Consider the following 144,179-nt stretch of genomic DNA (forward strand, 5'->3'; position numbering starts at 1 on the left):
CATACTTCAAAGGAACGTCTTTGTTGTCCATAAGATCCTGTCTTTCGCTGCCTTGGTTCCCGACATAATAGGGGGGGGCATCATTGTGAGAGGCCAGGCACAGCCCTATTCATGTTTCAGTGACAACTCCTCCCCCTGCCCCACTAGCTCAGGAATGCACATCAGTCTGGTGATGGGTCATCAGGATATACAGGGCACACCTCAGCTCCCATTGTTTGAATGTCTAGAGTGAATGCACAAATAACCCAGCTGTCAGTCTAAACCAGACGTTGATTTTACAGACAGGTTCGGTCACAAAGTGGTTTTCAACAATAGGAATAGGAAATGGATCCTAGAATGTTTCTTTTTTTGTCTTTTTCAGTGTTCTAGTAAATTGTGAAGCTGGGGCTACCCCTCAAGTTTAAAGGAAAAATAAGCAGGAGAGACTAATTTTGGATATAAGAGGTAAAAACAGTGAGGACAGTGTATTAGAGGCATGTGGTGTACAAGAATGAGAATGTTTGTTAATATAAGTATTTACATTTTTATTTTTTCAGTTCATTGATTGTTCTGAGTCCTGAGGAGCCCTGTAAGATACAGAATAGGTTTCCAAAGGCGTCAACTGTTGTTATTACGAACACGTTTTTTTGCAAGCATCTACCATGGAGGCTCATATTGTGAATTAATATAAGTTGTAATTGAGACAGTGTATATTGAGCCCTCTTGGTACACTGTTTCATTTTGCCCTTGTTAAAAGGAATATGTAAGCAGGGTGTTGAAACGCCAGCTAAAAGGGATGTGTTTTGTATGATAAAATGACAGATTATTTTTAGTAATTGCAGAACTGGAGCTATTAAGATCTCTGCATTAGGTTTTATATATTGATGTATTGTCTAATGTTTTGTTTTGTCCTAAAAAAATGTCATTTAATGTAATAATGTTGTTGTGTCTCTATGTTGTGCAATATTTGTGACAAATTGATGCTCTAATGGATGAATAATATATTTTGGGAATTTTCAAAAATATCTATGAAATAACAGATGAAAAATAAAATATATGGTCATATTAAGTGGTTTGTGTGATCAGGATGTAAGATGGTGAACTGGTATCAGTACTGGCATGTGTGAAGTCGTTTGATTGTTAAGTCAGTCTAGCCTTACTGATTAAGGGCCCTACCCTTTCTAGTTGACACTTTTTAAAAGTGGTATTTTCAAAAACACATTTTAAAAACAACCTTCATTAAAATGTATTTTTATATTCTGAGCTCAGGGAGCCCAAACTGCAAATCTCTATCTCTTCCCAATTGAAAGTTACACTTGTAAGATGTTACAAGGCAGCTCCAATGATAACCTATGGGAGAGATAGTCCTTGCAATAGTGAAAAACGAAATTGGCAGTATTTCACTATCTGGACATGTAAAACACACCAGTTCATGTCCTACCATTCACATAGACTACACTCTGCTTAAGGGGCTACCTTGGGCCTACCTTAGGGGTGACTTACCAATAGAAAACAGGAAGGTTTGGGCTTAGCATGTGAGAGTACTTGCCAGGTCGACATGGCAGTTTTAAACTGCACTCACAGACACTGCAAGGGCAGGCTTGAGACATGTTTACAGGGCTATTCAGGTGGGTGGCACAACCAGTGCTGCAGACCCACTAGTATTTTTGAGCAACAAACAGACTACTATCTTTTCTGTTTGAATGGAATTTTTATTAAACCATTCCTTTCTTTGCACTTGTTTGTATTTTACCAAAAATATTTTAGTTGCATGAGAAGTAAACAGACACACATATTTTATATTAATATACAAAATATGAAAAATACTTATGACGATTCACAATAGGGAGTGCATGAAATACTTATATACAAACACATTTATACACAACAACATTGGACTTCTGCATCATAACATCAGAAACGAGAATACTCTTATCGCTATCTTGTTTTTGGGGCCAAATATGTGCCAAACACGGGAAAATGTTTAGAGTATGAGTGTGTGGGGCATACAATTCAATGCAAATCCCTCATTTCACAACAAGTTTACTCAAATTCCTCCATGTTGAAAAAAGTGCAGACGCTTTTCAAGACCCAGTCCTCTGGTACTGGGACTCTCATCAGGGCTTCATGTTAATGGTCAGCGATTTCTGATTAAAGGACAGAGCTGCTGCTCTGACTACTATTTGCGTGGTAACCAGAATCTCTCAACAGAAATTACTACAGTGCGCTTCGTAGTTTATGCTGGGGGAATTGCTTATAAACATTTCTGGTTTGCTCTGAGGCAGGCGTCTATTTCTGTAACCATTGCATCCTGTTTTTAAGTCTGAGCACATCCATATCCGATATGAACTGCAACTTCACTGTCAGCTAGGCATGGCTAGCTGACAGGGAAGTTGCGATTCATATCGGATATAGAATATGGATGAGCAGTACCTCACCGAAAAATGAGGTGCCCATTTCTGTGCACAGCAGCCTTGAAGAGGAGCGCCTATTTCACCAGGGCATTGATTTGCGCACCTTGAGGCAAAGCCCATGCCCTACAATCGTGGTAGGTGGCTCCACGGGCAATCTGCTGCTACCCACTTAGTAACTCCCCGGACAGCTGCCTCGTAGTGCCTTACAGCAGCATTGCTCTGGAAGCGCAGTGCTGACAGGCACGCATGTTTGCTGCCAGCAATGCACACTTTCACTGATGCCAGTAGTGAGCAGTGGTGCACACAATTACGTGTTTTCTTTCCTAATTCAAGGTTTAAATGACATTAAAGTTACGTAAATGTGCCCTCTTGGGTTCATGGGTGCAGAGGTCGACGGTGCTAACATGATGGGCCCCTCTGCTTGGCTCAAGAGGCCCTTGCACTAGTAACAGGCCCCTTGCTTTGTGAATGTTCAGCCTTTGTTTTCTGAATGCAGAGACAACTGACGGTGTCAAACGTAAAGGCGATGAATTGAAAGCGCCTTTCAGCACATCTAATCCAGGCCAGAGTGTGAACACATGTTGTGTGAGTGCTCTGTGTCCCAGAGGGCAGGTGCTTTCCACGCTCGTGTGCAAGTAGCAGAGCAATTCAGAGGCGAAACTGCAGTCAACGTCGTGTCCTCTGCAGGCCACCGTACTTGACAGAGGCGCAACTAGAGCCAGATTTCTGGGGGAGGGAGGGCTAATTTCAGGTCACTGAAAGTGTACAGGTGCACTTGATTACATTCTAAATGTGTTTACATTTAATAATCATGGCTAATGACAGTGTTTTCAATATTGTAACACAGCAGCAGCTCACTAATACTGCAAGTAATCTCTGTGGCAAAGTTTTCAGATGACTGTATTATGTTTACTTAATTTGGCGCCTATATACATATAGCCAAACCTATAACAACCGTGTGCACTGTCTATTTAAATAAATGAAGAAAAATACTAGCTGCAACGTCTTTTTTGCTTGCGCCAAAAATAAATGCAGATATATAAAGATAAAATGACAAAAAAATAAATATGGATAAATACAGACGGAAATATTAAAAAAATAAATACCATAACACCGGGAGCCCTAATTTTAAGGGGCATATCTTCTGTCTGTAAGTTTAGCCCATACTCTATTTCAGTCAAACAAATCGAAAACCCTCAGAAAATCTGCAAAGCAGCAGAACAAGGAGTCAACAGGTCTGAGCAGCACTGACATTCAGAGCAGTTTTATATACTTTCTGCAGTCTTATACGATTAACCTCGGATTTCCATATAGCATATGATATTCTATGTTAGAACAGGAATGAAGGGACCAGCTTCCCTCTCATCAACTCGACATCACATCCCATCTACCTTCATCCAAGGCCATGGAGGAGATATGTTCTAATGACTATCTTGCTGATCTGCCGGCTCTCTTACCCTAACCAGGGTACTTGACCAAACGGTATGAGATTCTAGGTAAATCGTTTGTTTTCTCAGTTACTTCAATTGCAGCATATGAAATGCAATCACTTTAAAGTACTGTCATTCCATTGTCCTGTTCATCACTCATCACCTCCACCACTGATCTGTGCTACTCTTTCATGTTCTAGAGGCTAGTGTGCCACCTTGTTATCTATCATGCACGGCTTTTCTGGATGAAATGCTTAGTTCATTAAAAATGCCTTCATTGCAAGGAGACTAAATGACATGGAAGAACGGTATTCTTCCATGTATGTAAAACTTCAAAAATAACATTTGGTAAAATAGGCAAATAAAGGTATTACAGGCAGTTTAAGAAAAGACATATAGGGCATATTTACAAGGGAATATCGCCACCAGAGCGACGTTCTGGTTGGGGAGTCCCCTTCTCCTTATTCACAAAGCGGCTTAACGCCGCCTTGTAAATAAGGCCCCTTTTCATGCTTCATTTAATGTGAAAGGGGCATGCAATGGATGTTGCAGTGTGTGTTCCGCCCCAACACCCATTGCTTTTTTGATGCTGCCCCATAGTTAAAAGGCTGGGGCAGCACTAAAAACGAAGACCAGTGAATACTGGTCTCAGACTGGCGATACGAGGAGAAACTATTAATTTCTCCTTGTTTTTTGCTCGAAGATTGTTTATGTGCAGGAAGGTGTGCAGGCACCCTTACAACATGGAGCAAAGGTGCCTGCACTGGACAACTTTATTAGTGCCAGCGCTAGGGTAACCACAGGGATGCTCTGTATTTTAGTAAATACGGCGCATCCTTGCGTTTTAAAAATGTCGGAGCAAGGCCTCACCTATTTTGGCATAATACAGGGCTCCGAATTTTTTTTGTAAATATCCCCCATAGTTTTCCAGTTATTTGGTGGCTTGAAATATTTAAATATTACTCACTCCTATAGGCAGCCCAGAGATGGGAGATACAATATAAATGTCCACAAAATTCATAATAAGTTCTGGAGAGAAAGAAAAACATGAACACATTACTTGAATTAAACACTATAAAAAGTTACCTTTTGGGAGAACTTTTGCATATGGAGCATTGCCGCAATTATTAAGTTTGAGCAGAGCAGCAAAAGTAGGAACAATTCGGTTCATAGCGAAATTAATCGTGCCTGAAGAGGAAGCAGCCACCGACCGAGATGCAACACTGCCATCTGGTGGCTAATCTCTGAACATACATATCTCTGCATGCTGAAAAAATTGACCAAATTAAAAATATCAGATATACCTACACAGCAAATGCAGGTTTGACCGTATCGAAAAGAAAATAAGTCACAAAGCATTGTATTCTATCAGAGGCTTTCCATTCTAGGAACATTTTACCAGTATTATCTGATGCAGGTTAAGCAGGAATCGTTTTCCATACCTGCGAGGACACTACATGAATGAACTAAAACTGCATAAACTGCTAACGAAGTGGAAAGTGATTTAATTTTACCCATTTTATCCCAACGGCAACCACCGTATTTTATAGAGGAAACATCAGCATGTTACAGTAATTAGTGCTAGTATATATAATATCATATTCCAAACCAATACACTTGACAGTACATGGAGGCTGATGTGTAAATATTTACTGTTATGTTATGCGAATTTGTAGAGTGTGGCTAATCACCCGTGAGTGTATACAGGCACTGAGTAGGGCAGGCCTGAGGGGGGAGGAGTAGATCATGCCTGTTTCATCTTCAAGAGCCGTGTCTTGGATGTCCATGATGGAGGGGGAGGTTCTGAGGTGTTCCAGATCTTGGCTTCAAGGTATGAGAAGGAGCCTCCTCCGTGTCTAGTCTTTTTGATGTGAGGGAGGTGTGCCCTTGCCTGGGACGCAGATCAAAGGTGGACTTTGTTGAGGCGTGGAGAGATGCAGTTATTCTGTGGGATATTCAGGATGAGTCTGGCAACAGCGTTCTTAGTGGTTTGTAGTCTGCATAAGGCATGGGCTGGGAATCCGAAATGAAGGGTGTTTCTGTAATTAAGTCTATTTGTGATAAGAGCCTGGGTGACCATTCATCTGGTGTTCAGTGGGACCTACTCGAAAATCTTGCATAGCTTTCACAGAATGTAGAAGCACGACAAGGAGATAGTGTTGCTCTCTCTGCTCATGGAGAGGTTGGTGTCCGACTTCAAGATGATCCTGAGGTCCTTGGTATGGTCCACAGGGGCGGGTGGGGGGCAGGGTAAGCTTTAGGGCCAAGCAACTGGTGCGGCCGCACTGCGCGCTGACCTGGTGATGGTGTCAACCTCATGGGGGGTGCTTTGTTTAGCAATGACTTATGATTTGAGAGATGAGGGGCACTTATGCCTGGTGGTAGTAAGAGAATCTGAGGAGGCGGTCATGTGGTGTGGAGGTGCCAAAAATGATTCCAGCACTGGGCGCAACCAGTGCTAAAGCCGTCCCTGGTGGGGGCTAAGTTAGGAGGGCCATCAAGAGGAATCCAATGGGGAGTGGTTGTTGCTGAAGATTTTGTTTGTGTTGAGCTGGAGGCAATTGTTTTTTATCCAAGCAGCAATGTTGCTCGTGCAGTTGGTGAAGTTTGCTTTGGTGATGCTGGTTGAATTGGTAAAGGAGAGGATGAGCTGTGTGTCATCGGTGTCGGATAATATGATTATGCTCTGAGCTCTGACAATGTCCACGAGGGGCGCCATGTAGACATTGAAGAGTGTCACGCTGAGCGACAATTCTTGAGGCACTCCGTAGATGAGTTTCTTGAGTTCTGAGGTATACGGGGAAGTCAAACCCATTGACTTCTATTCCCAAAGGAAGGAGGATATCTACTTGAGGGCCAGTCTGCAGATACCCACATATTGAAGACTTCTGAAGAGTGACTTGTGGGAGAGCTGCAGGAAGGTTGACGAGGACGATTGTGGCTGTTTCTCCATGGTTGAGGATGCTTCTGATGTCATTAATGGCAGCAATGAAGGCTGTCTCTGTGCTGTGGTTGATGCAAACGTCTGATTGAGAGCTGTCTAGGAGTTGATGAAGTTCAAGGTAGTCTACGAGTTGGGTATTGATGGCCTTCTCAATGACTTAAGCTGGAAAAGGCAGGTGAGAGATGGGCATATAATTGCTGAGGGTGTTGGGGTTCCCTGTTGGTTTCTTTAATAGGACATTGATTTTTGCATTTTCCCAGCAAGACGGGAAGGTGGCAGCGGTTATGGAGGTGTTGATGATAGCGGTGAGCACAGGGGAGATGATGGTTCTTCCAAGGGTGCATATGAAGTGGGGGCATGGGTCTGAGGGGGCTCCTGAGTGGATGGTGTTCATCAGGGTGGTGTTTTCTTCCTTTGAGAGGGGCTTCCCATTGCATAGCTGCTGTTTGGAGATGAAGGAGATGTCCGGTTGGTCGGGGGAGTTCGTATCTGTATGTTTATTGAATTATATTCCGTATCAATAACGCCGGATTTCAAATATTCACTATTGATTTCACTTTGTCTTTATTCACCTCATCATCAGCCCCATATATGTACATGTATTGGCTAATCCAATACATATTACTATAATTTTGAATCCTGACTAAAATATAAAAAATGTACTGCTGCAGTATAAAGTAGTCTCTCATGTAGTGCAATGCAAGTTTCCCATAGGAGATAGAATAATACACGAAACAGCCAACAGCATGAGGTGATAAAGAAATATTTCTCTTTGCGGAGGCAAAGCCACTACTTTGTATATCATAAGGACATTGTAAGTAGTTTTTAAAGACTATTGTGCTGTCAAACCAGAAACCAAATAGTTCCTCCTCGACCTGGTAGTCTCCTTATTCCCCATCATAGACTATGAACCACTCTCATGGCCAACCCATCTTTAGCAACTTCCATATTACTTCCATGTGATCGAAGAACTATCCACTCAGTTGGCCATAGACCTATACAACAGTGTATCATCTGTGTACTGATAAGTGAATTGCGATTGTAACATATGTTCTCCAAGTTAGGGAGCATTACATATCATCCACTGGATCAAGCTATCTGAATATTATTCCTCTTTTCATAGCTTTACTTGTTGCTCACTGCAGCATAGATGGAGCTCTTGACTGGTCCTCACGCACAGCATCAACATATACACATATCTATTCCTCCACAGTAATGCACACAGGTAGAATTAGTCCACAACTCCTGACTAGGCACCCATCAACTTAGCTGGGTATATAGGTCACTCAGTCTCAACTGGGGCACATCTTTAAGAAACTAGGTATTTGATTGAGGGGCTGAAGACAATTTAGGAAAATAGATTACAATGTGATAATTACTTTGACACCAAAACAAATTAAGTCCAATCATTAGAACCAGATTTATGATTTTTAAAAGTGTAACTGAAAAATAGCACCTAAAAGATCAAAGCCTCAATGCGAGACCAGGGCAAAGTCAAATGTTAAGGCCGACGGCAATGGAACACTGTTCGGATACACGAGGTGGATTGGGTCTGGTCTCGGCTTACCTTTGGACTTAGAACAATTGTCAAAGAAAAGTTGCTGAGAAGGTAAAGTTCAGTGGAGCAAGACAGCAGGTGGTGTCAGAGGAGGAGGCGTCAACGTCAAGGAGCCCCTGGATGAAGTCACTGTGAAGATTTCTATGTTCGGACGTTGTCACTTTTTTGGGAAGTCGAATATCTCCTGTGGAATGGTGCTGCAGGTGTCGCCAAGAAGGGCTCCACGAAGTCAGATACCCTTTCTGAGAGGGCCCACTGAACAGCATTTGTTGTTGCAGAGAACGTAGCATGAACTATATGAAATCAGGCCAACAGGCGATGAACCTTGGGCAGATCGTCAAATAGGGAGGTCCAGGTCTCCTGTTGGTTCTCAAGCCACTTTTTGCTGGAACATTTTCTAAGTCCCAAGTTTCAGGTTTTGGCTAAAGGAGCACCTTTAGCACCACTTTCAAGAGTCCACAACTGGGTGGGCACCTCTTGTGGCATCAGACCTCACTTAAGGCAGAGGCCCGGTACAGGTTTAAGGTGTCTGGAGCTTGTTATGTCATTGTAGCTCACACAGGAGGCCAACCAACTAGCCCTTGAAGTCACTCTGGCAGTACTGGGGTCAAGCATCATGGCAGGCCTAAAGAGGCAGGGTAGTCCTTAGTAGGTACAAGGCTGGCTTCAAGCCGCAGGACAGATATCTGGTAGCAGCAGGGCAGTCCTCTGATGCATAAAGCAGGCGTACAGCAGAAGGACAGTGTTCTGAAATATAAGGCAGTACTTCTTGGGGTCCTACGTATGTCCAGAAGTGTACTAAGCAGTGTCTTAGGAGGTCCAATATTTATACATGGTGCCATCCTTTGAAGTGGGGTAAATGTCTAGACTACCTAATTTCTAAGCCTGGGTGGCAAATTCCGTTCCGCTTGCGGAATTTGGGTAATTTTGCGTTCCTCAGAGACTGCGGAATTGCCCAAAATTCTGCGTTCCACGACTTCGCGGAATTTTTTGCTTGTTCCCAGTCTCAAAATGCGTGTTTGCGAGATATTTCCCCCCAAGACGCAAAGAGCAATCTCGAACAGGAAAAAAGCATCGCGAACAAGTAATTCTGCATGTTCGCGGAGATTTTTGCGTAGCTGTGCGTAGCGCGACTACGCAAATTCCGCCCACCCCATTTTCCATCCTTCCCCTGCCCAGGCTCCAAGTGGTCTAGGGTGATAAAAGCCTGGTGTTAAGTTCCTTTGTGAGTGTGCTAGAGGCAGCCCTATGAAACTTCAGTGGGGTATGGTACACCAACTGGCAACTATTCACAGTCATGTGACCCAGGACAAAGGATGCAGGCACTAAATGATTTGAAAAAGAAAATGCCAACTTTCTAAATGTGGTATTTTCAGAATTGTGTCTTACAATCTGAATTTACTATTAAAGATGATTTTAATCTGCAATTCTCTTCAAACCAAACATGTCATTTCTACCTGTCCCCAACCAGAGGTTAGCACTTAATAAATGTGGTAGGGTAGCCTAATGTTATCCTGTGGGAGAGGTACATCTCACAGTAGTGAATTAGGGAACTTTTCACTACCAGGGCATGTACGTTTAAAAGTAGTCGTCCTACCTTTTAAATGCAATGTACCTGACCCTATGTGCTATTTAGGGCATACCTTAGTGGTGACCGATATGTATTAAAAAAGGAGGTTTTTGACCTGGCAAAAAGTTTCTTTTCGAAATGAACGGGGCGACATTCACGATCCTAAACCAGTAGCACAGCTTAAGGAGCAAATACACATTATTTTAAAGTTAATCAATGCTTTTATACACGTTCCTCTTTTGAAGCTCAACTCCACTTCATCCACACGAGATGGATCATGCTATTTTCTAAGTTAAAAGTGTTGATGATGTGACCATCCGGACCTCTATTAAAAACACGACAAGCGCATAATTCATCCTTGGCATGTTTTTTATTTAACCCAATGCATTTCGGACTGCAAGAGTCCTTCCTCAGGGGTAGCTACAAGTGAAACAGTTCACCATTAGTGTTCGCTTATGCATATCCTTGTACATTTTTGTTATTTAACAAACTTTCTAAAACACCAATGAAATAATCAAATGTGGGTACACATGTACTCACATAAACAATAAATAATTAATTTAAAGCAATAATCTCCCTCGTTTTATCCCATAACTAACTCGCCCTTATGTCTCTCAAAGCTGCGTAACTCGAGTTTTTTAACCAACATGCAGCCGCCTTGCTTTTGTCTAATTCGCTATGCCCCGATAACTTCTACAAATCTTCCTAGTTTTATACCAACCTCTTTATCTATGACGCGTCATTACATAACTTGCTATTATTTAACCTTCAGTGAATCTATCCACAATTAATTCTGACCTTAAGCCTGATACGCCCCCACTATGCTCCGTTTTACTGCCTTCACTTTTTACATCTATTTGTCAATTGCCGATCGTAACATTCACCGTGCAGTGCTCATAGACCTTCGTACCTGCCAAGATAGTTTAACGGCTTGATCTTCACATCTCGTGAGCAAGAAAGTTACTTCCCCATTACACTACTCGGTATTTAAACTGAGCTTGTTAGTCGACGTCCCTCCCTCAATGCGTGCGTGCTCTCGTGGTCACCTGATCTACACTACTGCCGCCTCATGACTCCCCGCACAGATCGATAAAACAACTACTACTCCCACAATGCATCATTCAATATCAACCCGGTGCTTATTGAAACATTGTGTTATCTACGATAAAACAACAAAATTACATTAGTGCAATATTACAAATTCAATTAAAACTTATTTGTGCTAATTCTGTGTTCCACTTGTCCCAGTACTCGATCAAAGAACCTGATGTTTTCCGCCATCAGTGTGGATCGAAATGATGAAGCTTATAGTCAATTTTAAACCACTTTCAATGTTCGGGTGCAAACCATGGTTGGGGCAATCAATTTCTGTGAACATTTGTCAAAAAGTTTCTTTTACCAGTGGCAGGCCTAACACATGTTTTAAAGGGCTACTTAAATGAGTAGGATAATAAGTGTGGCAAGCCCCCTAGTAGCACTTAATTTACATGCCCTGGGAACACGTAGCCCCACTTTACTAGGGACTTAAGGGCCAATAGGCTGGAAGCCAATTTTACCAATTCGAAAGGAGTGAGCACAAGCACTTTAGTGCTGGTTATCATTGGTAAAGTGAACAGGGCCCCAAAGCCAACAAAAACAAATTCTAGGAAAACGGAGGGTAGAAGGCAAAAAGTTTGGAGGAAGACGAGACCAAAGGCTGTTGGGTCTAACAACATTATTCACCTACAAACAACTCACAAAAAAATTCACAAAGACAGTGGTGGCTCATACATTTTTAAAGTGATGAGCTGTAAACACCTTTCCCAAATATGTTGGGGGAGCGAGTGATACGAGCCAGCTCAACTCTTCCAACATAGGATCAAGGATTTTTCGCTGTGACAGATTCGAAGAAATGTTCGAAATTCTGCATTTTAAACAATGTTTTCCAAGGAAATTGGCTAAACAGCTACATGTTTATGAGGCAATTCTGAAGGGGATCTCTTAAAGGCGCTAAACCTTGTTATGCCTATGGTCATTGCACTAATCCCAGGACATCAATAAAGCTACTACCCTGATCATTGGACATAGTGCAGTTATAAATCTTATACCTAGTATAAAAACAGAAAAGACAACCCATGTCATGTATGACATGTGTAGCAAGCCCTGACATCAGTGGTGTAGCAGTGATGCCATGAGTCCTACTAGAAGCAAGGACAATTGCCCGGTTGAATAAAAAGATTATCAAAATTGGGTTGCAGCAGGCCCCTCACTGCCCTGGGCACTGGTGTCATGGAACCTGCTGCCCTAAGGCTAGATATGCCTCTACTTAGTTTCCTATTCTATGAGGTTTAGGCCTATTACTACAATGGGCAATCTGAAACTGCAAATACTTGAATACATTCTGCTGTTGGCTTTTAATCCATAGCCAGTTTACTTCATAAACACAAACACAGCCAGTGCCTGAGAATGCACGTACAGCAGAATTTAGGAGTGCTGGGAGACTGGAGCTGAAAGACCAGATATGGAACAGGATTTGAGAGCCAAGCCTGGGAGTGCTGGGAACCAGGAGCTAGGAAGCCTCACTTGAGAGTGCTGTGGAACATAGCACTCTTTATTGCTAGTGGTGGGGGGTTCGGGGACAGGTCATGGAGAGATTGCAGAGCACAGGGGCTCTAAGGCATCTCTGGAAACCAACTCACATGGGATGAGGGGTGGAGTCAAATACCCGGGAGTGCTGAAGGACACAACAAAGGTTCATGACACGTAAGAGGACTGGCTTAATTAGGAGGATTTGTGAAACAGAAGTAGAGGAAATAACCATCTCAAAGGCATGGACATCACTAAGGGGTCGTCAGAGGTCACAGCTGCAACTTCTCGATTGCCTCTTGTGACCCATGGTACTGCCTTTCCGACCCTTAGCCTAACAGGTGCAATGCAAGGAACAAAACAGAAGGGAAACAACAGCAATGCAACGTATACTCTGCTGAATAAAAACAAAAATTAAATAATAACACATGTTTAAATAAGATGTAGATTTTTATTATTGTGAACATATAGAAAATGATGTGCTTGGAAAACAACCTCATGTATTTGAGGTAATGAGTGATATTTCCTTAGAAGGGATTTTACTCAAAATGCATTAACAATACTAAAGAACAATCTATGTCAATAATATTGTTCACATTGGAATACATACAGAAATACAGCTAGATACAACGAATAATGTTTTTTAATTTTTTTTGTGTCTTTCTGTTTTTTTCCAATAAATTTTATGCCTAAGGAATATACTACGAAAACTATTACATCATGAATTCCAGGTAATACTTTGTCTGGCTTCCCAGTGCTATTTTGTGCTTTAGTTGCACTATATTTTCCTCTTCCATCAAACAGATTTTTTTTCGTGCAATAAATAAATAGCAATGTGTAATGTTTCTATCATGTCAGTACCCTATTTAATACATAGATGGCGTACTAAATGGACATTTATCTACGTTAGTTACTTGTGCTATTATATAATTGTGAACGTAAGAGTCCCTTAAATTCAGCAATTCAGTTATTGTAATGCAATCGGGATTAAGGGCACGTGACATCACTTCCTGGGAGGATTGGTCGGATCACATGATGTCACTTTCTATGATGTCATTTGGTCAAAAGAAAGTTATGTGGATTCACCTCCACTACCACTGGTGTTTTGGCGAATTGACACCTATTCTCTAAGGATCTCGTGGACAAAATGGGCTGTGCACCCAGTGCAAAAATATGCCCTGCTAATGCAAATATTGGGCATAATTGCTTAAAAATCAGTCGTATGGCACTGACGAAAATGATAGTCCTACCGTGACTTTTATACTACTATGCCAATATCCCATGCTACGTCCCCGCCAGAGTGTTTCGCGAACTGGAAACCCTAATCCAAAACCTAATTTGGAAGACGGGAAGACCCCGTGCAGCATTAGCAAAACTGTACACGCCCACTGAAGCTGGAGGCCTTGCGGTACCCAACCTGGAGCTGTATTATCTGGCAGCACAGCTGCAATGGGTATCGGGATGGCTGAGCGGCAGGAACTTGGGAGATACTGCCACAGATACCACCATCTGGACCCACACAAAAATCTGCACGCTGTTCCATCCCCTGACCAAAGCCCCATACCCTTCACAAATACACTTTTTTTTTTTTTTTTGTAAGACCTTTATTAGCATTAGTTAGTTATACACAGCCATGAGCCTACAACCCGGGGGCCGGCTGCAATGTAGCAACAGTAAAATCATAAGCAGCAAGAACAATATTATCAGCATATCAATTTATACCGCCCCTTATCCAACCTCGTTAGGCCTTGTGGCGTAGCGCATTACCTTGAGTCTTACATTTCGTAAGTTTGTAAATAACAAACAGTAGAGAAGTAACTCAACCTAGAGACCTGAAACGGAGACCATCACAATAGGGATCTGGGAACATTGCAATCAGCTTGGGTTCTTCCCACAGTACAAACAAGTAGAGAGGTTCGACCTACACATGATGTTTCCCTCCAGATGACTGTATGGATGGATAGTCTATCCTTCTGCGTCCATGTCTAGTGAGTTTATATAGTCTGTTAAGAAACACCAAAAATTCTTAGGTCTAGATCGTGCAGGGAGGTTTTCCTCGTAGGTCATTAACTTATCTCGGCAACCGGACATGTCATGGAGCCACGTAGACTTCTTGGGCACTTTCCTACTGTGCCAACATTTCGCAATCTGTCGTTTGGCCAGTAACAGAGATACCACACAGAATCTACGTTTGACTGCTCGGAATTGTGGTACAATACCAAGTAGGCACGTTTTTATTGTGCATTCCACTTTCGCCTCTAGCATGATAGTGAGCGTATCAGTGATGTCCACCCAGTATTCTCGTATCTTAGAGCACAACCATGCCAGATGTGTAAAGTCTGCACCTTCTCTGCCACACCTTTTGCATCTATCTTCGTCTTGAAGTCCGAACCTCAGCATTTTTGCAGGTGTATAGTATGCCTGGTGGATGAATTTATAGTGTATGATTCTTAAGTTCCCATTAGGAGTGAATATTTGTGTCATTGCACAGGTCTGCTGCCATTCTACATCAGTTAACGGATTCTCCAGTGCCATGTCCCATCGTGTCCTAGCCTTCTCGGCGGTTTGCGCTATCTCAGCCTGTGCTGTCGTGTATAATCTAGACACTAAGTGCGATAAGTCCTTTGTTGTGATAATCATCTGGGGAATGTGGGATAATGTTCTTTCAGCGCGCGAGTTAATCTATAGTATGTGAAACGGAATAAGGGGGTCTGGTTCTGAATGTATGTTAGGTGTTCGATGTCTAAAAATGTGCCCTCTTGAAATAAATCCCCCATTTTGTCTATGCCAGCTTTCTGTAGGAGGGACATACCCACCTTTTCTCCCGTTACTGACAGCGCCTGATGGTGGTGTAAAGGCATCGCTGGTGCATACAACGGGAGCTTGTGCGCCAAGTGACAAAGTTTACGCCAGGCTTTCAATGTGGTGTCTATGGTGTTGATATCCTTCGCATGTAGTGGTGGTCTAGCATGTGTTATGATTGCTGTTAAGGGAATAGGATCTGCGTCTCCCCCTTCAATAGCCGTATGGGTGAGGTATGGTACCTCATGATACCAGTAAGCTGCATACTGCGCTTGGGCGCATAAGTAATATAGAAGGAAATCCGGCACTCCGAATCCTCCACGTATATACGGAAGAGTCAGAGTCTGAAGATCTATGCGAGCCTGTTTGCCCGCCCAAATTAGTTTCAGGACTAGAGATTTTACACGGCGAAAGACCTCTCCAGGTGGTGTGATGGGAATGTTGTTAAAGAGGTACAACAGTTTGGGTAAGACATTCATCTTCACGACAGCTATGCGATCCGCCAAGGACAGTGGCAATTGGATCCAGCGCTGGACTTTGTCCTCTAGCTTGGATATTGCTACCCCATAGTTAGATCTTATTACTTCTTCTGGATCCCTATGGTACATTACCCCTAGATAACGAATGGGATCATGTTGCCATTCCAGTGGGAAGTCGGTGTCAAAGGGAGTGGTGGTATCCGTTAAGGGAATGATAAAAGATTTGGGCCAGTTGATTGCCAGTCCTGAATGTCCACCAAATGTTATGTATTCTCTGAGTAAGTCGTTAAGATGCATGGCGGGATCGCGTACGTATAGCAACATATCGTCTGCATACAGAGATATATGCAGTGGTCTCGATTTGAATCTCAGAGCGGATTGTTTATAATTTTGCCGCACTATGCATGCCAAAGGTTCCAGTGCTAGAGCGAAAAGTAACGGCGATAGAGGGCAACCTTGTCTGGTGCCGCGTTCCACGTTAAAGGGCTCAGATACGTAGCCATTTATTCGGACTCTAGCGCACGGTTTGGTGTACAGTAATGAAACCCATTGGACGAAGCGTCTGGGGAAACCCATTCTGTTCAAAATCGTGATCATGTAAGTCCATTCAATGGAGTCAAACGCCTTGGCGGCATCGATCATGACCGCCACGGCTTTTACGGATGGTTGTAGGTAGTGGGACAGAGCAAATAAGGACCTCGTATTGTGGGATGTCGATCTCGTGGGGATGAATCCAGTCTGGTCTGGAAGGACCAGGTGTGTCATCAGTGGGGATAGACGAACCGCCAGTAATTTCGCGAGTATTTTTGAATCAACATTAATGAGCGATAGTGGTCTGTAGGAGTCACACTCCTCCGGGTCCTTGGATGGTTTTAAAAGGGCAATGATCATCGCTTCGCGGAGTGTGGGTGGGAGTATGGACTTCTCGAAAGACGTACCAAACATGTCTACCATGTAAGGCGCAATAATATAGGAAAAGTGTTTATAGAATTCATTAGTGTACCCATCGGGACCAGGCGCTTTGCCGTTGGGAAGTGATTTAATCACTTCAGTCACCTCCTCCACTGTGATGGGCATCGCTAGATGCTCCCTCTGTTCATCCGACAACCAACCTATTGCTACATCGTCCAGGTATTGAAGAATCTCGTCTGACGACGCTATTGGATGTGATTTGTAAAGTGTACCAAATGTGTCAGCAAAGCTATTTAGAATGTCAGTGGATTGTGTCTGTGGTTCCCCATCTTTTGATTTAATGCAAAGTATGGCCGAGTGACTCTTTCCCTCGCATATTTTCCTTGCCAAGGTCCCCCCTGGTCTGCCCCCCTCCCCAAAGGCTCTAGCAGTGTGTTTGCGGTCTAGGTATTTTATTTCATCGTCCACAAACGTTTGATGTTCTGTATGCAATTGGCGTAGTTCTGCTAATAATGCAATATCCTGCGTGTCCTCAAAGGCCAGTTCTATTTCCTTCATGCGTGTTTCGCAGCGCTTAATCTGTCGTCTAATGTCTTTTAAGATACCCATAGTAGTGCCTATGCATACGCCCCTTGTTGTGGCTTTGAAGGCGTCCCATAACAGGCCCGGGTCCTCAATTACCGGCGAGTTTATTTGGAAATATTCCTTGATTGCCTTTTTTATTGTATCTACATAAACAATATCAGAGAGAGCTTGGGAATTGAACCTCCATTGAAACGGGGGGGGCGTGTAATGTGGTAACATGAGTTGTAGTAAGACAGGATTGTGGTCTGACAGTGTGCGCGGTAAGACCTGCACTCCCCGTGTCCATAATGCAATACTATCCGTGCCTAACCAGTAGTCCAGGCGTGACCAACTGCTGTGAAACGCTGAGATGTGGGTGGCACCTGGTGTGTTATCATTCCGATGCCTCCAGATGTCAGTTAACGACAGATCCTTCAGCATATGTCCTAGTGTCGTCCGTGCTTGTTTGTGCTGTTCTGAAGAGTTGGGGGATCGATCTAGCCCGTCCATCAGCGTCACGTTCCAATCTCCCCCACATATGATATGCGTGTTCGTGAATGTTTGCAAGTGTCCCCATAGTTCCTGAAAAAACTCTGGTGCATCCGTATTTGGACCGTAGACATTAAGGAGTGTTATGTGCTGTCCACGTAACGTGCCGGATACTATCACATATCTGCCAGCGGGGTCTTGTATAACCTTATGTGATGTGAAGTTTACCCCCTTACGGATCAGTGTGAGTACCCCCTTCGAATAAGAGGAATAGGAAGCTCCATAAGACGACTCCGCCCACCGTTTACCTATACGTTGGTGTGTGTTAGGGGCAATGTGAGTCTCCTGCAACAGTGCTACATCTATGTCCCATCTGTTTAAATAGGCAAAAACCTGCCTTATTTTCTTCGGTTGAACGAAGCCCCTGATATTCCATGTGAGGAAGTTTAGGTGTGTTCTACCTGTATGTCCAGTGCCCTGAGTCATCTATAAGGCCGTAGTGAACTATCCAGAAGCAAACAATAATCAGAGGTGAAATCAGAACCCATCGCTATGCGATCACAGAATTCAGATTTATCAGTCCCTCGCCACAAGTGACGTAGTGTCATGACACGTCTCAAAACTTTTGGTCTCTCTATACAAACAAAACCCACGTTCCCTCCCAACCCACCCACTCCAGCAACCCAAACCTGCCGAAGCCATATTCCCTCTGAAGACATACCCTTTAAACCAGAACAATTCAAACTATTACCCATACAATAGAACTTGTGTTGGGTGTTACCCTTGTGGAGGACCGCTTGGGGCACAACTCTGCACCCAACGTATCGGGTGTGGACGACACCCTCAACAGAAGTCATATACACGTTTGTAGTGTCTGTTCGCCCGCAATTCCCCACAATGTTAGCATCAACTTTAGTATGGACTTTAAGCAGGTACAAAAGCAGTCTTCCAGTCCCTGTCACATACACAGTAGTACGATAAGCAAAATTGGGGCTACTCGCCAGTGTCAGTGATAATCAATACATCGCACCCATCGAGTCAACTACACAACATACATTCATCAGCATATATTGTCGGGAGCATATATGTACGTGAGGTAAATCGTGTTATAGTACATTATATCACAGTAGCCCCCATCCGTCAGGTGACTGCGTCCCAATAACCCATAGTTAAGGCGTATTCATGGCGTGCTAGTGAACGGAGTGAGAATAGGCCTTTAACCTTTCCTCTGCATCGTACAGTTCAAAAAAGAGGCTAACGATAATTACCAGAACAGCGCGCCGGGGCTCCAGTGTCTGCGGCCTTCAAGAGCAATCTTAGGTGTGGGATATTGTGTGATACGGCTTCACAGCAGTCACCCCAACTCTATTTAGTTACCCCGTACGTAGATCCAGGAGGTGATTCAGGTGGCTACCCAGGTCATGCCATGTTCGCTGACGCAATTAGTTCGTCACACCCTCTGTCACATATCAAACCATAGTCCACTGTTAATGACGATCCCCAGAATTGCGCACAGTTGTCCCGCAAGCAGGAAGAGTCTTACCGCAAATCTCTGGTGGTCCTTACCGGTACAGTTAGTCCGAGTCCTGGCGCTGTCCCTCACGATCATTGTTCCTTCGTTCTTGTACAACTTTTTTGACGAAGTCTTGAGCTGCTTTAGGAGAGGGCAACAGCACCGCCTTGTCGTTCCATGTAACGCGTAGTCTGGCCGGGTACAGCATGGAATAACTGATGTTGAGATCCCTGAGTTTGGCCTTGACGGACGTGTATTCCTTTCTAGCCTGCTGTACTGCGACGGTATGGTCCGGATAAAATTCCAGAGAATTACCTTGGTGGGTGATTTTCCCCTTTTCGCGTGCAAGTCGTAGGATGGTATCCCTGTCGCGGTAATTCAATATCCTCGCCACTATCGGCCTCGGCGTTGCCCCAGGTGGCGGACGAGGCGCCAGGGATCTGTGTGCACGTTCTACAATGAAAACTGGCGATAGCGCTTCTGCTCCGAAAAGATCCTTGCACAGGTTTTCCACGTATAGTTCCATACGCCCAGTGTTGGTCGTCTCCGGTAAGCCTGTGATGCGCACATTATTGCGCCTCGAGCGCGCTTCCAATTCCTCCTCCTTCACCTTAATCACCTCTAGGATGCGTTCCATACCAGTACATTTGGTGGTCGATGTACGCGCCTCATCTTCCACAGCTGATAGGCGTGTTTCGGCTGTGTCCAGGCGTTCTCCGTGTTTCTCTTGCCTTGCGGCCATGCCATCCATTCTGCAGGTCAAGTTGTCTAGCTTGCCGTTAATGTCTTGTAAATTCGCCTGGATAGCTAACAATATCTTCTCCATGTTGCTGCTTGGTGCCGGATCTGCTGCCCCATCGTTTTCCGCCATGTTCTCCGAGGGTTTGGTTGTTTTCTTATTGTCAAAAGATAGTTTTTGCTGTTGTTTGTCCGGCTTCCCCATCGCCACTGCTTGTGGGGTAGTCGCCTTCGTCGCGGGTCCCGATGCCCTGGTGGTTCTTGCCGCCGCCGCCGTTTTGTCCCCGAAGGTGAAGGACACCGCCGTGGTCCCTGTGCGCGAGAGTAATTCAAGTACCTCGACCTCTCCGGAATTGTCCGGTCAGTGAGGGAGGAGCAGAAGACTCCCCTATACAACTCAATTGGGGACCGTCTTTAGAAGTGGAATCTGCAAAGGAGCGAAGGCAAACAATGACACCAATCCTCCTCTCAGCCTACGCAGTGTCAGGGGAACACAGTCTCGCCAGCAGATTTGCGCCGTTTTATTCCTGTACTTTCCGTTTTTTTTATTCTTTATTTATTTATTTATGTATATTTTTTGCGTCCTGTAGTGCTCGAGTCGTTTGCTATGAGGCAGCCGGCATCTGTTCACCGATAGTGCAATCGCCGCTAGTGTCGTGCAATAATTAGGTAGGGTGCTGCAGCATTTGATTTCTTATGCCTCTGGCATAACGCGGTGCCAACAAATGCATTTGCCGGGCTTCAGTCCTGTGGGCGCCGCCATTTTGCTTACTGCACGGCCGGGCTCAGCGGACACGAAACATAAAGTCACCTGTGGTCCATCGTGCTGGAAAGGACAGTCCGCCGCAGCCGCACACGCGTCTTGCACCCTCCAGCCTTTAATGCCGTCGCGATCTGTGTCTCCCTCATGCAGCCGCCACGGATGTGATCGGGTAAGTGATCCCGCACTCCGCCATCTCGTCCTCTGCGCTGTCCCGCACCAAGAAAATCGCTGTTTTCCACCTCTTCACCAGGGAGCATTTATCTCATTTTCCGCCCGCCGATGCTCGGCACTTTCCAACATCTGAAGACCCGACCATCAGGCAGAATGTTGGGGTTGAAAGCGGGGACAGACCTTAGCGTTTGCGGTCGTCCGGCGGAGCTGTGGATTACACAGCCATTCCGCTGTGCGCCCCCTAGCGCCTCCCTACCCTTCACAAATACACTTAGCGGTAGCACGCAGGTGTTTCATACGCAGCTTAAAACTAACCCGGGTAGCGAGACCACACGCCCCGGTACTCCCACTGCTGGGTACTCCCAGAGAAGGCAGCGTGGTAACGGAGGCCATGCTGGAGAGCTGGACGCAGGCGGGAGTGGAGACACTAGGAGACCTATATGCCAACGCAGCTTTGCTCCCTTTTGAAGAGCTCACAGAGAGCACGGGCCTACCAGCAGGGCAGTTTCTCCTACATGCGTCACTGACACGCATAATGGCAGAAACCTGGGGAGACATGTCTGAGGAACCACAAATGCATCACTTCATGCAGTACCTACATGTCATGGGTAATGGCTCCCACATAATACACTGGCTAGCACAGGCCCTCCTGGTGCATACACAACACCCAACCACACAATTACGAGACAAATGGGCGGGGGATAGAGGGGGGGACTGGACGGACAAAGAATGGAAAATGGTATTGAATAGCCCCGTTAATATCCCGCGCAATGCCCGCTTCAAGATCATACAATTTTACACCCTGCATCGTGCATACCTATCACCTGATAAGGTTAACAGATATTTCTCGATCACCACCACCGCATGTCCGAGATGCTCCCTGGTTGGAGCGGAACTCTTACACATGATTTGGTCGTGCCCCAAGATCCAAACGTACTGGGACGCAGTTACAACACTGCTGACACACAGCACTGACGAGGAAATACCACACACGTGGGAAGCCTGCATCCTGGGACTATACAAGAGGACAAAACTCAATAAAGTACCGGCTAGGTTCTGGGACCTGGGACTTGTTAGGGCCAAACGCCTACTCACCAAGCGCTGGAAAAAAAGCGAACCCCCACAGGCTAGGCACTGGTATGCCTCTTTCAGTAATTGGGCGAGAGGAAACGGCAGGGCTGAGAAAATTCCCTATTGCACTGCTCTGGGATAATACCCTGAAGGCCTTCCAGCAGGCAAGCATGGAACAAGGACTCACTTGAAATGCGCCCCCCTTTCAGAGCTGACCATGGTCGTGAAATGTGACAGACGACCCCACGTATCCATCGTCCCCTACCCTGCTAGTAGCAGAACGCAAGGCGCATCACATGAGCTTACAATGAGGCAGTACCGCGCAGACATAATACGGTGTTTACAGGGAACCCTCACGCCCCATAGCACTAGCACGAACACTGACACATTAAAGCGTGCTAGACGCAGCCACAATATTTTTCCCCTCCCCTGAAACAGATCCTCCCCCACAAAATAGTCATTGACCGACGTCCTCGCCACGGCCCACAAGACCTGTCCTCTCGACCACACACTGGTACTCCTTATACCTCATTAGCACCCACACCTCATTTTAATTGTCCTCCAACCCTATTTTTCTTTATAACCTTCGTCCCCCCCCCACCTGCTTGAGAGCCTGAAGAGGTTTTCTCCGCTTATCTCCCTATTCATTCCCTGGTTTCATTATACCCCCCTGCTTCTATCATAGTTACGTTACGAAGACAGGGTATTTTCACAGTTGATATGGCTTCTTTAAGTGTGCATGTATAACATTGGTTGCTGTACTCCGTTTGGCGCTCAGTACTCTTCATGCGTAGTTCTATCACACGACACGTCACAAAACGACTGTAGGGTCTAATGTGCCCTAGCGGAAACATGTCGCCCCACGCTACAACACATTGTCATGTTCTCCACCACAATATCATCAATGCCAGAAGGCACTACACTCGTCAGGACTTACACTCCAACACACATGACTGTGACACTTTCCCTGGAAGAACAATGCTGGGAATAAACTGTCTTATCCTGTGTCATCACTGAACCATGTTGTAACCATAATAACGTATGGACTGTAAGTGATGTTCCTCCATCCTATCGCATGCTGTAATGGTATGTATTGAATATAGATGTTATAAACAAGAAACGTTAATAAAATACATTCAAACAAAAAATAATTGCTTAAAAATCTAGTGTGCTATCTTTAAAAAAAAGCGCTGGTTGTAAAGCTCACAGCCACATAAATCTTTCTTTCCCTAATATTCATGGCTGAATATGGCATTTTGGTCCTTCCATAACTGGCTGCTATGAAAACAGTTCATTTGGATATTTTTAAAGTCTGATAAAAATTTAAAAAAGCACACTGATAGCAGGAAAACCAGAGGTGGAATTAAGCAATAGCTTGCTGCTTAGGAAGAAATTTAGTCACACACTGTGTTGGCTGACAAGCTACAGGACAGCCCTTCGTGGAATTATCACATTACATGCAAAAGAGAGCATCACTTTCACATGTGGGAGTTATCAACTCCAGGAAAGAAACACTTCTAGCAAAGGAACAAATGGCTTCTCTAGTGGCTTGTCCTTATTAAGCCAAAATCACCATGGCACATCTGGATACAGGTGAGGCTAATATAGAATGAATCACCATTGTCCAACCACTGTCCAATATACCTTAATTGTTTGATGTTAAAGTTCTATTCTGAGTTCTTTAAAGTGCTGCGGAAGTGGTGAATAAATGTAATATGCATAATGCTAGCCTCCTGTCTTGCCATAAAATCACCATGGCACATCTTGGTCCAGGTGAGGCTAATGCAAAATGAATCAGCACAGACCAACCACTGTCCAATAAACTCCACCCATTTGCACTGGGGTCTGACTCATTACTAGACCCCACTGCTTTCTACACCAATACAAGCGTAAATACAAGTCTGAGGACAAGAATAACTCAACCCACTGGCATTGAAGAAAACTGACACCACCAATAGTCAGAGATAACAAAAGAAAATCCTCTTACCTGCCACAAAAAAATTATTTTCCCTCTTAGAGGATTTAGCTTGGCAAGCGATGTTGAATGGCAGAGTCCCCTGTCTTGCTCACTGTTTATCTAAACGATGGAAAGAATATTGCGTGGCCAGAGCTGTGTTATCAAAACTCTCCATCACACACGTGGGTGGGCTGCACACAGTAGTTTGGAAATTGTTGCCCACATCTGCTGCTTACCTGACTCCTTTCCAGCACTTCCCAACATCTAACGAGACATGATAAAACTGAAAACGCAGGTAGAGTCCAAACCAAGCCTTGTGCCGCTCACTTCATCCTACTGCTTTAAGTGGGATTAAAAGGGTATGGGTTCTCTAAAAGGGGCATGGCGAAAGAAGTGTAACTAGGGCTCTTTTCCAGGAAGCATGGCTTCTGAAAATAAGGGTTTTGTTCAAAATGTGAACTAAACTCTGATGCCCTCACACAGCCTGCTTCCTGGGCAGTATTTAGATGCTTCTCTGTGACTTTTTGTTGTTGCAACCAGACGTATCACACAACAGTACCCATGCTTAAATCAAGCCAGACCTATTGGTTTTGCAAATGCTTATTAGTAATATCAAATACATTAGTATCAACACAGATTTTGTTGTGAAGGATTGCAATACAAAATATTTCAATTCTGAAAATATGAGACTGTGAATTAAACATTACTAACGTCTATGGAAGTGGTCATGATTTTTGGAATGTCTCATTCTCCTCTGAACTCCCACTCATACTGCTTCACTTTTCAGTCTCTCACTCTGTTAGACTCATACACCCTTTTTCTCCCTACCTATTTCTGCTATTCTTCATCTGCACCTGACACCTCATCTATTTCCTCTTCAGCACATCTTGTCATTCTCTTTTTCTACATGTACTTACTTTCAACTCCTCTAATTCATCATCCACAAACACATACATCCTACCCTCTCACCTGTAAGCATTGCATTGCATGTTCCCACTTTCCCACAGTTACATGCGGCCATTGCTCTGTGCAGTCTGCTGAGAGGACGGGATTGGATCCACATGTAGTCTGACCACCTTTATAACTCATTGACAGATATATACTTGCTGCCTTCTGCCTCAGCTCCAGAGATCTCAGTCATGCCCTATCATAAACACCCATCCACAACCTGAAGTTACCCAGAAACCAGGAGGTGACTCAGTTCACAGTACACAGAGTGACAGGTTGCTTAAAAAAACCTACTAAAAGGCAGCATCTGCAAAGAGAAATTAATCCGCAATACAAGATGAAGTAAACATATGAAATGTAAACAGGTACTTCATTGCGGACATGGAGTTCCTTATGGGTGTTTACAGACCCGGGTGAGAATTTAATATTCATTTATGAAAAGTGACGCATCACTGAGTGAAAACAGCGATGCATCAATTTTCATTGAGCCCTCTTTGCGTCATATTTACAGTATGATGCATCATGTCGCAAGGAGTTACAGATGTGTCAGTATTTCTGACGTATCTGTAGGTGCAAAACTGACGCATTGCTGGAGTGTGTCACAAAAGTGATGCAACTCCAGCAATGGGTCAGTTCACACGGGCAAGTCCCATTTCAAATGTGCCTGCATCAGTCTTACGCCTGCTGTGAGGCAGGCGTAAGATATTGACGCATTTGCTTCCTAGAAGTGATGCAGTGAAATCTCATAGATATCGCTGTGTCACTTCTACGAAGCTTACTTGCGTCAGAACGCCCACCCTGCAAACATTATACCTGGCGCAGGTATAATGTGGTGAAGGGGTTTACAAAGTGACGCATCTAACTAGAAGCGTAACTTTGTAAATATGACGCAACATGATGAATTGTTTACACTGCTGGTGCGTCACAAAAAGTGACGCACCGGCAGACCAAAAGTGACGCAAGGCCTTAATAAATAAGCCTCTCAGTGTTTTTGCCTTGAAAGTTAAAGTTATGGACATGAATATATGGCCCGATAGGGACCCATTTCAAAGTCAGTTATTAATTACAAACCTGGAAGGATCCGGCCTATTTATAGCCCTGCATCCCTCTCATACTTACCAGCCTGCTCTGGTCCTGCATTTACAGGTAAGTAGTTTTTAAGCCCCCTCATCCCCCACCTGGGACGCAGCAGTCAGTACCACAGGGCCAATATTTCCAGCTCCACAGTTAGCCAACCATGCCAGATTCACAACATAAGAGCTATGGCTTTTTATAATAGAGAAAGAGGGACCTTCCCCAACACACATGCTCAGATAGCACCATTGCCAAAAAGGCAAATGATTTCTAATTTCCTAATCCCAGAGAAGTCAGCCCTTCGGGCTAAAATACCTGGGATTTGAATGTTGTATAAGGGCCAGAGGTGCCGACTTTGGAGCTGGGGAACCAGGTTCGAGTCTCTGCGTCGCAACAACATCCTGTGATTCCTGGCCAATCACTAATCTTTCTGTGGCTATCAAAGATGAATGTGTCCTAGTGTAACGTAACTGGTGCTTAGAGAAAGCACTCAAATACCTTCGGTTGAGTTTGTGCTATATAAAAAGCTCTTCTTCTCACCTTCCGTGAATGTTTGGGTACCGACCACCGAAACACTAATTCAAACCAGATGTATCTATATCTACATTCATGCCCCTCTAACCCATGTAATACCAATTTTCGGATCGTTCTTCAACCGCTAAGCTAAGATTGCTTATTCAATCAGGAAAAGGTAAGAGCTATCTGGGGCAGACCTTAGGCAATGGTGCACTATGTAAATAACAGTGAAAACTTAAGGAGGACGCTCTACAAACACGTAAATGTATCAAAAACTGCACGATTTAGTATGCTGTTGGCAAATTTCACATGAGGGCATGGAAGTGCAGATGAGATCTTGTTTGCATTCACAAATGCAAACAGCATATTTAAATTTTCTATTTGTTTTTATACATTAACTTCACTGTAGCTTTTTCTGCTGGCTTTATGTTTGCATCTCTTTTTGTGTTATTATGTGCAGAGATATTGGCTTGTATTAGGGTTGCATGATTTTATTGGCATATTGTTTGATTAGACAGTGTGTTTGAACTAATTTGAACCAACCCATTGCCTTTCCATGGCTGCATCTGTCTCACTTTGGTGTCGTATAGTGGTGCCTCAGCGCGACAATGAATACACAGGAGCCAGGTACCGGTTCACATCTCTTTATTTCTACATGTGCTCTGGGCGCCTCTTGCGTCCGTCCTCTTCCTCGGCCTGATGGTGAGTGTCCGCTTCCTGCCTGCTCACAGGAAGTCATGTCCAGTGACCTGGACGCTGCCCCGTTGCCCACAGGGTCCTAGTGCCCTGGATGGTGGTCAAGTCACCACATCTTCCCCCTTTGTTGCAAACGGAATGTCTTTGTCCCATGTGCAAGTCCTTGGCCTCGGGGAGAGAGAGAGAGAGAGAGAGAGAGAGAGAGAGAGAGAGAGAGAGAGAGAGAGAGAGAGAGAGAGAGAGAGAGAGAGAGAGAGAGAGGAGAGAGAGAGAGAGAGAGAGAGAGAGAGAGAGAGAGAGAGAAGTCTCTACATTTCTTCCAGTAGCCTTCTCGTCTTCTTGCACTCCCTTCTTGGTCTTTGTCCTCTGCCTCTGTTCTGGTCCTTCGTTTTCCTCTTTTGCTAGTGCCGTCTCCCTTTTGGTCTTTGTTCTTGTTCACTGTTTTCAGTGTTGTTGCACGTTCTTCTTCCTCCACTTTCAATTCCTTGAAGTGGGAGCTGTTCCTTGTTATTTCCTTGTTGTCTGACGCTGCAGTCACCATTGACCCCTTCACATCAGTCACAACCAGCGGGTCTCTTGAGAATGGATTGTCCGACTTCCTTTGTTGTTTCTGTCGCACTACCACCAGATCCCCCTACAGCCAGCTGGTGTTCTGTCGCATTTCTCCTTTTGTCGGCATATTCTTTCATTTTTTGCTTTGCTTTGTGATCTCTGGCCGCAATGTCACTTCTGGTCGTGTTTCCCGTTGCCTCTATCTGAGGTAACCGTGTTCTGCTCGATCTCCCCAGCACCAACTCTGCCGGGCATTTGCCGGTGGAGCTATGAGGAGTGTTCCTGTAGTCTCTGAGTACTTGACATAGCGCTTGTCCAATAGATATTTGCGTCAACTTCGCCCTCATGATGGCTTTCTTATTGTCCCCATGAATCGTTCTGCCATTCCATTGGCCTGTGGCCACAGGGGAGTTATCTTCCGATGTTTTATCCCCAGGTAGTCCAGGAATCTGCGGAATTCCTCTCCCGAGAATGGAGGACCGTTGTCCGGTTTTCAGTGTTTGCGGGAGCCCCACGCGGCAAATATGTCATCTAGCACTGGTAGCGTAGCACTTGCCGACGTCGACGATACTTCTCTTACTATTGGAAACCTCGAGAATTCGTCAATGACCACTAGTAGGTATTTTCCATTCTCTAGCGGCCCATAGAAGTCTGTTGCCAGCTCCGTCCATACTGCCGGTGGCAGTTCCGACATCTTTAGTGGTGTCTGTTTGGCGGGAGGTCCTGTTACTTGACAGGTGTGGCAGTGTGCTATCTCTTCCTCTACCATGTTGTCCAGACCCGGGAACCAGACTTTTTCTCTCAGCATCTTCTTTGTCGCCACAATGCCTCGATGCGACTCATGTGCTAGTTCCACTGTTCTCTTTCTGAGCCGACGTGGTATTACAATTCCGGAGCCCCTCATTAATATTCCTTTCTCTGTTTCCGACAGTTCTTCGCTTATCTTTTTGAACGCCAGCATTTCCTCTTTATTGACTCCTTCCGCCGTGATGGTGTTGCTGTTGATGTGTCTCCACCTCTGCTGCCGCACCACCACTCCAACGGCTTGCAATGTCTGGTCTCCTTTTGTTTCTCGTTCTAGTTCTTCATTTGTTATCGATACCGGAGTGCTCTGTCTCACGATGAAGTTCAGATATTCCTCTGCCATCGTGGCGCCCCCTTTTTGATAGGGAAGCGGATGCCGTGACATGTAGTCTGCTGGATTTTGATCCTTCCCTGGTTTGTGGACAATCGTGAAGTTGTAGTCCATCAACCTTATTCCCCATCGTTCAATTCTTGGTGGTATCTTTGCCTTTGGATTTCCATAGATTGTCACTAGCGCTTGATGATCTGTTACAATCGTGAACGGTTTTCCGTATATGAACAAGTGATAGTGCTCACATGCCCACACAACCGCCAAGCTCTCCTTTTCTGGTTGAGAGTATGCCCTTTCTATGTCTGACAAGCTCTTGCTTCCATACGCCACTATCTGTCGTGGCGAGTCATTTCCTGGCTTGTGTTGTGCTAGTATCGCACCAAGGCCTACCGGGCTGGCATCCACTGTCAGTTCGGTGCACAGTCTCGGGTCAAAGTACGCTAGGTGGTCCACTGCCGTCACTGATGCCCTTATTTCTTCGAACGCCCTTTGACACTCAGTTGTCCAGTCAAACGCTTGGCCCTGCTTCGTTAGTTCTCTCAGCGGCGTACTCACTGTCGCAAAGTCTTTTATGTATCTCGCGCAATAGCTGGCGAGACCGAGGAATGAGCGCACGTCAGCGACATCCTTTGGTTCTTTTGCCTTTTCAAGGGTGTCTATCTTGCCCCGATCCGGTCTCATTCCTCTCTTTGAGAAGACGTGTCCGAAGAATACCAGTTCTTCCCTGCCTAGCTCGCATTTTTTTTCATTTACGGTCAGGCCCACCTCTACTAGCTGTGAGCACACCTCTCTCAACGCCTTATCGTGTTCGTCATCACATCTGCCAAACACCAGGATATCATCACTATAGTTCAGACTGTTTTTGATTGGTCTTATTATTTGCCTTATTGTTTCCTGGAAGATCTCTGCTGCTGACGATATTCCGAAACTTAGCCTCTTGTAGCGAAACAATCCGAGGTGCGTGGAGAAGGTTGTGATGTATCTGGACTGTTGGTCCAACTCCAGCTGGTGGTACCCCTTGCATAGGTCGAGCTTGGAGAATTTCCTCATTCCTGTCAGCCGACTTATCATGTCATCTAGGTGCGGCCCTGGGTGTCGTTCTCGTTCTATGGCTGTGTTGGGTATTCTCATGTCCACACATATTCTTATCTGCGCAGCATCCTTTTTAGGCACCGCCACTATTGGTGATACCCATGGCGTTGGCCCCTCTGCTGGCTCGATGATGTCTTGTTCCAGTAGCGCCTTTATTTCTTCCTCTACCTGAGGTTGTAGATGAATGGGCACCCTTCTATGATGCTGGGCCATAGGCCTGACTGATTCATTTATGTGTAAAGTTATTTGTCTTCCCTTTAATTTTCCAAGACCTTTCGTTAGTGACGGGTACTCTTGTAGGATGTTTTCTCTGTCTGACATGTGGTACATCATTTTTAGTAGGCCCATTATCTTGGCCGTTACATTGCTCAGTAGGCATGGTGCAGGAATGTCTCCTCGTAGCACGTGTATGTCTTCCGTGACGGTCTTGCCCTTGTGCGTCATGGTTTCCGTGAATTTTCCCATGTTTGTTACTGGGTTCTGTGCACCCCATGTGAATACTTTGACATTTGACGGTCTGAGTGGAGGCTTTATTTTCATCTTATCATATTCTGTGGCACACATGATGTTACATGTGGCCCCGCTATCTAGCACAAATTCTGTTTGATGGGGCCCTACGTCGATGGTCACCCAATCCGTCTTTTTTATGGACTTCCTGTCCACTAACCGGATGTGCTCCTCCTCCTGCCCTTCCTCTGTGGACATGAGGTAAAGGCGTTCTACCTGTCCTGCCGGTCTCTGTTCCTCATCTTCGTCTTCCGACTCCCGGCTCCTTTCGGTCGCTTCCATGTGCCGTACGTGTTAATACCGTGTCGGCCCATTCCCTGATAAAAAATGTCATCTTGGCTCCCCAAATGGAAAACTTATTTCATCAGTTGTTCTATACAATTGTAAGCCTTAAGTATACTAAAAAAAACTCAAACACTGCAGTTGTGTTCACTTATCTCTTGAAAAATACAATCAAATAGTACTGACAACATGCTGTGGGCAGCCTGCCCTCCCTAAAGTGTAAATGAATCCACAGTGTGAAACTCTATCAGAAATGAGGCAAAGGGAACTTTGAGGTCTATTTTAACAACTCCTCCCCTTACACCTACTCCCAGTCCGGACATGAGTGACAAATTATGATACTGGCGATACATTAAAGAGATTAAATGAATGATGAATGAATGATGAATGAATGCAGATTTATTGAGCGCAAAAACTACGAAACTAGGGCTCACGGCACTAGCGATTCCGCCTAAGGTGGTAACAGGCAGAGTTAGTTGAGCTGGAATAGTCATGTTTTCAGCTGTTTTTAAAAGGCAATTCTGAGGGGGCCTGACGTGGCATACGAGGGAGGACATTTCACTGTTTTGCTGCTAGATGAGAGTTGGAGAAACCCCTGAGTCTGGATCTCATGAGGGATAGTCAGTAATCTGATATTAGAGGATGTAAGTGATGCTGTAGGAACATAGAGACAGATGAATCCCTGAAGATGTTTTGGGCCTCTATTCACTAGGGAATGAAAGGTTAGTACTATAGCACTGAAGGGGATTCTTTGAAGCATTGGTAACCAATGAAGAACTCTGAGCTATGAAGCAATTGATTGGTATTTAGGTACATTCAAGACGAGCATAGCTGCAGCATCCTTCATAGTCTGTGGTCACTGAATAGGGTGCTTAGGGAGTCTCAAGTGTGGGGAGTTCTGATGTTGCAGACTAGAAGTAACCAAGACATGGGCCACAGTTTCAGAGTTGAGGGCGGCGAAGTGTCCACTATTTTCCATCGGTATTAAAACATGGTGGAACAGCTGCAACAGATTCCATCTGAGATTTGAGGGACACATTCATGATCAAATTGATGCCCAGATTTCTAACTGCTCCAGCTAGGGTAGGAACATTACCTAATTCCCTAGGCCACCATTCTGATGGAATTAAGTGTGACGAGTAAAAGAATGTTGGTCTTGCCAACATTTTCCTTAAGGCAACTTTGTTGTATTTAGGATGCCACCTCTGTTAGGCAAGTCCTGAATTTCTCTTTTTTTTAAAATGTTTTTATTTTTATTTTTTGTCATATTCGTATGATACATAGTTATACATTTCTGCAATTTACATTCGGCCCCTGACCCCCCCCACCCCATAGTCAGGCAAAGTTACAAAATTCTCAACATCAAAGAAAAGAGAAACAAAAACAAGATTGATATATGGGATTTGAGCCAGCAGCCGCACATAATATAATAACATATTCGCCCAGTTGTAATATTGTGACCTAATAAATGATGATTTTACCGTACAGCCAATGTCACCATGTTAGATTAAAAGAATCACAGATTGTTATTGCTATGAGAATCACACCATTCCTGAAGCGGGGCCCAGATTTTCAAGCCTTGAGTGCGTTTCCTTCTACCCTTCCATTTGTAGATTGCAATTTCCAATCTGTAAGTGGCCAATAATCTTACGAGCCATTGTTGAAACGAGGGAGCATGTTCATCAAGCCAGGCAGATGCAATACACATCCGTAAAACAGCCATTGTAATATAAATTCTACCCCTTGTTCTTTCCAATTTGGATCAATAGATCCTAAAAGAATGATTTCACTGGTTAATTTGACGGGTTTTTTCACCACCGCGGTGATGAACCTCTCAATCTCATGTTTTAATTGGGATAAGCCAGCGCAGGTGGCAAATATGTGTACACAATCTGCATTAGAAGTCTGGCATCGGGGGCAGCAGATTCCTTTGCCGGAGCCCCACTTTGCAATTTTATCCGGGGTATAATATAACATGAAGCAGGTTTTATAACATTGCGCCTGTAACTTAGTAGACATAAGGCAGGTTTGTGACATTTCCATGGTTCTGCCAAAATCTTCGGAGGATACACCGATTTTATGTTGTCATTTCAAGGCGGTCTTTCCTAAATCATCAGGTGCCATATTGTTTAAGAGGGTATAAATTTCACTTATGGTGTTAGACTTTGCGGACGATAATGCATCAAATAACTCAAATTTTTTACAAATGATTCTGCTCAGATTTCTTCTAGTGATAAAATCTCGGATTTGTAAATATTTGAAGAAATCTCGGTTGTTAATTTGAAATTTCCCTCTTAATTCTTCAATTGAGAGAAGCCCCGTGGAAGAGCAAAGATTACCGAAATGTGTGATTCCAGCTGTTTCCCAATTCTTCATACAATTGTCCCTGAATATGTCTGGCAGTTCTAAATTATCACTGAAGAGTGTGTAAAATGAAATACGCCCGTTATCCATCGTTTTTCTTATCTTTTGCAGGATCTTAAATGTATTTAAAAGCATCTTAAATTTTACCTTTTTATGGTAGCTATCATATAGATGGCGCCATAAATACCCTATACTCTTATCTCCGATCATTAATTTAAAAATAGTTGCTTGCACACCCCGAGATGTCTCCACATCTAATTCAGTTTGAAGAAGCTCTTGACTATTAATTAGGGCTACTGTCCAATAGTATAATCGCAAATTCGGTAAGGCTAGTCCACTCCGTTCCTTAGGCAGAGTAAGTAGTTTAAATGCGCGTCTCGGTTGAGAATAAGCCCATATAAAGCTCGAAAAAGTGCGTTCCATAGATTTTAGGCAGTGGTCCATGAATTCTAGGCAAATAGCTCTAAATAAATAAAGTAGTTTAGGGAAAAAAAACATTTTTATGGCATTGACTCTGCCAATCAGCGGGAGATGGAGGTTATCCAACTTGTGGAGATCTTTTTGCATAGTCCTTAAAATTGGTTTTACATTAATATCGACCAAATCATCTACATTTGCGGTAATTGATATCCCCAAGTATGCTGCGTTGGATATAACTCTAGAGTCTATAAAATCCATATTTTCATTTATCACAATTTGTGTTTTCCCTTGATTAAGGGCATATCCAGCAATTTCCCCGAATTCTGTAGCCTCGACAGTGACGGCCACCATAGTTGTCGCTGGATTACTAGTAACAATTGCAATATCGTCTGCATAAGCTAAAATTTTAGAAGAGATATCACGTGATAGGATTGGTTCAATCTCCCTATTTTTTCCAATCATTGTATAAAGGGGTCTAGATACAGGGCAAATAACAGGGGCGAACAGGGACAACCCTATCTTGTTCCCCTGGTTATCTTAAATGCCTTAGTGAGGCTGCCATTAACCAATACCATAGCCACAGGATCAGCATATAATTGTTGTATAGCTTTGTTGAAACCCAAGGGAATACCAACCCTACTCAAAACAGACCACAAGAATTTCCAGGAGACCCTATCAAAGGCCTTCTCGGCATCTAGAAGCACTAAAGCCATAGGGTCTCCTGAAATTCTTGATTGATCAAAGAGCGTAATTACTCCATGTACGTGATCAGTAGTAGATCTTCCTGGCACAAAACCATGCTGGTAATTAGCTATAACTTTATGGATAATTGGAGCCAGACGATTTGCGAGTAGCTTTGAGTATATTTTAGAGTCTGCATTGATTGGTCTGTATGACCCTAGTTGTTCAGGAGGTTTTTTTTTCTTGAGAAATATTATAATTTTTGCACTTGACCAGGATTTAGGTGGAGTTCCCCCTCTGAAAATATATCCAAATAGCTTCAACAAAATTTGTTGTAATTCATTCAAAAAGGTTAAAAAAATTCTGATGGTAAGCTATCTAGCCCAGTTGCCTTACCTTTAGGTAGATTCCTGATTATATTTTCAATCTCTTCTATATTCGGATCATCTTGCCGTATTGCTTGATCCGTTTCATAAAATCTGGCTAGGTTCATTTTATCTAAATACTCCTTTATCTTTTTGTCTACATTGTCTCCCTCGTCTTCCGTATATAAAGTACTATAAAATTGAAAAAAAGCTTCCTTTATGTCTTGTATATCCGTCACTACACCTTTTTTTGGGTCTACTATCTCCTGAATTGTATGAATAGTCTCTTGTGGGCGCATACGAACAGCTAATTGATGGGCAACTAATTCATTTACCTCATACACCATCTCTTTATTTGTTGTGGCTTTCTTTACTGCTTTGGCTGTTATAATGTCAAGAATAGCTGCCTTGGCGATTGCCACTTGGTTTTGTTTTTTCTCTATCCCTTCTGTCCCGGAATGCCCTTTGACAGCCTGTATTAATCCCTCTTCCGCACGTCTAAGCTCTTCCTGTAAGTTCAAAAACTTCGCTTGAGCTATGCGGTTCGACCTAACGGAGTATTGTAATGTTTCCCCCCGAATCGCAGCCTTTAATACGTCCCAAACGACATCTATTCGAGTGCTACCAATATTATCCTGTAAAAAATTAGGAATCCACTCCCGCACGTGTGTGCAATACCTTGGGTCAAGTAAAAGAGATTTATCAAAAGTCCATATTCTCGGTTCCACTTGTGCTTGTCCTATATCCACTGTGCACATTAAAAGGTTGTGATCAGAAAGAATTCTAGGCATTTTATTAATTTTACTTAAGGTTTTTAAAGAGTTGGACAGGAAAAAAAAGTCTATTCTAGCGTGCGTATGATGTGGGTTAGAAAAGAATGTATAGCCCGGATCGTGAGGAGGTTGCGTATAGAATTGCCATCCATCTATTAGCCCATGTATACAGCATAATTCTTTTGTTGCCTTGAATACCTTAGGTTTACGACCCTTATAAACCCAAAAATCTTTCAGGGACCAATCATAGGGGACATTTACATTAAAATCCCCACAAAACAACACCGGTAGTGGCCAGTGTGCAAGTTCGTTTGAAATTTCGTTGATACAGGAGGGATCATCATCGTTACTACCATAGAGGGCACAAATCGTCATTTTCCTTCCTTCCGTATCTTGTCGCTCTGTGATTGCCCATCGTCCGTTTATATCAGTTTTACTTTTCGCGAATTTATGTCCCTGACCCTTGGCCAAAATAGCCACCCTCCTTGTCCGAGCTCCTTGAGTTGTTGCACATACTAACCTAAACCCTAGTGATTTTAAAAGTTGTGTTTGAGAGGCCTCAATATGTGTTTCTTGTAAACATATTATACCTGCCCCTGTCAATTGAAGCCAAATGGCTACATTCTGCCGTTTATTTGCATAATTTAGTCCACATATATTGACCGATACAATTTTTTGTGGTGTCATATTTTTATTTTAAGCAAAGCTTTCTTGTTATCTTCAATTTTATTTATAAGCAATTTGTTTATCCTCTGCATGTGACATTTCCGGTAGTATAAATGTTCTTGCCTGGGTTGCCCTTCCTTCGTCCCTACAAACATATCAGCTGCTTGCCTGACTATCCCCCCTACCCCCCCTCCCATCCTCGCACCCCCTTCACCTCCCAATTCAGACATCCGTCCCCCCCAACCACCCTTTGAGGCATCCTGGGTCCGATCGGATCCAGGTGTGGGCGTCCGAGTGGTCAGCGTGCCAAAGACCACTCCCACTTCCTCCGGCCCTGCCTGCTTAGGAGAAAAAAAAAAAAAGAACACATGCCCCATATCCAAGAGAGAGCTTGAGGAAGGTTCTATATTGAATAATATGTCCCTTATGAATTTACATTCAGTCATGCATTATATCATACTTATTAAGAATTCCATAATTAGCCTTCCCTGCTCTCAGTCGCCTGCCTATTACCCTAGGTTTTTCGAATAATACCAGTTCTTAATACTTCGTCTTTATCGATTTTCCTTCCTTGCTGTGTCAGATATTTCTTTCAAGTAGCTTTCAGCTTGAATTTCGCTATGAAAATTGCACGTAGTTCCCCTAAAGATTACTTTTAGTCTAGCAGGATTTTGGAGATAAACTGTCACGCCGATTTTTTCGAAGGGGGTTAAACAGCTGCCGCATTCTCCACCTTCGTTCAACTGTTAGATGTGAAAAGTCTGGTCTGACAAAGAAGAAGAATCCATCAGGGTCCCATTTGCTGGTAGGCCGTGCTAAGGCGTATATAGCTTCACGTAAGAGAAAGTTCCCAAAATACACCAACATTGCCCTTGGATATTTAGGAGAGTTCTCGGTATGTTTACGTTGGGTTAAGGGAAAGTGATGGGCTCGCTGTATTTCTTTGTCCATATCCCAGGACTGTAGTTCAGGAAAGGCTGTTTTCAGAAGCTTAATTATATATCCCCTGGGATCGTTATTCTCTGCCGATTCTGGGATACCCAAAAAGCGAAGGTTGTTTCTTCTAGAGTGGTTCTCTTGATCCTCAACCTTGGTCATTTAGTCTCTAATGATCCCTTCTTGAGTTTTTTCTTGATTTTGGATGCAGGCAACATCCTTTTCTAGATACTCAGTGCGCGTTTCTAGAGAAGCCATCCTTTCCGATATTTCAGTGCAGGTGTTACCTACTTTTTTAACCGCTCCTTCTAGCTTCTGGATAGCGGCATGATTTCTTTGACTATCCCTCTTTACATCTTTACGAAAGTCTCTTATGGTGGTTAAAATATCTTTCAGAGATGGCTCTGTCTCTTTTCCCTTTCTTTTCACTTTACCCTGTTGTTGAATGTCACTCCCATTTGAGTCCTCCCAGTGTGCTCATCTTTCTTCATCAGACCTTTTAGAGCTTTTTCGGCTTTTGCTAGGTTGTCCAGAAGTACTTCCTTGATCTGAACTTTCTTCATGGTTTGATTTGTTTAGCCTTTTGCTCCTTATTCTCCTTTTCTCAAGTTTCTTCTTAGGGGTGATGTCTTGCCCAGAATCATTAATTTTCCTTGCGTCTACAGAGTCTGAAACATCAGGGGTTGATACTGCTTGGTCACGGTCCATATTGGCGTCACTTAACCCACTCGAGGTTGAAATGCCCGTCTCATATATATCTGCATCCGATTCCTCAGCGGGGTTTACAGCTACCGACTGTAACCTTATTTCCTTGAGGGGGTTTTGTATAGAAATAGAATTCCCCTCATAGCCAAGTTTTAGATTACAAGACTTTGAAATATCAGCATGAGATCGATTGGTCTTTGAGACGCTGGGGTTTATATCTCCCGATTTGCGAATGAGAGCAGAAGACGCGGCATCCATGGGTTGCACCATCTTTTCCACCGCCCCAGTCTTTACCCCTCTTTCCAGAACAGGTTCCAAGTATCTTGTTCCATTGTCTTCATTCCCAGGTGCCTGCTGATCTTGTACCGTTACCAAATGGTTTGAGGCTTTGTTTCCCCCTTCTTTGGCTACTGGGCTAAAAATATTAGAGATACTAGGCTGGAGTGTGGATATTTGATCAGTGGATCCAGCGTTTGCTTTCAGATTCTTGATAGCTTGTAATCGCTTGGCTTTTTTAGCCATTAACTCCACATCATCATTAATTTCATTGCCTTTCTCCTTCTCCTTGACCTTACGTTTTACCTTTTCTTTTTCCCCCAAGTCTTTTTCTAATGTATCTTTAGGTTTTGCTTTGTCTTTGTCTTTGTCTTTCTCTTTTTCTCTATCTACACCCTTTCCTTTAGACGTCTCTTTGTGTTTCTCTTTCCCTTTAACTTCTTCTTGTGCTTTATTTTTAGATTCCTTTGCCTTAGCTCCCCTGGTCTCTGGCCCCTTAGCCTCTAGCCGTTGCTGTGTATTTTTTTCACCCATCTGTGTACTGTGAGTGTCTAGCACGGCATGTGTATCCTTTTTAGTTTTAACTTCTGATACGTGATGAGCTCCTTGTATATTCACGGAGGATAACATTTGCTCATTTGGCTCGTTTAGCTCGTCTCGCTTATTTGCTTCATTATTTTCATTGTGCGCGATTAGCACAACCTGCTCTTTTTGTGTGTTCAGCAGCAGCACTCCCGTTCCTGTTCCTGGTTCTTCCATATCATCCATTGCATGTATTTTCTTGTGTACTTTATTCGGCCCTCCCTTCTTGGGGTGTTTTTTAAGGAATGTTTTACTTGATGGTGGTCCTGTTAAGATTACAATACCCCCCTGTTCACTTCCTCTTTTGATTTTTAGTCCTTTCAGTACTTTCAGCACTTTCAATCCTACTTTTGGCACTCTGTTTTGGGCAGGCGTCTGTACATTCAAATGCGTTTTAGATCTATAACGTATATTGTACTTATCAATCAATCATTTGCATTTGTAAAGCGTGCTACTCACCCGTGGGGGGTCTCAAGGCGCTGGGGGGGGGGATCAGTGCTCAAAAAGCCAGGTCTTGAGCTGCCTTCTGAAGGAGAGGTGGTCCTGTGTGGCGCGTAGGTGGCTGGGAAGAGAGTTCCAGGTCTTCGCTGCCAGGTAGGAGAAGGACCTGCCCCCAGCGGTGGCCTTGCGGATGCGGGGCACGGCTGCCAGGGCTTGTCCTGTTGAGCGTAGTGTGCGAGGAGGACAGTAGAAGGAGAGGCGGTGGTTGATGAGTTTTGGTCCGAGGTTGTGAAGGGCTTTGTGTGCGTGGGTGAGGAGCCTGATGGTGATCCTTTTGCTGACTGGGAGCCAGTGAAGTTTCTTCAGGTGTCCGGAGATGTGGTGGTGGCGGGTTATGTTCAGGATGAGTCGTGCGGCTGCGTTCTGGACTGGACTGTTCTTGCCGTATCGGTGTTGCAATAGGAGTAGATTTCGATTGAAACCCCAACCAAAATGTTCCTAATGGGGTATTTGGGGTACTTAAAGCTCTGCATATATCAGTCTTTATTTTGTCTTTATTTTGTCCTTAATTTTGTCCTTGTGGCCTTGTAATCCCCAGTTTCCTCGCCGACCCTCCTTGTAGTCGATCTGGCCACACAGAACCACTAGGTCTAAGGTTGTGCCTAAGGTCCTGCCAGCTTGTTGTGTTCGATTGGCCTGATTGGTCCTTAACCTGCCGGGCAGTCGAGCCGCCGAGCCGAGCTGCCGGGCGGCGAGCAGTCGAACCGCCGAGCAGCCGAGCAGCCGAGCAGCCGAGCAACCGAGGCGCCTGCTGCCTTATGGCCCATGTCGATCTCCGTGGACAAGTGATGCTGATTACTGGTGGATATCCTGGCAGACCGGACCGGGCTGCTTGAATTTCTCTTGAGTTGTTTTGCCATTCTCTTCGATGGAGAGAACCAGCTGATTGTTATCAGGAACACTTGCTTTAGTGGTCTAACGAAAGACGCAAAAGAATCATCAGTGACTAACTGGTTGCAATCTGAGAGAAATTATAATCATTTAAGGCAGTGGGCCCGATTCACAGAACTAACTTAAGACAAAATCCTAAACTTACTACCATTTACTCAGTTTGGTATTCACAGAAGGCACTTACTCATTTTGGTATTCACAGAAGGCACTTACTCATTAATGAGCAGGATAAAAAAGAGATCGAATGAAGCTTGTATGTGACTTTTTTCATAATGGCAATTTTCCTGGGAAAAATGAACATGTTATAACATAATTCTTGTGAACAGGGGATGATTTTTTTGAGAATTTTTTTAAGGAGATTTATATTGCGCAAACTTGACCCAAAGGTATAGGAGCGTTTACACAAGCACCAGTTGTGTTACATGAGGGCAAATTCATTTTTATTAGGCGCGGGGAGACTAAGCCCCAGATGCATCAAGCCTACATTTTGCGATTCCTTATTTACGAAAAATAAGGCATCGCAAATAAGGAACCGCAAAATGCAATGCATCAAGAAATTGCAAAAAAAATTACGATTTCTTAAAATTGCGAGTCGCAATTAAGGAATACCTCCCCATTCATTCCTATGGGCCTAGAGGCCCATAGGAATGAATAGGAAGACAATCTCAATTTGCGAATCGCAAATAGCGATTCGCAAATTGAGATTGCGATTTCAAGGGTACAGGGGTGTCCAAAGGACACCCTGTTGCACTCCTAAAATTGATCTGTGCACATATGTTGCGCACACACATGCCCTTAGGGCATGTGTGTGCGCAACATGAAACTTTGAAAAAGGCACTTTAGTGCATTTTTCTAAGTTTTTGCAAATTACCATGAAGTTCAACTTCATGGTAATTTGCGCCTCCTATTAGCGAAATCGCTAATTTTTTAACTTTGATGCATTGCATTTAAGGAAACTCAATTTGAGATTCCTTAAATGCAATAGCAATTTAAGAAATCGCAATTTTGCAATTTCTTAAATTGCGATTTTTGCATATGGGATGATGCATCCCAAATGCAAAAATACCGGTCGCAAAGGGGTAGATTCTGAGAATCTGCCCCTTTACGAGCGGATTTAAGCTTGATGCAGCTGGGCCTAAGTGATTTGCCCAGAATCACAGGATATTGTGCGTCCCTGCCGAAACTCCCCAGCTCCGAGGTCGACCGCCCTAGCGTGACCAACTGGCATGGGTGCAAATGGGTGGACAGTGAGTGTAAACATTTAGGACAAAGAGTCAAAATTCAGGACAAAAATTCAGGACAGGAGGTCAAAATTCAGGACAAAAGGTAAGTTTTACAGACACATCAGAGAAGGTTGCGCAATAGTATATAAGTAAGTAAATAGACAACTACTAAAGTACAAGGGAAAATAAGTTTACAATAGGTTGAGACAATTGTGGACTTCATGGTTTGTCAGTATGCGCGCAGCTTTAAGGAAATGTGCAGGTCTTTTTGTGGTAACAAAACCGCCCCCACCTTTCCAGCTCCCAGAGAAAACGCCTGATGCATGGTCCGGCAAGTCTGGCCTTGATACCGCCCTCCTATGGCGCCCCTCATCTTCACATAGACCCTCTCTCATGTGTATTTAATTTCTTCTTTAGTGCTACTCATCCCAAGTATGTGGGGCAGAGTGTTGGAGTGCGTGACAACACACACATACTATAAGGAGACAATCACTCATATAAAAGTGAAAGTCAATGTATAGGAAATGTTGCTTAAGATAATGGGGCTTACAATGTGTAATCATACTTTCATCCATCATTCAGTCTTTCACCATTAATTCTGTCCTTCCATCTGTGTGCCCATCCATGTCCATATTCATCCATTTACAAACCTAACTATCACGTATCCTTCATCCATCACTTCACTCATCCATCCCTCAATCCACCCTTTTACTCATCCATCATCCATCCATCCACCCTTTCACCCTATCCATCCGTACAATCATCAATCCACTCTCCCACCCATCCATCCATTCACTCTAGCCATCCTTTCACTTTTTCATTCATCCATCCAGTCACTCATCCTTCCACCCATTCAGTCATCCATTTACCCATCCCCTTTCTCTTTCAATTCCCCTTTCACTTATCCATCCATCCTTCCATCCACCTACCCATCTATCTACTCATCCACTCATGAATCCATCATTGAACCTACCATTCATCCATCCTTTCACGCATCCATCCTTCCTTTCTCTCATCCATCCACCATTTCACTCCTTCACTCAATTATCCATCGCTTTGTCCATCTACCCACCCTTTCACTCACTCATCCAGTCTTACATCCAACCTTTCACTCACCCGTCCATCTATTCACCCTTTCACTTATCAATTCATCAATCTACCCTTTCACTTATCAATTCATTAATCCATCCATCATTTTACTCATCTATCCACCCATTCACTCACCCGTCATCCACCCTCTCACTCATCCATCCATCCATCCATCCATCATTTCACTCATCTATCCCGCCATCCTTCCACTTATCCCTTCACTTACTTACTCACTCACCTTTTCACATTAATTATGAGACCCATCAAGAACTCCACCATCGCTGTAGTTCCTAAACGAAGGCGTGGGGTGGGGCAGGGTTCACTATGCCCCTGCACATAGGCAATCTGAAAAAGTGGAAGGCATGAGTTATGCATGAATTGAAAAAAGAGACCGGGGAATGGGGTTGAGCACAATTGCACCTATCCTGAGTGCTGCTTTATATAATCCTTTAGGTGCCACGGACCAGAGATTCAAAAATCCCCTAAATCTCCTAAGACAGAAACTGTCTTACTCTCAAATATAGCACAAATTGGTCCAGCACACTAATTTAGTAACAATTATTCAACAGTAACCATAATTTGTAAGTACAAATATAAATCATTCATGGCAGAATCAGTGGTGTTGTTTGTAGTTCATTCTTTATTTTTTCTTCAGTAAAAAGACTGTAGCCGTAGCCAACGCGTTTCGTCCTTCACAGACTTCTTCAGGGCAGAAAATGAGCTTGTGTTATAATATTATCGTATATCGATTTCAGTATATCCCCAATCAGATTCAGCTTGATCACAAATATCTTGAATGTATTCCTTTCTTTTATTTTTATTTCCTTAACACAGATGACGAACTGCTCTTGCGTTGTCAAATCAGTCCTGATTTGTATTTTCTCAATTAACAGTGCATTCAAAGTAGGTTTCAGCCGGCTCCATGGCGTGTCGTCCTCCGTAATGGCCAGTCATGCATGATGCACAGTGTCTAGATGTGGGACGATTGTGACATGGTGTTGTTTCCAGAGCTTTAATTGGGATGTAAAAACTAGGGGGGTCTCTCCAAATGGATGTTTAATGTAATAGAATGCGTTTCTTAGAACAAATAAGCTAAAAATCTGTCCTTAATATAATGTGTTGCCTGACTGGTATTTTTGTTGCTTCTGTCATTGCATCCAGATATATAATACAACAAGTAACGTTATACTTAGAACAAGTGCTGTTACACCTACAACAAGCCAGAACTATTGGCTTTGTCAATGGTTGTTAGATGCATAAAATAAAAAAGCAGCAAGCATGGCTGCTATACTATAACTATAATCCCTTCCTTTGAACTTCTTTCACCACCTTCCTTTGGTTAACTGGATTCTCACCTAGCAGCAGCATTAGCGTTTCTGCACTTCAGTGTGACCCAATGCCCTGCCCTGGACTGAGGCTGGAGGAGGCCACCACATGCCTTGCCAGCTCAGACTGACCCATTGTCATCCTGTATGTGGCAATCAGCCCCACACAGAATGACAGTGGGCGGGGTGGGGCTGCTCTTGTGCTCAGAGGAGTGCGAGGCGGCCCCATCAGTGGGCTGAGGCCTTTTGCAGGGGAACAGCTCTGTGTCCTGCAATGCCTACAATTACGGACAAAAGGCGTCTGAAAAAAAGGATCCTCACGGACAACGGACGTGAGGTCTAATTTACGGACTGTCCGTGAAATTTACGGACGGTTAGTCACCCTACCTAGCCCTTAGGCCAACTCCTCTCCCCAGCTTGTTGGCAAGATGAAGGATGCAGAGCATAACAATTGTCAAAGGCAAAAACGTATCTAGATGACTTGTTGGAGGCAGCAAGCTTCTCTCCCTTATAGGTGGCTTGGGACACTTTAAGGAGTTTCTGGTAGTTTGTGATTACAGCTTTACATAGAAGTTTGGAGTAAGAATCAAAACTAACCCTCCATTTGAGTTCCATCCCTTGATAATCCTTTTTCACATCCTTTAGAGTGTCTACGGATCAGAGGAAGTAGGTTTGGTGCAGTACAGTGTGCTAGGTTTGAGTGGGGAAATATTGTCAACAGCAGATGATGTCCAGGTGTTAAAAACGGATACATATTCAGTCCGGTTAATAGAAAATATAGGTTTGTTGAAGCTAGGGCCGGGATAGGTTTAGTATCTGTGATTGTCACAATGTCGCCTCCTGTGCAGATTGGGTGGTGGAAATGGACGATAGAGCCACCTGTAAGAATGGCAGGGGCAGTATCCTGCATGGACAGCCATGTTTCAGTAAGAAAAATGAAGTCGTATTAAAATTTGAAATGATATCTCAGAGATCATATCTGTTTTTCAGAAATGAATGCACTTTAATGACCAATATTAAGTGATGTGTCGACTTCATTCTGTGGTGCAAGTCTAGCTAAGGGGGTGAAGGATTAGTCACAGAAGGCGGCAGCATTGGATCCTAATGGTAACGGCGACTATTAAGGAGAGGGGCATTGACCAAGCTTATCAAGAGGCAAGAATCTGTTGGCAGAAGTAGGTTATCCTAGAGCTCAGTTGTATAAAACCCTGGCGAGAGTTCCTGGTGCTTGATGTAGAACAATGACAGGCACAAATGGACATAAACAGCTTGCCTTTGGCATTCTGCTGGCTCGCAACCATGGCGCATGCTGCATGTGTCCACTGCACAGGCACACAGCTGGGCGTTTTTGCTACCACACACATAGATAGGGTGAGGAGCTAATGTCAGCAGCTAGAGTGTGACATGATGAAGTCAAAACTCTGGGTAAATAAAAAGCAAACTGGAACTGAGAGCCTCCTGTGCCCTGTGGTAGGCATCCTTACCTGAGGCACTACTGTAGTATTAAAAACAAATTAAAATGATAATGTTAAAAAACAGCCCATAAACAAAAAAGAAAGACTTGATCACAACACACATCTGAAGTCTATATCGGAGTCAGGAAGCCCCTTAAGTAAATATCTTTAAACATAAATCCCACCCTTTGTTGTTCAGGAAAGTGTGACTGTCACTCTGTTCTTCACTAAAAATATAGTATCGTTTTCAGCAAAATACTCTTTTTAGCCAGTGCCTGACTCCCACCTCTGACATCAATTCAGGCACTCATAAGAATGTCCACGCCCAAGTTTAAAGTCCTCTGCTATAGTGAAAGAGATGCATTTGCTCTGCTGGATTAGTCTGTCAGTGGCAACACAACAGCTGTTAGATACGTGCGCTCTGTTTGAATGTGTATCCATTTATTCATCTATTCATGGTCTCAATGTTTTCTTTATCATTCTCTTTCATTCACACACTGTCTCCCACTCTCACTCTTGCCTCTCTTTTTCTTCTTTTACCTCCAGTTCATTTAACCCCTCTCTCTCTCTCTCTCTCTCTCTTTCTCTCTCTCACTCTCTCTCTCTCCCCCCCTCTCTCTCTCTCTCTCTCTTTCTATCTCTCTCTATCTCTCATGCTCTCTGTTTCTTTTATAAAACCGAGAGTTCAGGGGATATTCACAAAATTAACCATAGAAGTGGGAAGCATACTGGTGTAAGTTTACTGTGACACATTTGAGTAACTTTACAACCTTTGGCTATTCACCATTTATGAGTGTAAAGTTACTGCACTTACTAAGTGTAGACTTACATGTCGCTACCCCCTAAATTCAGAGGGATGAGCCTAATTTACGAGTAACTTTTCCAATGTAGGCAGCGATCTCTTCCACTAAGGTTGAGATCTCCCTATGGTAAAGTACAAGGAAAGGAAAGGTTAAAAATGTATTAAACTAGTCACAATATTTTAATGTTTTAAAATGTACATTAATGTAAAAATGTAAAAAATATTTTAATGTTTTTAAACTTAAATTAATGTAAATGATCATTTTCTATAAACGTTAAAGAAAATAAAAAATGCTACAGTTTTTTACAGTTTATTTTTTACATCAATGTTTAATTATTATCAATAATTATTTAAAAAAACACATTTAAAACAGACCTACTTGATGGGTGAACTGTAACTTCTGGGTAGGGGACTACCTCCCAGGGTGCCACGAAGGGAGATGTATTTGTGCTCTAAGCTGAAAGAGGAACATCTGATCTGAGTTACTAGGGGTTCTATGAATTGCCCACAGTGGTGTTGGACTGGCTTACCCTCCTTGAATGAGATTTGCATGAAAATTAAAGTTGGAGTGCTGTGTTGTACCAATTTTAATTTACCTGTGATTGTTGTTGAATATCAATTAAAAGATAAACTAAAATAAAGTAAAATTATTTTCTTAAGATTTAAATTGAAAAAAATACCACATCTATTATAAAATGGGTATATATTTATTATGTAGTATACAATAGCTAACATTATTTATAGACTATAAAAGCTACATTCATGTTTAAATTTAAAGAAAGTTTATTATCATAGTTTATAATGAACTAATAATTATTCGCACCCTCAACATGCACTGCTTATGACTTATGCTTATGTTTAAACTGACATTTTCACCTAAATATTACCCTACTTCGAACTGTGCTTTTTTGTGTAAATTCCTACGGTTACTATAATTTAAATATATTTTTACCACATCTAACCATAACGTCACTTTAACCTTTGTTTTTACACACACACACACATATATAGATATATATATAAACAAAGGTTACATGGACTTTATAGTTTGGAAATAGAATTTAAAAAACCTTAGAAATTCACTGAAAAAAACAAAGGTTACAGGGACGTTATAGCTAGGCTCAGATTTCACTCATACAAAACCAGTGAAATTCAACAGTTATAATTGTCTGAGCTAACTATAACTTACGCCCCTGCAATTCATTGTTTATGACCTTTACATATTACATCACTTATGACATGGTCAGTTTGTTGGCCCCCAAGAACTTTCAAGAGGCAAGGGGATTTCATCCCCCAACTAGTAGTGCGCCAGGAGGCACGTTTGCAGAGTGGTGGAGAAAGGGGGTGGTCTCTGACAACCTCTCAGCAACCCCGCTGTGTTGGACTTACTGGAGAGAGTAGTTGTCTCCCAAGGACCCTCAGGAGTAAAGTGGACTTCATCCCCCAACCAGTAGTGCGCCAGGAGGTGCATTTGCAGAGTGGTGGGAAAAGGGGGTATGGCCTCCAAAGACTTTTCAGCAATCCCATTGTGTGTAGCATACTGGAGGTAACAGAAGGAGTGCCAGCACCCAAGGGCCCCCAGCATCCAAGGGGACTTCATCTCATAACAAATAGTGTGCCAGGAGGTGCATTTGCATAGTGGTGTAAAAAGGGGTTGGGGCCTGCAAGTTACCTCTCAGCAATCCCCTGTGTGAGACTTACTGGAGGTAATAGGAGGGGTTGTTGGCCCACAAGGACCCTCTTCAGCCAAGAGGATTTCATCCCCCAATAAGTTGTGCACCAGGAGGCGCGTTTGCAGAGTGGTGGTGAAAGGGGGCGAGTCTCCTGTGACTTTGCTGGTCTATATGTTTTTTATAACATTGCTATATTGGGAGGCCGTGTAGCCCCACTGGCCGTATCACTCAGGATCAAGCCTTTTCTTTTTCTTATGTTTTTTTTAACTAAAAGGGAGGATGGCTAAGTGGCCCCCCACCTAGGCCAATTTCAGCCCCTGGGACCCAATCCCCTGAGCCTGGCCTTTATGTTTAAAAAAAAATTAATGGTGGGGGGCCACATACTCCCTTCCTGGGCAGATTTCGCCCTGGGGACGCCATCCCCTGGGCCCCCGCCTCTTTTCTGGGTGCCCTGGTCCCATCCGGGGCACCCAGTTACTTTCATTGGGGACGGCCAGGGGAGCCGAAAGTCCCCCACATCCTTTGTGAGCCGGTATTTCTTTAACATACCCAGAGCTGCTGATCATGCAGTTCCCTCTCTGTGTAAGCAATTGTTCTCAGCTTACAGCAAGCAAGAGCATTTTTCATGCTCTCGCTTACTGGAAGCAGAGCTTTTGCTATGGCTTGGCAGGAGCAGAAAAGCTCCTGCCAAGCCATAGCAAACAGCACCCCGGGACATAGCAGAAGCTGTCCCTGAGGGGTTGTGGTCCCCAGGGTAATCTATGGCTCCAAGAGGGGGGCAGCATGGCCTCCCTCCTTTCTTGTATTTTGCCCAGGGGAGGTGTTGGTCCCAGGGGCTGCAGGGGCTGGACAGCCCCCTGTATTCAATTTAACAAAAGCCCTGGGGAAGTGGCAGCCCCCAGGGGTGCAGCGGGGTCTGAGCAGCCCCCTGGATTGTTTTCTCCTGGGGAGGTGGCGGTCCACAGAGCGGGGTGGGTCCAAGAGGCCCCCCATGAAAAGATAAATAAGCCCCAGGCAGGTGGTGTTCTAGGGATAGTGGGGGTGTCTGTACATGCAGTCGCGGCCGACATGACTCGCGGGTGGGTGGGCAGCGGGGGAGGGGTCACCCAGAGGGTAGGTTTAATTTAAAATTAAAATAAAAAGTTAACTTACCCAGCCCGGTCCTGCATTGTCTCTGCTCCTCTCCTGAACAGGAAGCAGGCAGCCTCCCTCCCCTTCCCTAAGCCAATCACAAAGCTGCAATGTCAGCATTCTGATTGCTCGGGACACTGACCAGCCAGGTGTCTATGGGGAGGCCATTTTCTCCATGTAGGCTACATGCAACCTACATGGAGAAAAGGGAGAGTGAGCATGACTGGTTTGGTCTGATTTCTCGCTGGTAGCCAATAGGTTCTCAGAGATCGGGAAGGGTCGCGGATCTGCCATATCCCTATAGATACAAATTGGAATTTCTTTTAATAACTCCGCAACTACTGAACGAATTTACACCAAATCGCAAAAAGGAACGGGACCAACATCTACCTTCCTGCCAAATTTGGTGTAATTACATTCAGCAGTTCGAGGTGTAGCTGCGTCTAAATGGCCTTTTTGGAATTAACATGGGAAAATGCACTTTTTTAAGACCCTTTTTCTCGAACCCTGCACTAAGGATTACCCCAAACCTTCTCACACACAATAAGAATCAGGAGTACACTCTCGTTGGCAATATTCGTGAAGATTTGTCAAATTACACCAAGGAGATAGGTAAGTCAAAAATAACTACCTACTGGCAACCGCCGAGTAGCGGTTGACTCGCTGGCTTGTACCAAATTGCAGGTGGTGCGTGGATTAGCGCTACCACCAGCACCTTGGTACACACAAAACCTCTCCAATTACAGAGAAAGCCTGCACTCGAGCCAGGGAGTAATCCAACCATGCGGCTCGGAGTGCAGGCTGTCTCTGTAATTGGAGAGGTTTTCTTTTGTGTGTGACAAGGCGCTGGCTTTAGCGCTTATCCAGGCACCGCCAGTGATTTACAGCTAGATTCATGAAAGACCCGTTTTGCGAGTCTATAATAGCGATTCATAAGGAATCGCTATTACAGACTCGCAAAACGGGATTCATGTTGGAATCACAATATTAATTGCGATTCCCACTGATTCCTTATTTGCGATTAGCTAATTGCTACTCAATTAGCAAGCAATTAGCTAATCGCAAATAAGATTGCGATTTCAAGGGTGCCAGGGTGTCCAAAGGACACCCTGTAGCACCCCTGATATGCAAATTTACACAGGTGTTGCGCACACACATGTCCAAAGGACATGTGTGTGTGTAACATGCAATTGGGAAAAATGCACTAAAGTGCTTTTTTCTATTTTTTCGCTATTTACCACGAAGTCAGACTTCATGGTAAATAGCGACCAAAAATTGCGAATTCGCAACGTGAAAATGGCTCATGAATTGCATTTAAGGAATCTCAAATAGAGATTCCTTAAATGCAATTCCTCGCAAATGTGCGAATTCTTTATTAGCAAATTTTGCATTTGGGATGATGAATCCCAAATGCAAAAAATTGCACTCGCAAAGGGCCAGATTCTCAGAATCTGGCCCTTTGCAAGCGCAATTGAGCCTGATGAATCTAGCTGTTAGTGAAAGTCAGCTAAACTGCAACTGCCAGCTGCAACTCTATTGTGTTTTTTTGTAGGAAATTGTTGGGTAGACCCTGGACACTCTATAATTGCTGGCAAGGAAGCAGGAACTGGGGCGTGATTGAGAGTTCTAACGGTTAGAGTCTGCACCTCTCAGCCGAGAATTCATATTTTAGCAGAGATAATTGAAATAAAATATTGGACACACAAAGGACTGAGTTGTAACTCAAAAGCAGACAAAAATATATATATTTTTTAAAGAAATATCAAAACACAGCACAAAACAGAATAAGTAAGCAAAAATCACCATTAACTGGTCAGAGCAGAGGTACAGGAAAATAAGGCAAAATCATAAAACTTAGGCATATTCTAAACAAAATGTCAAAGCATGTAACTCATGAAGAGTACTGACAACTCAATAGGACACCTGAAAATGGCAAAGTATCCCTGTCATGACAGAAAGAAAATGAAGCCCACGGAAAACGCATGGGACAAATTAATATTCATCTCCACCTAAATACAAGAACTCAGATGGTTTTATAGCAAAACCATATATTATTTATAGATTCTGCAAATTCAGCATAGCAAGATCATTGTTAGGTTCTCATTTGGCAAATCAGAAACGATGTAATATTTAAAATTACACAATTATTTAACCACTACCCCATTTCTTATGGTAAAAGAAATCTTCCATTGCTTCCTCACCTACTGCACTCCTGGGATGTAAAACACAAATAAAAAATGTCTTGAACAATAGCTCATAGAACTCAGACATTTTCTGCAGAACTTTCAAAGGAAGTCCTTGAAAAATTTGGGTACATCATGGAAGCCTCATTCACTATACACACTTTCTAACATGATACTATGCAAAACTAATTCATAGAGCTTACTTTGCAGCTGCAGACTGGATGGGGGAATGTGTAGAAGCAAGTTGAATAGAACACAAAAAGACTCACACAGGAACTCACTTACCCACCCACAGACCCATTCACAGACGGAAGGACTGAACCTTATATATAGTCATAATGCATGAGATGACAGGCATGCTGTCCTGCTGTGATTCCAGGAAATAGTACAAAAAGGAGGGTCCCAGTGAACCGTTGTGTATTTTAGTTACTTTAATTCACAATAACAATCCATCAAAGCGCATCGCTAATTAATCACAATGGGCTAAACCAATTTCACATTAGACAAACAATAGGAACAATTCCATCAAAGTGCCCTTAGGAGAAGGAGAAGGGTAACGTGAAGTGATAAAAAGAATTAGTGCAAAAAGCAAATAGTAAAAGTGACAGAGAAATTAGAACTTAGACATACAAAATTAGATTGGCTTCAGAGCCCTGAGCCAAGAAATGGGACAACTAATTTCCCAAAATATTTAGTCAATAATCATGTGTATGACGCTGGTACTTAATATCCTAGCTAGGGGTGGCGTCAACCGATGTAGAAGAAAATAGCCGTCGACGTTTCGACCCCAAAGCTACAATCGTAGGCGTAGTTGACACCTTACACCGGGGTCTTCATCAGGACAAAAAAACGTGAAACCCAAGGGTACACTAGGTATTCTACAAAAATAAATGGAATCATGTATTAATTAAAACTGCTCTCATAAACGAATTGAGAGAGATTATGCAAAAACAGCTTAAAATCGTCATGGCCACAGAAGATCAAAAACAAAATTTTTACCATGGTGTGTCGAATGTATATTATACACAGATTTGCACCAGAAGTGTACAGCAGATCAACCCAACCACTCTGTTAGTTAAATAAACGCTTCAGTCGTCGTTAAATTTTCTGAAAAAATGGAGTCCCCAAAGGGACAATTAATCACATTTCCTCAATCTCAACAGCGAAACCCATGTCTATCCCATCCCAGGGTTCTCCATTTACATTATTTAAAAGCGATTTAAACACCGCGCTGCAGGACCAACAGTAAACCTAAACTCTATCAACACAGTTCCACAGTGGCACAGACATAAGTAACACTCACAACCTGACAGAGTCGAAAATCCTATGACATTCTATAATTTAACATGACATTACTAGTCTTCATTACTTTGTGAAGAAGCATCATTCACCATTTGAACCGTGAACAGATACATCCAGTGAAATATCTTATCTCGCCTGGGTATAGGGCCATTAGCCGCCATCTGACACTTTATCATGTGTATATCCAAATATCCACGTGCCAATTCCCACCCCAAGCCTGATCACATGGTATAGGGAAAACAGTACCTTAGTCCCGGTTTTCTTTAAATCTAGACATTGGCGATTCCAAAGCACCTATGCACCACCTCAGAACCTTGAAAGTAATTTACAAGAAATTACCGATAAATAATGGAACAGCTTGTCCTTTGGCAAAACATGCGTCGCGTCCACTAAAATACACTACAAAAAACTACATACCCAATCAAAAGGAAAATTTCACTTCGGGTAATGCAGGAGTATGAACAGTTGTCGTACGTCTCCGAATAAACCTGTTTCCTGAGAAAACCCCATGTCATCTTTGAGCACTACCGTAACTAGGTACAAGGTCGGTACTAAGAACCGTTATGCAGTGTAATGATAGGGGAGAATACAGGTGAAAGGTTAGGTGACTACCTGAGCCTATATTGGGTACCTATATGGAACATGACAATAGTTAGACTGAGATTTTACACACACAAAACCGTAGAAATTCAGCAGTTCTAGTTACCTGAGATAACTATAACTTACGCCCCACACTGCACTGCTTATGACATCACATATTACATCATGATATAATCATGTAAACTCTCAGCCTAACTAGAACATCCCTGTAACCTTTGTTTTTTTCAGTGAATATATATATATATTTCTATATAAATAAAAATGTAACTGTTCGTTTGTTCAAAATCTCAAATCTCTGAGATGTATTCACCGATTGCTTTGAAATTTGGACACAACGTTGCATTCGAATACGCGCGTTTTTATATACACAACGTTGGATTCGAATACACGCGTGTTTTTAATCGAAAGCACAAACAGACAAATACAAATGTCAATGTGGGTTTGAAATTTGGACACAACGTTGCATTCGAATACGCGAGTGTTTTTATATACACAATGTTGGATTCGAATACACACATGTCGAATACACAAGTGTTTAATCGAAAGCACAAACAGACACATACAAATGTCAATGTGCATTTGATAAAAATCTTAAATCTACGAAAGTTCTTCACTGATCGATTTGTAATTTTGACACAACGTTGAATTTGAATAAGGTGTGTTTCTATATTCACAACGTTGGATTCGAATACGCGCGTGTCAAATACGCACGGGTTTTTAATCTCAAGGACAAACAGATCCTATCGATTGGATTGCTGCACAACAACTACAATAGACACATAGAGACAATAGTCTACATATATTAGGATGGACAGTTGGTGTCAGGGTGGCAGACCGGGAAGTGGGTGGAGGGAGGGGGGAGGAGTTGGTTCACTTTGCAACATTAGCGTGTGTTTATATATACACAACCTTGGTTTCGAATACGTGCGTGTCCAATACGCGCGTGTTTTTAATAGAAAGGCCGAACAGACCCTATCGATTTGGTTGCTGCGCAACAAATACAAGTGACGCATATAGGCAATAGTCTTCATATATTAGGATGGACAGTTGGTGTCAGGATGGCAGACCGGGAAGTGGGTGGAGGGAGGGGGGAGGAGTTGGTTCACTTTGCAACACAAACAGACCCTATCGATTTGGTTGCTGCGCAACAAATACAAGGGACGCATATAGACAATAGTCTACATATATATTAGGATGGACAAAAACATATTGTATACCCACAAGCATTGTGAAATTAAAAGAAACGTGCGCTTAGTCTTTTTTTTTCTCTTCCATATATATAAATATATATATATATACACACATATAAACATATATATAAATATATTTAGATAGTAGATAGATAGATAGATAGATAGATAGATAGATAGATAGATAGATAGATAGATAGATAGATAGATAGATAGATAGATAGATATCAGTGCTTAGCCATGTGTGGCACCGGACTTACTCTAGATCTTAACTGGAGTGCATTTACTACAGTTTTGGGTCCACTTAAATGGGGTGAGTATAGAAGTGAAGTTTGTCAATAGCAATTGGCTTGTTCCTTTGTGGGTGGGTGCATTTCCTCTCATATTCCTCCCCACACTTTCCTTAACCCCTACTTCCTCCTCCCAAAACACCTCCTCTAATCAGTAAGTATTCCCCATTTTTCAGCTACCCTCTACTATACCTTCCACATTTGCTACAAAAATGTAAACCCATGTTTGAAGAGATCACCACAGAAAGGCCTGAGATCACCACACATAGGAGATCTCTAAAAGGAGACACAGAGGCATTGACCTCTGCATGTAGTTTAGTGAATAGCATTTTGCACTACATTTCTAATATTATTGTATAACTACTAAAAGTACCAAAAACGCACTTTGTGAATAGCTACTATGTGCTGATTTCATAGTGTTTGTGCTTTGCCATAGTGGTGCTTTAGTGCCACTATGGCAAACTGAATGGTAATGTTATGGAGTGAGGTCATATTTTGTGCCACATTCAAAAAGTGCTATGAAAGCAAACAGGGACTACAAAAGGTATTTTGATAAGAGAAACACATTTTCACAAGACACACGACGTTATTAATGATATTCTGTACCATTTGGGGAATAATAAGGAGAGAACTGAAGAAATGACTATGCTACTCTAGGTTGCCCCACTTATCTATCCTGATGAAGACCCACATTAAAGGTTCTGAGTGACAACATGTTTTTTGGGTCGAAAAGTCAACAACCTTATTATCCATGCCTGTACTGAACCATTGCCCTCAAGGAGGAATTCAATTGTTCAAAGCATCACCCAATGGAGCATATGCTTTTAATTATCTGTATATACTACAAAAACTTTAATAGAGACCATATTTTATGTAATCCTTGGCTCTGGTGTTTTACTTCTTCTGTTCTCTCCTTTTTTTCAATAGGGTTCATCATACAATTAATACCATTGTGTGTCTTGTGAGAATTTATATCTCTGATTGGCAAAATATTTTTTACAGTCCCCCTTTGGATCATTTTCTTGTTTGTGCTTAACTGTACCTAGGTCCTACGGTCTTTTGGGTAGCCCCATATGTTGTAATGGTTTGCTAATGAAAGCAAACAGGGACCATCCATCTTGTTAAATGCCAACTTTTGATGCCTCTGTGATCAATTGGTTTATGTCTCGAAATGAAATGCCCTTTTTGAAACAATTGCTTTTCCTAAATGCTGTATCAATTGAACATTCCTGAAGGCAGAGTCTCAGACAGTCTGGAATTTCACTTTTTGTATATATTTGTATATAAAGCAGCAATTGTTTTAAACATAAGACAGTACTGTTTGAAATAAAAGTTTACTCAACCAGTATTATATTGCTGAATTGGTTGTTATGCTACTTGTTACTACACATGAACGCCACTGTTGAACTATTTAACACAAAAATGCTTGCCTGAAGAAGCAGATTCATAAGGTATTTCCAAAAGGCAGCGGTGCAGATTACAGTCTCAGGGAAAGTGGAAGAGAATGAAACGATGTAGGTGTACAATTTGGAAAAACTACGGCCTCCCATTGTGGTTTTCACAAACCATGTAACAAAAAGAATATGTGGGCATGCAGAACGCAGCCTACATGTTGATATACTTGTGCTGATCCAGCTAGCAATGGAGGTTAGCACTTAGCCATTTAAGGTATAGAACTTTAAATTCAATTCTGCATTCGACTGGTAACTCGTGTCAATCGGTATTTTGAATGATTTGTATCAGATTTAACACTTTAGCTGGGAGATATATGTATAATGACTGGGCAGCAAAACAATGCCACAACTATGTATTTAAGGACCTTTGCAGATCCTTACACCTCTTATTTATTGATCTGTACTCGTAGTAAAATATATTTTGAAGCTACTTATAAAATTTGCAGTGTACTAAAAGGTTTTTATTGATGATCACTTCCACTCACTCCCAATCTTAGCAACAGTCTTGGTATTAGGTAATACTCCTATATCTGTTGGCCAATACATATTTCTCCAAAGGTCTACATGTGTTATTCTGAACCAGGACCTTAGTTTTATCTGCATTATATTTTAAACGTTCAGTGCCATCCAATTCAATATATATATATATAGCATTATGTTTTGGAATGCAATTTGAGGAGGAGAGTGATTATCAAGTCTCACCAAGGATTTGCAAGTCATCTACATACAAGTATAGTTTATATTTTTTTGCAACAAGATCCTTAGCCAGTGGTTGTAGATATATAACAAAAGATGTAGAGACAAGGAAGATCCCTTTTTGATTCCACAGGATACATGTTGCCAGTTGGGCATAAGAGAAGAGAGCTGTGGTGCCTGTAAACTATCGCCCAAAAAAGGTTGCAGCCAAGGCCCTGTAAGGACAGCTGCCTTAACATGCTCCAACAGAATCGTATGAACAGCCACGTGAAAATCATCTGACATATCACGCAATATCAGGGTAGTTGCCTGTCCAAAATCACACTCCTGTATGAGGCCATTTATTTTGGCCAACATGACAACCGCAGTATTATGTCTAGGTCAAAAGCCGACTTGAAGGCGATCCATAAAGTTAGTGACTTGAAGGTGATTACTCAATGTTTTGGCGACATGGGTTAAATACATTTTGTACCGTAAAGAAGGAAATAAATGGGTAAGCAGTTCTTTAATATGGCCGGGTCATCTTTTTTATTTCAAAAGAGGTAGAACCATTGCTTTTAAATTACTGAGGTACCAAACACTGAGCTAGACACACATTAAGCAATACTTGTGTAGGCTCAGCCCGTACTGCCCATAACTGTAATAATATAGTCAGGGGACGAGGACTTAAGACCAAGCCAAATGTTATTTTGCCAGTCCTATTATGTAATGTTAACAAAATTCATTTGAGGTATTTCAATAAGGAAATCCTCATTAATCTTGTCTTCTATGTGGATTGACGGGAAAACCCTATGAGCTATTTCCTTTCTCAATGTATCAATTTTATCGACAAAGTAGCTTTTCTTTTGACCACAACATTTTCGATATGGGAGTTGACCAAACAGCCACTCTATCTGCGAAGGTTAGTTATTGAACAGTTTTGAACATCTCTGTCTATGTGTTGGAGACATAGTTATTCCTATTTGTGTAAAATTCCTTCTTAGTGGTTAGCAATGCCGGTTTGTACTGGTCATACGTTTACGTTTTTATTTTGCCTCAACCTTGAAATGCTTGTGCCACTGACACTCTAGTTGGCATAAGCCAGTTCTGGCCACAACTAACTCTGATATGAACGAAGGTGCTGGTTTCTCGTTGTTCTTAGCTTGTCCCCAAATAAGCGTTACATTTCTTAAGTGTTGCATTCACCCAGTGGGGATATGACAGGTTAATATTTTTAGAGAGTTCCGAAAGGACAAAAGCTATCTCCTGTAGAGTTGTTGGTCTTTCTTTTGTCCATTCTATGCCAGTGATGCTGTGTTTTAGGCTGGACATTACTTATTTTTGCTAGTTCTGAGATCAGTAGAGAAAAATGAGTCAGGGAGTGGTCAGACCAAGTACAGAGGTCAACTCCATTAATTCTGAATTATAAGCCCATACCAAATCTGATGTCTGGTCCATTTCATGAGTGGATATATGTATTTTTTGGGTGAAATTGAGCAAAGTCATCCAGTTCAGAACTTCATTATTCCTATGCCCTGCTTAATGTTCTTCTGCCCATTAGTTTCAATTTCCAATTTAAATTAATGGGTAGTGGTTTACCAACAGAGAACAGGCCAAGACATAAAGTTGCTCAGAAAATTCAGACATTCATTGTGGGGGATGGCATGCCAAGAGAGGGATTTTGGAGCTATTTTTAAGTTTCAGCTTGAATAAAAGAAGTTTAGACTCTTTTATGGTATCTACAAGAAGAACATATAGAGTATGTGTTTTTAGTTATGATGGCCACAACTCCATCACCTCTTTTGGGTTCTGCTCTATTACAATTAATCATTTGGAATCGCTGCTGGATTGCTTCTGGCAAATGTCGCTCTGAGCATTCTAAATCTTCATGATTCATGTTGGTTTTTAGGACTCTGTACACTTTACCACTGTGAGCCAGTGTTAAAGTGCTTGTGCTCTCTCCATTAAACATGATGAAACTGGCTGACACCCAATTGGCACATTTAATCTTCTTGTAAGTCCATAGTAAAGTTGTAGTACCTGTACCCAAGGCTGTACATCAAATGCTATAAGTGGGCCTGCAGCACTCATTGTGCCTCCCAATTAAGCACCCCTTTAAGCATGGCTCAGGCCTGCCATTGCAACCAGTGTATGCAGTTTTAAACTGCCAATTCAACCTGGCAAATAAACCTTTTACCAGGCCTAAACTTAACTTTTTTTAATACATAAAAGTCACCCCCAGGGGATGCCGAAAACAACCCATAGGGAAGTATGCAGTGTATTTAAAAAGTTGGACACATACGTTTAAGTTTAACATTTCCTGGTAGTGAAAAACTCTTACATTAATTTTTCACTACTGCAAGGCCTACCTCTCCCACAGGATAACTTTGGGTCACCCTATTATATTTCATATGTGATACATTTCAAGTGGGAGCAGGTAGAAATATCAAGTTTGGTTTCTAAAGAATTGCAAATAAAAACTCTTTAATGGTAAGTTGGCATTTGCCTGTCTTACTCATTTGGTGCCTGCTGCCTGTATCCTGGGTCACGTGAATAGGCACAGCTGGCTGTTGGTCTTTATTTATTATTCCCAGACAGAGAGATAAACAGGGAATTGGTGTTGGCAGGATGGGCCACTTCTGACTTGATGGGGGTGGGGCTGTCACCTACCACACTTGCACATCAGAAAAGCTCTGCCTTAGCACACTCATAAAGGGTCTGACACTTTTCTTTTGTGCCCCAAGACAAGCTGGGGCCAGGGAAGGGAGACAGTATATTCCAAACACCTCTGGGGGTGAACATCTCCAGAACCTTCTCCTACTTCAAAACTGTCAGGAAATATAAATATTGAACCCTCAGATCCAACTCTTCAGGACACCCATGGACCTGTGAATACTACAGAAGAAGGACTGCTTTGGTGCACTGCTGTCAAAAGGACTGCTGCCCTGCTACTCTGGTGCCTGCTGCCCAGTTTACTGAGAAGAAACACTGGACCTGCACCCTTCTTCTCAGGCTGAACTGACTTCAAAGGTCAGCTGGCAGAACTTCTATTCTGAACTAAAGGGTTATGAAAAGCTCCGGAGGCCTCCCTGCATTTTCCCATGTGACTTACTGCCTGGCCCTGCAATTGGACCTGCCTGAGCCCTGCTGGCCTCTGCTGGAATAAGTACCTGACCCCCAAGAGGTGCCCCTCCGGTCCTGGACCCTTGGTGTGGCATCAGCTGAGCTCCCTCTCCAAGAAAAGGAGAAATCCTAAAGTTTAGGTGTCTTTGCAACCTTGAACGGTCCTGTTCATTGGCAAAATATTGCCACTCATGCATGCCTGGCAAGACGAAGCTCTGGTAAACCCAACTCTTCACACCAGAGCAATAACCAGCGATAGCCGGCATTACGAGATCTGCACATCATGCTACAGCTTTGACAGCCCGCAGTGACCACCAATGTGAATCTCCAGCAAAGACCATCTGAGGCGCTCAACAGGATCTTTTCACTACAGGTGAGGATGCCTAGTCAGCTCTTTGCGCTACAGCGATGACCATCCACGACTCTCTTCCTGCTCCGTGTTGCCAACTCTTTCAGTGGATTTAGCCTGGTCCCCGTACCCGGCCCGCGCTTCATCATGGTTGGAGCTTGTGATTTGCATCTGTCTCACACAACCAGATAATTGTGAGTAGCAGTTTGTGCTTGTACGCACAATACTTACTTTAAATATTTAAAATTGCATTTCCCTAGTTCTACTGATTGGATTTTTCTTGTTTTGGTCTCAAATAAATCATTACATTTTACTCTATGTTTCTAAATTTGTGTCAGTTTTTTGTGTGTTGTGTTTTTACTTTATTACTGTTTGACTTGCTGCATAAATACTTTACACATTGCCTCTAAGTTAAGCCTGACTGCTTTTGTGCCGATTTACTAGAGTGTTAATCATAGGTTAATCCTGGATTGGCTTGTAAATTCACCCTGACAGAAATAGTAGTTGCTGCTAGAGGAGGGTTTAATCCCACCTCAAACAGTAATCCAATTTTCTACAACAGAGTACTAAATTAAGCTAAGCAAATCAATTTCTCATGAGAGCTGCTCCTTGGGTAAGTACTTTAGAAATAGTTAAAAGTTTTCTCATATATCTAAAACAATCAAAAGAAAAACCGGTCGCAAACTGGTATATTCTCAGAATCTGCCCCTTTACGACCAGTATTTTTGCATTTGGGATGCATCATCCCAAATGCAAAAATCGCAATTTAAGTAATTTCTAAATTGCGATTACTTAAATTGCAATTGCATTTAAGGAATCACAAATTGAGATTCCTTAAATGCAATGCATTAAATTAAAAACATTTGCGATTTCGCTAAAAGGAGGCGCAAATTACCGTGAAGTTGAACTTCATGATCTTTTGCAAATACTTTGAAAAATGCACTTTTGTGCATTTTTCAAAGTTTCATGTTGCACAAACATGCGCAACCTATGTGCACAGATCAATTTTTGGGGTGAAACAGGCTGTCCTTCTGACACCTTTGCACCCTGAAATTGCATGCGCAATTTACGAGGACCTATTGGCACTCGCAAATTGCGCATGCAATTTCCCATGTATTCCTATGGGCCTGCAGGCCCATAGGAATGAATGGGAAGCCATTCCTTATTTGCGACTCGCAAATAAGGAATGTGTAGGAATTCCTATTTTTACAGTGATTCCTACATGCATAGGCTTTTGCGATTACTGATTTGCTATTCCTGAATTATCGCAATTAAGGACTCGCAAAATCCTACCTTGATGCATGTGCCTGATGATGACTTACTTGTCTAAGAACCATCAGCTGTTGAGGGGAGTAAGTCATAATCCTGGCCTGGTGCCTGGCCCCTGTGCCCGTCCCTGCAAAGAAGGGCTTGCCTTAGGTGCTCCTACGGCTCACCAGTGGGGCACCTGCTGTGCAGATGTGAGTACTTCCTGTTTAAGTACACCCCCAATCTGTGACACGGGAAGAAACTTGACCGCTGCCTATTGAAATAGTAGAATTAATTGGAACGAAGTAGAGAGCCCAAAATTGCCACTTATCCACAATGCCCACAACTATAACAGAATATTCCAAAAAGATAAAGTTGAAAGGCACGCAGCAAATTCAAAAATTGAAAGTGGCATTTAAAATAATAGTGTCAAATCTCACAGGTAGGTGCGTGGACGTGAGCCCCACCTGTTTAATTGCTACCGGGCCTATGGCACATGAAGAAACTGGACTGCTACCTTTCACAATGGGGTAATGGGGTTCATGAGCGAAATGAGGTGCAACACCAACAATGCTTCTCACACCCACCATGTCCCCAACAATTGCACAACATCCCCAAAAGCAAATAGCAGCAAACATGGAAAAAGTTAAAAGACAAACAATAAACTTAAAAATGAAAGTGATATTTAAAAGGTTGGCTGGCCAAGTCCCTGATTACCTATGTCAGTCTGATAGTTACTTGTTCAAAATACTACACTTTAAGAACAAATAGGGCAAAACACAATTTGTAACATAGCTATGTATATATATCTACATATACCTGCATGTTGCTTTGTAGCATTCTGATATTGATGCAGCTCTGTTTTATTTTTTGGGGTGTTTATTTTGGGTTTCAAATGTACATCCAGCAAATACTTTAAAAAATACGAAGTACACCCTTGAATAGGATTAAACACTTCACACCTTTATAAATCACCAACACATTTGCAAAAAGATTGCAATAGCCAGTACTTATCTTCAGTGCTCACTCAAGTGAACCTTCTTTTATTGTAGAAGCCGACTACTGTGTTCCAGCACCAATGACAATAGTTAACAGAGGCCTAACATGGGGGAATCTCTGCCGTCTTCATGACTTTAGGTCAGACAGCATATGTTTCAGCCTGCATTTTTTGCCATGTCATTTTCTTTGGGTTCAAAATGTTTTATTAAATGAATTTTTCATAAATATTAAATGCAATACGAAGAATAATACCGAACTGTAAAGTATAGGAACATATTGCAATATAAGAAATATAAACAACCATTAGTAATTAAATAGAATACCTATACCACGGGTACTCATAGTAAGGCCCTTCCCTGGCAGCCCGCGGACCTTGCAGTACCCGTGTTTTATAAAAACATTTTTAAAGAGTATCTGCAACCGGAGCGAGACTCAGAGAGACTCTGCTGCTCTGTGGGGGCCGGGTGATTCATTTCAGCGATAGTCAGAGTGGAGCTGCAGGGGCCTAAGAAGAGGTGAAATACTACAAAGCCCCATTAACATGCAAATGGACTTTTAAAGACCTGTGAAGTGCTCGGGTGCGGCTGTGTGTGTGTGGGTGTGTGTCCAGAAAGCTGTCTCAGCCCCGCCTGAAGAACATGCAAAGATATAGGAATCCAGACTGGACCACATGTTAGACCTAGAAGGAGAGGAATCATTAGGAGAACATGGAAATAAGTATTGCCCATGTGTAAGAAAATATATTTCATTCCCACTGTGCCTTAACTGAGAGTAATGTAGCGTTTTTCAATTACAAGTAATAGATTTGATAACACTAGACATAAGTGTCAGGACTAGGGCGGCTTGCGGTCTAGGGCCCGCCCCATCCTGTAGGCACATACGCCTATTCCTGTGCGATCAACCTTTATGTGGTAAAAGTCATAGAGTAGCCCCTGGAGGATTGTGGTGGTGAAAATGTTTAAAGATGCATGTTCTTTTGTCCTAGTATGTTTATTCTCTTTACTAACCTTTTTCCCACTCAGGATGCGTGAGATTTGGCATCTCATGCGAGACAAGTGAGATTTGGCATGGGCGTGCCTACGATGACGTCAGCGGCCGCGCCCAGTTCCCCGTGCTCACTATTCAGCATCTTTTGGTGAAGGAGGAAGAGGATCTTGGGGCTCCGTTTCTCGGTGAGGCCAGCCTTCTTCTTTTGATCGGTGGAGAGTGCTGGGTGCCTGAAGACTGCTACAACGCTCGCTGAGCTGCAGGAGGAGTTTAGAATCTGCTGAGGCTTCTCTTCTTGATCGGCTCCCGGTGAGGCTAGCTTTTGGGGGATTACCTGTCACTAATCCAGATTCAGAAGTAAAGTAGGTCGTACTCTACAGGTAAGATTGCGAATCTTGTTAAAAACATTTCAGTGAATTATTGAGAACATTCGTTTTCATTCTGAAGATCATTACCTTATTCACAAGTGTGAATCTTGTTCAGTAGAAATTCTATGCATGTTTTCTCCAGCTCATTTTCATATTCGCAAGTGTGATTCTTGTTCTATAAGTAGTTCCATGATTGTTTAGGTGATTGAAAACCTTGTCATAGAAAGTCCTGATACTGAAGTGAAGTATTATCGCCACAATATAGCGGATCTAAGAAAGGTCAACTAAGAGTCTGATAGTCTGAATAAACTGTAAAGAAGTCTCCTCCTCAAAATAGTATCAATCTTCTTTATTGGCAACTCTGCTCCCAGATAACATTACAGCTTCACATTGCTTCAACTTCCTCCAACTGTCCTTCCCAGAATCCCCTCCATACGTTATACGCTGTATGCGCTCAGTCACTTCAATTCTCCCGTCCTCCTCACGGTTTTCTCCTTTTGTCATTCAATTCCGCTTCCATACGTTATACGCTGTATGCGCTCAGTCACTTTTAATTCTCCCATCCTCCTCACCTCACTTTTTATTCATTTGCTCATTTGGTTATTTCTTCATGAAACTCCTCTTTTTTCCTCAGTGGGTCCGCGCAGAGTTGCCTATCCTCAGTCGCCAAATTGTAAAGAAGGACTCCTCCTCAAAATAGTATTAATCTTCTTTATTGGCAACTCTGCTCCCAGATAACATTACAGCTTCACATTGCTTCAACTTCCTCCAACTGTCCTTCCCAGAATCCCCTCTACATTCTTAATTCCCCGAATGATGTTGTTGCATTCCAAACATAGAATGCGCCAACACGACATAAACGCAAGCCACAAAGCTCTTAAGCTAGTTCCTGATAGAAGGACAGAATCTGATGTCCTAGTTTACGTCTTTGTGCAAAGGAAAGTGCGTGTATTTTTGTTTGTGAGTAACTTTTCCTTTTCAGATCTCCTTCCCAGCTGTTCCCTTCCTAATTCCCTTTCCCCCCGCTTAATCACTTCAATACTCTGTGTAATCATTACAATCAGAGTTGGAGGTATTGAGAGGTGGGTCCTTTATGTCATCACTCCAGACCCTGAGGAAGAAGCAACCTGACAATAAGTAAATCCAACAATTTATAATCCATAGGGGATAATGTAGATTTAAAAAGAGAAGATGTGAGGATTAGAATATGAAAAGATAGAGTTCTTTGGATCTTAAGGATCCTTGTTATAATATTCCATATGTCTGATAAAAACTGATTAATAACAGAACAATTGAAAAATAAATGTTGAAGGTCACTAGTTGTAGATTGTCCATGCCAACAATTTGGAGTATCTAGAAGTTTAGCTTTAAATAATTTGTCTGGAGTCCAGAAGCATTGGTAAAGCAGATAAAAATGTGTTTGTATAAGAGTAGCTGGAAGATAATTAGCCGTGTTGGATTTCCAAATATCCTTCCAGGATACGCTAGGTTATTGAAGATTTATGTGTGGTGACCATTTTTGATGAAGATGTGTGAAGGAGGAATTAAAAGTGGTCATTTTTTTATATACTTTAGAGGCTGTATGTCCTGAGCAGCTGAACACAGAAATACAAAACTCCATACCAGAGGACTGAGACATAGAAAGTAGTTGCGGATAAGCATTAACAACAGTATTGCATAGTAATGTATATTTGAGCAACTCAGACAAAGGTAGGTTGTATTTAGCTTGAATAACATCAAATGTGTAAAACATATCATATTGACATATGTCAGCAACAAAGAAAAGACTAGCAGTAATCAATAAGTTCCAGAAAGAAATATGCTTATGATATTGCAGTTTAGGATTGAACCAAAGAGAAACCTTTTATAGTGGAAGACAAAGTAATAGAAAAGCTACTATCAAATGATAAAAGGGCAATTTTAGAGTTTGCAATAATGGGGGAACGTTTATCAAAGGAGCCACTTGCCATGGTAAGGAAGCAGTTAATGGGTAGGGAGCCAAAATATTTTTCATCAGGATAAGTCATTTAGGTGCATTAAAAGGGGGAAAAATATGGAACCATAAGGAACATCGTGCCACAAGGAATGCGAAAGGATATTTTTTAGATCGGGGCGTGGCTAATATTGCTGCCTGAGCAGACGTGCTGCTCCGGAGCTCCCGCCGACGGCCAACATTAGCACCGGCTTTCACAGCCGTTCCTGCGACAGTCAGCACCCATCCACGCTCGATTTTGACCGAGATTCAGCGGTGACTGAACAGGTGCGGGTAGCGGCTCCTGGAGTGCCGTTTGCCCAAGAAACGAGTTGGTCGCTGCTGCGACTGGAGGAGGCCTGGTGCGGCCTGGCGCAGCGGCAGCGTGGCGGGTAGCAGGTCGCGCCGCCCATCGCCCCAGTCGTGCCGGCGATCCCTGGATGCCCTTCCGCAGTGAAGCGGACTGCACTGCAGCGGCGCGACAGTGACGGGCAGGTGCGCTCCCCCCCGGGGCAAAAAAGGGAGACAGCGTAGCGGTGAGGCCGGGTTGGTCACCATTTTAGATTGGGCCTGGACCGCTGGAATATACTGCCGGCAGGAGAGGGTCGCATCGTGACCCCCCGGCCACGGATAAGCAGCGAGGAGCGGTCTCAGAGCGTGGCCTACTGGAGTAACTGGCCTCCAATTCAGCAGCTCCTTTTGAGGGGGGACCCGACGGCTCTGCCGCGTGGAAGCAGCACACCCGCCATCTTGCAGCTGACCCACCGTGCCTGAGATGGAGCGGTCTGCGGAGAAGTACGCAACGGTGTAGCTGGAGAGCGGGAGACGCAGACGTGTGCCCTCCGAGGTCAGACTGGGGCCTCTTGAGGAAGCGAATTGCCCACCCCCCGTACGGGAGTGAAGGGGACTCGAGGCATTGGCTGTGGTGGGCCAGTGCTCGGGCCTCCCGTCTGGATTGCCCAGCGACGGCGGTGGAGCCCCCTGGAACCATCAGTGAGTGGAGAGAGGATGGCGGGTCAGCGCTGAGTGGCGATGGAGGCTGGTGTGGCATCGTTGGCTGCCTGTGGGACACAGCGGTGGTCGGAGGGGCTGCATAGGAGCACCTTAATGCATGGAAGGGATGAAGTGCTGCACCTGAGGGCGCCCTGCTGAGATCCCTGTCCCTGGTACCTACGGAGACGGTTGGTGTCTGTGGTAGTGGGGACGGAGCGACCTGTGGATGGAGTCCCCGTGGCCCTGGATTGAGTACCGGAAGTGCAGCAAATAAAGGAGCGGCGTGACTGAGGCCCACATATCGCCCGTGCCCGGACTTGCCCCTATAGCTACTTGCCCTGGAACTGGGTGCACGAAGCTGAGTGCCGAGAGAGACCCCTGCCAACGGTAAGGGGGTGAGGAGCAGACACAGGGGAGGGCCTCACAGCCTGAACACGTGAGGAGCGTTGGAGCACCACAGGTCAGAGTGGCTGGACTTTGTTATAGCTGGGAGCGCCTGAGTGAACTAGGGGGTAGTAGCGGCAGTGCCCCTTGGCATTTCCACAGAAGAGCCCACCACGTCGACCCCTTTGTAGGGTGGAAAGGACGCTTGTGGACATAATCTGTTGACAAGAGGCTGGTCCCAGAACTAGGGGGGGAGCTTTACGCGGCGCTCCTGAGCCCTGAGCGAAGTGTGGTATGTCCTCCTCCAGAACTCAGAAGGATAAGACTATTAAGGACTTGTTCGTCAAGGCACAAGCGGACCAAATGGCCTCTAATGGGAAAACGGGGTCCTTGGACTCGCAGCCCAGGAAAGAGGATGAACCTGAACTCATCACGAAGGCGTGTCTCGAGTTCATGTTGGCCGCCCTGAGGGTGGACATCCATACCCTCAAACAAGAGTTCATGTCGGAGATCCAGGAAGTCAGGCGTGATATGGATGGCATTGGCGAGAGAGTGGCGGACCTGGAAGGGAAGAGCGATGGGAGGGACATGGAGGTGGCGGCTCTGCAACAAGAGCTTCTCAGGATCCACGACCAGCAAGTGGACCTCCAAGCACACGTCGAAGACTTGGAGAACAGGTCCTGGCGCCACAATATACGTATCAGGGGGGTGAAGGTGGACGAGATCTCGAAAGACCTTTGCGCTTACGCCAAGGAACTCTTCAATCACATACTAGGCAGGCCACTAGAGACAGAGCTGAGGCTAGATCGAGCTCACAGAGTGGGACCCCCGAGGGACCCATCAGCGGCGCCACCCGACATACTCGTTTGTGTGCAGGACTTTCGCACCAAAGAGGCTATCCTGAAAAAGTCTCGACAACTACATCCTGTACAGTTTCGGACTGACGCTCCGGTACTCTACCGGGATTTATCTGCCGTCACTCTCCAACGGAGAAGAACCTTCAAGCCTATTACTATGCACTTAGCTCCTGGCAGCTAAGAGCTGGAACAAACTTCCCGGTGAGCTGCGTCTGGAACCTCTGGAGGCTAGGTTCAGAAGCAAGCTTAAAACCTTCCTGTTTCTGCAATAACATGTAGGGGTGTTCCAGCACAGGAAGGGGTGGGGTGCCTGCAATACAGTGGGGGCTAGGGGGCCTCTCACTCACCATAGCGCGGGGACACGCCGTTGTGTGTAACCAGGCACTTTATAAGACTCCTTATTATTATTATTACTTGCAGCCATGCAAAATCGCCTACAGCTGGGGCCACCCGTTCCGGCTAGTGTTCCGCATGGATAATAAACTGTACCAGTTGCGCTCCCTGTCTGAGGCCTGCAGGCTGCTTGGTGTGGAACTGCCAGAGTCGGAGAGTGGTGATGCCAATCCCAAGGAGGAAGCTGAGGACTCCAGGCCCGATGGCGTATGCAGGGTCGCAGGTATCGGCTTAGGAAACCCCGAGCTGCAGAGGTTATGGAGGGCAGGAGGGCGGCACTGGAGGCCGTCTCTGCGGATCCATCAGGCGGCCCCACCAGATGACTTTATTTATTTATTTGAGAATTTTGTAGAGCGTGCAGCGGCCCCAACGGGGCGTCCCGGCGCTGAAACTCTGAAAAAAAAAAAAGAGGTCATGGGGGCAGAAATCCAGATCTAAGAGGAGAATAGGTGTGTTTTCAGGGATTTACGGAAGACTAATTCTGTCTGACAGGTGCGTAAGGCTAATGGAAGTTTGTTCCAACACTGAGAGGTACAAACCTCAAAGATTTTGCCACCTGCCCGAGATCGTTTAAAACGGGGGGTTTCCAGGAAATGGAGGGTGTTGGACCGTAGAGTCCTGGAGTTGGCATAGGGTCGAAGGGTGTTTTTGAGGTGTGCCGATCCCTTGCCTTTTGAAGCTCGAAAGGCCAGTGTCATGGCCTTGAACACACATCTTTTTGCTATGGGCAGCCAATGTAGCTTACGGAGATGAGGAGTAATATGGTGTCTGGCCGGGATTCTCTCAACCAGCCGGGCGGCGGCGTTTTGGACCGTCTGGAGTTTGTGGCAGAGGCCCGCTGTGATGCCAAGGTAGAGGGCATTGGCATAATCAAGATGGGATATGATCAGGGCCTGGATCACAGTCTTACGGCAGTCTGCCGGCAGGTAGTTGATGAGGCGTTTTATGGTTCTAATCTTGGCGAAACAGGAGGTTGCTACTGTTTGCACCTGATTTTTGAAGCTAAGTTGGGTGTCCCAGCGGACTCCGAGATTTCTCACCGAGTCTTTAGGGATGGGAGCTAGGCACAAGTCTTCTGGCCACCATATACTGGAGTCCAGGGGGGATGGTGTATTGAAAAAAAGGATCTCTGTTTTTCCGGCGTTGAGCCGGAGGAAATTGGTATCCATCCAGCTCGAGATGTCCCTAAGACAGGATTTCAAAGGATCAAAAGCAGAGGCGGAATGGGAGTCGAAAGTAAAAAGAAGCTGGATGTCGTCAGCGTAGGAGGTAGATTTGATCCCTGTTTGTGCAATCAGCTTGGCCAAAGGGGTGAAATACAGGTTAAAAAGGAGCAGGCTCAGGGAAGAGCCCTGTGGGACTCCCCATTTGAGGGGTCTGGCCAGAGAAGAGAAAGGGGGTGTGAAGACCTGCTGCGTGCGGTCCGAAAGGTAGGATGAAAACCATTTCAGGACAGCGCCACCCAGACACAAACCTAACTGACTGCCTGATTTTGTACGGTCCAGGCCCTTGGCGGGAGAGAGATATCGTCTCTGTTGGTGTTTCACCCTGATAATCTCATACTGATCAACCATGGTTGATGGACTACATGTCTTTGCCTTTTTTTTCTTATTTAGACTGTTTGGTAGTTGGGGAATTGCGGGGGGGTTTGAGGGAGGGTGTCCAGTGCTCCATGTTCTGTTTTACTCTTGTGCTCGCGTAGCTCCACCAGCCCGCATGGCCCTTTGCAGTTTAGCGATCAAGAATGCTGAAGCTGCCCCGCTGGGCTCCCTATTTTTTAAGCATGGCTTTGCCAGTAATCCGTCATGCCTGATAACACCCTTAATATCTTAACCCTCAATGTGAGGGGTCTTAATAACCCGGTGAAATGCAGATCAGTGTTGTCATGCCTAGAACACACACAGACTGATCTATGCTTACTTCAGGAGACCCATCTGCTGGGGCGCGATTGTCATAGACTAAGGTCCCGTAGGTTTCCCACGCCGTTCTTCTCCTCGTGCTCTACTAAGACGGCTGGGGTCACAATCCTAGTGGCGCAGCGATTTAAGGGGGAAGTCCTACACAAAAGCCCTGATATTCTGGGGAGACTTCTGGCATACCGTTTTGCCATAAACATTTATTATTGGGTCCCTGTATTCCCCAAACGAAGGTCAGGAGAGGTTCCTACATTCTGCACTTAGTGAGGTCACAGCCACGCCGGATCGTAATATCATTTTGGGGGGCGACTTAAATCTGGTATTTGACAATCTACTGAACAGACCCAGCCAGCTCACCCATCAGGTGGGGGCGCTCTCTGCAGAAGGGCTGGGAAGATTGCATTACCTAGGACTCTGTGACCTTTGGCGTAGTTTCCACCCCCTAGATAGGGAATAATCTTACTATTCTAACGCACATAAGACCTACGCAAGACTTGATCACCTAATGGTCTCCACCCGATACACACATTCACGACCTCCGTTGAAATAGGAGTGGCCTCATTATCGGATCACGCCCCAGTGGTCGCCACACTCTCCCTCCCACCCACATCATTGCCTTCCAGGGTTTGAACACATACAAGGTGCCATCACTGACTACCTCTCCCATAATGCGAATACAGATACACCTCTTGCGACCCAATGGGCAGCACTGAAAGCTGTGATTAGGGGGGAATTTATTGCTCTCTCGACAGCAGATAATAGGGAACACCAGCATAAGCGCGAGGAGCTCACACAACAGGTCTGCGAACTAGAGCAGATGCACCAAAGGACGGGCGCCCCCAGGGTGTGGTGACAGCTTAAGGCTACGCGCCAACAATTAGCGGCGCTTGATTGGGATAGGGCAGAGTATGCGGCCCTTTGGTTGTGGCATGTGGACACCTGTTGGCAAATAGGCTTAGAGAGGCCCGTCAACAACAGGGGGTTAAAGAAATCTCCAGGTTGGATGGAACTTTGGTCTCTGAGGATGCAGCTATAGCGGAACCATTCCGCGACTTTTATGCTACCCTTTGCACCGGGGGTCCGGTAGCCAGCTCCGAGGAGGTCGCCTTTTTAGATTTGGTCTCCCTACCATCTCTGTCGCCGGCGCAAGCCGAACACTTGGACAGGAATATTCAAACAGAGGAAGTCATTGCAGCTATATCTTGCCTTACATTGGCGAAAGCCCCTGGCCCAGACAGCTTCCCTGCTATTTTTTATAAAAAGTTTTGCGCTGTGCTTGCCCCAATCCTTACCCGCTTGTTTAACTCCTTCGTGGAGCAGGGAGCGATACCGAGTGACCTGATAGGAGCTTCCATAGCGTTGATACCCAAACAGGGGAAGGACAGAACTAAGTGCGGTTCATATCGCCCGATCTCCCTCCTTAGTGTTGACCTTAAACTGTACACCGGAATTCTTGCCACCCATCTAGGCCCTCATATGCCTGGTCTTATCGACCCCGACCAGGCAGGTTTTATCCCCGAACGCCAGACATCAGATGACACTAAAAGGTTCCTCCACCTCATAGAGAAAGCTACCCGAGTGCCCCGAGAATACATGATGTTAGCCATAGATGCCGAAAAGGCGTTCGACCGCGTTCACTGGCCCTAGAGCGTGTGCTGGTGAAGGTGGGGATACAGGAAAAGTTCCGCACCTTTATATTTAACTGTTACAAATTTCCCACAGCCGCAGTTCGGTTGAACGGGTACACCTCCTCTTCTTTTCTCATAGAGAGGGGTACGAGGCAGGGGTGCCTGCTGTTGCCCCTTCTATTCGCCCTGTACGTGGAGCCTTTGGCTCAGAGAATTCAGCAGAACCAGGCGGTGAAAGGGATCAAGTTTAGTGGCTATGTTCACAAGATCAGCTTGTACGCCGACGACGTTCTGATTTCACTGACTAACCTGAAGGGAGCCTTGCCAGAGTGCTTGGCAGACCTCGATGCCTTTGCTCGGGTGCCCGGATTTAAAGTAAATGCAGACAAGTCCATGGCTCTAGATCTCTCGCTGTCATGCTCCACCCGGAATACCTAAAGAACTCGTTCCCTATGCAGTGGGCAGCGGACACCATCCCATAGTTGGGAATTCAGCTAGCCTCCTCCCTCCCTACTATGGTCTCCACTAATTACGCTATCCTTCGGGGGAGCATCCAATGTGAGATGGAACTCTGGAAACATTATCCTCTCTTCTGGTTGGGCAGGGTCGCGGCGGTCAAAATGGCTGTTTTGCACCAGATTCTGTCCCTCTTCCGCACCCTTCCTCTCCGGCCGCCAGCTGGGTGGATCCGACAGACACAGTCCGACTTGGCCCAGTTCATTTGGAATGGCAGGAAACCAAGAATACGGAGAGCGTTGGTGACGCTCTCCCCTGAGATGGGAGGCCTGGGGGTTCCCGATCTACAGTTGTATTTTCAGGCGGCACAGCTACAGTACTTGGTTGAGTGGAGTCGGTGGGAATCGGAGAAACACTGGCTGTTTCAAGATCAGGCGGTTGCGGCGAGACCGCTGCAGGAAATCCCTTTCCTGCACAAACCACACAGGCCCCCTAATTTGTATGCCTCACATATAACGCGGGTCCCCCTTGAAGTGTGGGACGCCACTAATATCAAGCACGACCTTACAACCTTTCCATCCCCTCTCACCCCATTGGTCAACAACCCTGACTTCACCCCGGGTACTGAGAGGTTGGCCTTTGCACACTGGAGGCCTGCTGGTTGCCAGGTTTTGTTCCATGTGTACAGAGCCGAGGGGGTTATTCCCTTTCCCCAACTCAGGCAGGAATACGGCCTCCCTGAGACCGAGCGGCTACGGTACCTACAGGTGCGTCATTGGGCACTCCAACCCCAGATACGCTCAAGCGCAGACAGGCGCCTATCCCCCTATGAATGCTGGCTCATCACCCGCACACCAGATGCTAAACTTGCCTCCAACCTCTGCAAGATGCTCCAGGTTACCCAGACACACACATATAGTCCTGGCAGAGAAAGGTGGGAGAGAGAACTAGGTAGGATGCTCAGTCGCAAAGAGTGGGAGGGGATATACTACTGAGCTCGATACTCTGCATACCATATGGGGTTGACGGAGACCTTCACAAAAGTGGTGACATATTGGTACTATACTCCGGAGAGACTACATGCACTAGATCGCCAACGAGAAAAGACCTGCTGGCGTGGTTGTGGCCAGGTAGGCACTCTGGTGCACTTGTTGTGGGAATGCGTACATATCCAGCCCTACTGGACTCAGGTGTTAACAGAAGTGGATAAGCACTTTGAGACAGAAATTCCGTGCTTTCCAGCTTAAGTATTGTTGGGTCTTCCTAACCCCCTAATTCACTCGCTAAAATCCCGTAAAGGCAGGCAGATAGCTATTGCCCTAGGCTCAGCGGTGCAAAATATACTTACACATTGGCGTACACTCCCAACACACCCTCCTTTATGGGATGGCTTCATCGACTGTGGCATGTGCTTGGGATGGAGAAGTTGACCCTTACTATTGCGGGAGAGGGATCTACCTATGATGAGCTATGGCACCCATTTCCGTCACTCTTGGCGACGGAGTTTCGCGAAGTCACATGTCCACAATATCTTAGATTGCTACGCCTTACAGAATCACGAGAGACAGATTGCTGGACAGACCATCAGAGGGTGGCGTGGCTGGGAGGAGAAAGATGGGGTTGGCAAAGGAAAAGGGGCACTGGACTGGGGGGAGGGGGTTTCTAGGGAAGGGTGGTTGTTTTGTTCCTTTTTTTATATTTCCATGGCTTCCTTCCATGTACATGCAATTGACTGATTCGGTTTTGCATACTGGGCTTGGGCCCTCAATTAACATTGTCTGGTTTTATTGCGTAGATATTGCCTGAAACTAGCCAAATGTACATGGATCTGCTTATGTGTTAAAACTCAATAAAGACGTTTGAACCATAAATCTGGAAGACCAACCCCACCTTCACATTTGGGCAGTTGTAAAGTCTTAAGACTGATTCGTGCAGGTTTCTTATTCCAGATTAACTTAGTAAGTAACATATAATTTAATTTTACATAAAAAGTGGACTGGAAAGAGAAGGGTACCATAGACAATAGGTACAGAATTTGTGGAGTTATAGATATTTTAATTGCTTAAATACGTCCCCACCAATTTAAATGAAGATTAGACTATCTATCCAGTTTCTCTTTGGTATTAGCTAAAATTGTGGACCAATTGGTTTCAACTGTATCTTTAACCGAATCAGTAAAAGTTATTCCCAAATATTTGAGGTTTTTTGGAGACCAAATTATATCAGTATTTGACAACATTGCAGAATTCCGAAAAACATTTAATGGAAAAAAATCTGTCTTATTAGTATTCAGGGAGAACCAGAAACATCAGTATACTTATGAATAATATAGAGAATATTAGGTATCAAGGTAAGGGGATCATTAACATATAATAACACATCATCAGCGTGTGCAGAAATTTGAATGTTAGTATTTTTCAAAACATCACCTGTATATATATCACTAATATGGAGAGAACATAAGAGGGGTTCAATTGTAATAAGAAAAAGTAAAGAAGAAAGAGGACATGCTTGGCGAGTGCCTCTATATAAACAAAATGAGGAAGAGCACATACCATTGACAAAAATGGAAGCTGAGGGGTGCTGAATACAGTGCTTTAATTGTATTAATAAAAATAGTATGAAAATGGAATACTTATAGAGTTTTAAATAAAAAATGCCAATTAACCTTGTCAAATGCCTTTTCCACATCTAAGGCCATTGGACAGCTGGATTCTCTGGCAAGGGATAATACATGACAGAGCAACCGGGTATTATGAGTGGATAATCTACCTTTCATAAAGACAGTTTGATCAGGTTGTATAATATTGGATAGTAAGGGTGATAATCTATCTGCTAAAATATTGGCATATATTTTACAGTCCTGATTAATTAGAGAGATGAGACGAAAATTTGATATAAGGTACGGTCTTTATCAGGTTTGGGAAGAACAATTATAGTAGCTTCATTAAACGATCCCCCCCCATCATGGAAGTGTGCTGAAATTCTGTAAAAAAGGGAAAGTAAGAAAGGGGATAATTGGTCCTGATAACGTTTATAGAATTCAGCCAGAATTCCATCTAGGCCAGGAGATTTTTGGGAATTTAATGCATTAATTGCTGCAAACATTTCTTTAACATCAATTGGGTTATCTAAGGTTGATCTTTCAGTATCAGAAATCTGAGGCAATCGACAAAAATTAAGGAAATCACTGATAATATTGTTATGAGGGGCGACAGGTTCGTAACATAGGGAAGAGTAGAAGGAAAGGAACTCTTTTAGTATATCTCAATATCTGTCACCAATGTACCATTATTCGTTTTGATGGCTGGAATTTGAATCCTGTCTCACTTGAGGCGTATATAATTAGCTAATAGTCAACCAGATCTGTTGGAATTAAAATTAGATATTACTTTTGAGATAAGTAAACCTGCTCTTTTACTAAGCATACAATTATATTTGTATCTATATTTCTGAAGTTGTGATTTATATTGTGGATCTCTAGATGAAATCAAAAGTCTTTCCACAGATGCAATCTGTTTCTCTAATTTGGTGAGGTGGGAGTAAAAAGATTTAGTTTCATGCACCATAATAGAAATTGAAACTCCACGAATGTAATCTTTAAAAGCATCCCAATGTATAATTTTGGAAGTGTCACATGAGTTATTATTAAAAAAAATTATCACTAACAGCTAAGGCCATTTTTTTAGTATTGGTTGGATTAAGAACTATTTCCGAGTTCATTCTCCAACTTTTATTAGGAAGTTGGAAGTCAGAGATTCATAGCGAAAAGGAAATTAAAGCATGGTTCGAAACCGTAATAGGGTGTATAACCACCTCACTAATCATGTGACATAAGTTACGTGAAGTCAATAAGTAATCAATTCTAGAAAAAGATAAATGAGGATTAGAATAAAAGGCAAAATCTTTGTCTGTAGGATGCTCCAATCTTCAAAAATCAACCAATTTGGTAACGGTAAGGAAGGATTTCAAAGCAAGAAACGCTTTGTTAGGCTGGAATTTAAAAAAGCCCTGGACGTAGTTCACAGAGTTTTGCTCCGCCGAACTCCATAAAGTTACCAAAAAACTCTGCGAAACTTCCACGAGTGACAGAATGCAGTGCGGACAAACAGTTTGTGTTGGTTTTCCTGTAGTTTGGGTAGAAATACTACCCGAGCGGATGCTCGCGAACTTACCATTTGCATCATAAATTTACCGTTCCCGATCGTAAGCAGGGAAGAAACACCGCTGCACATCACGAAGCGGAGTTTTCTGCACTCCACGAGCTCCGCGGAGTGCAGAAAACTCTGCAAACTCCACGAACGGAGCGAAGTTCACTGCCCAGGCCTAATTTAAAAGCAGAAGACCGGTCCAACAAAGGATCTCTAATAAGAATAAAAGTCAGCACCTACTATAAGGGACATATTACCAATTTGGAGTATTTCAGCAGAGACATAAGACCAGAAGGTAGGATCATCAGATGTAGGAGCGTATATATTGACCAAATTTAAAATGAGTTTGTCAGTTTGAACTTGAGCATAAACAAATCTACCATCTGCGTTATGATGATGAGACAATATTTGTACATGAGCTCTGTGTGAAAAAAATATAGCTACACCATTTTTACGTTTTGCAGCTGGAGATGAAATTTTAAGCCCTACCCAACCTTTAGACATTGTATGTAATATTTTATCATCCACATGGGTTTCTTGTACAAAACAGATATCTACATTAGAGTTTTTGAGATATTCTGAAATTTCACATCGTTTAACTGGGTGTCTCAGATCCTTCACATTTAATGAAGCAACAACTAACTTTTGGGGCCTTGACATATTGTCCTGTAAATAACAGAAGAGAATAAAAGAAGGACAGTAGCCCATATAAAAAAGTCAAAACATGACAAACAACATAAATAGAGGGCAGTCTCCAAGACCACATACCAATAGAACATTGGAGACGGAGGTACAAAGCAAGAAAACCACCTATATATCCACCTGCATAAAGAGAGAATAACGACCTACAGTAAGGTGTATAGAATATTAGTCCGCAGAACCAGAAGGCTGAGGGTCCATGAGAATAGGATTATGTTGATCAAAGAATCTGATTAAATCTGCAGGAGCTGAAAAAGACTTGGAGACATAATTTTTCCAGATGGGCATAACCGTGGGGTCAAAAAGGCCATATTTGAATCCAGCTTTTCGCGAACGAGGCATCAATTCTGAAAATTGACGTCGTATTTGAACTGTCTCCTTTGCAAAGTCCTGATGAACAAAGACTTTATTTCTTTCAATTAGGAGATAAGGTATTTCTCGGGCAGCCTTTTGTAGGAGTAGGAGGTGATGGTGCCTCAGAACTTTAAATGTGATTTGTCTTGGTTTGACTTGATGAGGTTTACGAATCAAAAAGTTTTGGAAATTTGATATTTAATAGCTTAGGTAGAAGGTTTTTGAAGAAAATACAACAACTCTGTCCCTCAACTCCCTCTGGGACATTAAATATGTGTAAGTTGTACTGTCTGTTTCTATTTTCCAAATCAAGTAAGGAACATTGGAGAGGAGCAACCTGAGGAATAAGTGGAGCAATAGTTGTAAAGGCTTCAGTATTCCTACAAATTTTAATCTCATTATCTGCAACTCTCATCAATAATAAAGCCATATCTCTCTGAATATGTTTGATATCTGAAGAAATTGTGTCAGTATTAATATGAACAGCTTGATTTTCCTCCTAAATGTTTTCCAGTGAATTATCTTGTGAATCAATGGCTTTGGATTTGGTAGTTGGAGGTGAAACTGCTTGTTTACGTGTATTTGACACCATTTTGAACTCCATACTGTTAAACAGAGAGCAAGTAATAAGAAATAAATGATGCCACAAATAGCAAAGATTGTGAGGTGTAATATGGTCTTCTGACAAGAAAATATAAATAATATGGCATAAAACAGCTCCAGAAAGTCTTAAATCATTGTTTCAATGAAGCTTAATCGATATAAATAAAAATGTAACTGTTCATTTGTTTTAAAATCTCAAATCTCTGAAAGTTCTTCACCGATTGCTTTGAAATTTGGACACAACGTTGCATTTGAATACGCAAGTGTTTTTATATACACAACGTTGTATTCGAATACGCGTGTGTCTAATACGCGTGTGTTTTTAATCGAAAGCACAAACAGACACATAAAAATGTCAATGTGCGTTTCATAAAAATCTTAAATCTACGAAAGTTCTTCACCGATTGATTTGAAATTTTGACACAACGTTGAATTTAAATGAGCGCGTGTTTATATATACACAACGTTGGATTCGAATAAGCGAGTGTCAAATACGCGTGTGTTTTTAATCTAAAGGACGAACAGACCCTATCGAGTGGGTTGCTGTGCAACAACAACAATCGACGCATGGAGACAATAGTCTACATATATTAGGATGGACAGTTTGTGTCAGGATGGCAGACCGGGAAGTGGGTGGAGGGAGGGGGGAGGAGTTAGGCCACTAGGCAACATTAAGAAAAGACGCATAGAGACAATAGTCTACATATATTAGGATGGATAGTTGGTGTCAGGATGGCAGACCGGGAAGGGGTGGAGGGAGAGGGGAGGAGTTGGTTCACTTTGCATTATTTATATATACACAACCTTGGTTTCGAATACGTGCGTGTCCAATACACGCGTGTTTTTAATCGAAAGGCCAAACAGACCCTATCGATTTGGCTGCTGCGCAACAAATACAAGGTACGCAAAATAGACAATAGTCTACATATATTTGGATGGATAGTTGGTGTCAGGATGGCAGACCGGGTAGTGGGTGGAGGACGGGGGGGTAGGAGTTGGTTCACTGTGCAACACGAACAGACCCTATCGATTTGGTTGCTGCGCAATAAATACAAGGGACGCATATAGACAATAGTCTACACATATTAGGATGGACAGTTTGTGTCAGGATGGCAGACCGGGAAGTGGATGGAGGGAGGGGGGAAGAGTTGGTTCACTTTGCAACACGAACAGACCCTATCGTTTGGTTGCTGCACAACAATTACAAGGGACGCATATAGGCAATAGTCTACATATATTAGGATGGACAAAAACATATTGTATGCCCACAAGCATTGTGAAATTAAACATATCAGAAACGTGAGCTTACTCTTTTCTTTCTCTTCCATTTAACCAGACTGAGCCACAGCAACGCGTGGCCGGGTACAGCTAGTGAAGATTAAAAAGGACAAAATCCCTTTAATCCTGTGCAGAAACTAAAGTTGTGTTCAACAAGAGGCAGGAAAAAACCCCTTTAACAATGGAAAGACTTCTGAAAAGAGGAGGTGCCCAGCAAGTTATGCCCGCCTCCTCTGTGTGTGAAGCTCACAGACAATACTGCAAGAAACAAGAGCCCTCTCTGAGGAGAGACCCAAAACGCCTACAGCTCGTCGCTGGAAGGCACCAGACCTCTGAAATTCAGCCCGCCGCCTCCGCAATAAGCCTGGGCATAGTTTGCGTAGCAGCACTACACGTAGCTTCACGTAGTATACTTTAAACTTGGCGTAGTACACGTAGTCTGTGTAGCGTAGCTGATGACACTGTGTACTTGTCTATACTGTGCAAAAATTGCAAAATAATTGCATAAGCTTCCTGTACATGACAAGATATGATAAAATAAGTAATTCTATCTTTATATGCTTAATTGCATATAGTACTTTCACAATGGTGAAACTGAAAAAGTAGCAAGCAGTGGGAGATGTGATGATTTTGGGATCCTCCCTAACCTAGGGAGAGTACCAAACAGATGCCTTGAAAACAAAAAAGCACATCTTATTGAACGATTTAGTTGTGGTCCCATACTCTTAGGACACATTCAAACATAGTTATTGGCAAAAAAACATTCCCAACCAAAGGCCCTGCAAATCATTATGGGATGAGATTAGCAAGAGCAGTGAATATTATATAGTATACAATATCAAAAGAATTCTAAAAAGAGCTGCAGTTCAACTGGTGGTTACTAGATGTCCCTCACGAGTCAAATGCAAATGCTTGATGAAAGGGTTTCAATAGTTTTGCATTTGACTCATGAGGGACATCTAAGGACGACCAGTGGAACTGCAGCTTGATGTAAGAATAATTTCAATGCTTTGCATTTGACTCGTGAGGGACATCTAGTAACAACTAGGTGAACTGCAGCTCTTTGTAGAATTATTTTGATATTGGATACTATAATATTCACTGCCCACTGCTAATCTCGACCCATAATGCTTTGCAGGGCCTTTGGTTGGGATTGTTTTTTTTGCCAATATCTGTGCTTGGGGTGGTCCTAAAATGATGGGATCACCACTGAAGTTCAACAAAATGTGCTTTTTGTTTATGCTCTTTGTGTTCAAGGCATCTGCTTGGTGCTCCCCCTAGGTTAGGGGGGACCCCAAAATCATCAGCTCTCTCATTACCTAATGTTATCATTGTAAAAGTTCATTTTTGTTAATTGGTTATATGCTGTTAAGCATGTCAAATTGCTTTTTCAAAGCATCTGAGAATATTATTGATTTCGATGCTAAGCACAGTTTTAGTACTGTACTACGTGCAGTTTGCATGCTCCGTTAGCGTAGCATAGTTTTAAGCCCAGGGTTACTCCGCAAGCCACAAGGAACACATTGGCCAAAAAGAAAGTTGTCGGTGATACAGGTGAGATCGGAGCTCAAGGTGTGGCGGCCATCTTGGTTCACGCACGCTGCCGACTCCCTTGCCATGTCGCATTTGACCCCCGTCAGGCTTCAGTTGCCTTTAATAATGGTAAGTATCCCCAGGCCTGTTGGACGTTAGTGCAAGTCCTGTGTCCAAATAACTCGGGATACTCTGAACGTCTCTTCTACTTTGTACAGGCCTGCTAAACAGTACCTGTTTTAGGGATGTTTTTAGGGAAAACTGGCATTTTCTAAAGATCTGACCACTTACTCTGCCTCCTTATTAATTAAGTTGACAAGCTTTCTTGCAATTAAAGATATTCTAATAGGCCACATAAGTATCTCAATCTTACTCTCCTCAATCTTTTTACTTAGAGTGGGCAACTGAACTTTTCATTGGTTCGATATATAGTGACTGCAATAACTGAAATGAATCCGCTTAGCTTACATAACTTGTATATCTGTTGCATTTCCCTTTTAGTCATAACTTTGAACATATTAGAAGAGACTGATCGTCCATAAAAGTAAATTATAACACTCAATAACAGCATAAAACAACATGGAGGATAATGTTGGTAGTTACCCTGTTTGGCATGACTCATTTTATCATATAGCCTACCCAGCAGAGAATTAGATTAGGTCCTACCCAAAGTAAAACACCTTTGAAAGGAAACAATTAGAGTAGCAATTCGACTCAATCCTCATAAGATCTTCTGAGGTATTGCTTATTAACCTCAAAAGTTTCATCACAAGGACTCTTCTACCTGTTCAAAGGATACATCTAAAGGTAAAATCCCTATGGGAGTTCCATAATTGAGAAGAGGTGTAACCTTATCATGGTATGCCTTTAGCAAAGGTCATTGTGGATATCGTTCATATGTGTAATGAATCTAATGTAAGACATTAATGATGGAAAGCAATGAGCTCCTTTTACCTTCCATGAATGGTGCCCACCCCATTTCACTAGTGAATAGTGTACCAAGGCACTTATATTGCTCCTCTTATACAAGTGCCTTTCTTTCAATTACCCATCTGCCATTAAGCCTACTGCACTCAAGTATCCTAAATAAAACATTTGTATAGTTGATTTTAAAGGCATTGAGGCATGCATGTTCAGTAAGCTTATTGAGCTTTCTCTGGAGTCTTATTGGTGTTTGGTCACAAAGTTAAATTCATTACATAGAACAATGATACTATTGTACGAGTGTTGTGTAAAAGTACCAAGTGATACCCAGAGATTGCACAGTGATTACACTATCATATATATTATATATTGCAAGGGTGAGCACTAAACCTTGTCAAACTCCAGAGTAATAAATAGTTACATTCCTACTGTAATCTGTACCAGGTTTAAAATCTGTGCTTTTTCAGAGTAAAGACTTGCTAAAAGAAGAGATCCATGGTTTCTCAGTACACCAAAGCAACCCCAGTGGCCCACAAAGACTTTGTGTCACTTTGTGTGTCTTTGAGTAGCCGCAAAGCTTTGATAAATGTGCCCCTAAATGCACTGAAATCTTACTTTGTCAGCACCACAGCTCTTTAGAAGTGCATGCTAAGGTCAAGGGGGTCACACAGAATCCCATATCTCCCACACTGCTGGCGAAGGGGAATTCTGAGGTCAGGGGCAGCTCCTCTGTTTCAGCGGATGTGCGTCGCCCCACTTAATTGCCCCATAGATGAAAAATAACATTGTAATGAAGTTACGTCATTACCATTTTATTTTCCGTCAACCCGTCCTGAACCAAGTGCCAGGACGGGGAGGGCCTGTGGAGTGGCAGCAGTGGTGAGTTGCCTGACTGTGCACTAGTTTATAGTGCGCATGTCCCTTTGGCCAGCTGTCTTGTGACAGCCAGCCTGACATGCGCACTATAAACCTCTCAACCCAGCTGTCTTAGACAGCCGGGTTGAGAGCCTACAGTAGCCTCCAGTGTCCTCGGGTGAGGCGAGAGAGGCCACTCCCTCCAATCCTGGCACTGCTCTAATGCAGCGCCAGGATAGGTTAAGCTCAGCTGAACGTGACATGATCCGGAGAAGAAGACTGCCGGAGCGAGGAGGATGTGTCTTCGGAAAACATGGTAAGTACTTTTTATTTCTTTTGTACATTTAATTGTCGCTATGTACTTAAAAAACAATTATGACATCTTTTTCCCACCCCTCTAATCAGTGGACTTTCCAGCCGCCACTGGCTGAGGCTCCTAGTTACAAGGAGGCCCCCTCAACCACCTGCATTCTTCACTCTGAAAGCCTGTCTGGGTGTAAGTGGGGACTCTCCACACACTTTGCAGAAGCCACCCTCTGTTTTGTTGCACCTCCGTGTAAGGTAGCTGCTGGGTTATCATGAAGATGAAGGGTGGAGCTGGCAATAAGTTGCCCATGTTATGCTCTCTCTTTAACTAGCAACATAAGCAGTGCGAGTAGGGAGTATGGAACATAAAACCCAGGACAGCAGCAGAAAAAAGTATACACGAGAACACCAAAATGTGCTGAAATACGTTTAACATTGCTTGGAAGTTAAGATGAAACCTTATGCATTACAAACTATCACCTAGATTCATCAAAGTACCGTTTTGCGAGTCTGTAATAGCGATTCTTAAGGAATCGCTATTACAGACTCGCAAAACGGGAATCATGTACAAATCGCAATTTATTTTGCGAATCCTACAGCTTCCTTATTTGCGATTAGCAAATTGCTAATCGCAAATAAGGAATGACAACCCATTCATTCCTATGGGCCTCTAACCCCATAGGAATGAATGGGGAGTCATTCCTTATTTGCGATTAGCAATTTGCTAATCGCAAATAAGGATGCGATTTCAAGGGTGCCAGGGGCGTCCAAAGGACACCCTGTAGCACCCCTGAAATGTAAATTTAGCCTGATGTTGTGCACACACATGTCCAAAGGACATGTGTGTGTGTAACATACTACTTAGAAAAATGCACTAAAGTGCATTTTCTAAGTTTTTGCTATTTACCACGAAGTCAGACTTCGCGGTAAATAGCGGCAAGAAAAGCGAATTCGCAAATAAAAAATGGTTAATGAATTGCATTTAAGGAATCTCAAATAGAGATTCCTTAAATGCAATTCCTCGCAAATATGCGATTTCGCAATTAGCGATTTTTGCATTTGGGATGATGAATCACAAATGCAAAAATTGCGCTCGCAAAGGGCCAGATTCTCAGAATCTGGCCCTTTGCGAGCCCATTTTTCAATTATGAATCTAGATGTTAGTGACTAAACAGCTGCAGTCTGTTTAATTGATTGACACAAATGTTTGTGTATATGTATCTACAATTCATAAGAGGTGCTCAAACTAGGGGTGCTGGCGGTGCAGCAGCTCTACCACATAACCTTGAACGATTTCAGATGCAAAATTGGAAATAAATGGACCTCTGATATGTTTCTCCTATGAATTTTTTCTCTTTGTTCAGAGATAGAATATAAAATGTCGGCACATTTTACAGACTGCTGATATTTCTTTTAACATGCACATGCCTCTTTACTCTCCCATTTCTAACTGCAATTGTGTAGCTAAGCTGTTGCCTCTCTTGCTGTGGTGCTGGAGAATGTGAAGCGAAGCAGCAACAATGTGTTAAAGACTTTGTAACAGTTGGAATTTAAATCATTTGCCCGTTTTTCATAGCAGATTTTGAAAGTATTCGAAATACAGCAGCAGCATGGGAAGTACAAAGGAGGTATATTTATCCCAATGAGGCAGAATTATGAGAATAAATGTTATAGTAGAGTCAAAACAAATCAAGGCAATTTAGGTTTAATTTGTTTGAGTATAAACTGTTGTGAAGTTTTATCTCTTTATTTCAAATATGCCATATTTCCATTTAAAATTCGTAGTTTAACTAACAGTATTTTTATTTTACAGACAAATCCAATGTAATATTAGCACGTTTTACCATTTATCTCCCTTCTCACATATTTGTAGTTATTTCAATGGCTGCCCGAGAAGTAAACGTGCAGGGACAATGAATTTCTATATACAATACCGATTGCTCACATTATGAGCTAAGCTGTAACACTGCTTATGTCATACAGGATAGGAGGGTCAAATTGTGATTTTTCTTTTAGTTGAGATTTCATGAAAATTTATTAAACTCCTGAGACGTACTTGTTGGCTTCGTGCATGAAATTAGAAAGCGGGGGCTTACCTCACATTCAAAAGTTACAAAAGATGCCAGTAGAACACTCGTTCAAGTAGCAAACGTTTCTCTTCTACGGTCACATGACATTACCATTACCACAACACTTGTGCCAAATGTTCAGGAAAAAATGTTCAGAGCACACGTGGATGGTGTTTGTTTCCGGGTGTCAAGCCGTACTTTTACCTGAAATGAATTATTTAATCACGATCTAAGGCTCATCAGAAATTGCATTTTTGCCAATAAGCTTTATCTCCCAATTTAAAAGGTCAATATAAACAGTATGGGAATGAAGTGAAGCATAGCAGGTGAGCAAATTATTGCATATTTTTCTGGTGCATAATCCAATTATTGAATATTTTCTGGTTGGCAACACACTTATTCACTTTCACCCCATGTAATATCAGAGCTGTCTCCTGCGGCCTTTAGCTTAAGGGAGGAAAGATTCATTAAAGACCTGTCAGAGCAAAATGTCTGCAAGATAATGTCCAAATTACAAGCTTGGTGTCTAAATAAAGCAGTAAAAAGGATTACTTCCACAATATTTACTGGTCAGATCATATAAGGAGTCATAGAGAGGAATTTAGAGTTTGGTGGCTGTGATACTCAGTCACAAACGTGGCGGATACCGGGCCCGATTCACAGAACTAACTTAAGACAAAAAAAAAAACTTACTATCATTTAGGTATTCAAAGAAGGCACTTACTCATTTTGGTATTCACAGAAGGCACTTACTCATTGATGAGTAAGTGCCTTCTGTGAATACAAAAATGAGTAAGGTACTCAAAATTAGTAAGTTACTTTAAAATGAGTAAGTTACTCATTTTGGTATTCACAGAAGGTACTTACTCATCAGTGAGTAAGTGCCTCCTGTGAATACCAAAATGAGTAAGTGCCTTCTGTGAATACCAAAATGAGTAAGTGCCTTCTGTGAATATCGAAATGGTAGTAAGTTTAGGATATTGTCTTAAGTTAGTTCTGTGAATTGGGCCCACCGTGTCTGTGATACTATAAGTGCATTATAGTCAGAGCCACTGGAATTATGCAGCAGGAGAGGGACAAATTATGCCCGGGTTTTAGTAAATTATGCGGCAAGAAAAGGCAAATTATGTGGCATAATGTGGCACATTTTGTAATAGTATTACTTCATTATTTATTCATGTTTAGGTCTCGGCCCTAGCGTACACTGCGCATGCAGTGTCGCGCAGCGAGAGTCCTTTTCCCGGGGTGTAGAAAATGGACCTAGAAATTCCACGCAGCTCGTGCATGTTATTTCCTAGGTCCATTTTTATTAGCCTTCGTGTGCGTGTGTTTTTAAAACAGAACACGCAATAGGCCATGGGCGGTCGCGAAGCTCCGCCCATGGCCTATCGGTGTCTGTTACACGCACTAGAGGTCATATATCTTCAATTATCGCGGCCGTCACAGCCGCGGTAATTGAAGACATATGCTTGCAGTGGCGCGCGCACCACTCGCGGGCTTTTTTTACAAAAGCGATAGCGAAACAATCGCTTTCAGTGCTGCTTTCTTTTTTCTTCCCTGGAGAACATTTCGAGGGATGATGGTGTACCCGCTGGGAGACTTGGGAATTTGTTTTAAACATGCCTTACATTTAAATAAACAGATTTATGGTCTTTTTAAATGCTTAACCCCTCCCCTTGTATGTCCCAGCCCCGAAGAGCTGGGGGCGCCGCCGCTTGTCTCGAACCGGAGACCGATGGACAACAGCACACGAGCCGAGGGGGTGCCCCGCAGCCCCTAACTGTCGCAGCTCCTGAAGGGTGATGCCTGGCAGTCGAAACGCTCCCTGGGCTGGAACGACCCCTCTCGCACGCCCCCTCAGAAATACACGTACTCAAGGGGCAGAGGAGGGGACTCTGTGACTGCGACCACAAGTAAGGTAAAAGCACGGAGCTGGGGCAGGCAATGGCGAATGAGCGCTTTTTCGTGTGGGAGATCATTGATTTTTTTGAGGCATGGGGAAATGAGGTAATTTGCCTAGAATCACATGATGTTGAGCTGCCGCTGCGACTCTAACCTGACTCCCCAGATCCCAAATCGTCAGCTCTGGCAGATATGCCACATCCTTCACAGGGAAGTCAAAGATGCACGCACTTCTGTAAAACACTGGGATTGCCAGGGGCGACCATGCTTACAGCACGGAAGCGGTGCAGCCCCTTCAGTAAGTTATCTCCAAAGGTTGAAGCGCCTGCTGCACAGATATGTGTAGAACGTACGAGTGCTCTTCTTTTCTATTACAGGAACAGTGACGCTACAGTTAAGGCGAGTGATTCAAAATCGAGGTCACGGCTACGACCTTGGTGCACAGCACGTTTGTCATTCGAGCCCACTCTAAACGCGGGCAGTTAGGTATTGCTACATAAAATGCCCGTGGTAACCTAACAATAGGCAGCCATAAAGGCATTGGCTTGATGGCGGTGCTTTCCAGACTTTGGAACTCAAACTCGCCTTCAAAAACGTGCACGAGTGGCACTGCCACCTCTTGATCAAGATTCAATGGCTAAGCTGTTTCCCACGGGAAAGTTTTACTTGAATGAACCTTGTGCAGAAAGAAGCACAGTAAAAAATTTTTTTTTAAAAGCATAAGGTATTGCAAAAGAGAATTGAGGGAAGTCGATGTTGTAAGTGAAACACACCTTTTAATTCTAAACATTGCACTGTAGGAACAGAATCTGCATAAATAAATTGCCGGCCAAAGAAAAATTATGGACAGATAGTGGGCAACTCCATGCAAGCTCTTGACTGGTTTGGTTCTTTAAAAAAATAGACAGACGCTCATTCCTTGATTTTTTTATTTTTCACCTGAATAGTGCATGTGCTGTCCTCGATCGCGAAAGCGATCGCTTTCAGTGCTGCTTTCTTTTTCTTCCCTGGAGAACATTTCGAGGGATGGTGGTGTAGCCGCTGGGGGGGACTTGGGAATTTGTTTTAAACATGCCTCATTGAGTGGTCTAATTGTGCAAGGCCCCGGCCAATTGATTGTAATGGACTGTTTTTTTTTCCTTTTCATTACATTTAAATGAACAGATTTATGGTTTTTTTAAACGCCTAAACCCTCCCCTTGTATGTCTCAGCCCCTACACCTCTTAACTGGACCCCCAGTCCTGGGGAATGCCTTCTCAAACCAACTGGGCGACCCTCTCCCTGGAGAATCCTGAAAACCCGTCCTTTAAAGCCCTGAGGTATGACAACTTTGGTCCACTGCCTCCTGCCCTGCCTTCTCTTGCTAACCATGTGATCGGCGAGCGCTCCACCCAGCCTGCCCTGTGTCAGTCAATCAATCAATCAATCAGGTCATTTGTAGAGCGCACTACTCACCCGTAGGGTCTCAAGGCGCTGGGAGGGGGGGGGGTGCCGCTACTGCTCGAACAGCCAGGTCTTGAGCTTCTTCCTGAAGGAGAGGTGGTCTTGGGTCAGGCGCAGATTGGTCGGAAGTGAGTTCCAGGTCTTGGCGGCCAGGTAGGAGAAGGATCTTCCTCCTTTTGTCGCTCTTCGGATGCGGGGGACGGCGGCGAGGGCGTGGTTGGTTGATCTGAGGAGGCGCTTGGGAGTGTAGAAGCTGATCCGGTTGTTGAGGTAGCTCGGGCCTTGGTCGTGTAGGGCTTTGTGCGCGTGGGTGAGGAGCCGGAAGGTGATTCTCTTGTTGACCGGGAGCCAGTGCAGATCTCTCAGGTGTCCGGTGATGTGGCTGCGTCGGGGGATGTCGAGGATGAGTCTCGCCGAGGCGTTCTGGATCCGCTGGAGTCTCTTCTGGAGTTTGGCCGTGGTTCCGGAGTAGAGGGCGTTGCCGTAGTCCAGTCGGCTGGTGACGAGGGCTTGGGTGACCGTCTTCCTCGTCTCGGTGGGGATCCACCGGAAGATCTTACGTAGCATGCGCAGGATGTTGAAGCATGACGAGGAGACGGCGTTGACTTGTCTGGTCATGGAGAGGGAGGAGTCCAGGATGAAGCCCAGGTTGCGTGCGTGGTCCGTTGGTTTGGGTGCGGTGCCCAGGGCGGGGGGCCACCAGGAGTCGTCCCAGGCGGAGGGCGTGGAGCCCAGGATGAGGACCTCCGTCTTGTCTGAGTTCAGTTTCAGGCGGCTGGTCGTCATCCATTCGGCTACGTCTCTCATCCCTTCGTGCAGGCAGGTGATAAATGTATATAGTGTTGTGCCTCGCCACCCAACTATCCTTTTCTTTACCCTCAATACCTTTGTGTAACCACCCGTTTCTTAGCATTTTCGTATTCGTTGCCATAAAGGTCCCTGCAGCAGTCTGTTCTGAGAACTCAACGCCAGTAAATACAAGTTTGGCGTTTTAAAAAGCGCTACACGTACTCCTCACCGAAGTATACGCAGTAGTGCTGCATTTAGCTAGAAGTTAAGATGACAGTCTATGGCACTGCTGCTTTCTGTGTCATGTTTAATTCTTTGAGTGATCCTGGTGCAATCTGCGCGGATTATTGTATGAATGCGGTGTTTGTCTAGCGCTAACCTAGCCGAAAGGCAGCGGAGTGATATACTCAACATTACTGCCTTGACCCCGGTTCTCAGTACAAGGGGCCATGGTGCATTCTGCGCTTTCCCCCTGATATTGAAGGATCAGGGTCCCCTTTGTATTTGTTGGTAATTAGCTGTGTAGAGAATGAATCATGACGAGCAAGCGCATTACAGGAAGTACTTCATTAGTTCATTTATAAACATGGCGCGGACACTCTTGCCAATATACACAGTACAGTAAATGACGGCACTTTCTGCAAACTGGTTGGGTAAAGCTGCATTTTATTCTGTGGGTTTGTGTTTAATGGAGTGGGTATGATTTAAGCAGTGTCTTTTTCCCGCCTAACAGAATCCAATAATTGGCAGCGGAACCCCGGCTGTGAGAGTTCATTTGAAGCTTACCGGCGGAAGACTAATGCTGGCCCCCCTGTGGTTTTAGGATTCTCCGGCGTGACAGCAGAGTGAGAGTGACAGCAGAGTGAGAGTGACAGCAGAGTGAGAGTGACAGCAGAGTGAGAGACAGCAGAGTGAGGGACAGCAGAGTGAGCGTGACAGCAGAGTGAGAGTGACAGCAGAGTGAGAGTGACAGCAGAGTGAGTGACAACAGAGTGAGAGTGACAGCAGAGTGTGAGTGACAGCAATGTGACAGCAGAGTGAGTGACAGCAGAGTGAGAGTGACAGCAGTGTGAGAGTGACAGCAGAGTGAGAGAGACTCAGCAGTGTGAGAGAGACTCAGCAGTGTGAGAGAGACTCAGCAGTGTGAGTGTTCCAGAGAGAGCAGGGTATGCTTGTGCGCTTACACGGTGCACTGACACACAGGAGCTAAAAACAAAGAACAGCTGAACACGTGTCTTGGGAGCTTCATGGAGGCAGCCGGCCCTCTGTGAGGGGAGCAGCAAGGAGGGGACGCCCCTACCAATCAAGCGCAACTACTCACAACCTTCTGTACGATTACAACACAGGCCAAAGGACAGAGCTACGTCTTTTCACATTATGTAGGGTGAGCAGTGTGTGAGTTTGTAGGGTGAGCAGTGTATGAGTGTGCAGGGTGAGCAGTGTGTGAGCGTGCAGGGTGAGCAGTGTGTGAGCATGCAGGGTGAGCAGTGTGTGGGTATGCAGGGTTAACAGTGTGTGAGCGTGCAGGGTTAACATTGTGTGAGTGTAGGGTGAGCAGTATGTGAGTGTGCAGGGTGAACATTGTGTGACTGTGTAAGGTGAGCAGTGTGTGAGTGTGTAGGGTGAGCAGTGTGTGAGTGTGCAGGGTGAGCAGTGTGAGAGTGTGTAGGGTGAGCAGTGTGTGTGTGTGTAGGGTGCACAGTGAGCGTGCAGGGTGAACATTGTGTGAGTGTGCAGGATGAACAGTGTGTGAGTGTGTAGGGTGAGCAGTGTGTGAGTGTGCAGGGTGAGCAGTGTATGAGTGTGCAGGGTGAACATAGTGTGAGTGTGTAGGGTGAGCAGTGTGTGAGTAAGTCCACCACACACACACACACATAACACCACACACATAACACAACACACAAAACACCACACACACACCACACAAACCACACACACACACCACACACACACACCACATACACACCACACACACACACACACACACACACACCACCACCACCACCACACACACACCACCACACTCTCACCACCACACACTCACCACCACACACTCACCACCACACACGCAACCACACACACAACCACACCGTCAGTGCATGCTTTCACTGGGCACAAACACCACCAGCCGTCAGTGCATGCTTTCACCATGCACAAACAGCACCAGCCGTCAGTGCAGGCTTCCACCAGGCACACACCACCAGCCGGCAGTGCACGCTTCCACCAGGCACACACACCACCAGCCATCAGTGCACAATTTCTACAGGCACACACGCCACCAGCCATCAGTGCACACATCAATTGTTAACGCATCCACAATTAACTATTGTAGAAATCGCAGTATGGTGCACTTTACTTTTAAACATATTCATCTGAAGCGCAGCATGCCACCATTGCTACAATTCCAATCCAACCCACATAATTCCACCACACACCACATGCATACACTCCATAACACATGGCTAAAATACATTGCCATTTACAATGTTAAATTTGGTAACACTGTCGGGCATTGGTTACACCTCATTAGTACCAGTTTAACACACAAAATTAGGAATAAGCAACAGAAAGGTACCCAGTCCAGTTTTGGTAACGGCCTTCCACCGCATAGCAACACCTGTTGCTGCATTTTTAGTAACTTTTTAACCATTTGAGCTAGAAACAAATTGTTGTTAAAATCTGCAAATTATGTGGCAGTTGATTATGTGGAAAATTCTGCAAATCCATACAAAAGCGAAAATCACCACAGCCGCACAATCGCATAATTCCAGTGGCCCTAATTATAGCCTATGGCACGTGTAATATACAGTACAGAATATCAATAAAGTTTGATGGAGTATAACATCAGACTTTAAAAATTGATTTAATTTCTGTGCTTTCAGGCCAATATTATGAGCTCCCTTATTATGGTGCAGGAATACCATGGGAGTAATTCTTGCACCAAAATATGAAGATTGCAGTTTTTATTAGCAAAACTGGAGAATATTGAGTTTAATTCCATGTTTTCCCCATTCTGGGAACAACACCAGGCTTAAATCTGCATTAATCCAGCACCTTTTCAGAGTAGGTGATACATTAAAGCAAGGGATTTTTTTGACACAAGGTGAGGGTGGTGGGGTGTGAAGAAGGCTAGGTGAGAAAATAGAGCTGGAGGTAGCCTTTGCTGCTTACCTCATGGTGCAGGGGTAGAGAGGGTGGGAGAATGACTCAGAAGCTGTCTGTAGCCCATCAGCTCTTCTGTCCATTCCATATCTGGTGCCTTTCGACTTGGAGCTAACAAGCCAGGCATTCATAGGCCAAGTAATTCTGTGTCAGAATTAATTTGCTTTGAGTAGAGCCCTACTAAGGCTACTGCACAGCAGCTCGTAAGAAGGACCTAAGCGAGCACAAACATGCTTCTTTTAATTTTGTTTTTGTGTATATTCCTCATTGTTTTAATCCACTAAATGGTAAGTGACTTTTTGAACCATGGCATTTAAGTTCTTTCTCATATTAATCAAGTGAACTGTGTTTCATTAACTGGTCCTCAATTTCTGGTGGGTTAAGAGTCTTTCCACAGTAATTACTGCATCTCGTTCTCAGTAGAATGTCAGAAACATACTGTTTACCAAATACTTCATGCACTAATGAGCTACAAATAAATAAAACAAATGGGTTCCTCTGTTCTTGAACCATGTAAGCAGTCTGAGCACTACAAGAGCTCCACCAACAGAATTATGCAAACTTCTTTCATACAATTTTGCTGTGCCACAACAAGAGACCTCCCATCTCTTTATCACGCCTCATTTTCCTTGAATACCGAGAAAGGCATGGCTTTCACTGCAATAGAGAGAGGAAAGTAAATTCATTTACCAGCCTCAGTGATAGGTTTCCACATTGCTGAAATACGGGTCACTAATTTTTGCATGCACCAAACTGGTAAAGAGGTTTTTGTGTTGGGGTGCACTAATCCCTAAACCGCCACAACACGTCAGTCTGGAATCTAAACCAATCTTGGTGAAAGTTGGGAGGGATCCTAATTTGCTGGTGGAGAAAGTCTATACCAACATGTCAGTTTGTAATAAGCAGTCCAAATTCCAATGTATCTCTATATAATTGACATCTTAAGCCATGAAAAGCAATTAGGATCTCACTCTTTCCCAGTCAGTGAACTGGAGGTCCATTGTTTATTTTTGGTAACTTAGGGCCAGATGTACGTCCCTTTAAAATAACCATTCACAAATAGTGATTTTTTTTCTGACTCGCTATTTGGTAATCAGCATTCCAAAGGTATAAAATGTTTATTTCTTAACTTGCATTTCCAAGTGGGTCGCAAATCGATCTGCCAGTTGAATATTAATGAGGTAGTTCGCAATTTGCGGCCCATTAGGAAACGCAGACATCACAGGGATGGTGGCCTTCTGAGGACAGCAGACCACCATGTCTGTGACTGCTCTTTAATAAAGCAATCTTTTTTTTTAATGCAGCCTGTTTTCTTTAAAGGAAAACAGGATGCATTTTAAAAGAAAAAAATTAAACTTTGAAGTTTCTTTTTTTAAGAGCAGGCAGTGGTTGGTAGGACCACTGCCTGCTCTGAAAAAATATGTTTTCAACATTCTCAAAGAGGAATGGGTCCCAAGTGGACCCCTTACCATTTGCAATTGGGTTACCCTGACGTTTGAAATTGCGGTAAGGTATTACTGTTTTGTGACTGGAATTTGGTCGCCAACAATAATACATACCATACTGATTCGGTATTTGGAAGGGACGCCCAAAAGATGCCACTTCCAAATAGCAAATCACAAATGCAAATATTGATTCTATTACAAGTTACCGAATTACATTTTGCATTTTTTACATTTGAAAAAGCATGTTTCCAGTTGCAAACGGCATAATACTGCGAATTGGGCTGTTGGCAACTGGAAAAATGCCTTATGCATCTAGCCTGTAGTTACTCAAAAAGCAGTTCTGAAACCTAAAGTGAACTAAACCTGAAAGCCTAAAACTGAACTCTGACAAGATGGAGGTCCTCATCCTTGGCTCCACCCCTCCACCTGGGACAACTCCTGGTGGCCGGCCATGCTGGGAGCTGCTCGACCCCCACCGACCACGCACGCAACCTAGGGTTCATTCTGGACCCATCACTTTCAATGACCCAGCAAGTCAATGCCGTCTCCTCCTCCTGCTTCAACACCCTCCACATACTTTTCAAGATCTACAGATGGATCCCCACTGGAACCAAAAGGACGGTCACCCAGGCCCTCCTCAGCAGCAGGCTGGACTACGGCAACGCCCTCTACGCAGGAATCACGACTAAACTACAGAAAAGACTGGGGCAAGATGGCGGCCGTGGCGTGGGCTGTGTGAACAGCTCAGTCCTTGCTCCCGATGGTGGGTGAAATTCAATGTGGCGGACCCCGACAGATACGGCTACAGAGATACCGAGCGCAGAAAATAACTGGGTTCTTTGGAGTGGCAAAAAGATCTTCGCGTGAGAAAGAGTGGGCGGCGAAATATCGCTTACCTGAAATCGCCTGAATCTGTTTGTGCCGAGTTGTGCACATCTGTAGCTGGTTGCTTGTGGTTTCTCGGTAGCGTCCGGATGACGGCTGGTTTTCTGCTTCTCCGGTGCAGATCTTCGGTTTGGCAGCTTACCATCTTTTTCCTGGGATCCCAGCTCGGAGTGGTACGCGGGCGTGGAGTGTCCCGAACGACTCAAAAGAAAATGCCGCCAAAGGTCATAACGCGTAGCGGCAAAGGGAAGGAGCAGCCTGCGATTGAAGACGCTACCGGAGGTGAATTGACTGGAGGTGAGAGTAGCAAACAACATGCAGCTACACCGAAGCCAAAAAGGGGGTAGACCCTGTGGATAAGCCGGCTGCTCGAGCCGCAAAACAGGGAGTAAACACCCTACCTGCGCTGTTTGAAAGGCAAATTGCGAAAACTGTGGCACTACAGGTTGGGGATGGCTCTGAATTGGGGAATACAAATGGAATATCTAATGGGGAAAAAACTCCTCCTGCAATAACTGAAGAAGGAGGAGATGACTGTACAGGCGAAGATGGTATTTGTGATGGACATCACTCATTAATGCAGGGAACCGTGGCTGTGGAGTCTCTAGGAGCTGAGAGAGGTATTATGGTGTATGTAGTTCCTCCTGACACCTCTAAGGTAGTAATATCTGGTAGTTTGGATAATCTTGTATCAGAAATAGTCTCTATGGCACTAACTGATGGAGCTTCTTCACAGGATTTTAGGGGGTCGTAGGAAGCAGTCGATAATTATTACTCAATCTCTGATCCTTCTTCAGACGAAAGCACAAATCTGAGTAAAGACTGGCTGGACTATGGTGAAGGGAGTAGCTCGGAGATCGAAATAACATCAAATCCTGCCTCCCCTAATGCTAGTGCCACTGCAATCAAAAGAGTAAAGAAGAAATGGAATCAACGTAAGAAATCTAATTTGGAGGAGGCAAATCTAGAGAATAATGAGGTGATGCCAGAAACTTTATTATCTGAAACAGCTCGGCCACAACAGGAGGAGATCTTAAATAAGGGGAATTTACCTCATGAGATTACCCTCTCCACAATTTATGATACTAGGATGAAGCACAGAGCAGAAATTAAAGCTGAAAATAAGTGAATGCAGGCAACATGTAGCAAAGTAAAGAATGCCGTTCGCCGGGTTATTAAAATTTGCTCCAACACTGCCGTTAGAGTCACAGAAGCAGAGACCAGAATTGCGGCTTTAGAGGACGAGGCTGCAGCCCAGAAAGTAGAATTGGACACTATTAAAGCACATCGGGACGATATCAGCTATAAACTGTTTGAACTTGAAAATCAGGCACGTAGGAATAATTTGCGCTTTTTAGGCATTCCTGAGAAGAAGGAGGGGACCAATGTTCGGAAATTTGTAGCTGATCTTCTAACAGAAGCTTTTCCTGAGTTGACCGTATGGGATTGGACAAAAGAAATACAAAGGGCCCATAGGTTTCCGTTCACAGTGAGAAAGCCTCGGCAAGGAGAAGAAGAGCGCCCGAGAGCAACTTTAGTCTGCTTAAATAATTTTCTAGCGAGAGAGGCCATATTTTCACTTGCCAGGCCTGATAAGAGGGGGGTGGCCAAAGACTGTAATTTTTTTGTTAGGCCAGACTTTTGTCAGGCTTCAGTATCTAAGCGCTGGCATCTCCAGTAGCTTATTCCTGGCTTTCAGAATAAAGGAGCCACTGTCTTTCTACAGAATCCAGCTAAGCTTAAAGTGATTATAAAGGGCCATAGCAGATTTTTTTTCTCAGAGATTGAGGCCAAAGAGTTTTTGGGCTCATTGTAGATAGGAGTAAAGTTAGCTGGTGGATGTTGTGATAATAGGCAAACGCAAAATGTTTTATTTTGCCGTATATGATAGATTGCTCTGTGTTATTTAGGGGTCTGTGTTTTTTTTTCTTTATCTTTTCACCTGCCCTTGGGGGGGGGGGGAGCATGGCACTCCATACAATACAGGGATTGACAGTCCCTGGGCCTCATATGGTGGGAAGGGTGGGTTGGGTGGTAAGGGGGAGAGCTAGGGGTGTGGGGGGGAAGGGGAAGGTGGTAGGTGTAGGGTGTTGGGGTGTGGGGGTGAAAAATCAGCAACAGTCAAGATGCAGGCTAGATGGTTTTTAAGTATTCAGAAGATGCTATACAAAGAATGGGTATGTTCAATGCTATGTGATGATGTTTTTTTGGATATATTCCTATGTTATTTTTGTGTATTGATGTACGTATTTTGTGTCTGTGAAAATGGATAGGAAACTAAAGATTTGTACTCTGAATATATGTGGTCTTAACAATCTTAAGAAGAGGCGGGTATTGACCAGAATTGTACAGTTGCTACATATTGATTTACTATGTTTGCAGGAAACGCATATTGCTTGGGCTGACAGGGGGTATTTGAAAATTTTTGGGTTGGAACTAGTAGTGTGCTCTAAACAGACGGGGGTCAAAAGGGGGGTGGCGATCTTTTTGAAACGAGGACTGGGTGTTTGTATAAAATCTGCATCAGATCAATGGGGACGCTGGGCAATCAGTGAATTCGGGATTAATCAAAGTAGATTTACACTGTGTAATGTATATGGTCCTAATTTGGAGGACGCTGAACTTTTGAATTATTTGAATGTCGAACTTGCCCAATGGGCCCAGCCAGGGGTTATGTGTGGTGATCTTGATATTCACATGGAAGCTCAGGTGGATATAAGAACAAGCAATGCATATATAGGCAGAAAGAAACAAGTATTTACATCATTGAGACGTTTGATTTTAGAGTATGGACTTTATGATGTTTGGAATAGATTGCACCCCGATGATCCTGGGTTCACTTATTTTTCTGCCCCTCGCTCTAAATTTGTTAGGTTAGATTATTTTTTTGTATCATTTATTATGTTAGGAAAGGTTAGTATTGAGATTCAGCCCAAATTGGTTTCGGATCATAATCCTGTAATTTTACAGATCTCGTTGGGATCTGACTTAAAAGAAGGGAATCAAGTGTGATCTTTCGAAAGAAAGCTATTGCTGGACGAAGAGTACCGCCAATTCATGATTAAGGTAATTCAGGAGTTTTTTTAATTTAATAAAGGAACAGCTGAGTTGAAAGTAGTATGGGATACTTTCAAAACAGTGGCTAGAGGAGAAACACTGAGTTTTGCTAATTCTAAACGTAAAAAGATAGGGGCTAAACATAAAAAGGATTTCGACCTGGTTATAATGGCGGAAAGGGAATTAGCTAACACTATTAGGCTGGGTCTAGACCCTCTTAGAGCCCAAAGAGATCTTACCATTAAAAGGGCAGGAGCATATGCTAATTTAGCTGACCAAATTGCGGAAATATATGCACAGCATAAGGAGGATGCTTATGAATTCAGTGAGAAAACTGGTAGAATTTTGGCCAAAAGATTAAGGGAGAAAACAGCTTATAATGAGATTACTAAGGTTATCGATCTAAATGGGGTGTTGCAAGACACTAAGGAGGGTGTTCTTGCAGCATTTCAAGGACTTTATCAATCGTTATACAGCACTGTAGGGACGGAGCCATATGTAAATGATGAGGGAGAGTATTTGAAAGATTTGGAATCTGAGGCATTGACGGATATGCAAATAGAGATATTATCTGCTCGCTTGGTATGGGAAGAAGTCGAGACGGCTTAGCTCAGGGGAAGGCTATGGGCACTGATAGAATTCCATTGGAGTTTTATCAAATTTTTAGGAATATATTGAAAAATGAATTATTAGAAGTGTGCCAACAGGCTTTTCTCGGCATTGCTCTCTTGGTCCAAAGCGACGATTGTGGACTTTAAAAAAAAAGGGAAAAAAGATATTTAAATGGGGTCTTACAGGCCAATTTCATTACTGAATGCAGATAGTAAAATATATTCGAAACTAATTGCGAATAGACTGAATGAGTTTATGCCAGGCTTGGTGTCCCAAAGACAGCATGGTTTTATCCAACATAGAGATACCACAGACCATATCAAAAGGATCATTTCCATGCTGGACTGGTCACGGTCACGGGGCACTAACTACCCGGTTGGAGTGGCCCTGTTGGATGCTGAAAAAGCATTCAACAGGGTTTCGTGGAGGTTCCTGTGGTCAGTCCTAGCATGGAAGAGGTTTCCGTCTGGAATTATTACGGCCATACAGACACTATATCTTAACCCATCGGCTGCTATACGCATTTCGGGTAGTTTGTCAGGGGATATTGCGATAGGGAGGGGGACAAGGCAAGGCTGTCCTTGTTCCCCCCTGCTATTCGCTCTATATATGGAGCCCTTTATAATCACTATGGAGAACAACGCAGCAATAAAACCTGTTGAGATAAATAATGAGGTATTTAAAATATTTGCGTATGCAGATGACATCGCAGTGGTAACATCCAATGTCAGTAATGCTTTACCTAAGATTATTGAAGCAGCCGAGGTATTTGGGCGAGTTTCGGGTTACAAATTAAATGTCTCTAAGACGCAGCTGATTCACTCGGCGGCTGGTCGCCCAGCGGATATTAATTTTGAGTCTGAAGCAATTTATTTAGGTATCAAAATATCACCTATATTTGAGGATATTATTCCCGTGAATTTGGACCCAATTATTGCCTCCTCTAATAAGACACTTGAACGCATTAATAATCTACATTTATCTCTTTACGGGCGTAGTAATGTTTTAAAAATGCTTATTTTTCCTACATTTTTTAATAAATTTCGGACTATTCCTCTACTTATCTCATCTACCTTTTTTCCCGTATTGAGAGAATGTGTGCGAGGTTCTTGTGGAGCTATCGCCACTCTAGGAGAGCCCTTAAGTGGTGTATGTTGCCTAGAGCAAAAGGAGGGTGGGGTGTGCCTAATTTCCGATTATATTACTGGATTGCTATATTACACATGGGGGTGTTAATGATGCAGGAAGACCCAACTGAAGATTTTGCCGCCCCTTCTATTTATGAGATGTTACTGGGGGTAGAGGCAAGGCAATGTTTAAACCGAATAATTGAACCCAGTTACTATAAGAAAACTAAATTTAAGGTAGTTATGACTGCCTGTGAAATATGGAGGAAAGTGAAAAAGAAACTGGGTATAAGCTCTAATTTGAATTTAGATACTCCACTCCAAAATTGTTTTTTTCTTCCAGAAATATTTAGAGATCAGGTAATCAATAGATGGCTTAGTACTGGCATTCGCATAATTGGAGATTTGTTTAAGGGGAAGCAGTTTGTTTCTTTTGAATTTTTACAGAGGAAATATAACTAAGGTCGAACCGATTTTTTAAAATATCTTCAACTACGTAGTTTCTTTGAACAAAAAATAACAAAAAAACAAATTATATTAGAGAGAGTAGAAATTGTCGAAGCAATCAAATCACGATCCAAAATGGGATCCCTGTATCAGATATTTATGGATAAAGCCGAGGATGACCTTGAGGGTTGGGATGTGAAATGGCAAAATAGACTTAGGGTAGATTGTATTAATTTTGAGAGGATTATTGAGTTAGCTACGAAAGTATTACTTAATGGCCCCCTGAAAAGCCAACATTATATGTCAATATATGACCTGTATTATACGCCGGGGAAAATCGCCAAATGGAAATCTACAAGGGGGGATAGGTGTAACCGCTGTGGGCTACATGCTGCAGATGCATCCCATATGTTTTTCTATTGTCCCAAATTGTACCAGTTTATTAAGGATATAGAGCATTTCCTGATTCAATAACAAATACACAATTGTCCTCAAAGGAATCGTTTTCACCAATTTCAATAATTCGTATTGTCACACAAAGTGATCAATTATTTAACTGAAAGCAAGGTACATACAGTTTCTTATACTGTTTTATTATTTTTCAAAAGAATATAGTATCAATCAATGAATTTCTCAAACATGGCAACATGATACTACTATAGATAATTGATTTTCAGTAGTATACAACACCTTCTGCACTCTACATGTAAGAAATGAAATACCATGTACAATCAAATATAACACAGTCATATGGTTTTATCTAACATCAATGATATTAGAAAAGGCAGAACGGCGTCAGGCGTCGACGTTTCGGTCCTTCTCGGTTAATAAATCCATAGGACCTTCCTCAGGACCAGTTGCACATAATATATCACTAACCACCAGCCGGTGGACGTGAGGCCTCAAAGGCAGAAATATTTTTCGAATAAATTTATCGACTCACTCCTGTATGTAAACTGGAAAGTTCCAATGCCAGCTTTTCGATTTATTTTGTAATCTCTTTCGTTCTAGAGCGTTCACGTCTCTCTTCCTCATGCCTTAACGGTCAGGCTTTGGGTATCCCACAACAGTTATCGGCAGAGTTGGTGATCTTGGGCCTACAAGAAGGAGGGGCTAACTCTCGATCTGTGGCGGAGGAAGGATTTATATTTATTTGTATGTCTATTTTTCGTTTATGTATCACGTCTCAATGGCTTGATCCTGAACCACCAACCTTTTTTAACTGGCAATCTAGATTATTGTCCATATATTATTTGGAGATCGCGGCCTATAAAACTAAGGGTATGAGAAAAAAAACTCAGGAGTTGCAATTATGGTCTCCTATCGCTAACTGGTTATGAACTTAAGAGGTTACTGTATGATGAAATAATGTCCTCGCTTTATGGCTTTTTCTTTCTCTGTAGAAGAGGTGTACTGTTTCATATTGTAAAATTGGATGATGTGTTCTTGATTGCACATATTCTTTTATTGCTTTTGTACTGTGTCTTACCTGTTTGCTGATAGAAATTTCAATAAAAATATATATTTTTAAAAACTACAGAAAAGACTTAAACGAATACAGAACTCCTCTTTACACCACATCCTCGACATCCCCCACCACAGCCACATCACTACCCACCTGAGAGACCTGCACTGGCTCCCCGTAAACAAGAAGATAACCTTCAAGCTCCTCACTTACGCTCACAAAGCACTCCACAATGCCAGACCAACATACCTCAACAAATGACTCACCTTTACACCCCGAACTGCCAGCTTTGCTCCGCTGACCTCGCCTTTGCAGCCATTCCACGCATCCACCGAATGACCTCCGGTGGCAGATCGTTCTCCCACCTAGCCGCCAAGACATAGAACACCCTCCCCATCCTCCTGCGACAGACCCAGGACTTGCTGACCTTCAGAAGACTTCTCAAGACCTCGCTGTTCGAGCAGTAGCAGCACCTCCCCCTACCCGCAGCTCCTTGAGACCATCACGGGTGAGCAGTGCACCCTTCAAATGTTTGATCGATTGATTGGTGTAGAGTATGCTGTCTTTAATTGACAATAGTCTACCACATTTTAATCATATATTAGAATGAGCTTTTAAATCCACAGCTGACCCCCAATACTCCAGCTAAATGGGTTATTGGTAATTTTGTGTGCTCGTTTTTTAAGCAGTATGTTGGTTTTTCACAAGCCATAATACTCTAGGAATTTGATGACTAGCATCCCTAGTGGGAAAATGTAGATTTTTCACAGCCTGCTGGGCAGAAAATCTGGATTTTATTAAGGACACGGAGGCTAATATTATGCAAATCTCCTTTATTACTACAGCTCAGCAGCAACAATTGAAGAACATGGAACTTCAATGAACATTCTAAAGAAGTATAAAGTTCCTTGTAGACTCTCTCATCCTTCTTTGTCCAAAAACTGCAAAGAAAGATCATCATGAAGAACATAAGCGTAAGATTCAAAATAACTGGAGAACCAAGAATTTCCAAATACCAACTTCCAGAAGAGAAGAACCACTTTTACTCTGAAAGAAAAGAATGATATTATCATATCGTATAAAAGAGTAGGTGGGATACAATACAGGAGGAGGGATAATATTAGCCTCCGTGTCCTTAATAAAATCCAGATTTTCTGCCCAGCTGGCTGTGAAAAATCTAAAATTTATGGCACAACACGGAGGCCATATTATGCAAGTTTAAAGTGCATTAAGAACATTATCAATCACATTATTCATTGGTCTGAAGTAACAAGTTTTAAACATAGTATCATTTGACCAATCTGCAGCTCTAAGGATATCTTGTAATCCTCCACCAAGACAGTAAGCTTTTGATGCAGAAGCACCTCTAATAGAATGAGCACCAAAAATTGAGACATCCACACCACTTTCATACATGACATTTTTTACCCATCTGGCTAAAGTTGGAGCAGAGACTCCTTTATGAGGAGATCTATAAGAGATTAGTAATTGAGATTTGTTTAATCTTAAAACTCTGTTTTTTTTTCATATTCTTTTAAACACTTAACTACACAAAGTCTACTATTTCCGCTAAAATAGGGGTAGAAAATAGAAGAATAGCGTTTTAGTTCTCTTTTTAAGAAAAAACAAACTCCTTCAGGTTGAAAGGCTCTGCTTGAGATACCCAAAGCTTTAACATCTGAGGTTCTTCTAAAAGAAACTAAGCATAGTAGAACGGTAAGTTTAAAAGAAATACGTTTAAGGGAAAGAGAAGAATTATTTCCCCACGAAGATAAGGTTCGAAGAACAAGGGTAACGTCCCACAGAGTAGTATACCTTGGACCAGGTGGGTTTATAACCCTCATACTTCTCATTATTTTCTTTGTTAAAAGGTTCTGTCCCACAGAAATTACGTTAATTAAAGAATGACCAGCTGATATTGCAGATCTGTAAATGTTTATGGTTCTATAAGATAGACCGGAGATGAAAAGGTCTGAAAGGTAATTAATAACATTAACTAAATCAGTTGAAATGGGATCGTAACATCGTTGAACGCACCAACTAACCCATTTATTCCATGCCAATCTATATGCTTTCCTTCTTCCTGATGCCCAGGATTCAGAAATGAGTTTGAAAGCATTAGATGAAAGGCCAGGGATTCGCCATTGTCGCCGGAAATCTTCCATGCCGTCAGAGGAAGAAGTCCCTGTTCTACTAGTGGATGGATATGACCCTCTGGATCCAGTAGGATTTCTTTGAAAGAGGGAATCAGAATGGGAAAATCTATGCTCATTTCCAGGATGATGGGAAACCAAGCTTGGGATCTCCAAAGAGGAGTTATTACTACCATGCTTTGTTTGTAACGTCGAGCATGAAGGAGAACTCGAGGAAGCATTGCAAAAGGAGGGAAAGCATAAGGTGCTAGTCCTCTCCCATCTTGAAGGAAGGCATCTACACTCAGAGCTTGAGGATCCGGTCTCCAACTGAAGAAGTTTTTCAGATGGGTATTTATACGGTCCGCAAACAGGTCTGTTTTGAAGGGACCCCACATGGACTGAATTGTTAGGAATATTCATCTGTTCAGTCTCCAATTGCTGGAGTCTCAGAAATTTCTCGAGTACCAGTCCGCTACTTCGTTGTTCAGTCCGGGAATGTGTTCTGCCACAACAGCGATACATTTGTTCAAGCAAAAGCTCCACAGGCTCTTCGCTAGGTCTGTTAAGTCTTTCGAGTGAGGACCCCCCAATTTCGAGACCTATCGAACTGCTGACACATTGTCCATGCGAAGGGTTACACAACATTTCATTGAGTTCTGAGTAAAAGAACGATTTGCAAAGGAACCTGCTAGTAGTTCCAAGCAATTGATGTGTAACATATTCTCTTGAGGAGTCCAACGATCTGGTTCTTCCCCAAAAATGGCTTTGCCATTCCATGCCTCCAGATTCTTTAGCCACCAGATGAGTTCTGTTTTCGTTTCTTCATCTAGAAAGATTAGTTGAGAATAGGATTGGTTCAATCTCAAGTAATGTGTCTTGAGTCTCTGTAGTGCCCGGTAATGAAGAGGGCCTGGGAAGATGGCTTGAATTGTTGAAGAAAGAAGGCCTAACAATTTGGCTAGAAATCTCAGGGGAAACTCTTTTAGTTTCAGGACTTTTCTGATTTCCTTCCTTACTTTTCTTACTTTGTCGCTTGGTAGGCGAAGTTCTGCCTTTACAGTGTCTACTAGAAAACCCAAAAATTGAGTTTGTTGGGACGGGACTGTGCAAGATTTTTTTAAGTTTATCACAAAGCCTAAGTGTTGTAATAGGTTGATTGTAAGGTTTGTATGAAGAACAACGGTCTTCTTCGACTGACCCATTATGAGTATGTCGTCGAGATCTATTATCAGTCTTATTCCTTTTTCTCTCAGCCACGAGGCAACGGGACGAAGAATCTTGGTGAAACACCATGGGGAGGAAGACAGACCGTAGGGGAGGCTGCAAAATTGATATAAATGGCCTTGCCATGTGAATTGAAGAAACTTTTGGTGGTGTATCCAAATCGGTATTGTTAGATAAGCGTCTTTCAGGTCTAATCTTGTCAACCAGTCTCCTTTTCTTAAGATGTCTCGTAGGAGGTGAATTCCCTCCATTTTGAAATGTTGATAAACTATCCATTGATTTAACTCTTTCAGATTTATGACTGGTCTTTGTTCCTTGTTTTTCTTTTCCACAAGGAATATATTGCTCAAGAAACCCATCTGAGTAGTCTCTATAATTGCACCTTTTTTTAAAAGTTCTTGAACCTCTTCAGACACTAGAGCCCTGTCCTTCCCAGAGAAAACTATTTCTCGTGGGGATTTTGGTTGATGGGGAGTAGTTATAAAATCTATTTTGTAACCTCTGACAGTATTGAGAACCCAAGGGTCTTTTGTTATTAGATTCCAGTTCCCAGCGAATTGGCGTAGTCTCCCCCCTACTTTTTGAGGGGTATCTAAAGGGTCTGACAAGGTTCTTACCTGAAGAAAATGAACGTTGTCTTCGTTCTCCTCTAAAGTTGCGCCCGCGGCTTCTTTGTCTCTGCGGGTAGAATTGGCTGAAGTTTGAATTATTAGTGTATCTTCCTCCTCCGCGGGAGATAAAGGGTCTTGTGTTTGAATTTCCACGGCCGGGGAAACAACCCCGCATTCTCCCGGCCCGTGTATAAACACGTTCTTGAAAGACTTTTTTGATGTCTTTCTGTGATTTCTGAATTGAGCTGAACGCTCCAACATATCTGGCCATGTCTTTTATGAATTCGTCTCCGAAAAGGAAACCTTGTGTATTTTCCCATCCATTACTTTTTGCCAATTCAATTAATTTGGGATCTATTTTAAAGAGGATCCATTTTTTTCTTTCTATAGACAATGCAGTGTTGGCGTTCCCAATTAAACAAATGGCTCTCTGAACCCATTCCCTGAGTTCCTTGGGGTCTACTTGGCGATCCTCCAAGTAAGCTGATTCCGCCATTTCAAACATTTTTGTAATAGTACCCACCGTATCAAGGAGGCGATCTTGACATGATCTCAAGCCCATGTCAATGCCTTTTCTTGGATCTCTAGAGGTCTTTGAAATAAAGGCTACTACTTTTGGGTCGAGTTCAGGGGTTGCCACAATTTTATTTGGGAACGAGGGTCTAGGGCATTCGGAGCGCAATCTAGCTCTTACTTCTTGTGGGATCTCCTTTTTAAGCCAGAATGTAAGGTAGTCTCCCACATGTTGGGAGGGGGTCCAATCTGGTGATAAAGGATGTTTGATTAGGAGGGGGTCAAACATAGGATTACCCAAAGGGTCCAAGAGAACCATGTTATTATCTTGGGCCTTTAATGCAGCTTGTGAGCTCCCCGTTCCCCTTTCTTGCGCCTCTTCCTCGTCGGTATTGAATTCAGAGGATAAGAGAGATCTATTTCTGGCTCTGAGTTGTCACTAGTATCAACATCAAAAGGGGGCTCTGGGCCTTCTCTTTGCTCAAATGGGGTGCCCGAGGCACCATTCATGTCACCACCCTGAGGGTGTGAGGGGTTGGAGGAGGTTTTTGATCTTTTAGGGTCTTTTCCTTTACTTCCTCCAAATCTCCGCTTTATTGGAGCCTTTGTTGCTCTTTCTTGGTAATTACTAGTGGAAGGGCGTGGGGATTTTAAAGACTCTAATTTTTTATTGATGATTTCATCAATAGATCCAATTACCTTTTCAAAGGCTTTATTAATGAGTCTTTCTAGATGTCCGTCGATGTTTGGTAGGGGTTCAGACATCTTTGTATCTGTTTTATTATAAATAATTTAAATAGTTGGTTTAGTTATTCTAAATATTGATTAAAGTATTAAATTTGGCAGTATTGTAGAGAGTCCGAGTAAAACGCTGTATTTCCGTTGATCTTTTGTGCACAGTAAGGGTAATAACTGTCATTCTCTCGAGGGAAAGACGCAATGTCCCAATCTAGTAAAATGTCCGCCTGACGTTATTCGAATAAGGGATTCCCAAGCATCTAAGATGGCCGTCACGCACGTTAGGACGTGCGTTGGCCGATGCTTACAGTTATTCCTTTAATCCGTCCCCCTCCGAGGCTCGTTGTCGGAGGGGGGCGATTAAGCCCAAATCATTCTCGGAGATCGTAGTTGATATGGAGCGATAAGGGCAGAGGTTATGAAAATAAGGATTCGGAGCGGGATTCCGAGCGTGTTGAAGGTAGGCGAGAATGCAGAACAGAGTGTGAATGTAAGTTGATCTCGCGTCGCGCAAGATTTAAAAACTAACTCGGTAACTAATCCGGCCCTGAATCGGACCGGAGGTGGTTATTGTTGTATTAATGAGGGCGTCCTATCTAATAAAACGATAGAGGTGAAATACATGCATTTTCTCCATAATTTTATATAAAAAGGTTATTAAAGAGGAGTTATTAGTGTAAAAAACAACTCCTACATTGAAATACAGTTAATGCCCATGAGATATAATATGTCAATCATAGAGAGACTTAAAATAAAGCAAAGACATGCAAAATCAGTTAAGGGATGTTAGAGAGATACTTATCTTTCTGAGCAGCAGCAACAAAGAAGGATGAGAGATAGTCTACAAGGAACTTTATACTTCTTTAGAATGTTCATTGAAGTTCCATGTTCTTCAATTGTTGCTGCTGAGCTGTAGTAATAAAGGAGATTTGCATAATATGGCCTCCGTGTCGTGCCATAAAATTGTTTATCACCATTGCAGTCTTTATCAATTTGTTATAAAATCTTCCAGTGTTAGACCTTAAATGGTACTGTACGAATGTACTGACCGAATTACTTTGAAGTGTGGCTCATTTGAACATTGTTATTTGCAAGAAAAGAAATCAGGAACCATGAAAATCACAAACCTCAGATGGGGTGTTGAGTAATAATCATTATGCTCTGCTTTTCTCACTGAACTGAACAGTTTGGAGTTATCTTAAGCTTCAAGTAAATGTTCACACATGTTCAAAATTGTGTTCCTTAAGTACCTCCACTCACATCTACACTCACTGGGTTGAGCTTCATATTTACTGTACTTCACTAAAGATGAAGCAGAATTTCTGAGGGTTCAAAATCACTAAGTATATTTGAGCATTTATTAAAATATGGTTGTGATGTCACACCTCTTTAAAATTAACTTTTTAAAACAACTCAAACATGCACCTGCATATCTTTTTACACTGCTGTAGAAACATGCCTCTTTTTGCATGAGCAGTCCCCATTTTGTTTGGACTGATGCTGCTGCAGCCTGTGCAGCGTATGAGCTGCTCTGCGAGCCATGCTGCATTGGAATATGTACTTGAAGCCCCTCTCACTCTCCATCTACATTTCTCATTGGCTTGTGTCATTGCTCTTCGTACATGCTGGCTTATGATTCCTTATTAGACTTGTTTGTCCCTCCTTAGTACCACCTTGTCTTCATTTGTAACCTCCCATGAGGACTGGCCCTTTTACTTTGGTTGTTATAAGGTATGTCTTCTTTAGTGGACTTTTGGACGACGGGCAAACGGTTGCTCTCGTCCTGCTCGATTTGAGCGCGGCCTTCGACACCATCTCGCACAACAGACTGCTTGCCAGGCTGAGTGGGGATGGTGTCGGAGGGACCGCATTGGACTGGATTAGATCTTATCTGAGCAACCGGACGTTTCAGATCTCGTCCTCACATGCCCAGTCGGATATTTTTCCGTCATCCCATGGCGTGCCCCAGGGCTCAATTTTAAGCCCATTATTTTTCAATCTTTATCTCCGCCCCCTCGCTGATTTAGCAGAGCGGGTAGGTCTTGAACTTATGACCTATGCGGATGACTCACAGATTATTTTTTCCCTCACCAACTCAGAGTCTTCATCCCCTTCAGCCCTGAAACTTGGTCTTCAGGAGGTCTTCAGCTGGATGTCAACAAACCAGCTGAAGCTCAACGGGGAGAAGACGGAGATTCTTCTCCTGGGAAAAAATCGTGATCTGTGGCAGGAGAGGCACTGGCCGCCATCTCTGGGTGCTTTCCCCAGTCCAGCTACCCAGGTTAGAAACTTAGGGGTGTGCATCGATGATTCTTTATCGATGAAACAACAGGCTAATAAAGTGGCTGGCATTTGTTTCACGATTATTAAATGGCTGCGGAAGATTATCTGGATGCTGCCTGTGGATACCCAGAAGACCGTAGTCAATGCGCTAATAACATCTAGGCTTGACTACGGTAACATTCTATACCTGGGCTCCAACCTAGCTGTAACCAGGCGGTTACAGCTGGTCCAGAACTCCGCAGCCAGGCTGTTGTGTAAGATTCCTAGGACAGCAAGGATCTCGAACCACCTTAAAGACCTACACTGGTTGAAAGTTGAGAACCGGGTCCGGTTTAAGGCCTTGACCTACATGTTTAAGATCAGAGCGGGAACCGCACCACGGTATCTGCAGAAACTGGTTAGGCCCCATGTACCTGTACGGAATCTTCGCTCTTTAAATGGAGCAACTTTCACGGTACCCAGATTCAAACTGGCCCGAATGGGAGGTAAATCCTTTTCCCACCTGGGACCAGTTCTTTGGAACTCCCTTCCTTTAGCTCTGCGCAAAGAGGAGAACTTCGCCAGTTTTAAGAAACAAGTTAAAACCTGGCTGTTTAATAAATAACTGTGTAAATAAATAGCGATCATTGTGTTGCCAGCAGTTGCTTTCTGTGTCTTGTTCTCTTAGCCATGGCGCCGGGAAACCCTTTGTGGGTATCTGTGCGCATTACAAATGCAAAAAATAAATAAATAAATAACTAAATAAATAGTCTGTAAGCACTATTTACTTCAATAAGCGTCTCTAACTGCAGGAGGGTCTCTCATGCAGTTGTGACCACCGGCTTGTTTAACTCGCAGCAAATGGGGAGCTCTTCAGGGGCCATGGGAGCCCAAAGGGGGCAACTCAGCAATGCCTTTAGGGAGATCAAAGATGCGTGATGTAAATTCCACTAGATCTGGCCTGTTTATTTTCCGAATTAACATCTATGTTAAACATGAATATTCTTTAAGTTTGCTCCTCTGTTACTCACTTACTAAAAAACTTGGCTTCAACAAAGGGCTCTTACCATCTTTTCTAAATTTCTTCCTTTGTGAAATGGATCCAAAACAGAAAGAAACTGTTTGGCTACAAATGTCTCTTTGGACACACTCTCCCGCAACTGCGAACCAGACCGAAGGTATTGGAGTGCTTTACTTAGCAGTTCTCTGGTTCCAGAGTGGCAACTCGCTGGGCTTTGCTCCTCGGCTCAGATTACCTGTAAAGAGTGTGCTTTGACCCCCAGCTTAATGTTGCTCTTGCTCATTTATTTTTCTCCCCTGCCCGCCACATTGCTCTGCCTATCATTTGCTTGCCTTTGCCCTGCATGCCCCTTCCCCCACCGTGCCTTCATTATTGCTTCCCCCACATGCACCTTCAGTTTTGCTTCCACACACCCTCCCCGTCTGTGTTCCTTCTGCTATCTTCTGTTTCCAACCCCCCCACACACTTTTAAACAAGCACTTGGAATGCAATAGGTCTCGCATTTATGAGAGTTTAAGCTATTGGCATTGTAAATGACAATGCCTTTTATTTATGTTTTAAAAACCAAAACATAAATAAAAGCATTGTCATTTCCTACACCAGTAGCTCAAACTTGTGTAAATGTGAGACCTATCGCATTGCAGATGCTTGTTCACTCTGTGTAGTGGGACAATGCTAACTAGTCCATGTGTTCTGACCCTTAAAACATGTGGAAACTGGTTATTCTTCTAGTTGTCATAAATAACTTAGCTATAGGTCCAAAGTATATGATACAAAATCTCCTCAGGGCTTTTTAGTTAAATGTCCCTAGTAGACCGGAACACATATTGTGCCACAACTAAAGTTTCAATGCATTCAATACATGATTGCTGGCCTGCCACCAGTAGCCTGGCTGTACAGTTTTAAACTGCAAATTCGACCTGTCAAAATAACACCTTTTGACAGGACAAATCTCTCCTTTTAAATATTAGTCACAACTATGTAGGCCTTAAAAGCCCATAAGGTAGGGTGCAGGATATTTAAATGTAGGACATGTAAAAAGTTAATGTTAAACATGTCCTTATGGGGACAATCCGGAAAAAGAGAGAGTTTTCCCTGGTGAACCCAGAAAGGACTGGGAAATTGTGTGACAAAAAGAAGATTCCTTTCTGTGGTTTTTAAATAAAGATTTTTTATGAATATAACTTGTAAAGCTAGACACCTATCCAGAAACCTCTTATATCCTCAATAACACATATACCAAGTAAACCATACCATAAATTGTATAAAAAAACCATATTTATTAAAAAGAAAAAGTTTCTTGTATCAAATGATTTGACATAAACAATTTCTTGCATATAAAGTTACATACATATTATAAATCATACACGAAATTTCAATCTATCAGCATGTAAGAAATAAATAATAATTAAAAAGCCAGTATTGTCGACGCGTTTCGGTGCTTAGATGGGTAGAACACCTTCCTCAGGACTATAGTTAAAACTTCTTCAATCTAAAAAGGTATATGGAACATAAATTAGTATACAGTATAAGAGGATCTGTTTAAGTCATTCTATAAAAAGAGTTTTTTTTCCTTTTTTACAATCATACTGGGTCAAAAGCTACAAGTAATCATAAGGTTTTACATTTATAACATTTTTCAATTTGCAATACCAGTCTTGATCCTGGAGTTGGGTAACCTTTTAAAATATTGTACACCTCAGCTTAGTCATCAAGAGGATCTGTATGCAAAATAATAGTCATATTAGGTTTGTAGTCCAGCTACCACTGTAATGCACAATCTGTACTGCATGGCTATCGAGGTCTTTGGCTTACTTTTTAATAGTACTTGTAGTCTTTGTAGTTTTAGGAGACTCACTTCAAGGCGCTTTGTATATAGCGGATTATGTCGCTTTTATATCATCCTTTTCATTCCTGAGTATCTTTAGGAATTTGCAGCGGTCGTCACTTCCTATTAGGTTTGAAGGCGAACTATTCACCTAAGTAGACAATCAAGGGAGTTTCGAATATTTAAGGTGTGCTTAGTAGTGGCAGTAGCACACCTTAAATATTCGAAACTCCCATGGCTAGTGTCAGGCATAAATGTGGCACCCATGGGCACCTTCTTCAGAATGCTACTAGACCTGTGGATGACAGAAGAAGGACTGAACCTGACACATGGGAGGGAAATCCTAAGGGCTCTACCTGCTCCCACTTGTGCCAGGACAAAGAAATGGACTCCAACTCCAAAGGCAGTTGGTTGACCTCATGTTAAGCTAGAGAGACACAAAGGCTTCAAGTCTCCCACCTTCCAGGAACAGCACTACTGACCAGTTCCAACTGGACCTGGCTAGAACCCTGCCACTGGAGTCCGCTGGAGTCCTGAAACTCCAAATGCTGTCCCTCAGGTCTTCAAAACCTTGGTTGGTCTGACAAAGATGTACTGCATCTGGGCTAAAGTTTCATATGCTCCTGCTCACAGCTTTTCTGCAGGAGCAAATCTGTCTCAGTGGGGAATCATAGATCCCTGTTCTTCTGCAGCTTTTAGCTTTGCTTTCTCCACTGGAGAAATCCAAGCTACAAGAAAGTTACTAGGTCCGAAGGTAAATATCTTCACTGGGTAAAGACGCCAAAAGTTTCCGGATGGCAAGGGACCTTCCTTGGATGCAAACTTTAAATTTCTTCCAGTTAGAACTTTCCAAATAAAGTTAAGGGCTTAGCTGGGACTTCGTCGGATGGGTATCTGACCTAGTGGAACCCATGTTGACCACAGCCTACTGTTTTGTCTCACAGAGCATTTTTGACTTACACTGCAGAGACAAAGTCAGCAGATAAGCCTTCGGACCGAGACCAACCTTGTCTCTGCATTCAACCCTTGCTCCATCAATGGTTGGCCTTAAACCTTAAACTTGTCCCGGTCTAGTGCGACCAGTTGTCCACGGTCATGCTTTGCGCTATTCATTGCTATTTTTACTTCAAAATTTAAAAATGTATTTCTTTTGTCCTCCTTATTGGATTTTTCTTTTGGTGTCATTTTATTCAATAAAATATTCTTTATTTTTTTAAATTTGAGTCTAATTTAATTTTTTTTGTGGTTTTAACTTTTTGACTGCTTTGGTACTTCTAAATGATTTACAGAAGTTAAGCCAGTCTACGCTGTGCCACATCTATCAGGGAGGGGTTGAGCTCCGAATTAAATTACTGGAACCATTACTGGACCTAACAAGGGTGGTGCCATTATTACTTGTGGTAGACTATCACCCACCCTAACTAATAATACACTTTCTCACAACTATCATATGCTAAGTATACATTTTTTGTGAATTCTGAATGCATGCATTATGTGTACATGTTTGTCCCTTCTAAAAACAAGTCATATGGTGGCGTGTTCAAGATGGCGGCGCAGTAAGACGCAGCCATCGGTGCTCCGCCGGGCTTGATGGCCAAGATCCCTGGAAACAGTGCAAGAGGCTCTGCTTAGCTGCCCCTGGCTGGCGGAGACCCAGTCGTAGCCAGGAGCAGAGAACACTGAGGCGGGCCCCGACACAGAGACCCGAGGCGATGTGCGGCTGTTGGGTCGGGACTCCGAGCGGCCATTGCAGAGAGTGGTGCAGCTGGGCTGTAGGTGCCAAGACTTGAGACCCGGGAGAGGTGGTGGCATGTCTCCCTCCCCCGGCAATGATCAATAAGTTGTACTACTCCGGATGAGGGCGCGAGGCCTGGAGTTGCCACTTGGAGCATGGCGTGGCAGGGGAGCAGCATCGGTCCGGACACTGAATCCGGGGGTGGGTGTTGATTGGCCCGGTCCTGCGGCAACATTTAAAGGGAAGGGTGAGCCCCGGAATTTGCGAGGCAGTGAGTTGGGGCCTTGATCTGGGAAATAAAAAAATATACAAATAAAATAAAAAAGGATCAACTTGAGACTGTATTGGACCCATGCCCCCCTGGACCACTGAAGCATATATGATTGTATTTTCCAGCCTGGCCATGGGGTGAGATTGGCAGGTTCGGGACAAAAGCGGACCCCTCCCTCATAGCCCTGCACATGTGGGCCCCCCGCTGGGCATTGGTGGGCCTACACATGAGTTACTGAGTTACTGATTTATCGGACAGGCACACATGGAAAGGCTGCCCGACCCAAACATTGCTTAGTGGGCAGAGAAGCCTGAGGGTGAAGCCGCGGCTGCTGAGAGGCGGACATGGATTTCCTGGGGGCATAGGAGCACAGAGGCCTTGTGGGATCGAGGGTGCAGCATGATGCGCCTACTGCGGTCTGGAGTTGTTGACTGTCCCGTCCCTGTGGACTGCATGTAGACCCTGATGCGTTCGAGGAAGAGATAGGGAGATAGTGCCTCCCCTTTCCCCTTGCTGGGTCCCGGGTCTCATGCAGCTCTTTCTGACTAAACAGGGGCTGGCGGAGGTCCACAAGGAGACTTTTCGAGTAGCCCATAGTAGTGCGAGGCCACAGTTGCTGCTATTGTTACCTCTTTTGGGGGCGAGGGCTAGCATTGGCTGCCTTCTGCAGTCTAAAGGGATTCAGACAAGCCAGCCCCCCACGATTGCTACCCGATGACTAACAGAGGCCCTAAGGGATCATCTTGCATTTACCAGGAGGGTTGAATCCAATTTTGGACCTAACAAACGGATAACAAGGTATTGCCGCGTCCACAGACGAGGAGACTGGTGCCATCACGACTGACGCATCCGGTGACCATACCTTTGCACGGTGAGTGTCATGTCGACCCACCGCTCTAATAAGAAATATGGGTCAGTGAAAGACATGTTCACAAAAAACCCCGCAAAACGATCGGAGGCAGCCCCAGAAGGAGGCAAATTGGAGATTGCTGGAGAAATGGCCAATGTTGTCAGATCCGGTGGCGATGACTCACTCATTACAAAATCATTCTTGGCTCAACTGTTCGAGTCCCTCCGGGGAGGCATTGTAAGCTGAAGCACGTTATTGCTGCTGATATTGATGATCTGGGACAGAAGATTACCGCCCTGGAACAGAGTCAAGATGCCAAGGATGCCCACTCACAGGAACTGATGAGGCTACGGGATCAAAACGTGGATCTCAGATATCAGCTTGAGGATTTGGAGAACAGATCCCGGTGCGCTAAAATTCGCATTAAGGGGGTTCCTTCCCAGGTGGTCATGGGCAACCTAGAGGACTTCGTTGTCTGCCTCTTCAAGCATGTCGCTCCCTCACTGCAGGACCAAGATATCGTCCTTGATTGAACTCACCGAGCGGGCATGAAAGTCATTGTATTTGAGGGCTTTCAGATTTGGCTCTATCAAGACCTCTCCATGATAACATTGCAAAGACACAGATCCCTCAAGCCCCTTATGGACTTTCTACAGTTCCAGAAAATCACATATAAATGGGGCCATCCTTTCCGCCTCCAGTTTGTTTGGAAAGATGAGGTACGGGTGGTCCGCACCTTGGAAGAAGTTGATAATCTGCCCGATATACCAAAGCTTGGAGATGCGGAGGTGGTGGAATCAACAGGGCGAGAATCGGAGAGGGAGGGACGCGGCTCCCGACGCTCAACCAGGAGAGTGAAGAAAGTGAAGAGAAAACCCTTGTAGGCAGATAGCTGAGAAGAGCGATCAAAACTCCTCCATCATCTGCAGCAGAACGACAGTTGAAAGGCGTTTTGCTGATTCCCTGTGCTTGCGTTTACTGGCAGGTGGTATACCTGGTGCCGGAGCCGTGCAGAGGCTGCAGCTCCCGGCCGGCTCCATTTCCCCAGACGCTCATTGGTGACTGCGCATGCCTGAAACATGGACCCACTTCACTATGTCTCTTTCAGTGCACCCAGGGGGGAGTTTAGAATGTTGTTCTTGTTGTTCACTCTCTCTATCTTGCTTTTCTCATCCCAGTTTCCCTGTTCTGAGGGTCTGCTCTCTGTTCGACTTCTTTATGGGGGAGGGCTAGATGGCAGCTGGAGAATACAGCACATATGTCAGTCTTGTCTAATACTTTTACATGGTGGTGTCCCTGATTAGCCTCAACGTTTGAGGCCTTAATACTCCAGCCAAGCAGCTATCTGTCCAAGCGATGCTTAGGGATTAGAAGTGTGATATATGCCTACTACAAGAGACAAATCTTCTTCAAGAAGATTTGCGGAGGGTGCGATCCAGATGGTTTAACAGGCAATATTTAACTTCGGGTGCCACTAAGAAGGGGGGGGGTGACAATTTTGCTCGTGATGCACTTTGCGAGACGGTGGAACGTATTTTCATAGAAACTCTGGGTGGGATGTTAGCATTACAGGTCACTTTTAAGGGGGACACATTTACGATGGCTACCATATATGCCCCAAATGAGCGACAGGAAGTTTCTTCTTTACACGATGGGTCTGCTTCGTGCCTCTCCCAACAGGGATATGGTGGTGGGTGGGATTTTACTTTAGCTATGGATGCCCAATTGTATAGATCTACCCCGAGGACAGGGCAGCACGGGAGTCTGACCAAGGGTACCCGCCAGCTGGTGGACGAAGAAGGATTTCCAGATACTTGGAGACACTTACATCCCGGAGTAGCAGAATACACATTTTTATCTGCATCACACCAGTAATATGCACACATAGATTACTTCTTAACCTCACCCCAGATCACTTGGAACACACGGACTGCTGACATTGGGGCAGCTTCACTCTCAGACCACTCTCCCCTGACTCTATGATTTGACTATGGGTATTGAAATCCCCCAGATGGCGATTGAACGCTAAACTCCTGACTTATGATAAAGTAAAGACGGACACGTTCACAGCACTCCATTCTTTCCTGGAAACTAATGATCTCTCCGGGGCATCCATACAAACCATTTGGGAGACTTTGAAGGTGGTCCTGCGTGGGCATTTTTATAGGCATAAAATTCAGATTTAATAAAGAATGGAAAACAAAGAGAAAGGCTTTAGAATCACAAATTCAAGATTTGGAACTGACACATGTTAGAGTGGGCTTGATGGCCATCCGCTGCATGCTGAATGTGGCACGGAAATAGCTACGGGCAATAGACATGGGTGACACGGAATTCGCCCTTCTTAGGATTTGACAGACTTACTATGAAGGAGGAAATAAGGCTGGGCGCATGCTGGCCAATCGCCTTTGGGCACAGACATCGGATCGTAGAGTACCGGGGGTTTGTTCGGCTGACGGCTCCCTTTGCTCATCTGACGCGGAGGTCGCTAACCCCTTCAGAGACTTCTATCAGTAGCTGTATCAGGAGGAACAACTCTCCGAGGTAGATATCACAGGATACTTGGCCTCGGTGTCCCCACAAATGCCGCCGGGCTCTACCTACACCGCCCTAAAAAAGGACATAAGCACGCAGGAGGTACTTGCCGTGATTCAGAACCTAAAGTCTAATAAGGCCCCTAGCCCCGATGGTTATGGAGTGAAATTTTACAAGCTCTTTGGGGAACAGCTAGCCCCTATTTTGTTGTGAGTCTACAACTCACTGCAAGAAGGTGAAGTGCTGTCGGCATCAATGCTTCAGGCTACTATTATAGTAATTCTGAAGCCAGGGAAAGATCCCAGAGATTGCACTACTACCGACCAATCTTGCTATTAAATGCAGACACAAAAATATTCACCAGTGTCTTGGCACGTAGGATGACCCCATATGTGCAAGGATTGGGGGACTCTGAGAAGTCTGGTTTTGCCCAGGAGAGGGGCTGCAGGGATAATACCAAAAGACTGTGCCACTTGCTAAACAAAACACAACATACACAGACACCGGCCCTGGTGCTCACTATAAATGCTGAGAAAGCTGGCCTTATTTGCACCAGGTACTGTAGAAATATGGATTTGGCCCACGGTTAAGGGGATGGATCCACCCCTGCTACTCTGCTCCCCAAACAAATGTACAAGTGAATGGTATTAAGTCACCCGCCTTCCCTATGACAAGAGGGACCAGACAGGGCTGGCCTCTGTCAGCGTTACTTTTCACGCTCTATATGGAGCCATTCACAGAAAGAATACGGTTCAATCCAAACATTTTGGGGTTTAAAATGGGTGGTAGGGAACATAAGATAATGCTATACACCAATGATGTGCTCCTCACCCTTACAGACTCCCAATGCTTATTAGCAGTGGTATCTGCTGAAATTGAAGACTTCCGAGTGGCATCTGGCTTCAAGATCAACCCCTAGAAATCCCTGCTTCGGAGACTCACCATCCCTAACTTAGAAGGCACACTACTCCAAGGCAAGTACCCATATATATGGACTGAGGACAGTATACAATATCTTGGTCTTCGAATACACCCTACAACTACAGCTACGGCTAGTCATAATTATGGGCCCTCTTAACACTCATAAGGAATGACCTCACCAAATGGAAGACACATAAACTCTCATGGTTAAGCCGCCTTGCAGGGATTAAAATGACACGCTTGCCTAAACTTCTTTACACAATGCACACACTTCCCCTCCAGCCCCATCCTAGGGTCTTAGAGAGAATACAGCCCCTGCTCTGGGATTTCATCTGAGAAGGAAAACGTGCATGTATGTCCATGTCATTAGCCTACCACCCTCGGGCGGATGACGGTCTCAGCGTTCCGAACCTGAGGTGCTACTACCAGTCGGCGCAATTTCGATATATGGTGGAGTGGTCCTGCATGCTTACTGAGAAGCACTGCTGTTTAATTGATCAATTGTATTACAAAGTGAGTTTTCTTTGCATTATACTTAAAAGCTCATTGAACATAATGATCTATACACCAAAATGCTTATCTCACTCATACAAATTCAAGCTCTCACCAGTCATATAAGGGAATAATAACCATATACCCCAGGTCAACAGTCTAAAAAATGTTTTTTGTTTAAAAATATATAAATCTATTTATTCATAGTAGTATCGTACAATACATAAATCATTAAAGGTATAACCTTTCGTTTATAGCATCCCTAACCTCAAATCTAAAATTACATCACAACGTTATACACATTAAAAAAACATTAAAAAAGAGAGTACATGCAAGAGACAAAACAATATGTCATTAAAAAGCACACATCCGGGATCTCACGATAGTTAGGACTAGAATCCGAAACTGGAATATTGATACGTCTGTAATTCAGCCTTTACACGGATTGTGTTTCTAAAATGAGCTTCAACACGTTTTGATGGTACCCCTTATAACACCATCTTTATCAAGACTGGATTTATTACTCTCAAACAAAATGGTTTTGTCCGGAACCTTTGGCAACACCTCTCATATAGTGGAGCGAGGATCTATTGCAGCCACCAACATCTGGAAGATCCCCTGGCTACCAAAACACATAGACTTGCTGGGGTATATGTCTCCCCAGTCACATGGGCCACAGTGGGGGTGTGGGACAAAGTACAACTGTGACATGGGCTATCAACCCCCATATCACCTCAGACTCCCCTAATTGGTAACCCAGATTTTCCACCAGCACTCACAGGGGCAGTGTTTAAGTCCTGGCAAGACGCCAACTGTAAGTGTATTGGGGATAATTGACGTAGACGGACTTATGGATTTCCGCACATCTGCAAGCCCATTTTAACCTACCACACTCAGCAAAATGGCAATATCTCATGGTAGCGCACTGGGTGTCGCAGCCCTGGATTCACCCACATGCCAGTAGGCCGTTGACGGCATATGAGAAATGGATCCTTACTAGATCCTTATTAGATCTTCAGACACCAAAGATCCTCTCAGATATTTATGCCTTTTTAGTAAAGCAGGTCCACCCGATGGACTCACCGGCTCGGGCCCGATGGGAAAGAGAATGTGAGCGCACCTTCACTGACAAGGAGTGGAATGACATCCTCCATAGAGCATGCGCATCTGCCCTCAACACTACCAGTAAGTAGATGCTTCTCAAGATTGCCCACTATTGGTATCACACGCCCTCTAGAATAGCGGCCAGGAATCTGTTCAGGGATGGCAGATGCTGGGGCCAATGCAAAAAGTAGGGCACACTCACACATATGCTCTGGCACTGCTCCAAATTAGCAACCTTTTAGTCGGAGGTTCTTACCTCGATCAATATCATATTTCAACCAGATATACCCCAATTTCCAAGTTATAGTCTTTTAGCAAGGCTATCACGTTGTTACTAGGTGCTGCGAAGCAACTCCTGCTGGCCAGATGGGAAACAGGCTTGGTCCCAACTCACCTGGACTGGCTACACAAGGTTTGGGCTATAATGGGTATGGAAAAGCTGACGGCGGTGGTTATGCAGTGTTGGACCTGGCCCTTTTTGGCAGGTTCACCCCGAAACTTTTTGCTTTTTCCTAGCCTGTTTCTGTAACCTGGTGTTGGTGGTTTTAGGCCTCTGCGCACTTTTTCACTGTGGTACAGTGTAAAGTGCGTGAGCTCTCTGTGTATGTGTGAGAGGGACCTGCCCTCCCATAGGAATGCATGGGGAATATGTGTGACCATGGTAGTTCCTGATGTGTGGGGAGTGCAGGGTCGAGTTTGGTATGTGCGATCTCGTGAGATTGAATGCTGCGCAATGATGTATGCGGCATGGATGTGTCTAGTGTGGAAGTGCCACTTCTAGACATGGGTGTACGTGTGTAGTGAGTGTGCTGGCACGTGATTGTCTGGAGCTGGCTGGTGAGCCTGGCTCCAGGAGTCTGGATGGGTCTGCCCCGGTGGTGAGTGGAGAGATTAACATGCTGATGTGAGGGAGGGGTGCACCTGGGACCTGAATAGGGCTGGGCTTTCCCCACACAATGCTGGCTCCGCCCCCTGTGGTGCGACTGATGACCCTAGCCTGACTAGTGAATGGGAGGGGTGGCTGAGCACATCAAGAGTGCTCCCAAATCAGCTGCGCCTGGTTTTTCCCCCACCCTGCACCTTTAGACAAAGGATTGTGCTGTATAAAAAGGGTGCTGTGACACCCTGAATATGTTCTTGTTTCAGACTGGAATCAACCAGGGGCGTGCTGCTGCTGGGGCCCAGGGGAAGGCTTGCCTCCCTGGGCCCTGCCCAGCCCCTGAATGGACTTGGATACTGGAGGACTTTCCTTTATCTTTGGGAGCTGCTTGCTCCATATTTTTGGTGTCCAGGACTGCTGGCATCCTTTCCTTTCTAGAGGATTCCTTCTTTTGGGGTTTGTAATTACCATGCACCAGTGCCTGGTGGGCACTTTACTTTTCGGTTATGGGCAGAGCGCTGTCAAGTTCCCTGGGGGGGGAAGCGCTCCTGCCCTTTTGTGGCCCTCATTGCTGCATTTGCTCGCAGCAGCGCGAGTGCCCACCTCGCCCATTGTGGATGTTGTCAAGCAGGAGCCTACCATGCATTTATGCCCATAGATTTAATTTATGGACGGGTGCCACCCCGTTTATTTAATTATCTAGCGAGTGCTCACCTCGCTTCTACAATTTGACTTACAACCGAGGGTGCCCACCCCTCATTTTGCCCCTGTTATATCACCGCCGCGGCCCTCGCGCCGCAGAAAGAGGAAGTCAGGCACCATAGTGCCTGACTCTAGGCGGGACATCCGGTTTTCCAAAGGAAGTTCCCGCCGCCGCGCTGGGATTGGCCAGCGCCTGCCCGGAAGAGAAGAATGAGCAATGCGGCCGAAGGTGCAGGCGGGGCTCCGGTGGTTGAGGAGAGCCACGCGCTGCCCAAAGGAGACCGGTGATGCGGCCGCCGACGTCGGCGAGGCTCTCGAGAGTGAGAGAGTCCCGCTTGCTGCCGCCATGGAGGAAGTTGCTGCCCAGAGGAGCACCAGCCAGCGAACAGCCCGGTGAGTGAGGGGCTGCGGGGGGAAGCTACGGGCGTGGGTGTAAGTACCTGAGTGAGGCACTGTGTCTGACCGTGCTAGGAGCTGCCCTGTCTGTGCAGCGGGCCGCTCCCAAAAGGCCTCACTGACGTCAAGAGCCCCGAGTGGCTCCACCATGGGGGCCTGTCTTGTTTTGGGAGCCAGTGAGCTCCAAAGGGGGCATAGTTGTTTAAAAGGCCCCAGTGGGGGGTCTAGAGCTACAGTGGTGCCGGGCCCGTAGTTGTCGCCAGAGGAGCCCAGGGATGCCCTAGTCGTGGGCCCATTCATTTTAAGAGCCATGTGACTCCACCAGGGGAGCAAGTTTATTTAAAAGCCCCGTGAGCTGCCAGTGAGGGCACCATAGTTGTTTCCTGAGCGGCCCGCTAGCTAGAGGGCCGCTCCAACGTGGTATTCATTTTACAGAGCCTAGGTGGCTCCAACGTGTTGCCTGGTGAGATGTTCCTGGAGCCCAGGGGTCCCCATGTTTGGCGAAGTTTTGTCCCAGGGGCTAGTGAGAGCCCTTGCCGCAGTTTGAAGTTCCCCGCTGCCCAGCAAGTAGTGGGCAGCTGCACCGTTTAGGCTTTTGTTTCTTTTAGGGGGGACCTGTTCTTTGTGAACCCCGGAGTGAGTCGCACTCCCTTCACCCCTAACTTGGCCTGTCACAGCTGCGCAGCACTTAGTGCCAGCTGCAATGTTTAGGCCCTGTGTTGTTCCCAGCTGCTCAGCAATTAGTGGGCAGCTGCAACGTTTAGGTTTGCGCCGGTGGCGCGCCCCTGACTGTAATGCCAGAAACCGGTCCCCGGAAGCTTGTTTCCTTCCCAGTGTAAGAATTGGCTTTTGTAGTTTGGTTTGCCCTGTTCCCATCATGCACTGGGACAGGAACAGACTAATTTGCATACAGCCAGGTTCTGAAACTGGGATGGTGCATTGAGCTAAAAAACGGTGTTGGATCTAGCCCTGATCTCTTGACTGGGTGAGAGTATTCTGCCTAATTCAGAGACTCTGTCCCTCACCACCCCTTGTTGTAAATATTTTTGTCCACCCTAAGCGTGGAAGGGTATACTCAGACATGAGTCCCTTGCTCATTGCACCATCAGGATTCAAGCAAGCCGGGCCGAAGACGGCTGTAATGCCAGAAACCGGTCCCCGGAAGCTTGTTTCCTTCCCAGTGTAAGAATTGGCTTTTGTAGTTTGGTTTGCCCTGTTCCCATCATGCACTGGGACAGGAACAGACTAATTTGCATACAGCCAGGTTCTGAAACTGGGATGGTGCATTGAGCTAAAAAACGGTGTTGGATCTAGCCCTGATCTCTTGACTGGGTGAGAGTATTCTGCTTAACTCAGAGACTCTGTCCCTCACCACCCCTTGTTGTAAATATTTTTGTCCACCCTAAGCGTGGAAGGGTATACTCAGACATGAGTCCCTTGCTCATTGCACCATCAGGATTCAAGCAAGCCGGGCCGAAGACGGCTGTAATGCCAGAAACCGGTCCCCGGAAGCTTGTTTCCTTCCCAGTGTAAGAATTGGCTTTTGTAGTTTGGTTTGCACTGTTCCCATCATGCACTGGGACAGGAACAGACTAATTTGCATACAGCCAGGTTCTGAAACTGGGATGGTGCATTGAGCTAAAAAACGGTGTTGGATCTATCCCTGATCTCTTGACTGGGTGAGAGTATTCAGCTTAATTCAGAGACTCTGTCCCTCACCACCCCTTGTTGTAAATATTTTTGTCCACCCTAAGCGTGGAAGGGTATACTCAGACATGAGTCCCTTGCTCATTGCACCATCAGGATTCAAGCAAGCCGGGCCGAAGACGGCTGTAATGCCAAAAACCGGTCCCCGGAAGCTTGTTTCCTTCCCAGTGTAAGAATTGGCTTTTGTAGTTTGGTTTGCCCTGTTCCCATCATGCACTGGGACAGGAACAGACTAATTTGCATACAGCCAGGTTCTGAAACTGGGATGGTGCATTGAGCTAAAAAACGGTGTTGGATCTATCCCTGATCTCTTGACTGGGTGAGAGTATTCTGCTTAATTCAGAGACTCTGTCCCTCACCACCCCTTGTTGTAAATATTTTTGTCCACCCTAAGCGTGGAAGGGTATACTCAGACATGAGTCCCTTGCTCATTGCACCATCAGGATTCAAGCAAGCCGGGCCGAAGACGGCTGTAATGCCAGAAACCGGTCCCCGGAAGCTTGTTTCCTTCCCAGTGTAAGAATTGGCTTTTGTAGTTTGGTTTGCCCTGTTCCCATCATGCACTGGGACAGGAACAGACTAATTTGCATACAGCCAGGTTCTGAAACTGGGATGGTGCATTGAGCTAAAAAACGGTGTTGGATCTAGCCCTGATCTCTTGACTGGGTGAGAGTATTCTGCTTAATTCAGAGACTCTGTCCCTCACCACCCCTTGTTGTAAATATGGCGCTGCATTGGCAGCACGCCCTGACATTCTGGACACAGGGCATTTGAGCCCCTTCTTGAGATGGCCAGTTGGCCAGGGGGCTGGTTTGTGGGTAGGGCGCAAGGCCCTAATGTGATTTTTGCGCAATGTGATTTTACTATGTTTATGATGGTAATTGCCTAATGTGATTTTTGCGCAATGTGATTACTATATTTGTGATGATAATTGCACTCTGTGAGTTACGCCTCTAATTGTGAGTTATGCTTAGGGGGAGGGTGTTTAGACTAGTGAGGAGTTTGCCTACTGTATTTTTACTGGTTAGGCCTAAATGTGATTGCTGTGTAATGTGCTTTGCCGTTATGCTTGTGTTATACTTCTAAAGGTGCTTATGCTTAGAAGTTTGCTTTTCCTAGTATGTTATACTAGAGAGATTATGTGTCCATGCGTGATCTAGGCCTATGGTTATTAGTATTGTGTAGTGTGTACCCACCTTTACCAGTGGATACTGGTTGTGACCTATAATTGTTATTTTGTGCTACACTTATTCTAAGTTCTAGAAGTGCTATTTCTGCTAAGTGTTGATTCTGACAGTGGCCCATGTGGCCCTGTCCTGGTGTAAATAATCCCGTGTGAATATTGCCTGTGCCAGTTGGCACAATGTATATTGTGTGACTACTATGTGATGTGTTTTGACAATACAAAAGTTATTTTTTTATAACCTTGTGTGGAGTTCCTTTTGTGGTGTGCCTAGGATGTTGTTGCTGTTGTGTGCGTGCGCAAATGCTTTACACATTGCCTCCGGGATAAGCCTGTCTGCTCGTGCCAAGCTACCAAGGGGGTGAGCAGGGGTTATCTTGGCGTGTGACACCCTTGCCCTGACTAGAATGGTGGTTTCTGCCTGGCTTTGGCGTAAGCCTTCGCCAACCAGAAATCCCAGTTCTAACATGCAGCAACTACCTCGTTTTGATAAAATGTGGCAACCCTTTATATAAATTTCTTTCGGATGAATTCTGAGAATTGACATGCCCTCAATATCTGAAAATCCTATGGCTAACGACACAAACACCTGGGGGGGCTAAATGACACTAAACATTAGATCACAACACATCAGTAGACATCCCAGTACCGGCGGCGTACCCGGGTTGCGCTCCTCCTCCTTGCCGTATCTCTCCTACGTGGGATGTACATCTTGAGAGAACTGCGCAAGTGCGCGCCGCGCACTCGCATGCACAGCTCTCGCAAGACGTCTGCGGGAAATGGGCATGCATGCGCTCATGCACAGTTCTCTCAAGATGGCGAGGAGGAGGAGGGCAGCCAGGGGACGCCGCAGTATAGGTACGTGTGTTTTTATTTCATTTTAACATAATGTGTTCCACAGAGTATTTCTCCAACTCCGTGGACCTCTGCATAGTCTCACTACACCAGCTCCGCCTGGGGTTAAAAAAACATGTTCATCAATGTTTTCGGTTCCAAATATCTAACATGAAAATAAAGTGCATAAAGCTTCCACTTTATTTCCTGGCAACCTTCCTCACAACAGAAATACACTGAATCTAATCTGCAGGTCCCTTATAAACACAAGCCTCTCAACTCACCTGCCTTTGGCAGGTTGCACCCACCCTAGGATGTCTTACACCTAATCCCCCTGCCAGCCTCCCTTCTTCAGAATTATTACAGAATTATTTGTGTGGCCCAAGTGTCATGACCTATACCTTTCAACTTTTTGCAACAGCATAGTTGATGAGACTTCCACTTTCAGGAGGAGACTCACAGTTGTGTTAGCCCAGTTATGGTATTAAATTACCTTTCAGTCCTGTATTTAAATCCCTATATTTTAGGCACACTCCTTAAACATGTTTTCAGATGCTGCATGATATTTAAAAAAGTAGTAATATTTGTATATATGGGATCTGTCATGCTGCGTCCTTTTAGCTGTGAATCTATCTGTACGTTTAGGAGGAATAGTACCATGAGTTGAATTTGAGTGACTCGAACAGACTGTTTTTCTGCAGGTTACAAGTTCGAACCCCAGTCAGTGACTCAAACTTTCATCTACCTGCCCATTGGTATGTTTTTCCTATATTTTATTTATTGGCTTTCTTATAAACATCATACCACAACAACACAGAAGTGTTCCTGCCCAGGTATATCAGCAATGCAGTATAAGGCTGTTAAGGCGCAAATACCCCACATGTACTGCACTATGCAGGGATACTAAGGCAGTTATGCATACACCGTGCAGTCTATGCCTATCTGGAACATTGCGTCTTGCATTTCAGTTCTCAGTTCTTATTCTCTCTCCTGCACTGCCAAATAGGTGGTGATTGGACCCCAAATGATTTTAGGTCGGGATCGGGTCAGAACCAGTATTCAGTATTCTTCTTAGAGTTCTTGACAATATATTGCATCCTCAAGCATTGCCCTAATTTTGCAGGCACTTTCATGACCCCAATGTACAGCCACCACGAGGAATATTTATGTGCTCCTTGCATTGCAAGAGTGTCATTTTTTGTGATGCTCCAGCAGCGCAAACCTTGAAATCATATCTAGGAGGCCATTCGAAGCTACCTTGCATTTTGCTGCATACGTGGTGAGAAGAAAAAGCCTACCAGGATTGTTGTTGTGCAGGAATCTGCCCCTTCCTGCACAAAAAAATCCTGAATTCTGGAGAAGTCCTGAATCCTGAAGAAAAATTTCTGAAGGTACTTAACATGTATCAAGCATAACCAGTAGTGATCGAATGTCTCCATTCCAGTGCAGCAATAGTGCAATTGTTTGTTTGTAAGTTCAGTGTACAAATCCATCTGCCAATCTAGATTAGCCCTAGGAGTGGTGGTGGGGACTTTGTCCTGAATAGTGGAGTTGAGGCAGATGATACGTTTCTTGGGTAAGGCAGAAGCCAGGAGTATCTCAAGGGCATGCAACTGCAGCTGTGCTTGAGGGAATGTGTTGTGTATACTCCACATGTAGCTTGAGGACGGTTGTACACCAACACATGAAGTGGTGTGCGAGCTCTCCTCTGTGTATAAGTCACCAATTGTCTTTAACTTCATACACATTGGCTGGTTTTGCACATGGATTATAGATGTCAACTGCCGCATAGGGGTTTGAGCAATGGGTAGCTCATTAGCATATAAGCAGTCAAAACATGCCCAACGAAGCCCGTCCCAGACCCATCTGGTGCAGTCTACAGTATCAATCTTACCCCTGAGGCACGTAGGAGGGGAGCAAACCACAGTGGTCAGTGCGCATGGACAAGCGGTATCCAATTGAATAGAAACATGTGGCTGATACTGAATGGGCTGGAACCCCTCTTGGGCAATTTGCACCTGTGCGTAGTGGAAATATAATCAGGAGTGCACAAACTGCTCTGCTTTTGCAAAAGAGTGAACACCTCCCAGGTTATCTTAGGCTGCTTTCCATCCCATACAAGTTGGATCATAAGAAACTGGACTGCATATCAGTGGAGCTGGAACATTAATAAACAGGCAAAGAAGTTTGGATAGAACCACAACCTTTATGATAGCTATCTATCCGGCTATGGATAGGTGTAGCTTGGCCCAAGTTGGGATTAGAACCTTCAGTCAGGTAATGGGTCCATCATAATTCCCACAAAGCATTACATCAATGTCTATCATGGTCCAAATTTCCAGATATTTAACTGTGGGGCCAGCCCATCTCAGAGGATATTCAAACACAAATTCCATTGTGGCTTGGGTTAGGGGAAAAATTGCTGATTTGGACCAGTTAATAGAGATGCCAGCCAGCTGTTCAAATTTAATAGAGTCACATTTGATTGCTGGGATATTCAATTCTGTGTCCCTAAGACAGAGGGTGATGTCATCAGCATACACAGAAACAACCAGTCTCCTACAGGTGCAATTCAAGCCTCTTCCTGAGTGATTTAACTGCAGACTCCCAAGGGGCTCCATCGCGAAGGCAAATAGTTATTGCGATAGTGGACAATGCTGTTGGATGCCCTGAGCTACGTGAAAGGCAGCAACACGACCCCACTAACACATACCCGGGCCATATGCTGCATATACAGCAGCATCATCCATTGAATAAACAGTCAACTGAAACCCAAGTACAGCCATTCCAGTGAGTCAAAGGCCTTCTTTGAATTCAAAATGATGGCCAGGGCCTTTAGCTGTGGATTCACAGAGTGGAGCAATGCAAAAAGAGTGCATAGGTTGTGCACAGAAGAGTTCCCCGGGATAAAATTCGATTGACCAGGTCTAACAATGCTTGACAGCAAAGGGAGTAGCCGGCTTGCAATTATCTTAGCCAGTATTTCACTGCCCATGTTAATCAAGGAGAACAGTCTATGCGAGTCACATTGATTTGGTGGTTTGTCTGGCTTCAGAATGGTGACAATCAGGGCTTCTCGCGTTAACTGGGGCAAGCACCTGATGACCCCTGTGTCGTCATACATAGCGAGTAAATAAGATGCCAGAAGAAATGTGTATTCTTTGCAGAGTTTGGCAGCTAGGCAACCTGGGCCATTGGCCTTGTCACCCGGCATACACTGAATGACCAGCATAACATCATTTGTGGTGAATGGTACAGCGGGAAAATGCCTGTGAACATTGTTTAGCCACATAAATTGAGTTGAATCTAAAAGCTCTTTAATCCTGATAGGATCAGCTGATATGTCCAACCAATACAGTGTGGAGTATTACTTCAGTACCTTCTGCATTACTTATTGCATAGAGATGGAAGGAAAGCCATCCTGGTCTATGAGTTTAGTGATGTACAAACTTGCCCTAGCCATCCGTAGTAAATGTGCCATTGTCTTTCCAACTCTGTCACCCTGTCCATAGCTCTAGGCCGTGGCCTATTTATTATGGTTATTCACTTCTATGTTGGCAGTCTCATTGCAGTCAATAAGTTTGGCCTTAATTTGGAACAATGATAGGGTCCCACCAGAAGCAATTTATTGGCCCTCCAAGAGTCAGAGCTCCTTCTCCATTGACGAAGCTGCACCCTCAATGTGCGCTGCATCCCAGACTATTTGGAAATTCATGTGTCATATATAACAGTCGTACACGCCTCACATAGTGTACAAGCAGACTCAACTGACTGCTAGTTCAGGGCAAAGTAGTCTAGTATTACCATTGTGTTTTCATCACAGAACACAAGGTCCCTAAAGGTATTAGGTGTAAGCTGCCAAGTGCACACCTGATTGAAGTTTCTGGTGGAGTACGTCCCAACAGCACCAGAGCATGGTCGGACAGCATTCTTGGAAGGCTCTCACCATTTTGGGTCCAGGCGTCAGTGTCTCTGGATATGGACCAATAGTCAATTGTAGACCAGGCATTACCCGAGGTGTTGACGTAAGTTCCCTTTGGGCATTCAGATGTCCAGTATGCTCCATGCCTAGCAAATTGGAATCTGTCATGATAGCCTGCTAGGGCGGTCGATCTCAAATCTAGGGAACCTGGTTTGAGTATCGAAATGACGCTCATCATCTGTGATTCTGGGCAAATCATTTAATCTCCCCATGCCTAACAAAAATGAATGTGTCCTTGTGTAACTGGTGCTCATGTAAAGTGCTCTTATACCTTCGGTTCAAGATCGAGCTATAGAAAACTCAGTGAAACAACATGGCCTGCAGCTAGTGAGCCACCTGTGAATTATGCTGCCCTCTAATTAAATGAGATTTACCTACACCTGAATCCACAATATTAAACTCCCCATCCCAAAGAACAGTCGCCTTGTATCTTGTGCCAAATCTTACAAAATATGTCAGGGTAGTCAGTGTTGGCCCATATACAGACGCAATTGTGACTTTTTTACCTTTGAATACCCTAGTGCAGAGAGCGTGTACGTTGCACCACTGCAACCCCTTTCTAATTATAGCAACCACATCTTGTGCATACACAAAATATGGGGCAACATAGGCCTCACCTACCCAGCCCGTGCGTAGCCAAGTTTTAGTGTTTTCTGTGAGGTGCAACTCCTGAAAGAGTAAAATGTCTGTTGTATGCTGTTTGAGGTATGCGCAGACCAAGTGCACCTTATGTGGGCCCTTATTAGCGTGTGTGGAAAGCGCACTTCTTCACTCTGGTTAATACCCCTCTGTCCATCCACAATTGCGAGGAGTCGGAGGAGAGCTTTAACAAAGCCATTTAATATGCTTAGCGGGTACAATGTATAACATCGCACTCAGATGGCTTGTTTAGACTGAACAAAAATCAGCACTTAGTCTGCCATATTCATATGAAAATCAAAGCAGAGGTACATGACTTCATAAAAATGTGCTTAATAGTTAATATTCCCTGGGCCATCCCGCGGCTGGTTCAAAAATTGCATTTTATGCACTGGATTCGCTTTTATTGAATGCACTAAGTGTTACCCGCTGATCCTACTGTTGGTGGTAGTCCATGCATAGCGTTTGCACACCGGACGGTCCCCACAAGTTAGAGCAGGCTGCCATCTTTGTTAGCAGGCAAGTTGTTTTCGGCCCCATAAGTATAAAATGAGTGCGCTGATGCGACCGCGGAGCAGGCGTGCCGCCTGTGCGCCAAAGGCAAGCCCATCTGTGCCCATCCGCGGCCAGAATGCGCCATGTGCCAGAACCCCTGCCCAAAATTTTAACATGTCTTAATCAAAGGAAGCCCTATTGGCCATAGGACTTGGCAGTAAGCAATTCAAATGTATACCGATGGTCCTACTTGCAGCTTTGCAACTTGTATTAAAGACAACAATGTCATCAGAAATCATGTTAGGTTTGATAATAGTTCGCTTTGTCCCAATCATGAACAACAGGATTCTATTTTTCTATTTTTTTTAATTTTTTTATAAAGACCTTTATTGCTTAGATCACAGTTGACAATCCTCGCTTACAACCCATCGGGCCGGCTTACAATCAAGCATTTAGTGTTAGCAGTACAATAACACAGCCCCGTGCCGTCAACCCGGGGGTACGGCAGCGTATCGGTGTTCAAGGATACGAGATCAAGAAGGCTGGTGAAGGATGAGGAAGGTCAAGTTTTACAATTTACAATATGATTCACATAGTAAGGTCCATAGTAATAACTTCTGCTTCCAGAAAGGAACTAACAAAAACAAACCCCCCGGTAACTTGGTCGTCAGGTTACAGAACTATTTGGTTCTGGGCAGTGCTGGCGTGCGCATAGGGATTAGATGTCTTTAATAGCATTGACTCAGTTAGCCCTGGCCAATGTCACACGTCCAAGGAGCTAGATTGCGTGGTTGGAGGAGGCTCACATATATTCCCTCTGTATTCATTCCATCTGGACCAAAGTTCTACCCATTTGCGAGGACATCCTCTCGTGACATATACTGTCTTCTCCTGTAGCATGCACCAGTCCATGTCACTTTGCCAATCCTTCAGTTTCGGCGGGTTAGGGTCCCCCCACAACCTCGCTATGTTTCTTTTTGCCACTACCAGCCCAAGTGTCACCCACAGTTTCCCCCTGTGCGACAGGTCAGTGGGTTCCCAGATGTTGAGTATACATTTCTTGGCCTCAGGTCTAATTTCAACCACCCATACCTCCTGCATGCATCGCACCACTCTCCCCCAGTACTGTTGCATTTTCTGGCATCCCCACAGGGTATGAAAGAAGGTGCCCGCTACACCACATCCCCTGCGACAGAGTCCATCTCCACCCTTTCTCATCAGCTGCAGCCTCGTACAGGAGATATAAATTCTATGTATGATTTTTAGTTGAACTAGGCGCAGGCGGGCAGAAATGGCCACCTCACGAGGGGAGGCCAAGGCCGACCTCCATTCCTCCTCATCAATTTCCAACCCATCGGCAATCCATTTCTCTTTCAAGGGTAGTAGCAGGTCAGGGGAATTATTCATCAGCTTTTTGTACGTGAGAGATATGGCGTGCTCTGGGATGATCACGTCTAACAGCCTGTCTTCCAGAGGGGAGCTCTGTGGCAGTGTAGTGCCAGGTGGAATGTGTGTCTGAAGGGCGTGTCGCACCTGTAGGTATCTGAAGTGTTCGGTGCGCGACAAGTCATATGTGGCCTGCATTTGAGTAAATGTGAGAACTCCCTCAGGTCCCCAGATGTCTTTTATTTGGGAGATGCCTATAAGGTCCCATTTCCTGAACCCTTTGGTCCGACCCAGGTTGCCTAATTTTTCGGACGCCCAGAGTGGTGTAGCCATGGTGAGGACCCCCGACCATCCCAATTGTTTCTGTGCTGTGTGCCAGATCTGCACTGAGTGTTGTGTCGGTCCTGTAAGGCGAAGTTTGCTCCGGGTAGAGTATAGAGCTATTTCATAGTTCCCCCCAGGGAGTTGCCACCTGTCCATCCCAAAGGCCGGATCATTTCCGTCCCCGTAAGTCCCTTGATTTATCGCGGTGAGATGAGCCGCCCAGTAGTACTTGCGAATGTCGGGTAGGGCTATGCCACCATCGTACCACCCCAGTGATAATTTTGAAAGAGCGATACGCGGGGCTCCCGCCCAAAGGAGGGTGCGCTGAGCTGCCTCGATTGCTGTAAAGTAGGCGTTAGGCACCTTATCCGGATAGTTTTGAAGGGCGTAGAGGAACCTGGGCAGCGCCATCATTTTGAACAAGGCAGCTCGGCCTAGTAACGATAATGGGAGGCCCTGCCAGGACTTGGCCTCTCGTTGGAGACGCCGGAGGGGAGGTAGGAGATTCCGCTCATAGGACAGGGCCTTGTCCTTCGATACGAACACTCCCAGGTATTTGAAGCCGTCCTCAGCAACTGTGATGGGACAAGTGTCAGGGAGCTTCGGGGGATCCCCGCTGAGGACGTATAGACATGATTTGCTCCAGTTGATGCCGAAACCGGAATTCCGACCGAAGTTCGCGAAAATATCAAGGGCCGCAAGAATTGACCGTCGTGGCTTAGAGAGGTAGAGGAGAATATCGTCCGCATAGAGGGATATTTTGTCTTCCCATCCGTCCGCCCATTCTATTCCACGAAGTTAGACGTCGTGTCTGATCCAGGCCGCTAGTGGTTCAAGGGAGAGGGCAAACAGGAGAGGAGAGAGGGGGCAGCCCTGTCGAGTTCCTCGCTCCAAAGTAAAGACTTCCGACAACTTATTGTTCACTAGGACCTGTGCCAGGGGTTCCGTATAGAGGAGACGAACCCACTCCACAAAATGGGGCCCAAAGCCCATTTTCCGCAAGACAGCGAACATATACGGCCACTCCAGGGTGTCAAACGCCATGGAGGCGTCCAGGGAGACCACAACTGCGTCTTCCTTCAAGTTATGGCGGTGGCCGATCACCCCGTGTAGGCGTCTGATCTTTAGGGCCGTGTTTCGGTGTGGCATATGTAAAAAGTTCAATCGGGTCGGGGACAATCGATATTTGCCCGGCGGTATTGCCTCTGTGACCCTCTAGTTATTAAATCAAATGAAGAGGCAGGCGCTGGAGACTGGAAAGCAGGAAACAAGGTTTTTTTTATTCTCTCCGGAGGAGAACACAACGAAACGGACAGAAGGTATCGTTCTGAGGTGCTCTAACTGTATTCCTCAGGCCTGGCCTCTTATACACACATTTATGACTTTATTGTAGATTACACATACATGTTAAAGCTTTGATGTACGGAAAAGACATTCTCGGAACTCCCCTTTGGGCCCGTTCCCATACACATTTACAGTTGAAGTCCCCACCCTAGTCACAACAGGTGATGAGCATCGCGCAGCTGGATAATCCGCCGATTCACGGAATGTGGGGGGTTTGATCGGGTCTCATGGGGTGGGGGCTTTGATCAACCCGGGGATTCTTTGATGGGGGAAGCTTTCTATTGTACGGGGAGGGGCAAGGATGGTATCGGCAGAGCTGGGTGTCGGCTTGGGAACGGGGAGGACAAAACGGGCACACGGGGAAAAAGGGGGTTTGCATCTAAGGGCCGGAGATCATGAAAGGAAAGCAGGGAGGTGTCGCGCTGGGAACAGGATGAGGGCCTGGGGCAGAGCAGCGCCGAAGAGGGGTTTATGACTCAAGGCAGGTGCAAGCAGGGGGTGGTCAGCGTGCAGGCTTAGCGAAGGCAAAGGGCTATGTCAGGGGCCAGCGGCATGCAAAAGGGTTTGTTCTGATCGGGGCATCTTAAAATGGCGGGCGCGCACGACAAAAGTGTGGCATCAGGGGAAGAGGCAAGATGGCGCAGATAATGTTCACCAAAACGTACTAATTTTCAACAGTCCTCCCTTTAACATATTCAAGACATCTTGCTGGTTCATTTTCTACTCGGGTCTATTGTGGTGGGCATGAGAAGGAAAACGGTAGGAACCCTAGATGAAAAAATTGTAAACAATACATTTTGAGATTTCTAGTTTTTAGGGGGTGGGCCTATTTGATAAACTTTGATAAACTTGTTCAGCAGGAAAGTCATAGGAATGTAATACAAAAACGGTTCTGTAGCGAGCAGCAAGTACATATCATAACGTGAACTGGCAGGTTATTACATATTTCAGATTCGGATTGGAGCAGGATCAATACAATGGCGGCTGGGAGAGAAATGAGGCATAGCAAAAACGGTGATTGTGGATGTCAAATGTTCGAAGTTTTACGCGTTCTCATTGTTCTTTGTGGTCTTTCGTTGGCGCTGTTGAGCACCGGCGGTGGAGCTACGAGTCCAGCTCTGTTCTAAGTTCTGCGTTGCAGGGCACGACCCTTTCCTCGCGTTTTTGGTCGGTAAGGTCCTTTTCGCCTTGTGTCCTTTGAGGTGATTGTCAGAAAGTTCCGATGGAAGAAGAGCGTTCAAAACAGTCCATAGGGTAGGTCAGAGGAAAAAGGGGGATGGAGCAAGGCCAAATTGGGAACAAACTAGGGGAACGAGAGACTTCAAATAGGCGGGCGTGTGACAGAATTCAGAGAGCGGGGACTTGTCGACAGGCACTGGACGTCGAGCAGGGGCATCAGGTCGACCCTTTCTTTTCATGCTGTCGAAAACAGTGCCTCGTCCTGCAGCTCTTTTCTGTCGTGGTCTCGCCTTGGCTAATGTCGCAGGTGTTCCTTAGTCTGCAGTCAGGCCTCGTGCTCCCACATCCGGTCCTTCTCTCCTCCAACAGCAGTACCCTTAAACAAGTTTGAAAAGACAGTCTTTAGAAAATTTGCAGATGGAGATAATCAAAAAAGTCTATTTCTCTCCCAGCTCCAGGCAAAGAATGAAAATGCTCGTTCTCACAACTGGCATATGAAATGACCGGTGACGGGCCTGTTGGATTTACTTATGACTTTCCTTCATAATTAGTTCACAACAGTTCATCTGATGGTGACCCACCTTCGTGAGACGAACCTGGCGAAGATATGCTGTTCTCTAGAGTTTTACATTTACAAAGGGTACTGTGAGTCATCAACATGGTACTACACAGGTATTTTGCTGAGAGACGAACATGACTAAAACATCTCCTTTCTATAGATGCATCCTGCTTTTAAACTACTACGGGGTTCATTTCGGTTATTTCTTTACCTTGGGCTAATCTGTTAACCTTGTAAAACATCATTCTGGATCCTACGTAACCTTTTACAGCCCGATTACTTAATCAGGAAGGACAGGGGTTTTATGGGAAACAACCAGGGACATATACAGGGGAGGTAACGGGGGTGATAATTTTTTTTTGGCTTGGGTATTGCGACAATTCGGGGAGGGGAGGGTCGCGTATTCTGAGGTCCTTGTTTTATACTATAGGAGCCGTTGACATGTAGTTCCCTTATTTCGGGTCAGATTAGGGAACCTCTGTCGTCTTACCTGTCCTTTCCCTTACGGCCCCACCTGGGTTCATTGACTTCTAGCGGAAAAGGAGAGGTAACGACGCGGTCTCAGGGTGATTGTATTAAAGACAAGTTTTTGTGCAAATACTGACGGTATTTGAAGCCAATTAGGTGGGGTGCTAGGGGTGGCAGTCTGCCAATTTCGGGGCTAACCACTCGGAAGAGTGGGAGTGCAGAAATAGAGAGAGAGAGAGAGAGAGAGAGAGAGAGAGAGAGAGTGAGAGAGAGAGAGAGAGAGAGAGAGAGAGAGAGAGAGAGTGAGAGTGCAACGGCAGGCTAAATAGTACACGTGCAACAGAGAGGGTGGCAGTGTATTCAAGAAAGGCTATTTAGTGCATTACACAGTAAAGGGCATTCGCGGGTCTGCGTTAGGATCTTGTAATCATGCAGTTTGAGCATTAGACAGGGTAGAGGGGACGCGCCTTGAGAAGAAGGAAAGAAGAAAGGAGGTACCATTTTGTCGCACTTCTCGCATTCTCGGTCCTTCGACCAGTTGGGTCGACGCCTCAGTCACACACACACATTCCCTCATAGTTTCGCATCATACGTGACATGGGTTCATTCGTCCGGTCTGGTTTAAGGGTGATCACTTTGTATCAGGGTTGTGCTAATTTTTCGGGTTTGTTCGGTACGTGAGTAGTCTGCAGGCATGCTTAGACGCCACCTTGCGGCGCTAGTCCGTTTCGTGCATTAGACATGGCAAGGTTTCGGATCTTCGCCACACCTCGGCTGTAATCTCTGATGTAACCTGCAGAGGGAGGAAAAAAAAGGGGGGGGGGGGACAGCATTCGCGCACATTCAAATACATGGATTCATAAGTCCTTTACTTACCTCTTACTCGTCTTTCCTCCTCGGGGCAGGGTCCCTGGGGATATGGTTTCTGGAGTCGAGGGGGGGGTAGTGTGTTCATATAGGTCGTGTGCGGGGAAACGTAAAAAGGAAACCAGAGGTGCCTAGTGCGAGGTATCTAGTCAAAAGGATGTATCTCACTATCGGGGTCCTTAAACCTCTTTCAACGCTGTGGCGTTCTAAGGTTCTTCGGTTCTTGGGCCCCTGATACTTTGGAACGTGGTACTTTATAATATTTACATTATTTTATTTCTCCCTCCTTTTACATTCCCTCATTTACACCGTTCGTTTTACCCATCCTTGGAAGTCAAGGTCTTCCTCTACGCGAGAGTTCATGGGTCAGTTGCGTACTTTGAAGGCGGAGTGTCGTGTTGTTGATCCGATCCGTCCTCCAGGGCTGGGTAACCATCTTCCTTTAACCTTAAAGAGAGAGCAGAGTAGGGTGCACAGAAAAAAACTTTCCCACCGATCCCACATTTTTTTAAAATAAAGCATGCAATACCCGTCCATAGTTTCAAAGACTTTATTTTGCAAAATCATTTCAGCATATGGATTATGAGGGTGCGGTCGTATTTGGCCGGTCGTGGCAATGGCTAAAGTGCATACAGTGGGGGGTTTCGCTTGCAGCAATAAAAACATCGGAAAGTTTTACTCGTTCATTTGTAAGTAACTAAAACGTCTATTAATTGGTTGGGGGTTCGGGGGCATTTATTTTCCTATATGCATACCGTACGTGAGCGTCGTAAATGAGGTTTACATCAGTTATAAAAATATAATACATTGTACATTTGTAACCAACATTTGTAACGGGGATCCTTTCATACTGTTCGTCGTGTGAGTTCTCCTTGTCTTTTCTAGCCAAGTGTACAAAGGATCATATAAAATCTCAGAACATCAAGTTTATATTAGTGCGAAGGAACACCACGAGGTGTTCGTAAGTTCCGATTGATACCAGCGCCATTTTGGGCGGGGCCGGCACAGTCCGGAAGCAGCATCAGGGGGAAATGTTTCCATTACTGGCAGTTTGGACCAGAGTCCTTTTCGGCAGTTCTAGAATTCACGCTAACAGAAGGTGTGGCAATGTCATGTTTGTTTCGTTGGCGATCAAGGCAGCCGTCCCTTACCGGAAACCTGCAAAGGCCGAAGGTTCCGCCGGGGACCTTTGTATGATCTTCAAGGCTGCGGAGATGCTGTCGGAGATGGGGGCTCGTGCTCCATGGGACAAATGTTCGAGTTATATGGCTGGCCAAAGTTACTCTAGTGGCCGGGGCCCGCCTTCCAGCGGATCCAGACGCCATTTTGAGGCCCTACAGGGGCCACTCTCGTCGAGTTTGCAAGAATGGAAGAGATCCTTCGGAGTGAAAGGAAGAGGTCCCTGTTTTGTGTAAGCGGGACGTTCAGCTGGGGTGCAGCTGTGATGCCCCCACCTGGGGGGGGCGAGGGAGACTCGTTCACACCGTCTCCTTCTCCCGGTGCACTCCATGCCGCTCCTTTTCATCGCCCCGCATGAAGGTCTCTCCACATCCGGTGTTCCCCAAGTGCCACCATTGTACGTTCGGTGCTGCGCAAGTACTGGGGTGCCACCATTGTACGTTCGGTGCTGTGGAAGTATTGGCACCATCGCCTGACTGGGGGTGTTCGGCGTCGGGCCGGGGGCTGGGAAACCTCCTATCGGTGGAGGTGGGAGAGGCTCGTCCGCGTCGCCTCTCCCTCCCAGCCCAACTTGGACAAATTGTTGTGGAGGTACGTGCAGGACATCCCGCCGTCCAGGACTGCTGCGGCTGTGACGGAAGAGAAAAGGAAGAGGTGCCTCGTTCTCCTCTGGACATGTGGCGGGACTACCTTAGTCTTTCCAGGCCCGTTGCGGCCGGCCAAGGAGACATGTGGCGGGACTACCTGCAAATGCCCAGGCTGCGGGCTCCTGCCTCTCCTCCGGCTCCCCCATACGTTAAGATTTCCTGACCAAGAGTTGGCGGCCGGGCTCGCCTTATATGGGTTGCCGTTGGTTGGGCGTAGCCGTAACCCTGCCCTACTTTGGAAGGTTCCAGAATGGGGGGGGGGCGAATGTTCTGTTTGACTTTCATTTTCTACAGTTTATCGTTATTATTCCTTGTTTGTTGTGTTAAATTAAAAGTTCAAGTTCATTAATGGTCTACGGATTTTGTTTTACCATTTCTTTCTTTCCAGGTTGCTTTTATGCTAAGTTTCTGCTAACAGAGGTCGAGTAACACGGAAACACGTGTAGAGGGATGACGCAGATTTGTACATTACATACACACAAACTCAGACGGGGGACAGTACAAGTACGACATACAAAGACCCAAGACAAATATAAAAACAGTTATTGGTCATAATTATCTCTTTCCGTCTGTGAATTTTAAACGAGGCTGGGTTCCCGTCTTGACATTGCCCGACCTAGGAGAACTTGAGCATGCCGCTGAGATTTTCCTGGCGAAATCTGTGCCATCGGGCATAATCAAACGTGGTAGTTCTGTCTGGTCTGTCTATGTAAGTCGGGTTCTTCTTTGTCTCGCGCCTTTTCTCGTACTGTCGGTCTGTCGTTCTTGTCGGCCCTTTGCCTTTACTCACGCTCAGTAGAGTCGGGCATTGGGCTTTCCAGTGTCCGACATACCTACAAAAAGCGCATTGGTTTGACCCTAAGTCTGGTCGTCCTTTGCATAGTGTCGGGGGATAAGTCGTGGGTAGCGGTGTCCTGGGGTTGTCCTGTCGGTATATTTCTCTACTTTGTTTGTCCTCGTCTTTTCTCAGTCGTTGCATAGCCTCTCTGCGCCACATACCGAGACTGTCGAGCATAATTGGCGTTGTCTTATTATTTCGAAGGGCTATTTCTAACGTTTCTATTTTATCAAGGTCAAAGGATCCTGCCAGTGGCCACTGTTTGTCTTGACTCTCTTCGGTATACCTGTGCCATAATTTATTATAAGCTATGGTGACTAACCCATAGTTTATGAACATGTCCTTATTAGGGGTGCCTTCTAGTGGAGCTATATGGTCCACCTCTAACACCCGGTCCGGGCTAAACAGGCTATTTATCAGTGGGGAGAAGACAGACATGACGGCTCGTAACGAGGGACTAAAAAAGTCAGCACTGCCTATCTTATCACTAGGTGCAAAGACTAGACAGAATATTTCTATTCTACGTTGTTTGCAGGCAGTGAATACCTCATGGACCAAAAAACCAAAAGACCAATAAATAACAATGGGGAGAATGAGTAGGTCCGCAAAGATCTGCGTTACCTACCCTTTTCACTATCTGCAAAAAGGGTGGTCACTTCCCTGTTTGCAGACAGGGAATCTCCAGGAAACAATATTTTTGCGAACAACAGTTCAGTTTCAAGCAATTATTAAGTGGGGGAGAAAGAAAACAAGCACGGCTGCTACCCTACCTATCCTCCACTGCTTGCAAAGAGAGAGAGCCTGTTGTTTCTCCGTTTGCAGACAGTGAATCTCCAAAATAAAAAAATAAAAATAAAACGAGCAATACTAGTATTTTTGAACAATCAAGCAATCAAACAAATTTTTTCGCAACTTGTCGTGGCAACACGACCTTACCCGGACCATGTGGACAGTTTCTTGTCTTCCGAATCCAGCGCCCGATCGTCCTCTTTTTCTCGTATTTCTCACGGCACTCCTGATGGTTCCCAGTCAGGACCGTAGATCACTCGAGAGAGGTCTGTTCGGAACTAGTGAAGTTCGGATGATCGGCTGCCAGACGAGGGTCTATTGGGCAAGAGCTCTCCCGATCGTTGCAGTCGTTCACTCTGTCGTCGGGACCTCTCCCACTGGATCCACGAGTCGCTGATGGGCCCCACGCTTGGGACGCCAATTGTAAAAAGTTCAATCGGGTCGGGGACAATCGATATTTGCCCGGCGGTATTGCCTCTGTGACCCTCTAGTTATTAAATCAAATGAAGAGGCAGGCGCTGGAGACTGGAAAGCAGGAAACAAGGTTTTTTTTATTCTCTCCGGAGGAGAACACAACGAAACGGACAGAAGGTATCGTTCTGAGGTGCTCTAACTGTATTCCTCAGGCCTGGCCTCTTATACACACATTTATGACTTTATTGTAGATTACACATACATGTTAAAGCTTTGATGTACGGAAAAGACATTCTCGGAACTCCCCTTTGGGCCCGTTCCCATACACATTTACAGTTGAAGTCCCCACCCTAGTCACAACAGGTGATGAGCATCGCGCAGCTGGATAATCCGCCGATTCACGGAATGTGGGGGGTTTGATCGGGTCTCATGGGGTGGGGGCTTTGATCAACCCGGGGATTCTTTGATGGGGGAAGCTTTCTATTGTACGGGGAGGGGCAAGGATGGTATCGGCAGAGCTGGGTGTCGGCTTGGGAACGGGGAGGACAAAACGGGCACACGGGGAAAAAGGGGGTTTGCATCTAAGGGCCGGAGATCATGAAAGGAAAGCAGGGAGGTGTCGCGCTGGGAACAGGATGAGGGCCTGGGGCAGAGCAGCGCCGAAGAGGGGTTTATGACTCAAGGCAGGTGCAAGCAGGGGGTGGTCAGCGTGCAGGCTTAGCGAAGGCAAAGGGCTATGTCAGGGGCCAGCGGCATGCAAAAGGGTTTGTTCTGATCGGGGCATCTTAAAATGGCGGGCGCGCACGACAAAAGTGTGGCATCAGGGGAAGAGGCAAGATGGCGCAGATAATGTTCACCAAAACGTACTAATTTTCAACACATAAAGCCTGACTGGTCGGGATGTACCAGTGTATTAAGTATTGGTTTAAGCCGATTAGCGAGTGCTTTCGCCAGTATCTTGGGCTCCGCGTTGAGGAGGGAGATCGGCCTATAGGAGGCACAAGACTCTACTGGTTTCCCCTCCTTCGGGATAGCCACAATTGTAGCGATGCGCTGGTCTCATGGCAGTATTCCATCCTTTCTGCTAGTGTCGAACATGGCTTTCAGATGTTTGCTAATTGTCTCAGGTTTAATCCTATACAGTTCGATCGGGAGACCGTTAGGGCCCAGCGCTTTCCCGGGTCGGAGTTCCATCATTGCTTGCTGTATTTCAGCCACAGTGAGTGGGCTATCAATGGTGTCTCTCTCCTCGTCCGACAGACATGGCATTCGGATATCGGCGAGGAGGGCCATAGAGTCCTCCTCCGGGCGGTCAGACACCCTAGTATAGACCTGCTTGAAGTGTCTGGCAAATTCCTTCACCACTTCCCTCGGCTCGGTGAGAATCTCCCCTGATTGATTATGTATTAGCGGCACAGTCTTCTTGGCCTACTGCTTTTTGTCAAGCCAGGCGATTAATTTTCCGGCTTTGTCACCCTGGTCGTAAAGTCTACCCATTTTATGTCTAGCTACTGTCTGGGCCTCCTGGGAGACCAGTGCTCTATACTCCGCCAGCTTGAGTTGCCACTTGTGTCTGGCCGTCCTCCCCTTTGTCTCGAGTGCTTCTGCCTCGAGCTCTGCCAGCTCCGCCTCAGCTGTAGTGACTTGACTGCGTTGCTCTCTACGCTTGCCAGAGATGATTGACAGCGCTTCCCCCCTTACCACCGTTTTAAGCGCCCCCATACCGTGACAGGGGAGTCCACGGAATCCTCATTTTCTTCAAAGTAATGAGTGATAGAGGTGTCAATTTTCCCCCGAGTGTCATCATTGCGCAGGTGCCAGGGGCTTATCGGCGCCACGCATCCCTCCCTCCTCGCTCCGAACGTAATGTGCGTCGTTACCGGCGAGTGGTCCGATATGCCTCTTGGAAGGAGTGTTGCCTCACGCACTAAAGTGTGATGTTGTAGGACAGTGAGAATGTAATCGAGTCGTGAGAAGGTGTGGTGTGGCCCAGAGAAGAAGGTGAATTGGCTTTCCGTGGGGTGAAGGTGGCGCCAAACATCCGTGAGACCAAAGGCCTCAAGAAACTCAGCCAACCATTGCTGCCCTTGGGGTATGGTTCTGAGGGCTGTCTATCTACCGTGCCCGACACCACCGAGTTGAAGTCGCCTCCCAGGACCAACTGACCTTCGGGGAGGGTGAGTAACAATTTGCCCAAGTCTGCAAAGGCCGACGCCTGCAAGCCCGGCGGGACATACGCCGAGAGCAAGTTCAACACGTACCCCTCCCACCTGCCTGTGACCACCGTGAAGCGGCCTTGAGGATCAGCTTTAGTGCCATCGATATGGAGGGGCAAGGAGCGGCGGATGAGGATTCCCACCCCTCTGGAGCCTGATGTGAAGCCGGAGTGTGAGGCCAACGTGTAACCCCACCGGTTAAGGGCCTGGCATGTGTTTCCCAGTAAATGAGTTTCCTGCAGCATTACTATGTCAGGTTGGTGTCGTTTAATGAATTGCAGGACTACAGTACGCTTAAGCCTGTCCCCAAGTCCATTCACATTCCAGCTCATTATTCTAAGACTCTTTTCCCATTTGCTAGCCATAACCATTACTTTGACAGCAGCCCCTTCTCAGCACTCCTGAACCAGTAAAGTTTGCACGGACATAAATTCTGTACGACCAAAACATATCCAGTACTACCCATCCCTCCCCGGATCCCCCCAGCAGCTAAACTTTCCAACTCCAGTGCCCACCCTGGGTCCTCCCCCAACAGGGCTAACAGTGCAAACATTAATATGAACATCTGACAGTTGCCACGCTCTCCTCCCCATGTCGACCCCCCACATCCCACCCACCTCTGTGAAAACAAACCCCCCCTCCCTGCCCCCTGCTCTGTGGGTTCCAAACTACCCACCACCCCAATCAGCAGAGCGCCTGTCGCCCGACCCTACCCCGGTTAGACACCGAGGAACTTCTAACTCGGGAGTAACGTGGCCAGCTCCGTCCCGGCCGCCCTCCCGCAGTGTCCCAGGTCAATCAGACCCCCAGGCCAGGGGTGTAATAGTTTTCTAGGGGAGCCCGTCCCTTAAACCGTGGGCAGGCCCCACTCTGTCCCTTCGGAGTGCCCATGCATACAAACAGTCACACAGTATACATTACTCTCCGGCCGCTTCCAAGTCCAGTGCGTGCCGCTTCATCGCGCTGTGTTATCTCCGGGTGAGTCCCAGCGGGGACTGTTCGACCTCGAACGCCAGGATCGTTGGCTCTGCATACCAGCCTCAGCTGCCCCCGTCGCCGATCCCGGTGATGGTTGTCCGTTGTCTCTCCACCGTCCGCTGTTTTGAAGAGGATGGGCCTCTGTCAACTTTGTGTCAATCCACTCCTGCACCGACGCTGGCAAGGTGAAGAAATGGGACTTGCCGCCATGTATAATCTTCAGTTTTGCGGGAAAGAACATCATGTATCGCACCCCGTGATCACGTAGTGCCGCCTTAACCCCCTGGAAGGAGCGCCGCTCCTGTTGCACCTGGAGCGTAAAGTCAGGGAAGAACCTTACTGTGGATCCCTCATATTGCAGGTCCCCATGTTGTCTTGCAGCCTGTAGGATCGCATCCCGGTCTCGATAATTGAGTATTTTGGCGATGATTGTTCGCGGTGGGGCTCCAGGATTGGGTTTCGGGGCTCGGTGGGCCCGCTCAACCGTAAATATTTTGGAGAGCCTCTTGGGTTTAAGGTGGCGGAGTATTAAGTCTTCGAGAAAGAGCTCCGTGCTGTCACCCTCCAGTTCTTCTTCTACGCCCACCACGCGTACGTTGCTCCTCCGAGCCCTGCCTTCCTGGTCATCGAGCCGAAGTGCCATCTGTCGGTGCTGGTGGACAAGCTCACTGACTCTGCTTTCAAGCTTCTTCTCCGACTCCTGAAGTGCCTTAATATCCACTTCGTTGGTTTTCGAACGATCCGTGGTCTTCCCCAAGTCGGTGCGGAGCAGATTCACCTCGATGGTGATTTTGTCCATCTTCGTTTCGAGGCTGGTACCGAGGGTCTGGATTGCCGCCATTATAGACTTTAGGGAGGGTTCCGCCTGCTCCGAGACTTCCT

Source organism: Lissotriton helveticus, chromosome 2_1 (assembly GCF_964261635.1).
Source record: "Lissotriton helveticus chromosome 2_1, aLisHel1.1, whole genome shotgun sequence".
Classification (NCBI taxonomy): domain Eukaryota; kingdom Metazoa; phylum Chordata; class Amphibia; order Caudata; family Salamandridae; genus Lissotriton; species Lissotriton helveticus.